Source organism: Pseudopodoces humilis, chromosome 2 (assembly GCF_049639895.1).
Source record: "Pseudopodoces humilis isolate 2021_Gansu_Grassland_sample_001 chromosome 2, ASM4963989v1, whole genome shotgun sequence".
Taxonomy (NCBI): Eukaryota; Metazoa; Chordata; class Aves; order Passeriformes; family Paridae; genus Pseudopodoces; species Pseudopodoces humilis.
In genome coordinates, this window is record NC_142201.1 from 65,009,301 (window position 1) to 65,153,479 (window position 144,179).

Consider the following 144,179-nt stretch of genomic DNA (forward strand, 5'->3'; position numbering starts at 1 on the left):
ACGCGGTAAGACCAGAAAATAAGCATTATGCTTTATGACTTAAGGAATAAATACTTTTCTGTCTGAAGATCATATAGTGATATACCTACAGGTATGCTTTAGTGGCAAATCTTTAAATGTTGATCTGCTTTCCTCCATAAGAAATAGCTTCTTCTCCCCTTATTTCTTTTTTGGTTTGTTTGGGGTTTTTTTATGGTAAGACTAGAAAATGTAAGACTAATGAACTATCTCAAAGTATTTCATCCTAGGCACTGAGTGGGTTAAAAATGTTTGTAAGTATAAAAACATTATTTAGGATTTGTACATTTCAGATGTCTAATATTCACTGAACAGATGCTAAGTAAAACAGATCTTTATGTATCTCAGCTTTTCTGATAACTTGATTAAATGTGAGGCCTGGTATTTGGTGCCAGGTGTTTCCCAGGGGAGTGAATTTATCACATGCTTAGTCTTGCAATCCTTATTTAATAACTTCTTGATCTATAACTTAATGAAAATTGTGGTGGTAGTTCCTATGAACTGCAGTCAACTTTAAATCAGGACATAAATTACCAAATGCATCTCCCTTTGAAAGGCACAGACCTCCAAGCAGATTGTTCCTACTTGTCCTATGGAGTGGCAATAACTTCATGATCTCCAAGACAACAATGTATTTGCAAGGAGTGGATTGGAGTGCAGTGGTCTCCTTCTTGAGACTTCTAAGCAAAACATTCAGTCAGTACCCAACTTGTTTTAAAGCAAACACATTGCAAAATGATGCACTGCTTAACCCCTATTGCTTGAAGCAACTATAAGTTTGTGAGGTTCTTTTTCCTTCTGCCAGATAATAAAAATACAGATAAATCTGATCCATATAAATCAAGTTTTTAATTAAAATACTTCAAGTTTTCTAATACAGATGTCATTTTCCCTTCTACTCACTGCATCCTGCTTTAATGTCAACACTGAACAAATAAGATATGTTTATCAGTACAATGTTCTTGTCTGTTAAATATCACTGAGGGGTTTTTCCTCTTTTTATATTTTGAGTTTTAGATAGTCTAGCTTATAAAGATGTCTTTTTTCCTCTCCTGGCAGGCACATGTACTTTCTTTAAACCATGGGAGTGTTTTAAAATAAATTAAAATATTATTTAGGAGATTTTTGCCATCAACATTAATTTTTAACACCTTTACCTGTTTTCATCTGGAGAGGGAAGGCTGAGGACACCATTTAGTGATACATTTTCAAATGACCTTCCAAGATGGGCTTTTTCCAAAAGTGAAGCACATCTTTGCAGCCTCTGTTTTGAGAAATTTGTTAATGACTTTAAAGTCCATAAAAAAGAAAGGTTGGGGAGGGGGGAATGACTGGGCTGTTGTTGTTGTGACCGTTCGTTTCCTTTCCTAGAGCAAGAAGGGAAGAGAAGAAACCATATAAGCATGTGAAAATGCAACTATGCCTTCTAAGTAAACAGAACACACAAGGGCAATTAAGGGATAACTGCTGGACTGGGACAGCTTAAGATAAAACAAAGTTTCCAATAAGATTGGAGAAGACCTCCAAGAGAGGGGAAAGCTTGGGGAGAGCAATGGAAGTGTTGAAGCTGAGTTTCAAACAGAAGGATGCATATCAGAACTGAAATTAACACATCATGATGACCCCACTCAATAGTTCCAAAATCTTCTTCATACCTCTTCTTTACTGACAAGGTGGCCAAGAGAAAAATAATCTCTCTACAGACTCACTTTAAATCTGATTTCAGAAAGGGTCAGGAATGATACTCTGTCAAGTCAATAGTTTCTTCCGAAAAGTTCTGTTCGCTAAGGATGGCTTCTGTGACCTCAAAAATTTAGCATCTAACATGGAAGGAATATGTTTTTGACTGTCTTGACTAGTAGAGAAGCCTATCACTAAAATACAGAGATTGCTTAATTGCAATGTATCATGACTTAATTGCATTTGTGATGTGTGATCAGGAGATAGTTCAGACATCTATACATGTTCTTGGAAATTAAAAAAAAAATTATAAAAAAACCCCCAACCCCCCCCAAAAAACAAACAAAAAACAAAAAAACCTCCAACAAACCACAGAAATTCAGTCTTACAAAGCTGAAAGCAGTTTGAAGCTAAATCAGCTGAAAAGAAAGAAAATAAATAGAAAGGGAATAATAATTAGTAACTGCTTAAAACATTCTAGGAGATGCTTTCAAAACCACAATCCAACTGAGAACGGAGGCTATTCTGGTTAACAGAGAACAGACAGACCCTGAATAAGTATGAATGCAAATATGTTCTATAAAACACACAGGACAAAAAAGAAATAGAGATTTTAGGGAAAAAAAAACAAAAAACAAAAACATAATGGGAAAAAAGAGGAGGAAAAATCCATGGATAGCAAAAGTAACAGTAAGAAAGGAGTTAAGTATTCCAGAAATTAAAGTAATTCAAATGATTGTTTGTTCAGTACTAGGTAGAAATTATAGAACTAGGATAATAAATTAAAGATTAAAAAAACTATCTAGAAAAAGAAGTTAATTACTTCTGTTTAGTTTAATTTACTTCTTAAATACTGCAAAGTAATAACATATTTTCTAGTTTAACAATAACTGAAGAGGATATTAAAAAGAAAATCCTGACTTAAGACATTCTGAAATGTCTTAATAAAAGACAAGAGCTTTTTGTGAGAAGTTCTGCTTACTGGATTCCCTGATCTTAAAATTTCAGCATCTAACACTTTCTTCTAAAGGATTTTAAATGTGAGTACTAATGAGCTCTATGACCAACACATGCTACTTCAACAGATTTTGAAAGGTTAGGAACATTAAAGCAGAAGACATATTATGTTAGCATTTTGAGATATATGGAATATGTGGGGTGGTTAGACGTCTTTCAAAGTTAAAAACAGTTCCAGGTAAAACAATGAAACAGTTAAAACAGGTCATGGTCACTAAAGGATTAAGAGAGGACAACAGGAGGACAACATATGTACTCAATAAATATATCTGGTGAAATTAAAACTGAACTAAAAGATTAGCTGGTAAAGGAAATGAGTTTGATATTACAGACTTTTCAGAGGTATTTGACTTCACGCTACCTGACATTTTAATTAGGAAATTAATGTAAGCTGTATTGAATTTGTATTACTTAAAATTGATTAAAAACTGACTAGTTCCTAGGTCTGAAAATGTCATCATAAATGGAGAAAATTTTATCCACTTGATGGACTTTTAATGAGAGCTCAAAGAGATAATTTCTTGACCTAACAGTATTTAACTATGTTTTTAATAATGACACAGAACAATCTATGAAATTGTTACTGAAAACTTTGCCAATGACACATATTATGGCATTGTAAAAAAAGGAAAAGAAAAAACATTGAAGAGAATATGTAATTAAACTGTCAGTGGGGCAGGTGAGGACCTCAAAGTCATTCCATCCCTCCCCATTTCCAAGAAAGAACCAGCTGCTCTGACAGATTTTTGCCTAATCTGTTCTTCAGAGGCAGAGTTTCTCCCTCAGCAACAGGGAAGTTATTCCAGTACTTGCTTGTAAACCTGGCTCAAGAAAACAGCACATTTCTGCACACTCTGTTCCTGTCTGTAAGGTGACATGCTGGAGTGAAGGATGTTTGTACATCAGGGTATGAGAGGATGGAGAGTCTAACCTAGAACCTAAATTAATCTTGGGCTTTTGGTTTTTTTAATCTTGGCTTTTTGGTCTCAGCAAGAGCCAAAAGTATTAAATTCTGGTGTGATCTCCATAGGTTGAAATAGAGACATAGAAGGTTAACTGTTCTCTGTGTATGCCTCCTGATGTCTAGTAGAGCTGGAGAAGCCTGGGTTCTCAATGCCCACCATTCAAAAAATGTTGAAAATTTAGAAAAGACTCAAAGGGGAGCCCAGCAACTCATAAGATTATTTAATCACCTGATATTTAAGGGCCATTGCCAAGTGTATAAAGGAAAAGGTAGCATAATCACAGGCTGCAAAGGAACAGACATGCAGAAATAATGAACTTTTAGTCCCATGTGTAAAGACACAAGATCAAACTGCTAGAAGCTGAAGCTAGAAAAATTCAGAACAGAGAAAGCCATTTTTCTTTACAGCCAAGGATAAGCCTGACCACGGAACAACTTAGCAAGACTCGTAACAGATTTTCCATCACTAATGATTTCAAAATCTCTTTTTCTGGAAGATTTGCTCTAGCTCAACCATAGCTGTTGGCTCTGATGCCACAGTTCAGGGAAGTCCTGGGACCTCTGTATATATGTGAAGTCGAAGGACAGTGGTTCATTCTTACTGCCAGTGAATCTTTGTGTATTGTTTCATCCATACTTTTTCTTTTCATCCAAGCAAGTCCTCAGCAACAAGAAAACTGCTCAGGTTAGTAAGATAAAGAATGGACTTAGATAAAATGGCTGAGAATTCATCTGATTGTTCTCAACATTAGGTGTGAAGTTCAGAAGGTGAAGTGAAGGCAGGGGATTACAGCGGTTCTTGAATCAATGCCAGCTGAGCCAGAGGCACATAAATATTTCATCCAGGTCAAGCAAACATCAGGGAGGTGATTTATCACAGGTTTCAGACAGTGATGGTTAAAAAGGGTGGAAACAGAATCCTTTCAGAGTTTGCCTTCTAAGGCAAACATTCATCAATATTGCTATGCTAAAGGAGCAAGAAATGCAAGTAGATTGTCTCTGTCCCCTTCCTCCTCATGGTCTCATGGTTTTGAGGAGAAAGTAAGACTGTCAACTGGAAGATCCTGTTCTCCCAACTAATCTCAGCTAGTCTGGGGTCGATCCACATCTCTTGGAATACAAAGACATCTCAACAATCATATTGTTCTGAGCATCTCAAGTCCTATTCTCTGCAGCAGAGAACAACTTCAGCACGAATAACAAGACAGGTAGATGGATCTCAGTGCACTAAAAGCTCAGGAGAATTAAAGCCATTGTATGTGGATCAAAGAAAAGGAAAAAAATCAAGGGACCCTCTGGAGCTTTGGTATAATAAGATGAAGACAAATTTCCCTGGAATTCCTTAGAATTTATGGAGGTTTAGCTCAGAGCAGAAATTGCCCGCAAAATCTTAAATCACAAATATGATTTCATTCTTGTGCAGTTACTTTAGGCAGTACTTACACACATACACTAACAAAAGTCTTGTTATGGTACTGGATAGGAAATTATCCTTTCCACTTATAAAAACTAAAGTAACCTGGCCAGTCCAAATATTTTGCAGAGTCTTTTTCATCTGGTAGTTGAAAGTACCAAGAATAAGTCCATTTGTCCATACCACAGTATGCTCATTCACTTCTTGACACCTCTTTCAACACTGGATTAAACGTGCCATGAAGCTACATGACAAATTTCAGATCTTGTCATCTGACCCAAAAGGGACAGAATCCCCATCCTGGTGGCAGTACATGAAGCCACTCAGCCTGCTCCCCTTCCGTGTCTCCCAGTATTTCTGAGCTGTTGTTTTTCAACTTTCTCAGGTGGTCCTTGTTACTCCATCCACTCTGCTGCTGATTCCCTTTTTTCCTTCTCTCCCTTTAGGCATGCACCTCCAAACCCGCTTGCCTACCTCCTTCTTCTGCCTCTCTGGATTTATAGCTTCACTTGCAGAGTCTGAAGCAAAGAGCAATGAGATGAGCAATTGTAATGCCTTTTCTGTGACAGAACAGACCAGCCATCTGCCCAGCACAGTCTCTGTAATGCTGTATTCACCAACACGTTGCACAAGATTGCAGCTGTTTTTTCCACCTGTTTTTCTTCTGAGAATTAGCATCTTAAACCATAAACATGCAGGAAATTGTTGTGAGTCACACAAAACATGTTTGTAAAAGCAAATGTTCCATCCTGCTTGTGCAGGAAAAGATGTGTGAAAGAGGACTCCCTGATGGTTCAAGTGTTTATTTTTAAACGTGATACAGATGTGTCCAAACCATCGGGACCTTAGGATACTGAGATACACAAATCGCCTGTGAATAAGAAGCAGGGTAAGCTCCAAGCTTCCAGACAGCACAAGAAATATCAAACAGTCAAACCTGAGGGTAAGGAGTTGGGGCTGGTCCAGCCCTATCCTGGGAAGGGGAGTAAAAGGTGTAGAGCTAGGCTGACTGGCAGGGTTTGGGCTTGGAGTTTGGGTACCCGAGTAGAGAGTGAGATGGGACTGCTGCTGCTTGAATAGTCAGCTGCTTCTTGGCAATGCTGCCCTGCATGTCTGACTCCACCCTGCAATACAGGAACAGCTCTCACTTTCCAAGGCTCTGGCACAGGCAAAGCGGGCAACAGAACCACAACTATGCTGCTGTTCCCAAAAATCTGCTGCCAGAGGCAAGTGCCTGCTGTGTCTTTGCCTGGAGAAAGCCCTTGAGGAAAATGTAACTCGCAGTAAATCCAAGATACTGTGGCTAGGAGTTTTCTAGTGCCCGCAGCAGCACACTTGGAGCTGTTTGAGGGATCTCCATCACACGGCACACGACAGTGCTGTTGTAACAGCTGCCCCTTGTTCGGTGGTGGACAGTGCCAGTACTTCACTGGAGCCCTGGAGCACTACATACAGAGTCTGTATATTTACAGTTCTCAGGAACCTGCAGTTCCCTCCAAGTGGAAAATTCATGTTATTCTATGTTTTACACAGTATCAGCGCTAAAAGACATTAATGCCCTTCCATCCCTTTTACAGCAACATCCAGTCTTTACTATTTTCTAAATAACCTTATATTGATGATTTTCTTTACAAAGTTAGCCGGTACAAAAAGACAAAATACAGACCAAAATAAGAATACTTCGATCAGGTTTTGCATTATGAGTAAAGAAGGTTGGTCCATGTTTTACAGGAGGGGATTTGAGAAGGAAAGTTGCATCATGTGCAGGCTAAGGGAGGGCTTTTTCAAAGGGCAGGATGGGAAAAGAGGCACTGGGAGAGAGATAATGGCAAATGAGAAATGGAATTAGCAGAGCCCAGGCAGTGCAGAGGAGTGACGAGTGATGAGTCGCCCTGGCAGGAGAAGCAAAGCCTTATGGCTTTGAAAGCCATGCAGAAGAAAATTTGGGCTCAAGGATCTGGGCTCTGATAGTGTGTGTGGAGAGAGTGGAAAGGACAGGCAGGATATATGAGCACTGCACCTGAGGAGATCCATTGTTACAAAGGTTTAGCAGATCACAGGCAACACCAGCATATATTCAGCTCTTGTAATAAAACATGTATGTGTTTGCATGTTTGCATGCCACATGATCTGAAATGCAACTGCGTGCAAAAAAAAAATTGTTGCCTGCTATATAATCTATAATGTATCAAACTCCAGTAATGTATATATATATATGTACCCATGTGACTTCTGTTAGCTATACCTCTTTTCAATATGTCACGGTTAAAACCACCACCACACAAACAGGAATGCAATTAAGTCATTTCACAAACAATTTATGCCTATTTGACTGGAAGCTTCAATCAAAGCAAAGTTTTAGGAAGTGATTGCTCAATGTAGGCAGCAGCTCTGCTGCTATCCCACTCCCACCCCACCCTGCTGGTTGGGATCACTCCAGTAGCAGTACTGCTATTTTAATGTACCCCACCAATGAAGATTGACTGGAGATAGCACAGCAGGCTACCAGAGTGGCAGGAGTAAAGACTCACCTTGTCCTGCCACCCCTTTTTTGGTATCAGAAACTGTGAGCAGGGGCATGAGAAACCAGAGGTTTCAACACCTGAAAGAGATGCTGTGAGACACATCAGAATTTGGTTGTGCCTCAGTAAGTAGCACACCACACCTCTGCCAACCCGTGCCCCCTGCCCCCCACAACTGTATACTGTGCATACATTTGCAGCGTGATGTCTCCAGATAAAAATAAACAGCATTGTGGACATAAAATCTGAAAGCACACCGAGTTAAAAAGTGTGATTGGTAATTTGTTAATATGTACAGTGATTTTTAATTAACAGCATCTCTTCTGCCACTTCATCGAGAAGTCTCCCGTAGGAGAAGCCCAACAAGCAGTGGGGAAGTCACCCGTAGTTGAAGATGTTTTAGTCCAAAGCAGGAAACAGAGATATTTTGGGGCATTACATTGTATCTCCTTATTGCACCGCAGCCCTCACGCACGCATGCTTTGATAAAACTGAGCTGCGGAGCTGTAATTGCATTGTGGCTTTTTGATGTCTACTCGAACAACATTAGCTTTGCTGTCATGTTTTACAATGTAAAAAATTTTGGTGAAAATGTCAGCAGGATGGTATCTTTAATCATATTTATTGATTGACCTCAAGAGGCACAGTGCAATTTAACTGGAGCCCCTCAATGCAGCCAGGGTCAGGTTCAGGCAAGTGCCTGTTCCTAGCACTGCCTGGAGCCCAAATTTCATGAGTAGCTTTTATGTCTCGTGTCCTTGAAGCCACTTGACTTCCCTTCTTTCAGCCCTTCCTTATTACGGCTAATGCAATACGCTACATAGCTAGGGATGCTTACTTCTAGGGAATACGAGGGTTTAATAGGTAATCTCTGGAGCAGGAAATGCAGCTGCTCATCAGTGCCAGCTGCAGTTTGCTGTCGTCCTCTGACCAGACCGAGAAATGATGGGATCCCCGCACAGCCCGGCGTCGGAAGGCGCAGTCTGATTCCCCAAACCCCCTGCAGCTGTACTGTCCAGCCGTCCCAGAGGGACGACTTCGATTCCAAGCTTTTGCCCGCAGACGGCGTTTGTCCCTGTGCCCAAAACCGGGCTCAGCAGCACTCGCAGCAGCGCAGGACGGGGTTGAAGTTGGCCCACGCCCCGCTTGGCCACTGTGTCCATCCTCGGGGGCTCGGAGGCTGGCGACCCCGGGGAAGGGCCGGCTGCGGAGGCACTGGGCGAAGGACCTGTCCCGCGACGGCCCGGCGGTCACACACAAACGCCTGGCCGGCCCCGAGCAGGGCAGGGATCGGGGCACATCCCCGGCGGGCATCCCGGGCGGGCGGAACGGCGGCCCCCGAGGCGGCTGCGCTCCCGCGGGGCTGAGGGCGAGAGGCAGCGGGGGCCGTGAAGGGCGGGTTCCGCGGGGGTGGGTGGTGTGTGCCTGTGCTCGGGGGTGAGCTCTGTCACGGGGAGCCCGTGTGCCGGAGGGGTAGAACTCGGCGATGTGCGAGGGGTGAGCCCGGCGCGGGGCGGCGTGCGGTGGCTGCGGGTGCGGGAGGCGCACGGTGTATGAGTGCGACTCCGTGTTGTGTGAGCGTGTACGAGTGTGAGTGTGTGTAACTCGCCGTGGGCGCGACACTGTCCGAGTGTGCTTGAGCGTGTGTGTGTGTCTGTATCTGCGTGGATGTGCGTGCGTGTGAGCGGTGCGAGCGTGCGGACATGCGATGGTGTGTGTGTGTGTCTGTGTGTGTGTGTGAGAGCGCGGCGGGGGCGGCGCGGCCGGGGGCGGGGGGGCGAGGGGCGGGCCCGCGGCCGCGGCGCTGCTGGCCGCGCTCCAGCCCGGCGCACTAATACAGCCTGCCGGCTCCCGCCTGACTGACGCCGGCCGGGGCTGCTGCTGCCGCTGCCGCTGCGCCCTGGCCCCGCCGCCGCCGCACAGCTGCAGCCCCGCTCCCGCCCGCGGCGCGCCGAGACCCCAGCCCGCGCCCGCGGCAGGTAAGAGCCGGGGCTCCCGGCCGCGTCCCGGGAAGGGCGGAGGGGGGAAGCGGAGGGGACGGTGCCGCCGCTGTCGTCGCCCAAACTTCGCGCCGGGGCTGTCCCGCATCCTTCCCCGAGCGGTGGCGGGTGCCGGGGCGGCGGTGGGAGCGGCATCCCCCCCGTCCGCCCGGCGGGGCAGCCCCGGCGGCGCCCCGGGCCGGTGTCCCCCCGGCTGGCGGCCCCGGCCCCGCTGCTGTGCTGGGGCGGTGTGCGGGCGGGGGCTGGGGCCGCAGAGCAGAGAGATGAGACAGACCGACGCCAGGACGGCGAGCGAAAGGAGGAGCGCGGGGAAAAACATTTTTATGCATGGCTAAACGCTGACAAGTCTTCCCGCTGTCAGGATTTCTTTCTTTCTCGTTTAAGTAGGAGAGGGGAGGGGAGGGAAAAAAAAAAAAAAAAAGAAAAGAAACAACAGAGCCCCACATGACACGTTTGGAAATACTTTTCCTTTCGGAGGTTATTTTCTGTTCAAGAAATCCCGCTTCTGGATACGCTCCGGGCAAACCGGAGCAGAATTGCTGGGATTCGAGGTTTTTATTCCAGCTACAAACGGTGACTCTGATTGGCTTCTTGTCATTTGGCTCCGAAGTTAGAACGTTACGTGTTAGCGAGTAACCAACATTTCCAAAAACAATAGCCCTCGATATGGCAAATTATAAATCACTGTAATTTTATCTCCGAGCCCAGGCAGCTCTAAGTGGGGGGAATTCGGAGTTCGGCTCATTGGTAACAATTCGGATATTGTTTGGTAACTCTATGTTTTCCTGCTTTGATTTTATGGCTAAATTTACTTGATGCTAGCCAGGTCTGCTTTAAAAGAGGCATTGGTGGGAATAAAAATAATTGACACACGTATGGATGCGTGCGCACGCACAGACGTGCATGCCCGCTGTTAATTACTTGCATCTTATAAATTAGTGAAAGAAATATTTCAGCCCAGAATGGTCAAGTCTTTAGTGAAGGAGCTCTCCCTTGGCAGAAGTGGGAAATGATGTGCACGGCTTGGGAATGTATTCAAGTTTGCAGAGGTTTGGGAAGGACACTGCAAGATAACGCATGTTTCAGTACTCTTCAGCATCTCCGATGTGTGGAAATGTGCCTCTCTATATATGTGCAAGTGTTTGTGCGGTAGGAATAATCTTCCCATCTTCAGGAGCATAAAATGAAGAAAGTGCCAGAAAATTCTTTCTCCTCAGCAACGGTAGGACAAATGTCATCACTCAAACAAACCTCATCCGTTTAAATCCAGCCAGACAACTCCCTTCTTTCAGATTTGATAAGTACCAGTGTCTGGCTGGTTCATCTTTGCTTCCTGTTAGATTGTAAAGCAGAGGCTGGGGATGTTTGTGGTTTGTTTCTTGGTTTTTTAAATATTGAGTTAATTTGAGTTAGTAGTTAAAATAAACATGCCCAAAAATACCTTTAAAGTCAATTGTATCAAGAAGGATATCTTGTATTTACTGGGTTTGGCAGTAGTTCCCATTCCCGTCTGTCCTTTGTGATGGAATTAGAAGCATTTTCTTCTTCACTTTATTAACTCGCACATAAGCTGATAAACAGTAATTCTGCAAAGATGCCTGGAATAAGGGTCAAGGTGTTTTCTCACAAATCCTTATCATATCCTTATGATGCATGCAAACTGGGACATTTCCCGATGGATGCGTAGAATCCGTGTCAGTATTTGTAAACTGATACGAGGTGGAGATAGCTTTTATTTACCTGCAGCAACTGAATCGAATATGCACGAAGCTGTCAACTACATAACTTTGTGAAGAAGTTGAGAATTAGTATTTCACTGAGAGTCATGCACACACATGCCAAGTATCTGCAGAAGGTGGGGATGTGGTGTGGAGGAACTCGGTAGCATCTCGGGTTTGAAAGCTACTCTCACAGAAACTGGCAGTAGTGCCCCATTTTTGCTTCAGTGGGTACAAGATGGGGCCCAGCTCACTAAAAGAGGAGTGTAGAAGTGTCAATATAATGTATCACATAACATCTGGGCAGTTAATCGCCCTTTCTCTCCTTTTATTCTTTTACAGGCTTTCTGCATCTCGCATTTGAATTCTTAGCTATCTGCTGTTATCAGACAGAGAGATAGTGTATCATGCAGTCCTCTCTCCTGAGTGCTAAAGTGCTGTAATTTTGATGGCCAGGCTAATCTATCGCTATAAAGTTTTATTTTTCCATTGTTAAATTCAAAGGACAATGACTACTAATTACAAGTGACCTCTAACCAAAACACTAGCTAGAGTTTATCACCCGTGCTGATACTAACAGTAATTCCAGCATCAGCAGTACTGGGCACCCTGTTTCAAAGAAACTTAAAAGAATAAGAGACAGAAATATATATGTTTATATATATATATATATGCTCTATAATTTGTCTGCTGCAAAAAATACAGTGATTGCATAGAGAGATCCCATTTTCTCTGCAATATATACCCTTTACAAATAATAATTACAGGGTGGGGGAAGGAAAAAAACCACAAACAATGCATCATAAATATTTTAACTGAAAACAACACAGCAAAAATATATGTAGTAAAGGTTGCTCTGTTCTGAAACTGCCTGGTTTCCTGATACAGGCAGGTATAAAGAATTATTAGTGTTACTGCACATGAACAGTAAGGGGTATTAATAACAAAACGATTAGAGATAATCATTGTGGTCCTATTACTGTCTTTGAGAACAGTAGTAAGGAAGCACTAGACTTTGAAAACAGTGCAACAAAATTAATTTTTCAAAAATATGCCAAATTATTTCCCATCTTATATTTTGTCTGCAATTTTGTTTGAATGGTTAATACTGTTGGAATTTTGCAGGTGGTAAGGTGACTTAAAGAGATTTGGGCCCTGTGTATTATTTATTATAGCAGCTAAAAATCTGGCTGTGCTTTTGAAGATGAGTGGATTTAATAGATTGCAGGATCAGAGCCCAGACAGAGATCCTGACTAATTCATGTTTGCATTTTAATTAAAGCAGGTGAAACATCAGGCACATTGTTCTATGGGCCCATGTGTAGGTTTCTGCACCTTAGACAGATGTAAGGTTGAGCAGTTCTCTTTGAGGTTCAGTTCCTCTGGACAAGGGCACAGCAAGGACATGGTGGAGGTGGACATGGAGTGAAGGAGACTTCCCAATTTATGCAGCTACCTTAACTTAAAAAAAACCAAGAAAAAACAGAAGAAGAAAATCTGATAATTGATCTCTGTCTTTCTGAAACAGCATTAAGATCGAGGTATGCTTCAGATTGGGAGAAGCAAAGCCTTATCTTTCCCACATCTTTCTATCCAGAACTTGTTTCCTTCCCACTCTTTTTGTCCTTGTCAGTAGTATCACCATCCTCCCTCTGCCAAACTTAGCATCATCTTTGACTCTTCTGTTTCCTCACTGGTCCTGATTCTTCCAGATATCTCTTGACAGTTTTTCTTTGTGTTACTTCTTACATTCCTCATTCCTTTTGTTTGCAGCTGCCAAAGCATTAGTCCACATTGTGGCAACCTTCCAGCTTGATACTGCAACCTCCCATTTCCCAACAAGCTTTCTTCTCCCACCTACATTTTGCTCCCAGTCACCATCACCCCTGCCAAAATCCTGCATCTTTTGCTTTTCTTTCTGAAACATCTCCCATACTGGAGTCTCTCTGTATGCCTTGCCTTTGTATAGGTTTTGAAAATATTCCCCACATCCCGAGTTCCCCACAACTGTTGGCCTCAAACTCGCTGTCCATTAAAAGAGAGAAATGAGGAGGAAAGAAAATTAACAGACCCATGGGTCATTAGAGTTTGTTCTGCTTCAGGCTTCCTTTCACCCTCATTACCTGGCTACAATGGGAGCCAGATTGGCCACTTCTTGATAACGGTGGTTCTGTGTTTGCTCGGCCTGGTGGTGTGCTGGGTCACGCAGCCGTGCTGTGCAGAACAGCAGGCAGGAGCTGGTGATGGAGGTGCCCGTGCCAGAAGGCCTTGTCTGCAAGCAGCAAAGCTCCACCTAATGAAGAATCCTTTATAATGTGAATAACCCTGCAGCTGAGGTCAATACATTTCAACAATACTTAATCTTTCTTTATGTGTGTTTTCTTGCTGTGCCTCCCCTTAACAAAAAGACCCAAAACAATAAACCCCCACAAACAAACAGAAAAAAAACAAAACCAAAAACAAAACCAAAAAAACCCAACTTTTTTTTTTTTTTTTTTTACTTCATTTTAAGCATTTCATTGTGGCATTCCTCATCAGAAGAGCTGATCATGCTTTACAAAGCCATCCCTGTCAGGGTACCTGTGGCACAGATGCATAAATAGAGGCACCTGAGGTAAATCTGTTTACCCTGACGCTGTGGCAGGAAGCAATCCCACACGCTGCCCAATAGGCACAAAACTGACCTGAGGCACAAGCAGTTCATGTGGCTTTTAAAAACTCTCTTATGGTTACTTGCTGGTCTTGCCTATCCAAACCTACTTGTCTCTGTCAAATTACTCTGGCCCAGCTGCCAACGTGCAGTTTCTCACCCTGCAGCTGATTCTCAACCTGAGCTGATTTATCTCCCTCTCATCAACAGATCCTGAATTACTTCACACAGGGCATGGGGCCTTCACAGAGACATCTAGAGTAGAGAAGATCCATTCCCATGGAAGGCTGCAGCCTGTGGCTCCCATGCCTGTCCTGCTGCATGGCCCTGCAGGACCTCAGGCTTCTTCGTGGTGGCCTCCTTGGAAGCCTTGGGCTGTAGGAGCTGCATGGGCCAGAGCTGAGTGTTAGAGGAGGGGAGAGGAAGGGCAGAAACAGCCATGAAGAGATGGGATATTCCTTGGAATCCTGGGATGGATTTGAAGAACACTGAAATATTTATTTTAAGGGCTCAGGGCCTGATTTGTGAGTTCTGCTCGGTGTTTTCTGAAGCTGGTAGTGAACATGACATGTCATCTTACATGCTCCAGAGAATCCAGCCTTCGTTTTCTACTCCCAGGCTCAAATGTAGGCATATGAAGCCTGTTTAATCTCATAAGTAGGTGTTCTGGTTTACAGAGAATCTGAGCACCCACATCTTCAGCTGAAGTCACTGGGAATGGCCAGCTATCTCCTTCTTTCCTTCATAGAAGGGAACTAGATAGGCATGTTCTTGCTCCTTTTGTTCTTAGCCCTGTTGTTGGGAAATAACTTCCACAGACAGTCCAAGAATATCTAGATATTCTTCATAGAAAATATCCTGGTCCCTTGACCAAGGCAATTCCTGACACTGAATCAGATCTTTACACAGATAAAGCACACTAATACTAGTGCTTACCTCTTCTCCACGCAGTTATTTCCTGCAGATGTGGGCCCTGTGGATGCTCCACCTTTCCTCCCCCCTTCAGGTTTTCACAAGCCACTGAGGGCTCAATTAGCACAGATTGCTGCGGATGTTGGTGCAGGAGAACCTATATGTCAATCTTATTGCATTAGCAATTTCCCACAGTGATGCACAATGGAAGCCTTTTAGGAAAAACAGATTTGAATGTGATATGGTTGGAACACAATGAAATGCTAGTGCAATTCCATGGACAGCTGCTAGTGTGATGTATACAGAAAGTATTTTGTGTATGAAATCTGTCCCACTTATGCAGGCTGTTTTACCTGGAGAGAAGGAGAAGTGGCCAGCAGCACTGTTGCTTCCTCCCCAGTCCTGCTGCCAGTCAGAGGGGGAGTACTTCCTTTTGAGTATTTCGTCCATGATCCATGTGATCAATTATCTGTATTTCATTTTCCAAGCTGTGAGATGCTAAATCATCTGCAAGAGATGTCTGCTGTGTTAACACCAGAATTGAGTAATTCTTCAGACAGACCTCCCTGAGGTGGGATATGCTATACCATACGATATGAGGAGAACATTTGCTTTATCCTTTTTCCCTGTGTGCACTGTAAAGGCACAACCAGGTCTTCAAAAGCATATTCTCTTCCAACAAGACACTAAACTTCCAGAATAGGTTCCCATCACACTAGAGGGCCACATCCTTGGTGAAGTAATTGTCCTTTAGATGTATCCTTATTCACAACATTCTTAACATCTAAATCTAAGCAAATCCTTTTCCTAAAATGAGTATTTGGGAATGACTCCAAGAATGCCAGTGATTGATAACAAGGATTACAGAACCCGATTAGTGTGGCTATAAACTTTAGACCAGCGTTGAAGCTGAAATTCTTTTCAAGTCCCCTTCTTCCTTTGTGAAGTGTTTGTTCTGGAGGCACTTGGCTGCATGCTTTGTATTAGAGACAAGTTAGCTTTTATTTTAAAAGCAGGAATTCTATTTTTTGCGTATTTTTAACCATTCCATTTTTAGAAACACCAATGGGCTTTGCTACAGTTTCCCTGGGAATGGTGGGTATGTGAGGAATGCAGGGACTGACTGGCTATAAAATGGGGATAGCCAGAGCCATGAGAAGACATTTTGGCTTCCTAGGGCAGGTTGACGCACCTCCTCATCACCCCAGTGCCTCCCACAGATACATCCCCAGAGCTCCTCCGTGGCTTGAATGCTCCTTAGCCTTCAGCTCTGCTGGAGGAAAGCAGCTGAGAGAGGGGCTCTTCCTCGGAGGTACCAGTCTGAGTCTGAGCAAGGCAGCCTCAGGAAGGGGTAAGGCAGGGACTGGGTGAATGGGTCTTCTTCCTGCCTGCAGGGAGCAGGGTGTGAGGCAGAGGAGAGGATGTGTCCCTGTGGGATTGCATCTTAGAAACTTCGGTGTGGCCCAGACGGGGAACACTGTGCAGTTCACTCCTTATAAACATCACAGTCACTCGTTTCCTTTAAAAATTAATACCAAGGAAGGAAGTGCAGTCAGGGAGAGATCCTAGTGATAAATTGGTCCAGTTTAATTTTTTTACACAGACTTTGGTGATGATAATTTTGTAGGATGCCTTCAGATATTGTGGGAGATTTTCAAAGGCAGGAATTGGTGGGAACATCCAGCCCTCTGGTTTTTGTTGCCATTCCCAGCAGCTGGATGCAAGTAGCCCAGGGGTCAGAGCCAGTGTAGCTAGGCTAGCCCAGTGCTGCTTCTGAAGAGAGGGGCCCTTTTGCTTGGTTGTGGTAGGGGATGTAGGATCATAAGACTCATCTCAAGGGATTTTCAGTCCCTTCTTCCTCCCCAAGGCCAGCACAGTTATTCTTAAAGCAAGCTGTGTAAAATGCAGTCACAGACTTCCAGCAGCAACTATCCCAACATGTATCTATTCTATTCCCTGATTTTTCATGGGAAACTTACATGAGAGCTGGATTGCCCCTATCCTGTCTGCAACAGCCTTTGTACATGGGGGTACTGTTACCATGCCCATGAACCTCTGTTCTCCCCTTCTTAGGTCACACTAACAAAGCTTTGTTGAAGCATCTGCCAATGTTCTCATCCAGAGCAGTCCCACAGCAGGAATTGGTACTTATCTTCCTAGTCAGGCATCGTGGGCATACCAAACATGACCTGGGTACATAATTTTCTTTTGCAACAGAATTTATGCTTCTGAAACACTTCTGCAAGTGTTTGGTCTGTGGAAGTGCACGTAGGTGTGTTAAGTTGTGCATCTTGTATACCTGAATCTTTCCTTTTTTATATCAATTAAGAATGTGTTATTCCTGTCAAGAGAAGTTAAAAGATGCTGAGTAGATGTAGTAATACTTGTAGTGGTTATATGAGCTCAGAAAAATTATGTGGATATCACAAATTTTTAGTCACTAGCATAAAATTTTGTTCTTACTGTATTTGGGAGGCAGTGAGTTCAGGTGAAGGCTCCACAGGGTGAACAACTGGCTGGAGAAGCGTGAGATGCTGTGAGATTTGCTTTGTGATATTGATGCCTGCACATAAAGTTCACTGTGAAAGGGTTTTCTCAACAAACTTGAAAAAGACTCAAGAAAGTGAATTTTAAAAGCTTGCCTGATTCATTTAAGCTTACAGGAATAAACAACAAGATGTTGCCGGGGCTGTGCGAAACATGGATAAATTTGAGCCTCAAACACTCTACCTCCTGTCATTGCATCTGTTTTTAGTTGGAGCAGTCCAGGGTCAAACTGGGAAAAAATTTAATTTCTTAATAAAGAAAAAAACCAAACAACACCTTTTTTACATCCTGTTAAATTAAAACCCTGGGTGTTCAGTTCTGTGGTTCTGGAAGAAGTTGGTAACATTTCAATGAATAATTCACTCACTGTATTTTCTCATGTGTGTGTGAAAGACATCGGTTTCAGATAGATTCATAACAGCACCCTTGTCTGATGGGTCCCAAGGAGAACAAAAAGCCTTGGGGGATCCCAATTGATGTTGAGGGTGCCATGAGTGGAACAAGTGATTTACATGCTTCAAAAATAACATGTGGCCACTGTTGCTGAGCAGTGATTACTGAACTGTGCTGCTCAGGCACATGCTTTCACACTGCTCTCCTGGAATGAATGTACATGTGAAACCTCTGCTGCCCAGCTCCAAGTTGCTGTGTGGGCAAAAAAAACAAAAAAGGGTTGGTGCATGAGGCCCAAGGCAAGGTTGGTGAGGTTCACCGTTCCTTTGAGACCCACATATTTGTACACACTTTTGTTGGTTTTTGTTTGTTTTAAAACCCTTTTCCCTGCTGATGTGTGGAAGATCCCCACAGCGAGTGGCAGTGATGATTTGACTCGGGAGGTTCTTTGCCAGGCCTGGGTGTGTGTGGGCTGCTGCCAGCTGGGCACATTTGAAAACATACCAAGAATCAGTTAATTCAAGAAAACTCGCATGCTTCTCTCTTACATAGTAGGCAGAAGTAACCAAGTCAGTGCTAGGTAAAAATAACTAACCAAGAGCATGTCCACTGCATTCCTCCTCACACTGATTGACTGAAACGACTTTCTCCCTTCCAGTTCTGTTGTGATTTAGTTGCTGAGTGTCAGACTTCCAGCTATAATTGTCTCACTGCCGCATGCATCTCCCAAGAACTGCACAGCTTATGTCTAGACGACCCTCTGAGAAATCTCTCTCTGTGGCCTTACTTAGCTGTTGCAGTGACACCGAGACTGATGATGTCAGGCATTCTTGAGACAGATAGCCATGCCTCTCACCATGCAGTTTGCCCAGGCAAGTGCTGGAGTGGAGGCAGCACCTGGAAGCTTTATGCCGAGACCAGAAGCCCACACACATCTGCCCCCATCTGTGCTTACATACCCATACACAGATATGCTTTTGAGGGAGGTTGGACACTTTGCTTTTACAGTGGTGTCTTAGGTCTGTTTTCATTAGCATCCATGGAAGTTTTCCTTTTGACTTCTGCAGAAAGCTTAGAGTGAAATTTAACAAGGACTGGTACAATTTCCCTGCTGTGCCTATGGGAGTGAAATTCCCCCAGCCTGAGGGAATGGTATGAAGCTGTGTCAGAGGAGGTTTAGGTTGGGTATTAGGAAAAGTTTCTTCACCCAGGGGGTGGCTGGGCACTGGAAGAGGCTCCCCAGGGAAGTGGTCACAGCACCAAGCATGACAAGAGTTCAAGATGTGTTTGGACAACGCTCTGAGGCACATGGTGTGACTCTTGGGGTGGCCTGTGCAGGGCCAAGAATTGGCTTTGATGACCCTAGTGGGTCTCTTCCAACCCAGTATATTCTATGATTCTGTGATTCTTTGACAGCTGAATTAGAGGAAACTTCATCAGCATGTTGGACTGCACAGGCATTCTGCTGAGGTGTGATGTGAGTCTTCCCTGACACAATGGATCTTTTTTACATTAGGTAAAATCGGAACTTCACAAAATCTTTCCATAGAAGAGATGTCAGAATGTTGGCATGACACATAGAGGAGGGAATGTTTAATTCCCATGGGCTCTCAAATCCCTCTTATTGACTTCATCAGGATCTGGCTCCAGTTAGGAAATCATAAGCCCACAGTTGTGGTGGTCTTTCCTCTGCTCCCAGCATGTCAGGCTCTTTACCACAGTAGAAGTGGAGCTCTTGGAGCAACACATTTCTCCTGTTGACCTGAGGACCTATGGGCTGTTTCTATACTTGAAGGTGAAAAATGGGCATAGGAGAAGGAGAAAATATCTTAGTCCCTTCCACTTGGTGTTATTTTTTCTGGCTCTTAAGCCCTGTAGTCATTCAGTCAGTCATTGAGGTGCCTCATCTCGCACAGCATTAGCTGTATGCAATGCCTGATTTTGCTATTTTATTTTTTTTCTGGGTATTTACCTTTAGGTGGAATGCTCCATGACATGTACACAAATATTTTTCTCAAATACTTATTTAGGGACTTGAGGATGAGTAGGTCAGGTGTCAAAAATTTGGACATGTTTATGTGGCCAAGTAAATTCTACTGAAAAACTGCTTCTATACTAATAAATTAAACATGCCTTGTACTGTTCTTGGCCTTAAGGCTTACTTCTGTGCAATGGTTGTCTCACCCTCCAAACCTCTGTGCTGACTTTTTCTTAGGAGTGACCCCTGTTCCCTCCTAACTCTTGAACTACGCACAAGAGTGGTTTGGGGGAGTGCTGCTGGCACAGACCAAAGCCATTCCAGATGCTGTGGTAACAACATGCTACAGGCAGTAAAGTTCCTGGGCCTGGAGATGTTTCCCACTGCTGTTGTGCCACAACAATAGTAGACAACCCTTTATTTAGGGAGAATGGAGCCAGTGAACTGGGCTGGCATGTTTCCAGTCCTACCTTCTCCTGCAGGCCACAGAAACAAAAGGGTGAGTCCATGCTCATGTCCCGTAAGTCCTCTTCCCTAAATCAAGCTTCAGATCTTAGGCTAAACTCAGTGATGGAATTAAGATTTACAGCATGGAAGACTGACTGTGTTTAGTGTTAACCAGTCCCTTAGCTGACAGATAGACAAAGCCTTCCTTGTAGTCCCAGAGGAGGAAATTGTGTTAGGAATGTATCTTGAGCGATGCCTGACTCATCCTTGTGATAGCACGTCATATTGTCACTGAGGGAGATAAACCTGACTAGACCAGAACTTCCATCATTGTATAATGGAGATGTGCTGGGAATGTGGATAAAAACTGTAACACTTCCCTCCCTGCTGCCACTCTAAACTGCATTGAGCATTGAGAAAAACAATGGATCATCAGCACAGAAGATACATCTGGTGTGGGTTTGAAACATTCCAATTGGGTAGGCAAGTTGCATGTTACCAAAGGCATACAGCTTAAGCTTAACTGCTGTCCTGAAAGACTGTTAAAACTAAATTGTGAATTGACATCTCTGTCATTGCAGCCCTGGAGCAGAGCGGCTGCCTCGCTATTTTACTATGGAGAATCTAAGCGTAGCAACATGGGGCTTAGTCTGAGGAATAGTGTGCAGTATTATGTAATTTAATAACATTAAACTAGGATGTTCTGATAATATTATTTGAAAGCTGTTTCGTTTATTTAATACCATTTATATTTTATATGTCAGTTGAATTTGGGGGAAAAAGATTATAGAAGAAACTGGGGGGAGCGCGGTAGGAAATTGTGCAATGTACTTATCTGAGACTACATCACATGGTCTGCAAAGCACGGCTTTTGCTTTTATACACATAGTCTTGGCAACTCTCCCACTAGCAACAATAGTGCTCAGACTCATACTGATGTCACTGTTGAGTTATTTAATTTGACTGAACAAGATTAATGTGTTTATTTAAAACCTTGGTCAAAATGGAAAAGAAAATCTCGGGACAATACTTTTATGTGAACTTGTGTGTTTTCACATCTGATGATTGTAATGTTGCATTAACTTATCAGGAGCAGTTGTTTACACATGCCAATGCCCGGGAGCCCCCCTCAGATAAGAAGTGTGAGCCATTTTCCCTCTCAGCATAGAGCAGAGACTCCTACACTGCTACTGGTCCAGTGGGCTTTCATCCCAGGCTTTCCTTGCTTCCTGTTGCTGCTTTCAGAGTTGATCCACAGTGATCCCAGCATTGTTTCATTTTCTCCTGTGAAGATGGGGTTTGGTGCCACCGGCAACGGCAGCAGTGTGATGGTGGATCCTCCACAGGTTCTCAGCAGGGCAGCGAGGAACAGACACCTCCACTGCACAGGATGTCTGCATGGGGCTGGTGCTGGGCTCTTTAGGCTGAGCCTGCTCCTGCAAAGGCTGGAGCCTGCCTGACTGAATTTTATCCACATTATGTTTTACAAACAGATTGAGGGCTTTTTTCCCTGTGATAAATCTGATTTTACTTCATTCTCACGTGTGCCCTCTAAGTGTTTGGAGTAGACCTTGGTTTTGTCTAGAGGCATTAGTAACAATCCAGTTACATACTCCAGGTCAGAGAAAAAAATCTGGAATCTGAAGTTTCTTTCTTTGGTAGGTAGGACAGGTTTCCACAGTTCCCTGGAATCGATCTTTGACTGATGAATGGCACAAGTGAGGGGGTTTCTGCCGGGTTTGTCTCTTGACAGTCGAGGACAAATGGACACACATGGGTTGATAATGTAGAAATTGCATAAACCAGAGCTGAGTGCTCTGGTGAGTGCCTGAAGCAAGGTGTGCTTGTTCTGCCTTCCGGTTCCTCTGTGCATATTTTCATGGTGCTTGGCATATGAAAGTCTTGGGGAAGACTAGCTGCTGCTGCCAGAGTTGCTTTCATGATTTCTCCTCTGTGGGGCAAAGTGCTTCCATCCTTCTAGTGCAGTGGAAGGCTTTGGAACTTTGAGCTTCTTCGCCCACCATTGCTGCTGTCGAGGAGGAAGAGAAAAACTTGTTATGCTTCCACATATCTGCATTTCTCAGGGTATTTCAAAGGGTAATGCAGTGGGGCATAGGGATGGGCATGAGAACAAAACAGAAGAGCTGGGAGAAAAACAGCTCTAGGCAGCCCTTGGTCCTCAGTAAACATCACAGCCTGTCCAAGAGGCTGTGCTGCCCTGGGCCATGTGCTTACACTGCAGCGTGCTCCAGAGCTGCATGGCGCCAAGGGTATCCGAATGTGCCAAGGAACCAGTCTTTGGGACTGGCCTCCTGTCTCACTGTGCTGTACCTGCGCCTGCACACAGCGTCCCCAGGTGCCCTTTGGACTCTTACAAGATCTGTACATTGAAGGAAATTGCACACAAATATGGTTTGTGAAGCTCTGCCACTCCCTGTGCTGGGCAACATTTGTCTCCTCAGTGGCTGTGTCTAAGTAGTGCTGAGAACTGTGAGCAGACCTTTATTGGTGGGGGCAAAAAGGTCCACAAGGGTGGAATTGGACAGTCATGGAGCTGCTTTTCTAGAAGCATCCATTTGGAAGCTGCCCCCATCTCCTGCTTTAAGTGCCCTCTGTGTAGTTCAGACCTTTGGACTTGCTGTGCACAGGGGGTCCATGAAATATATTTAAAGCAGTAAATAGCTTAACGTACAAGGACATTTTTCCTCAGAGTTCCAGTCAGTGGAAATACGTAATTTTCAGCTAAAATTAGACTGGCTCCAGCTATATGAAGAAAAAAAAAAAAAAAGGCAAAGCCCTCAAGAACTAAACTCTTTCTGTTGGACTTCGTCAGATGCAGCAACTCCTAGCAAAAATAACTCAAGATCCATGCAGCACAAACTGTGTCCAAAAGTCTGTGATTTGGATCCAGAAAGCTGTGAATTGTTGAACAGAGAGAAACAGACTGTGTAGGCATGAGAACTTTTTCTCTTCCATGTAGGAAAATATAAATAAGTTTAGAGAATACTAGTAAATCTTTCAAAAATCTTAAATGAAATGTAGGAGTAGTTTAAATTAGTTTTGCAGTTAATATTTTACAACTCTTGACAGTACAGTGAGATTGGAGTGGCAGAGAGGGAGTTGAAGTCATAACAGTATTCTACACATTGCTTCCATAAAATTTGATATTAGAGATATTTCTTCATAGAAGATGATTGAACTGAACCTACAGCTACCAGCATATAAAAAAGAGGGTAAATTTTCTTTTGTACTAAAAATAATCTTAGTCTTTCAACCATTTGTCTGGTGCATTAAACTCTAAACACAAGTTGAAGTGACTCGATAGTTAACAGTTTCCATGGTCCAACTCTAAAATGAGTGGGGTGGATAGCGGGGAGGAGAGGCTTGGGCCCAAAATAAACATCAAAAACCAAACAGAAAACCGCTGAAAATTAACTACACATTTTGAGTAATTTCTCTTTCAAAATATTTTATTGAAGGAACAATAGAAATAGTGTGTGAAGCCTAACCATGTATTGTGTTGCTGTTCCAGGCTTCATCAGCAGTTTCTTGATGTTTGGAAAGTTCTGAGACCCACCCTGTCGGGCTACTTGTAACCAGTACCTAAGACTACAAAAACGTACGTGTGAAAGAGCCTGTCCTTGAAGGAAGTGTCCATCACAGTACTGTGGAAACTCTGTGCAGGCCTTGCAAGGCAGGAGAGCAGTTTGTGCTTCCGTTGACATTCGTGCGTGATCTCTGCTTCTTATGCACTCCAGCACCCCTATCAGTTCCTTGTTCTCCTTCACCAGCCCCGCAGTGAAAAGGCTGCTGGGCTGGAAACAAGGAGATGAAGAAGAAAAGTGGGCAGAAAAAGCTGTTGATTCCTTGGTGAAGAAGTTAAAGAAGAAAAAAGGAGCCATGGAAGAACTGGAGAGGGCTCTGAGCTGCCCGGGTCAGCCCAGTAAATGCGTCACGATCCCACGTTCCTTGGACGGGCGGCTGCAGGTGTCTCACCGCAAGGGGCTTCCCCACGTCATATATTGCAGAGTGTGGCGCTGGCCTGATTTACAATCTCACCATGAGTTGAAACCACTGGAATGTTGTGAGTTCCCTTTTGGCTCGAAACAAAAAGAAGTGTGCATAAACCCCTACCATTACCGGCGGGTGGAAACCCCAGGTAATTATGTCATCTGCAAATGATTTGCAGCTCTGTGTTAGCTCTTGCTCCAGCAGGTTTAGTCTTGGTGCATCCTACAGCTGTGCTCTGAAATGTGAAAAGGCAGGCTGCATCTGATGGAAGGATCCTGGGTCTTACCCTGCCTGGTGCAATCACAGCTCTGGCAGCCAGGACTGGGGAGGGTGTAAGGAGCCCCTCTCCCGTTGGGGTCTGCCGCCCATCGGGCCCCTGAGGGCACACGGATCTTGTCCAAGGTGCTGAAAGCAGCTTCCTCTCCACGGACCTGGGTGCTGAATCCTCCCTGTCTGAACGGATGGTCATTTGCATGAAGTCTGGGCACCAGCCTGGCCTCACCACCGTGGTGATATTTATGTCTCATTGAAAACCAGCAGTTGACTCATTAACCCTCAGAAAACACTAGCTCCCTCTTTAAAGATAAGAGTTGCATGTGGTAAGATGGCATATTTTGCAGTGAATAGAAAACCAGGTCAGTTGATTTTTGCTAAGATACCTGTTGGCCTGCCTTAAGTGGGATTTACTTACGTAAATGGAGAGTTTATGTGACATAAATCCAACAGGTCCCCATAAAATTTTGGAGTTTTCCACTGATAATTCTCTTTGGACTGCACAAAAACTTATGACCTCACTGAAAGGTCATTTAATTGGGCTTTATGTCAGTAAAAGAGCTGTTAAAAAATTGTAGTGTTCAGTGTTGACTTCTGTAGATATCTTAGAAAGGGCTAGCAAAGGTCTTGAGCAGTCATCCTGTTTTCCTCTGCCCAGACTCCCAAATGAAACCAAATTACCAGGTACATTCCTGACAAATCTTTTCCTAATGAGCTCTAAAAATCCCACGTGATAAAGGCTCTACAACCTCCCCAGGCAAGTGAATCTATTGCTTTTCTATCCTTACAGTTCAAAATTATTTCTAATGTCTAACCTAGCTCTCCCTTGCTGCCAAAAATCACCGTAATTTAATTTACTAATGGATACAGTTGGTAAGTGTATACTTTTTATTCTGAAATTACTCCTTGTCTGGCATGAACTTTACTTTGAGGTGATATTAAGATCAGATAAGTGAACTGTGGGATGTTTCTTTTCACACAGATGAAATAAGGGAAAGACATTTGTTAACGTTTGTTAAACACCAGGGCCTGCTTCCTCTTCTGTTAGTCCTTCCAGTGCAGCAGAGCTGTCACTGTGAAGTCATATCTGATCTGCTGCAAACACTGTCAAAACTTTTCTGTTTTACAGCTACACTGAGTGGTGCTTGTTGTCAACAGTTTTCAGTGAAAAGAGCTGATCTCACGCCCTGCTAAAGTAAACTCTTCAATAATTTAAGAAAAGATGGTCATAAAATATCCCATTTTTTGTTTATTGCACTTCTTTATTTGCAGGCTGCAGTCTTTAGTGTCTTCTCATTTCTTCTGGTGTAACTTCAGTGCAGTTAATGGTGTCTCCTCAGTGCAATAGCTGACAGCACTGAACGGTGCTGATTTCAACACTGGATTTCTCATCTGTTCAGTGCCAGCTAACAAACAGTGCTAATGGAATAGTCCAGCAGCTGCTAATTGGCTGCCAAAGCTTGTTGTTCTGATCCTGAAACTCAGAAGCTTTCAGCTGTGAACATGTCTCTATTGTTTGTCTGTGCAGCAGACTGGCAGTATCTCTGCTAGTAAAGTAGAAGGGGACAAGGTGCAGGTCTGGGTACTGCTGAATTGGTAACATGATCCCAGGAACAGCTTTGACCCATGTGGACTCGTGTGGACTAGCAGCTCTCAGTGCAGGGGTTAGCCCACAGGAGGGACTTTGGGCACTTTGAACTTGGCCACCTTGTTTTGGAGGTGAAAGTGAGTGCAGCTGTGAGGATACAAGCTGTGCTGTGCCACTTCTCCACAGGACCCGGGAATTGTTCTCAGGCTGTTGTATTCACCCCTACAATTCTGCTTACAGGGACAACTCAGAGGCTGAAGCTCACAGATATATTATATATTTGTGCAGTATCACAAAGAGTACAACACACTTAGGTGTTCTGGGGCAGCAGTAGGAAAAAGAACTTGCACCTCTGCAAGTGGTGCAGTGCAGCCCCAGTTAGAAGGTGGTGCTGCAAGGAGGTGTTGGCAAGGCAAGAGAACAAATCAACTTCATGAGAAAGTGGTAGCAATGAGATCACCACAGAAAAGGCTGGGAGTTGTTGATTTAGGTGCTGGTCTTTTTAAAACAACAGTCCTCTTTTAATGGCAGATCTGCATCTTGGCTGTTGGTGATCTTAGGCTTATATGAGATTCTGTGGGTCTCATTCTCTCGAGCTAGAGAATCCACCCATTGAATAAGACAACACTGTATTTTTTTATAATCCACATACCAGTATTATTTTCATACAAATGTCCATCCTTTTGGGGATAATTTTCCATCACTGCAGTCTTTCTTGCCTAGTCAACCGCTCTATGACCAGATCCATTAACTTTAATCCAGAATGAATGACTTGTGTCAATGATGGAAGGGCCTCACCCTTTTTTTTGACAGCCTTGCAAATTCCTAGACCTCTGTTACTAGAGTACAACTTTGAAATCTGGTTAGAGATTCGGGGATTTCATTACCTCTGCAGTGTCTGCAGGCTTCCCAGTCCCATTTTAGGCTCTGCTACTGATACTGTACAGATTACACATGGCTTTTATTGCTGCTACGGGTATTCCTGGCAGATTTCTTCTCAGGTCTGCTGAATAGTAGATGCCACTTAGAAAAAAAGCAGAAAATATTTCCTCTATGTGTGCAACATCCCACTGGAGAGAGGAGTTAGGCCACCTAATCTGAAGGAGGTAGGTATGTTGGTTATGCTCTGCTTTGCCCTTCATCGTTGCCTTCAAAGAGCTTCTCAGAAATCTGGTTTGTTGCCAGCAGAAGCTGCCTAAACACATACCCTATTGTTTTTATATGAAGTCATTCATATGTAAGTATTACAAATTTGAGGGTGCACCATTGCTGTAGACAGGAGAATTTTTGACTTTGACTGTTTTCATAAAGCCAAAGTGGGTCTAAGATGTGATAGCCTCCCCAGGTGGAAAACAATCTGATGGCCTCACTGTTGGCCATCTGGGAGTAGTCATGGGCACAGGGAGTAGACAGATTTCACCTGAGAGTGGTTTCCAAAAGTAGTAAACTATGCAGAGATGGATTAATGTGTGAAAAATTCCAGTGTGGATGTTGTACCTGAAATTAAAATCAGGTAGATAAGTTTGCTTGCTAGCATCTGAAACCACAGGCTCTGGGCAGAGCCAGGTTCCCAGCAAGAGCTGTTGAAGCTAAAGGGAATGGGAGAAAGGCATTAAAGGCAGTGGCAGGACTTAGGACATGACCATATTTGTCTTCAGTTGAACAGACCATCAACACTTCAGCATGCGTAGGAGGAAGGATCCACCTCTGGCTCTTGGTGGAAAATAGCAGGTAGGAGAAAAGGACCCCAGTGAGTGGAGAAAATGCAGATAATTTATGAGGACTGACAGGTCCCAACACACTCAGTTACTCAGTTTTATGCCTCTGGTCACACTTCCTTCAGAGTGGCTGAGCCCTGGAGAATGATATGTTACCAAAACAGCAAGGAGATCAAGGCCCTTGGGGGTACTCTTAGCCACAAACAGAAAATCTCTGAATGCCTCCCTACCACAGAGGCTTTAGCCCTCTAGGCAGTCACAGAACAGTCACTGGAAAGAGTGAGTGAATGAGTGAGGTGGCAAAAACTGTTCAGCAGAGCAGAAATTAAGACTGCCATGGTCAGAGCTGGGAAGGAGTTCAAGGCTTGAAAATTCCTCCTGCTGACTCACTCAAGGCAAATCAAAGGCTTTCTCTGGCAAGTTCTGGTCACGCATCCAGATTCTCAGCTTTCATTTAGAGAAGGAGTCAAGTTCTCACAGGGCTGAAGGAAGCAGCTTCCTTAGCTCTGGTACCCACAGTGAAGTGTCAGCCTCTCAACACTGCACAGCGTTGCTGGGTGCAAAGGGATCACCAGCTCCTCATTTTCAAAAGGTGCCGGTCAGAGCTGGCTGATCAGCAGCAGACCTGACAAGCATCATACCAGTTTCATGGAGCTTTTGAGGAAAACTCCAGAAGCAGCAAAGGAGAACTCCAGAAGAAGCAACAGCTCACAGCCTGGAGCTGTTCACAGGAGTATGGGATGGAAGGAATACAGCTCACCAAAACCACATCCACAGTGATGGTACTGGTCTTGTCCCAGTATATTGCAGTAAGAGTATTCCTCTCCACTGGCTGTGAAGAGATCCACAGGGGACTGGGCAGTGCATGTCAGATGTGAATACTTGTATTGCCTGTATGAGTCCTACCTGGATGTTTAAAGCTAAAAGAAGAACAGTGAAGAAGCAGAAGTACCTTTCTCTACTTAAGAAAGTGGCAGTAGACTCTTCGTGCCACAAATAGGGGCATATGAGAGGCAGAAGGAAAGAAAGCAGTCTCCAGAGCACCGATCCTCATCCTGGCTAATTAGCAACGCATAGGGCCAGAGAAGCATGTAAGTGTAGTGTCTTAAGAGGTTTCCCAGTGCCTGTGTTTCTAGGCAGGTGAGAAGCTAACTTCTGCAGTGAACTCCCAATCAGGCCAATATTTTGCGTAGTTTTAGGGCTCAGTTCTTCAGGTCATGCGTGACTACCAGATTCCCAGTGGTACATTCCAGTGGGTGGGCAGGCACATTGTTTAACCCTGCCTCTACTGCAGCATGGTGCACATTGAGCTAGAAGCTGTAAACCCATTGTTGGTACTGGGCACTGTAAATGCCCTTGCTCTCTGAGCAACTGATGTGCATTCCAAGAAGAGTTCCTGCAGACTCTTCTCATGCACATGTTTTGCACTATCTATACGTTATTTGTTTTATTCAATAGCAATTATTCCGCTCTTTCATTAAGAGTAACATTAAGATAAATGAGAGTTTGCTGTAATTAAAACTTGTTAGCTAACCTACGTAAAAAGAATTTGCCTTACCTAGACAGAGCTTTTTGGCCCAAGCAATATGTTAAAACATGTTGACTGTATATTCCCATCAACATTTAAAACCAAGAGTGCACATTGCTATTTGGTTCCATAAACTAGTAAGGACACACTGGAAGATGATGTGCTGCTGGGTTTTAGGCTGGAGGAACACTGGATACTAGGTCAGTCAATACAAGCCTGCTGAATTGTCCTCGATGCTGGGGACAGTAACTCAATTGCCTCCATAATTATCTTCTTTGGTAGCTTTTAGATCTGCATGATACCAACTGGGAATTCATTCCCCCTACCTGTGTTGAAAGCCTTAACTAAGATAATTAGGTATAATGTGAGCTAGTAACTAATAGAGAAATCTTGGGGTACAGGAATCACCCATTGTAGTTGCTGCTCTCTGTACCAAGGACTTTGGAAGACACAGTTAAAGCCTCAGGTTGAACTCTCATATTCAAAATTATTCTGCAAGCCTCCTTGTGTTCCAGCCTAGGGACTGCATCTTCATAGGTATCTCACTAGTCAGGATTTTTAAAGTGTTTTGAGTCTTAATTCTACTCTTGCTTCTCATATGTCCCAATCCAAAATAATTTGGATCAGCTTTGGGTTTCTCAAAGAGGCAATGCTGTTAACAGCGCTGACAGTGTGAGATGAAAGGGAAGAGTTTGTGGATAGGCAGTATCTTCTACTAGACTAAGTTTTAAATGGGTCAATTTGGATTTCAGTTTTCTGACCTGCATTTTTCATGTCTTAAATACCAACCACTGACATATGCCTTCTTATGCTAAATCTTTTCTAACTATATTGCAAGAGATAAATTGATATTGCTGCAATGTTTGAATTGCCATTTACATTTCCTTTTAAAGACCTCACTGCCTGTCTGGCAGCATTTTCAAGTACCTGACAACATTTTAGATCTGGTGTCTGGCTTCAGGTCTGTACTTCCTTTTGCCCATCTGCATAACATGCTGGTAGCAAAATATGCAGTGTACTGCAGAGCACTATTAATTGTTATTAAACTTGGCTGTGCATTTGTCACATCCTAGTGATAGTATTTAGAAAACACCTGACACGTTCAGTTTTTGAAGAAGGAAGGAATAGGTAATTTTGAAAGGGAGAGATATACCGCCTGAATTTCTGCATGCCATACCTGTGAATTTTATGGTACCTTGCTCAAGTCAAGATTCCTTATTTTATATGTGGAACTGCTGTAAGTGGCTGCAGATCTGGAGAAAAATGTCCAAGAATTCAGCTTTTGATTCTTGGGTTTGGACAGGTTTGTTACTCTTTAATGACTTGTATGCAGACAGCTATATTTGACCAGCATGGAATATGCCTCTTTTTAGCTTACAACAAATTATTCTTTCAGGAATACAGCTTCAACCACTTTTTCTGTTGTTTTTGTTTTCAGTCCTACCTCCTGTACTCGTTCCAAGACACAGCGAGTTTAACCCTCACCTCAGCCTCCTTGCCAAGTTTCGAAACACTTCTCTGCACAGCGAGCCACTGATGCCGCACAATGCCACTTATCCTGATTCTTTCCAGCATCCTCCATGCACCCCTTTTCCATCATCCCCCAGCCACATGTTCTCCCAGTCGCCTAACAGCATCAGCTACCCCAACTCACCAGAAAGCTCTTCAGGACCAGGAAGTCCCTATCAGCTCACGGGTAAGAATGAGTTTTGACCCACCCTGACTGAGGCATTTGAGGGTCTTGCCAGGGCCTGGGGTCAGGTGACAATTCTGTGCTCCCCCCAGACTCTAGCTGCAGGTTGAACTGTTGGACAGAATGGACTTAGATTGTGATTTCTTGTGACTGTCTCTTGTATATTGTCTCTCAGTCCTTCTGACAGATGCTCAAGAGATTGAGAACTGTAGTCATCCTGCTCCTAGAAGTGCTTGGGTGAGATATCATGATTACTGTGGGAGAAAAACTGAGGAGAGAAGCAGGTGTACCAGACTGCCTTCTGTCCAAAGCTGCCCATCCAAGCTTCTGGTACAATTCATGGAAAAGAGAACTTGCAAGACCTAAGTTAGGGACCTAGGATGATCAGGGTAGGAACCTTTAGAAATTCCATCAAGAGACAGGATAAAATGGGGAAATTGCTGTGCAGAAACTTTTTTAAGTTTATGGCAATCCCACTGACGGTATAAATTTCAGAAAGTTAAGGTGTTTAACAATCTGGCCCAGCACTTGGAGAAGTCAGCAGGCAAGTTCCTGTGACTTTGGAACACGTTCCACAGTTCTGAGATTAGCAGGCTTATGTCACTCATATTGTTTGTGTTGTGAACTCCTGACTTAGTACAGCTCTAATTACCTGAAAAATTAATTGTGCTTTTTCTGTTAACGTAACACAGCTAAGAGCTAGTTTTAATATCAAAACATGGTTCAGACTCACTTCAGCACTTTAACTTTAAAATAGTTTCAGTTATGTCAGTTTTTTCACAAAGATGAATTCAGGTCAGAATCTTGTAATTTAAGATTTTAGTGTCTCAACTATGAAGCATTTAAATTTGGGTCCTTAATGATACGCCTATTTCATTTTAAGTGCAAGAAAGATGTTTATTTTACAAGGTGTTTGTAGCATTTGAACTTCCTTCTAAGCTGAATAATTTCAACACAGTGTGATGTTTTTCCTTCCCTCTTCATTCATTGAATGTGCCTTCATTCATTTCTTCTCTAGATCTGTGTTTCTGATTAAATCATATTTAGCAACACTGAAACATTTCATCAAGTAGTAAGACTTGTTTGTCTTCTCCAGTATTTTTCTTTCACCTCTGTGTAACTAAGCTGGATTCTGTGGAGCTCGTCCTGACAGGTAAATCAGGCCCATTCCAGCTGTGTAATGACTCTGACATGTGCATTTAACTGAACCTGGGACCTTGCAAAGCTACTTAATAATGGAAGTGGCTCAACCTGAGCTTCAGTATATCACAGCACACAGCATACTGATAAACATAATTTGCCTGTGTAACAATCAGGGATGGAAGGCTATCTAAAGCAAACTGGATTTACATCAAGAACCTTGAGAGGGATTGCTGTGACCAAATATAAGTGGCAACAATGCAGGTTTTAGCATCTCATAGAATTATCTATACTCTCCCTGTAATCAGTGGAGGAAAACAGACACTCCTAGAATAAGATTCATTGCATCTTCTTGTATTTGTCCAATACTCTGCGTCTGCAGGTTACTGTTTTTGTTCAGTGGGTAAAAGGAGACCTAAATGTGACTAGTTTAGGAGTAGACATTAAAAATGTCCATGTAACCACATGATTCTGTCATTATATTCATTTCTGTAACTTATTTTCTCTTCCACTATTTCTTGATTTTGTTTTACTATTTCTTGTTGGAGGGTTATGTCATCTAAGTATTAGAAATATCATATAGTGTATGAAATTCCTAGGTCCTGAACAGTCCTTAAATAGGCTAGAATAACATGGCTTACTTGGAAGATTCAGTGGTTGTCTCATGAGACACTTCACAGTTATTCATGCTGGGTCAAGTTGCTCTGTTTTGAGGGCCAGCCAAAGACCCCAAACACAAGAGGGAGTTTCAGTCTGGAACCAAGTTAAACCCTTCTTAAAGAGTCCCTTGGTCCTGCAAGCTTGTATATGGCTATAATCTGCATATAAGGCCATTGAGTTTCTGTTCAAATGAGACGCACTTTTAGTGCTCATTCACTGAATGTTGACATTTTATAATATGAAAATGAAGTCCTTTTTAGTTTGGCTTTCTAAAGCCTCCAGCCTTTCTGGATAATCCCCACTATAGAGTCACCTTCTGTTTTCTAGCTCATGTTGCTTTAAATGAAACACATCAGGAGCTGAGCAGTTGTGACTTGATACTTTTGCTCCCAATGTTTTCCTGACATCTATTGCTCTTTGATAGGAGACTGAACAAACCAGGAGAGGGACAGACCTCCGACCTTTGTAGGACAGAGGAGAAAAGAACAAATCCAGAGGAAGTTTTGCCAAGTCTTATTTCTATAGTTTTCCATAGGCTTTTTTTAGATTATGGACAAAGAGAGCTGTCTCCCAGAGGATCAGATAAAGTCAGCTTCTGCTCTTAAATCATCCTCCTCAAGTTTTACATTAAAGAGGGGATTCTGGAAATAACAGATAACTGCGTTACCTTCTTAGGGGACCAACTGGTATTGACAGAGAACTTGATTTTACACAGGTCTAGGCCTGAGGCACTGTTGTGACAATCCCTCTCTCTTTCAAGCACTACATGTCCAACATGTCAGTTTTTCCTTCTCATCTTTGCTGAACATGCAATGTTCTTAATCTAGAGGCTGAAGGCAGGTCAGATTCAGATCTGTGCTTTTTCCAGTCTTCTCAGGCCAAACAATGCTGAAGCAGTAAAATATTCACCATGAGAAAAACCAAGAGGAATTTACCAACATACTGACTTAGGTATCTTTCTTCCTTTCTTTTTCCTTCCTTTTTTCTTTCTTTCTGTAGTGGAAACTCCACCTCCGCCCTACCATGCAAGAGAACCTCCAGGAATCCACAGCGGACGGTCGATGGACGCAATAGCTGAAAGTCAGCTTGTGCTGTCTTTGCCCAATGGAGGTAAATCTGCCGATGGAGAAGATGAAAGTAAATAACCATTTGTACTATTCTTTAAATAAAAACTGTTAAAAAAAATTGTTACTTGCAGAAGAAGATTTAGTGATTTGTAATAAAAAGTTTCAGACAGTTTTGCAGTAAGGCTGTGTGCTAGACCCATCCATTAGCTAGCAGGAGAGGTTGATGCAATATTTCTATGGATTATGTGCAAAGTTGCAGAGTTTAGACCTTATTTGCATCCATGGACTATTACAGTTAAAAAGCTGTTAATGAAAGCTAACACTGTTATCTACGTTGTAAAGATAAACATATCAAATCAAGGATGGTGGAGCAATTTAACACACAAAAGCAATATCAATATCAGAACTCATTTCTTTATCACCTTCAGCTCTAGGTTTCAAGTACTTTAAAGCCTTATGGTAGGGAGCTTTTTTCTGCCATCTTTGTATTAACGTTAGATTACTGGCTGGCTAGAAAAGAAAAGGACATGTTCTAGTGGACTACAAAGATATTTTGACAGAAGACTGAAGTCTGTCATCTTATAAGAATTCTGTAGTGAGAGAGGCATTAATGGTCAAAGAAAGGTCTGGGGTCCTGCTTGCACCCCTCAAAGCAACTTGCTGACCTCTCCAGCACAGCCTCTCCTACCTTTGAGCTAGTATTTTCTAGTACTGATGACCCCATCATTCAGAGGCCATTGCTTCAGAGTTTGAAGGGGAAATGGATTTTGTCTGCTGGCTTTTGCTTTGCTTTTCTGCTACTGCAAAGGAAAAATCACCATTGTTCTTTTAGTCCATCATATTGTGTTCCAAAGAAATGTCATTTCTAGAATGAGGACTGAACACTGCTTACATACACACATTAAAAAAATATTGCCAGCCTTCTGAAACAGTGACAAGTGTTTGTGTAGCATGGAACTGGAGCAGAAGGAATGTGAGGGAATAGTGCTAATTACTGATGGGGACACAGAATGGCTGGATAATAACAAGTTATCAGACACCAATACTTGAAAATAAATTGTCAAGCTAGTTTAATCTCGTTATCACAGCCTACCATCCCTGATCACTATCGTAGTGAATATTAGTTGGAAGTTTATTAGAGGTTATGCACAGAGGTGCTCTGGGGGCAGGCAGGCTCACATGCCTGTGGTGAGCAGGCAGGATAAAGTTTCCTACTAATTCAAATGACAAATGAGGCTCAGAGATTTTGTTACATTTTTGAGCCTTTCTCTGTCTCTGACTTGGAAAACTGGGCAGGGATGGATGCAAAAGAAGTGACCTTGCTAACATTTCTGCTTACAGTCTCACATGGAAGCAGAAAGCCTGAAAGCATGCAAAAATTGGAGTGATTTATTGCTTCTGGACTACAGAGTTTGGTATTAGGCTGAAGGCTTAATACCAAAAACTTGGCTCAGTTTTGACTTGCTTTGAGCCCATCTGTCATCCCTATCTCCTGCTGGTGTGCAGAGCAGATGTATCCCTTACTATTTTCGGTGTATACTTTGGGCCACAGTTCAGTGAGGAATGTCAGTGTGGTTGATTTAATACAGTGGAGTTTCCACTTCTAAGAAGTGGGGCTCCTCAGAGGCTTAGAGTTAAGCTGGTGCACCAACCCTTTGCATGTTTGGGACTTCAGTCATAAAATCAAGAAGCAATGGAAGCTGCTGTTGGGATAAAGTATGACATAAGTGACTGTTTAGATGAAGAGATTGGGGGCATAGAGTGGGAGGGAATGAAAGAAAACAGAGAAAGATTGCTTAAAAAATATTGCTGAAACCTGAGCATCTGCTTAACATTATTTCCTACAGACTTTCGGCCTGTTTGTTATGAGGAACCCCAACACTGGTGCTCAGTTGCCTACTATGAACTCAACAACCGGGTAGGGGAGACATTCCAGGCCTCCTCTCGAAGTATCCTTATAGATGGATTTACAGATCCTTCAAATAACAAAAACAGGTTCTGCCTGGGTCTGCTCTCAAATGTAAACCGCAATTCTACTATAGAAAACACCAGGAGACACATAGGAAAAGGTAAGAGGAAATCCCCTCTCCTCAGGAATAATATTCAGAGCTCAGAAGATCCATGCATTGCATTACCAAGCCTTGCTGATTAGTCAGATGCGCTTGCTTTAAAATCAAACCTCTGACATTACTTCTGAAATAGAAGAAAAGCAGAGCATTCTTTTCTGACTGGATAACAATCAGCAGAGTAACTCCTTACAAAGGCTATTTACTTGGCCAGCAAAGAGAAAAAATGTTGTTTATAGTTGTGTGTTCTAATTTAGCAGTATGTATTTTCATTTTATTTATTAGAGCTTCTGGCAACTGGGAATATTGCCATTGAAATGCCACTAAAAGGATAATTGGTGGTGCCTCAGGGCTGCTTCTCCTCCCACCAAATAACAAAGGGAGATGGATTAAACACTTAGTAGTTGAGTTACTTAGCTGAAGAACTCTGGTAGAATTGTGTTTGTAGCTTTTCCCCCCTGCCCCCCTGCCAGTCCCTGTTTTGTCAGCTTTTCACTAGTAAAAGGAAGGTTTGTATTCTTCCACCAGTGGTTGCTGGTGCATGCTCCACCTCTGGTGGCCATACACCCTCAGCATGCAATGTGACATGTTGCTGCTGCTGCCAAGGACGAGGAGACCACACCTGGACACTCCGTTCCAGCTCCCCAGGGCTCTGCAGGGTCTGATATTCTCCCAGAACTTACTGTTGTTTGTGGTGGTGAGTCAGAAGCCCTGTGCCAGCCACTTCTCCATGCAGATGAAGCTTTGCCTGTTCTGGTAGATCCAGTCTAGACTCATTATCTTGCCAACCCAAGCCTCTCACCAGTAGCTGCCTGGGAATGCATTTCCCACTGGGCTAATTAACTCTAATTGTTCCACTCCTATTATCTTGTCAACCTCACTTCATTTCCCAGGCCTAGGGCAATATTTTAATTGGCTCTTGATAGTCTAGTGTTGAATGACTGAATAAGAAGAAGCTCTGAGAGGAATGTGATACAGTTTTTGCAAACAGCAGTGAACCTGAGGGCTGGAGCAGGCAGTGTTGTGCTCAGCTCTTGCACTTCATCCCCCTCCCCCCAAATGGAAAACCCCTATGTTGCAGATGCTACAAGTGTGTGCCATAGCAGTTCATTGTGCGGCTTGCAAATGTGTTGTACATCTAGTTCTAACTTACTTAGAAAATAAAGCTTTACATCCTACCAGTGTAAGCTGTCAGAGGGGGATGTAGATCAAAGGTGAGCTTGTCCCTAAAGGAGGAATGACAAAAGATCCCAGCTGTCATTTGGCGATGTTACGGCCTCTGACTTTCTGCCCCAAAAGACGAAGAGACAGAACAGAAATAAAGTTAGGTAAATGCTAATGGTTTTCATCCGTTTAAGTGTGAAGATCTGTCTTAATTCATTAAAAGTCCTTTAAAGTCCTACACTAGGAATGTGCCCAAGGAAAGGGACCAGGTTGCTCAGAGAGGAGCTTAATTTATCAGAGATACTTAATTTTACTGCTCTTCCCTGTTTATGCAAATCCTGAAAAAACATACAAGTGGAGTACAAGTGGCACTAGTGCAGGCCTGCAGAAGAGCACAGAGCAGCTCCAGAAGCATATAGTTCAAAGGCATGGTGGACAGATGAAAGCTGCTGAAATGGATACAATTGTCACATGTTAACACGGGAGAAAAAAGAGTGAGTAAACAAGATTAGCTCAGTAGGATAAGGATATGTGATTGAATTGTCATCTAGTGTATCAGCGTTAAACTGTTTCCTGGAAATGCCACATCAAAGCTAAAAACAATCCAGAACACAATGCAACATCTACGAGCAATTGGACCTGGTTCAGCAGTCAGACTTCAAGGACAAAAAAAGGAACTTTTGATCAATGTCAAAAAGATGTGGATGCTTGGAGACTGCTCAATTTTCAGTTTCTGCGGGGAGCAATGAAATACCACTAAAACATATGGACCTTTGATTTGGTTTTCTACAAACATGTATTTAGCTGCTTTTCTTTAGATTTCCTTTAGGATGCATTCCTCTGGTGAATGAATACTAGAATAATAGGAATACACACTGATTAGTGTTGTATTTATTGCTTTTAAAAAGTTCACTAGTAAAAAACAATTTGTAACCTCTGCTTTCAGAAGTGACATTGATGTTTTTGTTATTGTAGCACAATGTTTGTCTTTCAATACCTTTGAAAACATTAATTTTTTTTTCAGAAAATGAGTTCCTTAATATTCTCTGAAATAACCCAGCCTTTAAAATTTTTCACCTTAGCACCCCCTGTGGTGACCCTAAATCAGTAGCTATACCTGAAGATTTGAAATGTGGTGAACATGTATGTCCTTATTCTTCTCTCCCTACTCTCTGTTCTCACTTCATCAGATTATTTCAGAAAGCTATGTGGACTCCATCAAGGTACTTTCTGTCCTTCCCTTTTATCCATATCCATGGGAAGGAAGGTCAGGAGGCAACAGTTGCAGTGTGCAGCACCCCACAGTGCCTGGTGCAGTTGGGGCTGGTGCTTTCCTGTCGCTGCTGTTCCCAGTGCAGTACCAGAGTGTGCTCCGAGCCACACCCCTGCCACTCTCAGCTCATTTCAGATCTTGTGGGTGCTCAGAAGTCAAGTGATGACTTGAAGACAGACTTTAAGGTTCCCATTTGAGTCACCCTGGAAGACTATGGGAGAGTATATTTTTCCCAGATTATTTTCCCATTCAACCTGCTTTTGCCCTTGCAATTCCCACTTCTGTTTAGATGCTGGTTTTGTCCTAAGGATGTGCTGCTGCCCTTTGTTGTTATGACTGCAGAATGATGACCACACTGGGACTATGTAACCAGTCTTTGTTTGTATGAAAGACACCAGGAATAAAACTTATTACAGCTGCATTATTAAAGCACAGTTACCAGTAGCTTTGCAGACAATCTACTGAGGCTCTGGGAACATTTCTGTGCGTTTGAAGGGCATACCTAGCATTAGAAAAGAGAATTTTATTTTTATTTAGTGGCAGTTTCTACAAAAACAAACAACTGAGTTCTTCCACCTCTCTTGGCCATGGGAAGGGTTCGTATTCCCCTGATCTAGCCATGGGAAGGGTGACTGTCTGGGAATTTTCACAGAGTGACTTGGCCCCCTTCAGGTTGTGGTTTTGTGCTCACGTTCAAGCAGTCAGGGTCCCCATTGCCACACTTGCACTGATGAAGATCTCACAAGATCTCGCTGAAAATAAATTTTGGGTTGTTTGTTTTTAAATATATTAGCTGGTTCAGTTCCTCAGCCTGGACAGCAGCCCAATCCTCAGCTGTTGCTGCCAGCATGAAAGCAGGTGTGCCAGCAGGGGCAGGGAATGGGAGAGCCTTTTCAGCACCTGCACAGACTTCCGTGGCTTTAAGCTGGCTCTGAGCCTGCACTCTCTAGCAGATGGAGTGAATCATCTTGTCATAGTGCCTCTCTCCATCTATCAGCTACAGAAGGCATCTACACGCTTACTGTGTTACAGTGGTGATCCCCACCTTCAAGGCTGCTGAATTAGGCTAAGATAAATTCTCCCACCAATTCAGGTATGTTTTCATGCAAGCAGATATCCTTGGTGGATAAGTCTTTGCAGGGATAGAAGTGTTTCCACCTTAATTTCCCCAAGTCACTGTCAAAATCTGAGTTAGTAAGTCATTAGGACACTGAAAAGTTCAGAGGAAAATCAGTCATTTTCCTGCTAAAGGTTACTTGGAACAGGATCTGATGAGTAAGTCACATCATGTAAATGCAAATACATGGTTCTGGTGTGGCAGATAAAGCAAAATACAGAAAAGCTATTTTAAGTACACACCATGCTGTGTTTTAAATGTATAACAGGAGGATCCTGTAGTAAAACAACAGCATGCAGTGAAGTGGGCCAGTGTGCATTTGCTTAACAGTGAAAATACATTTAGCTGTGTAATGCAATAGTGATTTTTGAGTTCCTGGATAGTTTTGATGTTTAGGATATGGTTGACATGTGCTTGATGTTTATGTATGTGTATTTTGTCATAAATAAAAGTAAAGCAATCTGCACTGAGAAACAAAGATCCTGGAAGGATCCTGGGTTTGTATGCCCAAACCAGTAAAATAATTTATTACTGGCATAAAGTGTGTTGTGAACAATGGAGAAATAATTCATGTTATATTTTGTTTTTCAAGGTGTTCATCTTTACTATGTTGGTGGGGAGGTTTATGCTGAATGCGTCAGCGACAGCAGTATTTTTGTGCAAAGCCGCAACTGTAACTACCAGCATGGTTTCCACCCAGCCACGGTCTGCAAGATCCCCAGTGGCTGCAGCCTCAAGATCTTCAACAACCAGCTCTTCGCCCAGCTGCTTGCCCAGTCAGTCAATCATGGTTTCGAAGTGGTGTATGAGCTGACCAAGATGTGTACTATTCGAATGAGCTTTGTTAAAGTAAGGATCCTTTGCTTTCTCTTGCATCCTTGCTAGCTTTGGTGTAAAACTAGATCCCATCAAATCCATTCCAAGGGAGGCTGTAGATACCCAACTTTTGAACAGCAATTCATACTGCCTGTTTTCCAGTATTGCCTTAAACTTACAGGTGCTCAAAATCAATGGCTTTTGTGGTCAACATGAAAATCTCTTAAGTTACAAATTTTAGATATTCCATAGGCTCTCTGTGGAAAATAGAGAATGCATAATAGTGTTCCCCTACTGGTTGTTCAGAAAGCTTAACTCAGAAGAGCTTGGCAACATGTAAATGTAGTAGCACATATCTTAGGCAGTTGTGATCTCTCCTGTTACTGGTTTGCAATTGAGCTTGATAGAGCCATTGATCTGAAAAGAATGTCCTTATGTATTTAGGCTAATTTACAGTCTCACTAGTACCATAGACTGGTATATATTTTCTCAGTCAAGAAACACTGGGTCCTTTTTCATCCCTGACTGCAGAGAATTGTTGTTTGCCATCTGCCTGATCCCTGACAAATATTGTCTTACTTTGTGATGACATTCACTCTGGCCAGCCATACAACCAGAAGGGCTTCTTGCAAGCAGAACAGAAAACCCAAAAGAAAATTTGACCTTCCCCCTGTTATTTGGAAGAGACAGGAGGCCACCAAAGCCATTACTGTTCTAATGTCCTTCCTATCTGAATTTCACAGTCTGACTGCTCTGTGGGAAATCTATCAGTCTTTGTGGGACTTTCTCAAATTTCTGAATGGTCTTCCCACCAGAATGAGACCTCTCAACTCCTTCTAGTATTTAGGATTTATTTACATGCCTGTTGTGGCATTTAACCCCTAAAGAATAGCAAGTGTTTCAAGATAGTTTCCAGATGATGCTAGACCAGCTTGCTATAGTGCTGCTGGGGAGAGCTGGCAGCAATGTTCAGCCTGCAGACTAGAGCAGTTGCACCATTAGAAGCCCGTGGTCCTGCTAGGTACCATAAAAATGGCTTGAGTGTGTCTTTGCCTTTATCTTGCAGATTTGTTTCTATACAAATGACTGAACTGAGATGATTGAATTCACATCTAAGATACCAAAAAGTGCTTGAGGCTCAAGTCCCGTTTCCTTAAGTTCTACAGAGCAAATGAATTGAGTCCTACATATCTTTCTGGTCTAACTTTTTCTAGCCATCCTTGGGGATCCATCTTCTGAAGTCTTCAAGAGCATTAAGAGTGCCCTGTAATCTCTCCCAAGAGTCCAAGCCAAAATCTCCATGCTCATGACCATGCTGTTGCTTTGTTCTTGGGAGGGAACTGATATCTTGTTCACATACAAGCATTAGGGCAAAAAAAGGAAGGCAAGAAACCCAACAAACAGCATTTTCTTTAATGGAAGGCATGAATGGGCATGCTGTTTGTAAAGGCAGTGTAGCCAGTTACGCAATGTTTTCATTATCTCAGTGATTCAGGGGCAGGCTCTTTGATGTGTTATCTACCTCCATGCCCAACGCGGCAGCAGAAATGGTGGTGTTGATGCACTTTATAATGCTGCTGCCATATTATCACCTTGCTTTGTTGAAATAATAGCAGCTATTATTGTGCCTCAGGCACCAGAAGACCAGTGCAAGGAGATATTTTGAACTCATTCCCATGCCGTCTGGAAAATTGCTATGCAAATCTCATCTAGGCTCTTTCTTCCTGGCCTGCAAATATGCTTTCCTGCTTTCAGTCTTCCCAAAATATTTCCCTCCCAAGAAGTGAGCCCTCCTCTGTTCAGTCTGGGGTCAGGAGTGACTCTGGGTGTTGGGGATGCAGTGCCCAGAGGGGCCTGTTGTCTGTCAGAGCCACAGCCCAAGAGTGTGCAGGGCAGTGCAGTGGCTTCTCCACTGACTTGTGTCCAGTTACTGCTGGTCACCTACAGCCCAAAGGGCTGGATCCCACCAGTGCCTGAGCTACCAGCTGGGAGGCAGGGATGGGTAGGGACCAAGACATGAGAAACTTGCCAGGACTGTGCCATCTTCTGGATGCAGGGCATGGGACAAAGAGAGGTGAAGGTCTTGTCCCCTCTGATGCCCTTTGTGTGCCCATAGAGCAGCTAAGACGAGCTCAAAATGTGGGTGTACTATCAGCACTAAGCCCTGCTGATAACCAAAGCGGGATGGCTCTTGCCACCTCTCCACAGCTGAGGTAGCTGGAGCACAAAGGGAAGAGACCTCCAAGCTGAGGTCTGAAGCTGGAACAATCCCTCCCTCATTTCCTTGGGTCTTGGGGCTAAGTGGAACACACAGCAGATGTGAGAGCTCAGCACTCTGGGGCACGAAGCCTAGGCTGTTGCTCACAGGAGGTGGGAAGTGTTGGCAGGAGCAGCAGGACCCATGGGGGTACTGGTATCCTTTTCACACCATCTGTGGAAAATACGATTGCAGCTTTGAAAGTTGTACTCAATTTATTCCCTCGTTAAGAGAACTCCAGCTCTGGGCTCCTCTCAGTCCTGGGGTGAAGAAGGCTACCTGCAACCCAAGAGTGATATACAGGGAACATCAGGGTCCTTAACCTCCTGGCATTTCCCCTGGGGTGCTCCAGCCAGAGACAGCATCACTGGGTGTGTTTGGGAGTTGCCAGCAGAGGGAGATGGCCAGCCGCCTGCCAGGCTCCCCCAAATCTGGCACATTGGATTTGAATCCTGTAATTGCTGTTCCTCTGGATTTTCTGTCCTGCCTGTCTGCAAGGTGTGCCAGCTTCTCTGGCACTTGCTGTCTTGGCTGTGTATCTTCACTGCAGTTGAGTACTTGTGACTTCATCACCTCAGAAGTCTGACTGTGCTGGCAAACACATGTTTTCTGCAAACATTTAGAGAACATCTGTCTGAAGTTCTGTGAACACAGGCTTTTTCTAGTCTGATAAATGCTCTGCAGTTCAGAAAAATGCTACCTGTTTGGAAGTACTCTTTGGGCTTTGGTGGGTCCATATCTTACTCTTCTGCTTTCTTTCCTCTTCTCTTCATTAGTTACCATGGGCTTTATCCAGACTGCTTATGGTGACATCTTGTTTTAGTATTGATCTCAGTTTTCCAGCTATCATCTAAAGAAGTGGCTGTTCTGGCAACCTCAGTTGTCTGAGCTGCTCAGCACTCTAAAATTTTGGTGATTTTGGCAGCCATCAGTCTTGATATACCTCCATGTCCTTTTTTCATGACATACCGACCTGCCTGCCTGTCATAATGACAGGTATGACTCAGTGTCTGATCAGCATCCCACAAATGAAGATTTTCATCCTGTAGTGGGACCATGTTTTGCACATTGCCCTATGGAAATCTGAGTTCAGTTCTGCCAGTGAGACAGCTGGTGAGCTGCAAGACTTTGGCCTGTGACTTGCATGCCTTGTGCTGCTGTGACGTCAGGCTGCCTGCTTAGCAATGCTTAGACACTGCCTGCTTGAATCATAGAATGTGTGGAGTTGGAAGGGATTCATCAGGATCATCAAGTCCTGCTCCTGGCCCTGCACAGCACCATCCCTAAGAGTCACACACACGAGCATTGTCTGAATGCTTCTTGAACTGTCAGGCTTGGTGCTGTGACCACTTTCCTGGGATGCCTGTTCCAGTACCCAACCACTCTCTAGGAGAATAGCCTTTTCCAAACTTAAACCTTCTCCTTGAAGCATGTGTACTTCAGGTTTTCTTTTCTCCCTGCCAGCACCCCATCCCCATTTTCTCTCAAATGTTTCATATCCCTTATCTTCCCCAAGAGAGCTGAAGAAATTACTGCAAGACTTCCCACAGCAGACAGCCAGGAACTCTTGTTGGGAAAGGGCACATGTTCAAGGGTAGAAAACCTGTGAAAATATTTATACATAGGCTAAGTATGGTACATAGGAACTGCTGCAAGTTTCCAGAGATTTAGATAAATGCTTAGAAATTCTAAGGTCTTACAGGATGAAACTCTACCAATTCATGAAGCAGTGCCCAGGAACATTCCTAGTTCCTGTTAATGAAAGAGGCTGGCCTGCTTTTTATTGGTGCCAGACAGCAGTCTGCCAGACTTTCCTGGGCATGTCCCTGGGGTGCAAACAACAGGGACCATTCCCCATGGGCTGTTTGCAGGCAGCCACGCTTGGAAACAGGCCCTTCCATGCCAGTTGTTCTCAGCACCTGGAAGTGTGACTGAGATTTTTAATTTAATAGCATTGAGTCCCTGGTAATTATGATGATAATAGTGACCTTAAAAAGGAGCAAAGTTTCTAGAGAAAATTATCCCTAGGATAAAGCATTAAATCTCGGGTACTTGGGTGGTGGACTATCTGTAGCTGTATTAGACTATGAGCACTGGAGTTGTGATTTAATGTTTTGGGTGTTTTTTTTTTAAAAAAACCACCTCACCTTTTGGTTGGTTCTTTATAGGGCTGGGGAGCAGAGTATCATCGCCAAGATGTTACAAGCACACCCTGCTGGATTGAGATCCACCTGCATGGACCATTGCAATGGCTGGATAAGGTGCTGACACAGATGGGCTCACCTCACAACCCCATCTCCTCAGTCTCTTAAAAATCATCTCTAGAATTCCCTTGCTATTGCAGGCAGTGGCTTATAGAACTCCCATGAACAGAAGCTTCTATATGTAGATGTATGTAGATGTAAATATATCTATACATAGTCTACTCTCTCACTTTTTTTTTTTTTCTTATTTTGTGGTTTCTAGTTACTCTGATGCCAGTACAGTAAGTTTAGGAATTCAGGTATAGCATATCTGTTCTCTACTACAAAATAAGCCAAATTCCTGCAGAAGTGTCAAACATTTCCTGTGAGCATCTTCATTCCCCAGCCAAGCCAGTCAACGGTGCAAATTCCCAGCACTTTCACATGGGTTCAGAAACCTGGCTGTAGCTGTTCCTTGTAGGTGAAATTCACCCCTCTGCAGGCAACCAAAGTCAGATCTCTGTGCCATTTATATTCATCTTACATCCTGATTTTGAGTCCAGAAGAGAACCTAAGGTGGTGCATAGGACTTATGCGTAGAGATGACTTTCATCTAGTGAACTGAAGGACTAAACTGCAATTCCAGTCTGTCTCCCTTCTGCAAAGCACGATAGGATAACAAATCCTCTGAAGAGCTGAGGCACACCAGTCTCTCCTGTGATTTGGTAGGAGGGAGCCCTTGGGCCATGTTCAGCACAGGAACTTCATCTCAGAGCAATTTGGGCAATCCAAGTAGTCTGATGTAACACAGTAGGGTATGGGCCTGCTGCACTGAAAAGCAACAGGGTCCTAAAAAAAAATAATAATTTAAATATATGCCCGTGAGTTAAAAAAAACTAATTAACTTCCAGTGCTTTTTTGCAAAGTACATACATACTTGCATATGTGTCCAGCATGTAAACTGAATCCTATCCATTCTATGGTATTGATATAGTTTGTTTTAAAGTTAGGACTGACAGTATTTAGACTGCTGTGCTGATATCAAGGGTATACCTGAAAGGGACTTGAACTGTGATTCAGAAAAGGGAAATCAAGTGTGCATTGAAGAAGCAAATAATTACTTTATCATTCAGCTTGGGAACAGAAAGCCCCACACTCAAAGGATGCAAAGAGAAGGAGATGAGAGTCAGCCATGCCAATCCCCTGTACTGGGCCAGCCCTCAGGATCTGACTGCATTGTCTGGGTCTGACTGAGGGCTTCCCTGGCAGTCACTCCATACATCCCCATGGATGGTTTCTCATCTTACATACAGGCTTCTTCATTTGCTGAGCTTTCGCCTTGCCTGCAGAGGATGGTGAGGCAGTGTAAGCCACAAACAAATGAAGAGTTAATCTATGTGCAAAACCTCGTCTGTGTTCCTTCTGTAAGCAGGGAAACCTATTGCCCATACCCTAATCCCATCCTTGAAAAATGCTGTTCGCTTGGAAACCTTTCCTGGGAAGACAGGTGAAACTCTTACTACATTTTGATGGGCTTTCCTTTTGCTGGAAGAGTCGAGTATTATTTCTTTTGAGGCGTAACAGTCCACTGAAAATCGTTTTTATTTAAGAGTCGAAAAGAGTGGTAACCTCTCCAATATCATTCCTCCATAGAACACAGTGGAAGTATTACTGGAAAAAAAAATGTTTTTCAGAATATGTATTTCTCACACAATATCTGGTGCTACACATTTTGCTGCATAATTAGAAGGGGCCACCTGAAATCTTCAGCTGTATCACACAGAAGGAAATAACATTCACTGGAAAGACAGTGAGTAAACTAATAGTGTTACTTCATTTGAATGCATCTTCAGCTGCCTGCAGCATTAGCAGGGAACAGAAGGATAAATTGTTAAGTTTGAGCAGTAATAGCAAGTTGTATAGGACATTTTTAAGTGTGAAGAACCCTATTCTGTCACCATTTGACGTCAGCAATGTCACTATGAGATAGGAAAAACTTTACACTCCCTTGCACCAATGAAATATAATAATAATAATAATAATAATAATAATAATAATAATAATAATATTCCATGTGTGCCATTTACTATTTATCAGCCTTTAAAGACATCAGTTTGGAAAAATGCATTTTCCTCAGCTCCCTCTGTCATAAGTGATCAGATACTGGAAACATTTTTTAGCATGTTCATTGCTTCTCTAGTTGCACCTTTGCTCCAGGATAAGCACTTTTTGATTTTGCTCTTATTTTTTATTTTTTTTTAGGCAGCTAAGGACAGAGGAAATCATCTCTATTGTCCAGGATCTAGCTCTGTCCCTTATCCTAGATTCTTCCTTGCCTTTTAGGCTGAAATCTCCTTCCCTTTTAATACAGAGAGAAAGCTAAGAATTCCTTTTAGACATTCCCAGCATTGTCATTTTCCTCACAGAGAGCAAAAAGAAATGTTCTGAGGTGCATCTGCTCTTGGGCAGCTCCAAAACTTGGTTTTCTATTGATGCTATTTTCTATTTGATGCTGCAAATTGGATGGCCAGTGAAGAGAAGCAGCTTCTTCTGGGGCATTATTTGTTTCATCACAAAGTATTTCAAGCAGGTGAAATATACTGCACTCTGAATATGCTTGTGTCTTCCCACTGAGTATAAGGAGAACTCGGGTCACTAGTTTAAATACAGACTGCTACACTGGATGTATCCAAAGAGATGAGGGGGACCCTCATGAAGGTGTGCTGACTTTCCCAGCCTAGTAATGATGTTTGTTCAGTAAGTGTTTGTTTGGTTTAAATGGAAATTGGTAAATTCAGAGCAGCTTTTCCTTTCCTTTATACCTACCTTTATAAGTAATCATTTTATAAATAGGATTTGGCTTCACATGCAGTCCATACATGCATCTCATTTAAGGTAGTCACCTTAATATTGCCTTACTAGTAAAAAAGAGGCATTTCTGGAGCATGATTCTTCTGACCCATTTAAAACACCTGTATTAGGATGAGATGAATTTCAGCAAATTTAACTATTTGCTGAAAACTGGATCAAATCTGGCCAATTCTGGCAACAGCCATCTCAGTTTTTAGCCTTTGGGAAGGCTGATACCACTGTGTCAGTTGTTTCCTATTTTGGTGGTTATTGGGGGCTTAGCCCACTGTGCTGTGCAAACACGCAGAAGCTGACAGCTCTTCCCCAAAGCCCACAGTACATGGGAGGAGTGGCAACAGTGGATGAGACAAAGTAAATAAGATGACCCCTGTCCAGATGCAGAGATAAAAAGTAAGGTTAATAAACCATTTATTTCCCTTTCTTTTTGAACTAAGTTTCTTTTACAGGCTTCTCTAGCATATGTGAATTGAAACTGGTAAAAAATTCAGGCTTCTTAGAATTTACAGCAATATAACTTTGTATCTCTAATATCTTCTCCCCTTTGGAAGGAGATAATTTCTGCTGAAAGGTCTTCATGAACCTTTACACCTGTAGTCAGTTTAGGCTTTTATAAATGTACTACTCATTAATACTCAAGCTTTGGAGATAGTCTTCCTGAGAGATTTAAAACCACTTACAGCAAGACAACTTAGTTGAAGGCAGATTTTTAAAATGTTTTTTTGAGTCATCAACAGTTCATAGCCTCTTAAGTTTCTGTGGAGGAGTACCATGCATCAGCAGGCAGCGGTGGGTGTCTATTGAGGCAGAGGCATAAAGCACACTCAGCATGGTACATAGACCACTTGTTTTCCTATTAAATAGTTGAGAGAAGATAACTTTAGTTGCTGCTAGTTCTTCACCAGACCAGTATTAATTTGCTGCTTGCATCCAGAGGTGACAGAAGCAAATCTTGCACCCTGACTGCCTGGAGCCATTCCATGGCACTGCTGCTTGGGTGGCTCACTCCCATCCCCTTACCTTGGAAAAGCTGCCCAGGTACAGCAGTGGCTGTAGCACTGCAAGGTGCAGCGCGTGCTTTCCCTTCCCATCAGCAGCTATTCCACCAATGTCTTTACTCCTCATCAGAATGCTTCACTGAGCTTGGTCTGAAGGATAATGTATCAGAAACATAAAGGGGAACTGTGGCCCAAAGCAGCATCAGCTGGAGTTGAGGAAATCCCTTCCATGTCTCCAGCAGGTACTGTGTCAAGACTCACCGCCCTGAGCAGCCTTCTCCAAGCAGTCCCTGTCTGGAGCAGGGTGTCAGACTTGATGCCATGGTGAGATCCCTTCCAATATACATTATCCTCTGGGTCTCTGTGGAGATTCAGTGATAACCAGTTGCCACAGGAAGGAGCTCTCTATTAGCAGCAGTTTCAGGATGAAACACGTTTCTCCTTAGCTATTTTGTATTCGTGTTCACTCAGCATAAAATCAGCACTCCAAACATCTCTTGCTGTAAACATCATCTTCACCACACCCCTCTTAAAATGCAGAAAACAAGGCATTTGTGACTCTAACCTTATCTAATCTTCCTGGCTTACAACACCTGCCTTTGTCTATCAGCTCTACAAATAAATCTCACCAGTGACTAAGGAGTTGCACAAACAACTGGATTTACAGAGGCAGCTCAGGCAGAGACTTTGCTTCTTGACTGCATGGAAACAATTAATAAAAAAGCCTGATCAAATTAGGAAGGGTTTAGATACCTTTAGAAGGGTATCAAGTATAAGACTAATTTTCTTGGATCAAGACTGCTCTGGTGCAGCTACAGCTTTTAGGAATACTTTAGCACTACATGGTGCTCAGCAAAGGAAAGAAACATTATATCCTCTGTACTACTCACCTCTTCCCCTGGCCCCCCATAACCTAACAGTACAACCAAAATCAAACACAACAAATAAAGATCAATGAGTCAAAAGGTAGAGTAATTAAATACCATTTTTCAAAGTTGAGAAGTGCTGCCCAAAATGTAGATTTATATAATGAGAAGGCCGTGTAGCTATAGGACAAGTGGGTAATGGCTTTAACTGAAAGAGGGTAGTTTTAGCTAAGGTATTAGGCAAAAAATCTTTATTGTGAGTGTGGGGAGACACTGGCACAGCAAAAGCTGTCCCAGAGAAGTTGTGGATGCCCCATCCCCAGAAGTGTTCAAGGCCACGTTGGATGGGGCTTTGAGTAACCTGCTCTACAGGAGGGTGTCCCTACCCATGGCAAGAGGTTGGGACTTGATGATCTTTAAAGGTCACTTTCAGCCCAAACTATTTGATGATGGTGATGTCCCAGATGCCTGACAAGCCAGAAGCAAGACTTCCTTGCTCTGGAGAAACCTGGAGAACAGGCTGTTGAACATCTGAACTCAAGCCCTTCTAAGTGAATGGAGACCCCACTGAAGGAGATGAGAAAATTTTTGTAGAGGATTTACAGTTCATGGGTGTTCCAGTAGCCAGATGATGAAGAGGCTGAGGAGGAGGAGGAGGGAGCATACAATCAGATAAGCCCAGTGGTCATCACTGGAGGTATCAAGGCAGTGCATGCTTGGGCAGCCACTTGGTTCACTAGAGCTTTTTACATTCACATCTGGACTAATCGTCAAGGGCTGTTTTAGGAGCAGCTCAAAGTACCACAATCCTTGCTTGGGTTTTTCCTGTACACCTGGCCTAGGAGAGTGCACCAGCTTCCTGATTAAGCCATTTGTTATAGTGGGGCAAATGGTGTCCCATGTGCTCCAGAGAGTAAGCTCTGGTTGCATTTGGGAACCATGCTTGAAAGATTACCCTCTGCCTCGCTGCAAGACTGATGAGGAGCTCAACTTTGGGACACTGTTCAAGGACACTATAAACACATCCCCCATATGTGCTCCTCAAAGAAGGATGCAGTCTGAACAGAAACTGCACAGCTGAAAGATGTGGACTATATATAAAGAGAACATCTAACCTGGGAATTGCAACAAACCAACTAATTTCAAGATAAGGTGGGAAATTGCAGTGCCCAAAGGGAAACAGCAGGAATCTTCATGAGGACTCCTGACTATGAAATCACATTTTTAACAGGACATAAGGATGAACAAGTGTGCTTCCCTAAAAGCAACTAAGAGGTCAAGTTACCATGAAAAAAGAGCTTGACAGAGTTGGTCCAATCTTGCAGCTGGGAGAGAGATTCTGAGACTTCAGATCTGTGAATAAAACACTTCTCAGCCTGGAGGCCTCATTGCAGCTACTGAAACAGGGCTTGTTCTCATGGCAGCTCCAGGATTACCTTTCTGCAAGATATAGGAAGCCCGAGTGGGCATTTAGTCTTTGTTCAGCTGAGAGAAATCACTTTGTGTCTCTAGTGCCAACAGACACTTCTGCATGTTGGAGACCAGCACAGAACACAGCCTTTGGTTTGTACCTGTCATCTACCCATAGGAAGCTCCAGAACAGCCAGGAACGGCCAGAATCCTGATACATGTTCACCCCAGGGCTTTCCAGTCACCTTGCCCAGGTGTGCCTTACGTTACATTGCCATACTGATGCTGCACTTCTCTGCCAGGGAGGTGGGGCACATAACAATCCTAGCAAGAGGACACCACCACTTGTACCTGGGCTGTGCTTGCAAACTTGGTGCCTGTACAGATAACAAATCTAATTTTCAGGCCGTGTCTCTTATGCAAGGTAGACATAACCACTATGTCCTCCAGAGTCAGCTACTCTTCCATTACAGTCAATGTGAACATTTGCAGCTAATTGTGAACACATTTTAGATCTTCAGTCATAGTGTTTTTATTATCCATGGATGCTGCTATTTTATATTCTGTGTTAGTATTCAAATAATATTGCATATGAATAGCATAGGGTGAAATAGCCAACCAGTTAATAATTTTAAATACAGACCTCATCAGCAAAGAAAAGCTAGAAAAAACTTGGTAAAATCTGACCCCTTGCACTTTCACAGTAGTGAGCGAGCACATCATATTTCAAAGTGGTTTATTTGATGCTAAAGTGTGTGTTGTCTTATTAATTCACAGTTATGTCCATGAGAAGCTTTGCAAACAAGAGCAAGGGAGCAAACATAATGGTGAGCAGAGATAATGTGCATTCAGATAAATTTTCTTCACTTCCTCAAGCAATTGGAGTTTTTAATTATTTATAATAAAGTACAAGTTAAATGTACCACAGCCTGCTTTCTGCAGGTAAATCAGTGTTAGCAATTTAAAACTTAATTTCATATCACCTCAGTGATATAAATGGGGTTGAGAAGTGAGACATGAAAATGAATAAACAGGCCTTTTTGTGTGGATCAATGAAGCCACAAAGTTGCAAAGCTCTATGCAAGGGGATAAAATGATGGATTTGAGCAAGGTGTGTTAACTATGGGGTTGTGTTAACTATGACTTATCAGTCTGCTAAGAAAAGCACTGTGAGTCATCCACAGATTAACAAGAGTTCCTTATGTCTTACGAATAGTTTTGCCCTCTGTTTTCCATCAGAAGCAAAGCAAAACATCTGCACTATCCACAAGTATTACTCACGGTTTGTGACATTCTGTAAACTAGCGTAGGTTGCTGTATAAAGAACAATACTTGGGCTCTTGCCTCTGGAGAATGAAAAATCATAGACATAGCTTCCGGAGCACAAGAGATCCAGGCAGCTCAGAGTCCTCCAACCAACCCCAGAGTAATCTATTCCAAGCCGTGTTATACCAAGAAGGATGGAACGACTGCTAACCAAGGGGACACTTTCACAAGCATTCATTCTGCTGCATTTTATTTGAGGCATTCTGAAGACAACACATTTAGTCTGAACAATACACTTTTTTATGCACTCCACTTTCTTTGGCTGGAATTATTCTGTTGTAAAAGGGATTATTCACGTCTTGTGTTTTACTGTTAATAAAGATATTTCTGTTTTAAGAGCTCCTTCCCTTGTTGTCTCCCATTCTTCTCTTTTAAAGAGATTGGCTGTAGGTCCCAGTATGACCACAAGTGACTTTGGGAACTGGAACATTTAGAAAGCCTTTATTCATACAACTCGGTCTTAGGCAAGAGGAATCAGTAATTGCACTAAGTGAGTAATGGGATGCTCGACACAAGAAAAAGTGTTGAAAATTAATTCAGCATAAAATCTCCATGTACAGTATATTAAACCCGCACTGTCCTAGGATAGATTTGATGATTCAAGAGGATGGTCAGTTTTCTTTTGATGGGGACAGCTCTGATCTGACAGACATTCAATGAACAGTGATGATGCCCTGTGACAGAAGCCTTCCCTCTGGACCAGACTGACATTAGCGGAAAAACAGTCTTGCAGCTGTGCAGTTCCTGAACTGCTCAAGGACAAGGAGAGATCTAGTAAGAATGTACTCTTACAGAAGTGTCACATTTTCATCTCCCTAAAATTCAGATTTTGTTCTGCAATAACAAAAGGGAGTAGACAACACATAATGGGCCTCAGAGCTATGCAGGCAGTGTTGGCTTGGGAATCCCATCCAATCTTCTGCCCAAACAGGAGAGTGCTGCTCCCAGCACATTTCCCAGTGTCTGCACCAGCCTGATGGTGCTGCTATCACAGACTACCAAAAATACAGGACAGGCGAGCTGTACTCTACTGAACATCTCTATGCACAGCTTCAGCAACTTCCATTTGTTTTGTCATAAACAACTTGGTCAGCACTGTCTTAACCAACATTCCCTGTGCCAATTTTCTGCCCTGAGGGTTTAGATTTTTTAAAAGTTTAATCAGATCTGTCCACCCAAATGAGCTGTTCACCTTTTATAAGCTGATCATTTAAAACAAAATCAAATACATTATTCTACAATTTTTGCCAATTATGTTTTCACATATATTCTTACACACTGAAAAGTAATCTGATTTTGCTTAATTCTAAAATAACAAGATCTTGAAACACAAAATGCTGTCTTGTCAGAACTGGCTGTTTTAGCACAGGAAGAAAAATCCATACAAATTTAACAAAACAAAAAAAACCAGACTTTTTTTTTAAAGAAAAACCAAAGATTTTACTCACTTATCAGTCCAGAACTATTTACACAAAGTTTTTCAAGTTCTTTTTTAAAAAACAACTTGCACAATGCTAAATACAATAAATCCCTACAGAACAAGTTTTGTATATACAAAAAGCACAGCTTGTAAAAATTCATAAGATTAACAACTAACGCTGAAGAGGTATTATTTAGTGGATCAAATTGCTGCAATATAAAAGTAGCACTTGGTAATAAGCACCTAACCCATTTGGATAATCTCTATTCAGAAATGTGCCTTAATACAAAACTTTTTATAAATAAAACATGTGATTTAACACTTATATAATATAGTGTTTGGATTCTTAACCCAATCAATTACAAGTTAATCTTAATTGGATGAAAACCTGGGAAGTCTAGCACTACAGCTGATTAGAGATCTGTTGTCTTAACAAAAAGATCTGTTGTCTTTTTGAGAAAAGACTAGATTTTGAATTATTACTACGAGTTATAAGCTTTAAAATTTAATCACTAAAAATTAGTGACTATTAAAATTAAAAATTAGTGGTATTCTGATCTGTAATTAAGTTATAATTCACATATCCATGTAACAAGGTCCAACTCCCAGTTTCATACTTTTCACCAAATACTTTTTAAAGCTTTTTGCCATTTATCACTTTAGGAACTTTTCCATGTAAATTCTTTTACATGCTATGCACAATGAAACATTTCAAACCTACTCAACTTGCAGGTAATGAACAGATCACCTACTTGTACTTTTCTGAACTGCTGGATTGACTTCTTGATGGCATGTTGTCTTTGCCTTTAGTGCAGGATTCTCCAGGACATAAATTTCTCATATCCCTGAGCAATTGCTGGACTGGCTCAACTCCAGAACTTTGTTTCATAGTGTCCAAAGAAAGTAACTGACTTCCATCAATGATTGTCATCAAAGACTGACTTGTTTAACTGTAAATGTTTATATAGAAAAATGTTAATTATACCTTTGGTAGAAAAAGAGTGTACAGCTAAACACTGCTATCATAAACAATTTTTTATTAACAAATATTAAAATGAAGGTTTAAAAATAATTGGAAAATACTTCTCCAGATTTCAAAGGAAACATCCCTTTAACATATCACACAGCCAGTGCTACATGAAGTAAAGGGTAGCATTGAAGTAAAGGGTAGCATTGATTACATGAGCTCAATTGGGAATTCTGGAAAAAATCATGGACTTTGCCAGAAGGCAAAGATTTTGGAGCACTGCCAGAGAAGACTTATGCACAAGAAGCACCCCCACATAATGAGTTACCAGAAAGAGGTTATGCCCTATTTAGTGATGGATCCTGCTGCATGGCAGCATCAGACAAGTCATTGAGGCTGCTGAAGGAGAAGCAAGTCAAGCCAGTTTGCAGAGGTGAAAGCCATCCAAACTAGCCTCAGAGACTGCTGAATGAGAGAAGTGACCTGTCTCTATCCTGACTCCTGGATGGTAGCTCATGCTCTATGGAGGTGGCTGCAAAATGGAAGGAGATCAATTGGCAACGCAGGGATAAACCCATCTGGGCTGGACTGCACCTGCACTGGGGTAGGACATCAGTGCACAGGTCGAAAACATGACTGGAAAGGTACATCATGCCCAAAATCCACACCACTGAAGAATGTCAAAAAAATGAACAGGATTCCCAATGAACAGGCTGCCAAAACTGAATTAATTTAGGTACACTTGGACTGGAAGGGCGAGCTACTTATAACCTGATGAGACCATGAAACTTCAGTTGTAACAGACAGATAGGTGCACCATTGATGGCTGGACCCGACTATGGAGGCCATTGCACAGATCATTCTTGAATGAGAAGCAGTGCTGCAATCAACCAAGCCAATGAAGTAAACTTTCCTTGGAATAGAGGGCAGCAGCTGAGTTTCCAGTATGGTGAGGCCTGGCAAATCAGACCACTGCCATGAACACACCAAGGCTAGCGTTACATACTGACCATGGCAGAGGCAACAACTGGCTGGCAACATACCCTGTAAACCACTGCCTCTGCTCAAGACACCACCTCAGGTCTTGAGAGACACATTTTGTGGCAACATGGTACCCCGGAGAGAATCAAATCAGACAACAGCACTCTTTTTCAAAACAGCCCAATAAACTCTTGGTAAAAGAAACATAGTATTGAGTAGACATACATCCCATATCACCCATAAGCCTCTGGAAAGATTGTGAGGTATAATGGCCTGCTGAAGACTATGTTACGAGTGTTAGGTAATGGGGCATGGAAGGATTGGGATGTATATTTAACAGAAGCCACTTGGCTCATTAATACCAGGGGATCTGCAAACCTCCCTGGTCCTGCCCAGACAATACCCTTACACAATGCGAAGAGGAGATAAGGTCCCCATACTATACATGGGAAGTTGCTGGGAAAATCAGGGTGTATTTCTCTCCCTACAGGAAAAAGCAAACTTATTTATATGATTGTCTTTGTTCAAATACCTGGGTGTACTTTGTGGGTAATGCAGAAGGATGGGGAGACCTGGTGTGTGCTCCAAGGAGATTTACCCTTGGGGGGAAAATAATTTGTGATGCAAGTTGTATGTTGCAAGTGAAACAGCAAAAATGACATGAACTGATAAAGCATGAATTTTCTGAGGAATAAGGAGAGTGGGAGGCACAGGGCCAACACTAGTGCCAAATAATTAAATGTGCTGTTTTTCCTGTCTTGAGCACCCATCTTGATGGAATCTAGCCTAAGTCATGGCCTGATTTTAAGACATCTGGAGAGGTGGAGGATGCTCTTGAGATGGGAAAATAATACTGATCTGTGAAAGGACAGGGGAGAGCAGGTAATGAAAATTTATAAATCTGTGTGTCCAGCCAAAGTCAACCCATCATAGCCCCTCCTTTGCTCTGGTGAAACCCTGTCTAGTGGACTGCATCCAGCTCTGGAACCCACAACATAGGAAGGACATAGGAAGGACATTTGTTACAGCAAATCCAGGAGTTGGGTCACAAGTTGATTAGAGGGATGGAAGACCACACCTATGAGGAAAGGTTGAGAGAATTTGGATTGTTCAGTCTGGAAAAGAGGTGCCTTCATGGTGACCCGATTGTTCTCATGGTGACCTGTTCAAAGCAGGGGAGATGGAACTTCATCTTTTAAGGTCCTTTCCAACTACAGAGGAATACATCTGGTGCAGGTAGCTGATCTGTAAGCTGCAGTTAAGAGATACAGGTTGAGGTGCAAATTGAGCTGTGGGCGAGATCAACACAGGAGGCAGTGAACTGCCAGCTCTTTGCATAACAAAAGGCTTGAACATGAGTGGCTAGCCAGGTGAATGGACACAGACATGGCAGGAGGTGGTGTGAGATGATTCAGCAAGGAAGACTCAGGAGGAAGAACGTGGCTTGCCTTACACTGGGATGGTATAAAAGCCCAGGAGTCTCTTTGTCTGAGATCCCTCCTAGGAGACACCAGCCCAGGCTACTTCTGTATTTTACACTGTTAATAAACTGCTCTATGGAACAAAGTGTCTGAGACTTGGGGTCAAACCATAAAGGAAATCTGGTCTGACTGTGAGCTGGCTTTGCAGGGAGTCAAGTGGGGCACCTGTCAGATCACTGGAGCTACCCGCAGTGACGGAGCTTTGGTCCCAGAAGTTAAAGTCTCTGGCACTGGGAGAGTGACTGTCAGAGAGCCTTGTGAATGGTCAGATTGGCAAGTTTCCATAACACAACCCAGGTCATTCTATGATGTACTCACGAGTTTGCAGACACCCAAGCAGCTCAAAACCTCAAAAGTGCAAACAAGAAGCAAATACATAACAACAGCAACTTCCATTCGTGTTTAAACATTGAGATTCTTTGTATTTATACAAAATACAGATCCTGTCCCTCCTTCAGCACCAGACTCATCTGCAGATCACTGATCTTTCCTCATTACCCAGGTGCTCCTTGAAACTGTTGCTGCCTTTGTTCCAAAGCTTGTTGACTTAACAGTCGCTGTTGTTTCTGTAGAAACTGCACTACTTCTGGGCTTCTGAGTAGGGACTGAAAGAGAGAGAAAGTGAATTTTACTTTATAAAACTCACATGTGTTAAATAGCTACCATATTTTTCCGTTACATTAATTTGCACATTACCCGCTGTTGCTTAGTATCACAAAAATCTTCTAAGTATAACAAACAGGAGTAATCTGCTGACATACTAGAACCAAAATATCTTTCAATTGTGCTTCAGTTCTACAGCTGTGCTTCAACTGAGCTGATATCTACATTTCTCACTGCAGATAGCTCAAAAACAGTTTAGTAAATGAATAAAATATTATAGTCCTGCAGCAAAGCTCATGTGCCTGTCAGGGTTCGATCATCAGGACTATGCCCATAGGACATATTTTAGTTTTAGGCAGTCCTGTGAGAAGCAAGAAGTTGGACTCAATGATCCTTGTTGGTCCCCTCCAACCCAAGATATTCTAAAATTTTCACTGACTGTCCAGAATTTCTCAACATTTCCACCCACAGGGAATGAGCTGCAGTCTGTAATCCAACTCTGGTTGTTCACTCTCATTCCTACACTGTGGCAGCACAAATGATTGTAAGGTCAAATGGCAAATCAGGTTGAGAATTGATCCTTCCAAAAATTCATACATGAAAAGGGTTATTTTTCAGCTGAATGAATTCCCTAGATGCTTGCTTATTATCCATAGCCACTTCAGTGATACAACCAAAGAGGTACTGCAACTGCAAGTCAGAGGAGAACGAGAGAAGTGAGAACCAGATCAAGGAGAATCTGATTTTCAGGAATACTGAAAGGAATCTGGAGTTCTTAAAGAACTTTGACATAATTAGTGCATAAGCTCTGAACATCTATTAAAAGCTTCTGGTTGCTGTACTTCTATAAAAAATAATGTTTCATTCATAAGATACCTTTCAAATTTAATTAAAAGCCACATCGATAGAAACAGCCAGGAAAGGGAACAGGAAGCCATTAAGTGGGGCATGACAAACAAGAGATAATATGAAAACTACTCCATAGTTTATTACTTGTTTTCCTCATAAAAACTGAAAAGCTATGAATAGTCCTCTGAGTTGCAGACACAATCACTATAAAGTGCTGTCACTAAGAAAGAATTATCAAGAAATGCATCTAGGTAGTTGTACACTTAAGACTGACATGATGTTTCTTTTAAGGCTTTCTGAATTTCTGAACAAGCACGACAGCACTGTAATGAGGATTGTTAAATTGTGTTGCACAGGTAACACAGAGAAGACAAAGAGTCCCAATAGCTTTTGAAGAATAGAGACTGCAAAAACATGCAACAAAGAAAGTTTTAATGAAAAAGCTGAACTAACTGTAGGTACTGAATGGTTTCCCTGCACTGGGCTTAATTTGTTAAAGGAGAAACCAGTGTTTAAAAAAGTTATGAGACATGCCATTCATACAGTCTACAAATATTATACATCACTGTTTGCTTTATCAACAAATATATACACAACTTTAAGTTTGATATGATACATCTACAACTTCTAAAACACACCATAGTAAAGCTTACATCAGACTCTAAGTCCATTCTTTCTTCTACCTAAGGCTTCAGTTTAACAAGCTAAATCCATCTCAGTTATACTGTAGGCACTATTTACCCTAAAGAAACCACCACATCTGTTACTATCAAAACTTCAGATCGCTACATTCAGTCATCTTGGTATTCTTCACGGAGAGGCCGAAGTACACATCTCTGAAGCATGTTTCTAATTTGAAAATATGCACATGCAGTGCATGCTTATTAAACTGATCTTTTTTTCACAGTGGTGACAGGTAAACATTGTTACACTACCTTTATTTGAGTTCAAAACCTCTCCAAAACAAGACTTACCAGCCTCTTTTTATTCAATACTTGTTCTAAAAGAGTAGGTCTTGCTGGGCGATCTCCAATGGATCCTGATCTCTGCTTTGTTACAGACACTGAACCTTCAACACTATCCTGCACATGACAGAAAACAAACAAAAAAAAGGGAGGTCAGACTATAAACTCTGATACAATGATACTCAGAAAATCCCAAAAGTAAAGAACATTTGCCTCCTTAATCTGCAGAGGAAAGTAACAGCACACAAATGGAAATCTATCTATTCAAGACCCGGCATCTCCTTTCTATCTCCTTTCACTATTTCACCAGCAAGAGTGAAACAAATGCAGCTGAATTAGTCTTCTACACTGCAAAATTAAACAGGTTACTAGGGCTAGTTAATGGCTTCAATTTATTTGATTATGTTTCTTAAAAGTGAAGTAAGTCACAACAGGTCAGCCTCCAGCTTATGAAAATGAGTAATAGTTACCATTTGCAATTGGGCAGGAATGACAATAATCCTTGTGATACCAAAGTTTATTCTGTTCCCTGTACAATCACCAGTCTTCTGAATTAGACACACTAAAAAAACATGGTTCTACAATCTGCTGTAAGGAAAATATGAAAGCTTTGGAGAATTTCAACCAATGTTGAATCCTATGTGTATTACATTCAAAGCTTACTGACACTTCCATTTACCTGAAAGGGGTCAAAAGCAGGAACAACAAACTATGCCAATATCTTCCACTTCTATCCTGCCCACAGAAGTGAAAAATTAAACTTCTATTAGGAGCTTCTACTGAAAATGGCCTTAATAAACACCACTGGAAAAAAAAAAAAAAGTAAGTTTAGCACTAAATACCCTCCTTTCTTCTGCAACTTCAGGCCCTAATTTCCTCACATTCAAAGCAACCTGCACTCACACAAACTGGGAAAAGAAAACCCACCCTCTTCTAACATGCACTAATCACTATTTCATGCTACAGAACCAAAAGTTTTAACCCATCACTACATCAAATGAAGCATTTTTACCCTTCTGACATACTGTCCCCTTTTCTGAACTAGAACAAGTATTTGTGTAGACACATCATGAATCTAGCAAGATGAACTACCAGGGAAGGAAGACAGAAGAGGGGAAATCATGCTGATACATAAATCTAGAATTCATTCTCCTCTTGAATAACGTGTGCAGCTTGTCTTAACTCACTGAAAAGAGAAGTAGCTACTAAAATTAGAAAAGGCTCACAAAACAGCAAAGATACTAAAAGTGTAACTTTTTCCTTGGAAACAAGCATGCTATGCCTTTTCAATGCGAGAAGGAAAAAACTTAGAGGCAGGCCTTCAAAGTGAATATCACAAACACAAGAGGAATTGTTCTAATGTAAACACTACCTGGCAAATTAGGTTAACACCAACAAGATTCAAAAACAAGGTGAGTATTCACACCAGGCAGCAGACCTGAAGAAACAACCAGAATGTAACAGAGGCTCAGAGCTTACAAGGGTTCATCAAAAATACAAAATACTTTATGGAACACATATCACTTATGGTTACAGAATATATCAGGAAAACCTCAGCAAGTCCTTTGAACTGAAAGGGAAGATGAGAGGATATGCCCTAGCAGCATCACGTACACTTCCTTTTTTCAATGCACCTGCCTCATGGCTTTTACAGACAGACAAAAGAAGATTCCTTCGTGTGACACCCACTATGATTACTACTATATTTATATTAAGAAAAACAGATACAGGAAAAGATTTTTGCAGTTAGATCAGTTCCAAATCACACAAACCCAGATACAGCAGTGATGACATAAAAGGTTTGCTTCTAGCAGGAGTGCTAGGTAAGATTTTTTTCTTCTGGCAATCACTATTTTACACCTGCCCCTTTGAGCACAAATCACCCGGCACCTTCAAGAGTAAAACTATTTCCCTTTTTCTGTCTCATCTAAATACAATATCTGAAACACTAGCTCTGTACAAGCGATTATCAGACAAGTGTGTGGTCCTAGCTGAGTCACAAATGTAGGAAAAAGTATTTAAAAAGTTGAGCGTTACCATCAGTTTTCCCACTTGATAGTATTTCCCCATCTAAACAATACATATAAGCTTATTCAAGTTAAGTATAAGCCAGCGGTGGTCGAAATATTTAGGTGGCATTTAATATAACAAAAAAGCATCCTGAAGAACCTACACCACTGATTTTTATGCACCTGATACCCAACGGCCTTTGTGACTTTAAAACCCCACACTTCAGCACCAGCTGAGAAACAAGTCTGACATCTCTCTTAGATCGATACTTTCCTACCGCAGGAAAAAATTTATTTTCCTGGAATCTTCTGGTATAGCTGTAAGCTTCTACAATTTACGTCCGAGCTGAAAACAAACGGAGTTTGCTCTGGCAAACAGGAAGAAGCGCGAGCTATGGGACGGCCCTACGCTTCTTCGTTTTTCCCTGGCCGTCTGACAGAACCCGGCTTTCCAGGGAAGCCCCTACTCCCAGGGACCACGGGGCACCCGTGGGCGGCCCGGCCGAGGCCCCGCCGCCACCCGCCTCACCTCGGCCCGCGGGCCGCCCCCCGCGGCCGCCGCCCCGCCGGCCCCCAGGGCCTGGTCGCTCTTCTTGCGCTTGTATTTGTCCTTATAGATCTTGTTGCGGTGCCGCTTGCACATCCAGGGCTTGCGCTGCTTCACCACCTGCGTGGTGGTCTCGCTGCAGCCCTCGTACGTGCAGCTCTTGCACTCGCCGCCCGCCGCCGCTTCGCCGCTCGCAGCCCCCGCCGCCGCCACCTCCTCCTCCTCCAGCTCCTCCAGGCTGGCCGTGCTCTCGCCGCCCGCCGCCTCGGCCTCCTCCTCCGCCACCTCGACCTCGCCGGCGGGCCCCAGCTCGTAGAACACCATGAGGCCGCCACTAGCGGAGGGCGGCAGCTGCGTGTCGGCGCTCGGCTGCAGCACCACCCCCGCCGCCGCCCCCTCGCCGCCGCCGGGCTGCATCACAAGCAGCGTCAACTGCCGCTGCGGCGGCGGCGACGAGGAGGAGGAAGAAGAAGCGGCGGAGGCGGGAGGGGCGGCGGGGCTGCCCCGCAGAGCGGCGGTACCCGGCCCGGCCGGTCCCTGAGCGCGCCGCTCCCGCGCCTCCGCCCGCGCGCACTGCGCAGGCGCCCCGGCCGCGCTCGGGGGAGGGGCCCCGGTAATGGTGGCCCCGCCCCCGGGGCGCTGTGAGGGACGGTGGGGCCTGGCTGTACCGGCACCGCTGGCGGGAAGCCTCTGTGGCCCTGTTAGAGCCACCAGTGTGGTTTGGCCTCGGGCGATAGATGTTCGTGATTGAAAGGAGCGATGGGAGTCAGAGGGGAGCCTGCAAGCAGTCAGAAAGTTTTATTAGTGTTGCACGCTTGGCATGGGAATTGGTTCCGAAGTCCCTGACCTACTGTGTAAGCCCACGGTGGTGGGTTTTGGATAAAGGGGCAGGGTGAAAGGAAAGAGAGAAAAGATGAATTAAAGAGGGAGTGAGGGGTCAGAGAGAGGAAAAGAAAAGAAAAAAGAAAATTAAAAAAGGAGGGAAAAGAGAAGAGGAAAAAGAGGTGCTGCCCAGGCTTGGAGGGGGGTACCTTTTCGTAGACAAGTTTCTCTATTTCTGTGCAAATTAATTATCATGTGCAGGCTGTTCTTTCAGATCTTTTGGGAAATAGCTCAGAGGACTTTGAGGGACTTGGATGGTCTTGATCTCCTCCCACAGTCCATGCCCACATCTGGCCCTCATTCCTGTGCTTGTGTAATACTGCGTTGTGCTCATCTCCAGGAACTACAACAAGGCTGTTTGTCCTGGAAAAGTGCTACCCTCCCTCCACATGGCCCCCGTCTCCAACCACATTTTGTTCTTTCTCACAGAGTGTTAACAGCAGCAATCCTTGTCTGTTAGTGCAAACAATCCTTGGTTGGCTCTGTGGCTAGCCAGCTATCGTTTGAGACATACGCATTATCTTCTGGGGTTCTACACCCCATCAGCCTGCTCAGCCTACTGTGGTTATGTGATGACTGTCTAGACCCAAGCTTTCCTGCCACTGATCATCCCAAGTGCTGTCTCTAGGCTGTACTTGTATCCTTGCTCTTCATCCACTGTCACTTGAGAGTGCACATACAGGGATGCAGTTTGGTTTCACCCACTTAGCCTTTTTGTTGCCTCTAGTGACAGCCCATGTGCTATCAGAACGCTACTCCTTGCCCTTTCTTCCTTTGGGTATCAATTCTCTCCTTGGGTTACTTCTTCGTGGCTGCGGAGAAGTCCCACTGACTTCCATCTCCTTGATCACCTGCTACTGGCCCCCTTTATTAGTCTTACCTCCTTACTTTCCATGGGTTCTTGCCTTTCTCATTGCACACAGCAGTTCACCCCTTATTAAAGAACACTGCTGACTCCATTTATTCCCTGGCAATTACTGCAGCTCCCTTTTCCTGTCACTAAGATAAATGATTATGCTGTTTGCAGTTGTAGCTATTCTGTTTCACCCTCGATCTTGTCATAATACACTTCTCTCTCATTTGTCAAAATAGTTAATGATTGGTATAGTCCTAGAAAAATTGCAGTGAACTGAGTAAGTGTCCTCATTGCCCTTGACCAAACAGTCATGGGCGAGATGTTCTCCAGCTCCGGGGTTTAAACTGGAGTTGGAATTACAGACTATTTTTGTCTGTGAAGACTTACTTTCCCCACATCTGCTTCAGTGGCCTTCATCTCTGTTACAGCCATGCTGTGACAACTTGACAGAACTTTTCTTTAGGACTCAGCCTTGATCTGTGTCAGTAGTGAAACATACAAGAATTACACATAGCCTTGTTTTCCTCCTGCTTCTTAACTATTTTGATGTCATCACAAGATGTTTGGGGTTTTTTTCATCCTGTATGTCCATTGAAATAATTTTAGTTTATTTGTTTTGCTTTAAATGCATCTTGGAAGGATGTCTTCCTAAAATTATAAGTTCTCCTGACATTAAGATAAAAGTCCAAAGTAATAATGAATCAAAATAAATCACATTTTTCTCCAGCCAGATGCCCTGCATGCATACACACATAACCAGTTAAAAGAAGCAGGAATCTGATAACCTTTAAATTCCAGGAAGAAGAGTTGTTTGGGCCCTTCATCCACTTCTGTGAAGCCCCACTGAGACAGCAGGGTTTGGCATGGGCCAGTCTGACCAGCAGACCAAAGCAGTTAAAGGCTACATGAGAAAATTGTTCACGGAGTTAAGGTTGCTAACCAAATGCTCTGCTGGAAACTCCCTCTCTTGTAGAACAAGTCGAATTCTACCTTAGACACTCTTGTAACACATGGGGATTTCATTGGAGACTATGCCTGGAAGCATACCTCAACTGCATGGTTCTCATTTTCCTCCTCTGAAGAACAAAGAGCAATAAAACGACGCAGAAAAGTAACAGTACATTACAAAGATATTGGAAGGGTTAATTAATTAGCAAATCAATTTGCTATTTATTAAGTCTATTACTGTACTGGAATGTGAAGCATTATCCATTTTTATTTTTTTTTTACCCCAGAACCTTGTAATTGGCTTGCTTGAGGGCATAGAAACATACACAGGTAGTAAATTAGTGACAGCCTAAGTCCTTCTTAAAAAGCTGCCACTGCTGTTTTCTTCTTTTCTGCCTGGTTTGCTCAGAAAAGAGAAACACTCTGATGGAAAAGAAATCAAACATAGTTGTTTCCTTGGGCTTCTGTAAATCTGTTGGAAAAGGAAGGTTATGTTTGGAAAATTTTATCAGCAATCTGTCCATCATTGCTATCCAGCCAGGTGCAGTTGCATCATGTTTTGTATTCCCAGGTGCAATTAAAAGGAGAAAACAAATACAATTACTGAAATGTAATAAATTCATTTGCCCTTAGGCTGACATCTCTAAATAAATATTTAAATATATTATCTGATTTTCTGCTGTCTCTTCATTTGTGTTGGTGAAATAGTTAATTTTAATGTTCTAGATTTCTGTGCTAGTTCTTAACATCCAGTTCTTAATTGTCTCAGAATCAACATTTTAAAAAACAGATACAGGTTAAGATTCAGAAAGGTAATAATTGTTGAAGAAGCTGATTTGTCCTGCTTACAAACCAAGATAGTACTAATGATTATAGCTGAAGTAATATTTTCAAATTGTTACTTTAACATGCTTCCATAAGAGATGAATGAATTTTGTTAATATCTTTCTGTGTGTCTCTCTGTCTATATATCATCTACACAGAAGAGCATTTGCCTTTATCATGTGCTGTAAGAGCACAGGCCATACTAAGAACTTCTGTGAGACATGAGACTCTGAAATTCATACATCCAGTGTTGTGATATCCCTACAAACATAATCTAAATGCAAAGTATCTTGAAACCTTATTGCTATTGGTTATTTGTCATAAAATTAACAGCTTGTGTCAAGGAGAGCATTTAAAACAGAAATGAGTGGTACTTGAAAGATAAACAGGAACGAATGAAGATTGCTGGAGGAAGCTGAGAACTAATCATTTTTAAAATACATCTCTTTAGAAACACATCATTTGATGAGGGAATCCAAATGCAAGTGTATAGTCAAGAGAGATTTTTCTGTTTTGTTGTACTTTGTACTGCTTAGCCAACTCCCCATTTATTCTTCCTGCTTGCTCTTGATGTTCAAGCCAAATTGCACAATGATACAGTCATGGAAAGATTGAAAAGCTCAGCAGTCTGAAAACAAATATGCCCTTAAAGGAAGGTGAAGCTCAGTGATCAATGTGCTCAGTGATACAAATGCCCAGGTGCCAATGAGTGCTGAAGTCTTACCACAAATAGCAAGGCAAAGGAGTTTAAGCTACTGTAATCATTCTGTTAAAGCTTGCTTTTCAGATAAGTGTACAAAAATTTTATGCCTATTTCATCAAATCTTTTAAACATCTCTCTTTGCACTGTTCAAGTGTACAAAGTCAGTGTAATCAGAAACTCATTTAGCTTTATGAATTACAGACAAATTTATTTTTGCAATCATGGAAATAAAAAATAAAGAAATAAGAAATAAAAAAAAAATAACTAAATGGAAGTTTGGTTTCCATTATGATATGTATTCTGGTTTTAGTATATGTGTGACAAAAATGGCCATTAGAAATAGGTTTCTTTCCCCAGGTCCCTCTCATTTTACATGGTTACCTTTGACCCATGACAACAGATAAATTAAATAAGTATGCTGGAAGAAAATACTCCATATGTTTACACAAAATTAGACATATATAAATCACCTTTTTTTAATAAAATTAACAATCACAGTATAATAAAACCAGTCAGAAATAGACATGAATAAAAGTGTGCAGGAGAGGTGTTAGACTGTACCTCGGACCTCACACTGAACAATTTTTAACCCCTGTTCTCTCCACAGCTTTACTTACTGGAACACTACTAAACTTCAAAACAGTGTTTCTTTGATGTTCTTTAAAATTTCTGAACTGCAGAAACCTTAACAGCAGCCCATTTTGTTAGTGTAGGTGATTTCCATTCACAATGAATGGATCATGTTTATTGCTTTTAGCCTCTGGGTAGGATCAGTGTCATTCTGGATGTTTTCCCCCCTTGCAGAGCCAAGATCCTTGGACATGTCATGAGCTGTCTCCTAGTCAATGTGAGTTGTTATATATGCCTTTGTGGTATGGAACAGTGAGCACTTTGGCAGGGTCAGCATTGCTAATTCTAATTATTACCGTTTTACAGGTTGATTCCCTCTCAATCTAAATCAATAAATTCAGACCTACTTCAAAGTAATATTTCTCTCCTTATAGTCAAGAAACTTCAGGTATCAGAAAATTGCTTACCGTAGAAGAAGTAGGTATAATAATTATCCTTAATGAAGCAGTAAATATAAAAAATGAGATAAATTTGCAAAAATGTAAAAAGAAAAGCAGTGAGCTCAGTTTTAGACTATGGAACATTCTCTTTCAGTAGAAGTAGGGAGAGCCTTGCTTATTAATTAAGAAAGTTAAAACTAGATGGAAGCAAAGCTCTAGATAAGGGAAACAATCCTTTCCTGGCAGGGAAATATGTCAGATTAGCTGCTCTGTCCATTGCCAGCAGCTGTGGCTGCCAAATACAAGCAACTCATACCTGTGTCTGAACTTCAGCATCTTTTCCTTCCTATCTTACAACAACTGCTGACACTGATCATGTGTTCTGGCTTTCGTGCCATGTTAATAGAATCACAGAACAGTTTGTGTTGGAAGGGACCTTACAAATCATCTACTTCAAACTTCCTGCCATGGATAGAGATACCTTCTTCTAGATCAGGTTGCTCAAAACCCCATCCAGTCTTGGCCTTGAACACTTCCAGGGATGGGGCATCCACAAGTTCTTTGGTCAACCTGTGCCAGTATCTCACCACCTTTATGTTGGGAAACTCAGAGCTGGAGGCAGCACTTTAGGTGGGGTCCCACAAGAGTGGAGTAGAGGGGTAGAATTCCCTCCCTTGACCTGATGGCCAACCCCCTTTTGGTGCAACCCAGGATATGATTGACTTTCTGGGCTGTGTGCAAACACTGCCAGGTCCTGTTGAGCTTCTCACCAGCAACTCTTTTTCATGATCTAAGGGAATCACACCTTGGGGTCACTCACCAACTTATTCACAGGTTATGTTCTGAGTAATCTTTTATCACTTTAATCAAGCAGTGAAGTATCTTCTGTATAGCTCTCATAAGTATGCTTTGCATGTCATTTCAAGCAAAAGTTGGAAGATTTACTTCTGGCATAGTTATCTGGACAGCAAAATTTATATTTTCTATTTTTGGCTTAATGCCACACATTTCTCACATAAAAGTGTTATCAAAAGTATCTAGTTTTTCTGAAAGATGTATTTCACACTTGAGAATCCCCGTAGTGGAAAGGGTGCCTCTAACCTATTCACAGGATTTTCTTTCTTGATCTAGAGCTATTTTTGCATACTTTTCTAGCATTTTATTAAAGCTGTGAAATAGCAACTTTATCCCTTCTTTTACCTTTTTAGGCTTTTCTGTTTTGTTTTTCAATATCAAGTTTGTGTGTGTGTGTGGGGGGGGGTGTTTTTTGATTTTCTCTGTTTAAGCCACCATTCTTTAAAGAGCAAGAAAATCACAATCACTGTCTTCTTTGTAATGCAGTGATGTAGAGGGCACCCACAAAGCGAGGGGCAGAGGCATAGAGTGTTCCTGACACAGGGAAGTCAAGATGCCCTGGTTTATGAAATTGCATAGTAAGAACTCTCAGTAAATAAGATTTGTTGGGTCCTCATTTATATGCTTTCCTAGCCCACTCTTCCTTTATAGAAAGTCAGGGAGAAAAGGGTCCAATTCATGGCATGTCAAATCTTTTGTTATATTCTGCTCAATAACTTATTCCTGTTCTCTTTTAAATCCTTGGCAAGTACAGGCAGATACAAAGGAAGTTAGTTCATAAGTAGAGAGTTTATTATGATCAGATTCAGACTATCAGAGACTGGAAGGAATTAATTTTTGCAGGATAGTGGGGAAGGAGTTATCATGGTACAGGACAGAAGCATGGCTTGATCCTCAGTAAATCACATATCTGTGCCTAAGAAGCTATTTATTCTCTCTTTTCTCAGACTGACATGACAAGATTTTATTTAGGTACAGGAATAACATTTTCTAGACAAGTGTGCTGTCTTTGTACTGTGTGCATACAGCTATTCTGCCTTTCATCTTGGCAAACAAGAACATGTCTAATTTGGACCTGAATGCTGGCTCTGAAGCATCCATGAGCAACAGCCTTTTGGAACACCCTTGGGGACCCATCTGTTTCCAAAGCCATTCTATTAAAGCTGGATGTTTAAACAGTTTAATTTTGGAGGAGTCAGGACCCAGACTTCCAACTACATCAAACTGGTTCCAAGTACAGGAGCCTGAAACCAGCTTTCAGGGAGCTCAAAAGGGATTCATTAGTGGGCCATTAGCACACAGCTTAGTCATTATTTTATAGCTTCTAATTACAATTGCCTTTTTTCTCTTTCAGAGATCTAGAGAAAGTTCCTTGGTTAGTTATCAGATGCCCTGGGACAGCTACTTCACATGAAACATTTTTCTCAAACATTGAGTTTCTTGGTCCTGTCATGCAACACCACCTCAAGCATTCGTATTGATCTACAGTCATTTTAGCATTCTGGCACTTCAGCTACATATACCTGATGCATGTATTTCTGTAGACATGTCACACACTTGTACTTAAGTATCAAAATTTCTAGGCAAAAGAGCTCTTCCATGTATTTTTACTGAAGGTTTTTGTGAACCCATAAGTCCCTGGTGTCACCATTTGGCTGAGGCACACCTGTTTCTACATAATTTTTTATGTATTCCTGTCAGAAGGATAAATGTTGTAATCCACAGGCTGAACTTCTCCCAGCTGGGGTGAGTGGCTTGTATTATTCAGGAGACACAAACCTTGTCCAGATCCTCGTTATTGTTCTAGAACTACCTATTGGCATACAGGAAAATAGAAGTTAGTTTGGTGACTGCAGACTTAATAGTTATGTTGAGAAATGCTACTGGTTGCATATTCTGGTATGGGAATATTAGTGAAGATTATGTCCCTTTGTACATTGGAGATGGTCAACTTCAGGTACAGAATTTTTCAAAGAAGTGTCAGATGTTCATGGAGCTTTGTAAAGGAGTTACTGTGTTACAGATCTCAGAGGAGACAATTTCCTTAAAGAAGCAGGGAACAATTTTCTCCTTTGAGCTATGCCACCCCAACTGCTGCAGATTTTCTGTAATTCTGTTCAGTACAGGAAAATGGAAGTGCTGGGGCTGCAGTGATGGAATTCTGTGTAATGTTTTTTATAAGCTGAAAATAGACAATAAACATTATTAATGGTATGGAGTGACTTGCAGAAAAAGTAGGATTCCTCACCTCCCAAGGGCCACAAGTAATGTCCTAGAGGAGAAAATGTTGAGTCTGCAAGTCTACCTTAGGAAGCAGAGAGATTCATGGATAACTGTATGGGAAACATGGGAAAAGTGCTGAGGGTTCTGGCATATTAAATATTGAGAGAAGTAAGGCCAAGTCCTCCATGAGGACTTTATATGTGTAATTGTAAAGTTTGTTTTGTGTTCTAAATAGATGGCAGCTTGTAGGCTTATTGAATTGTTAGCATTCATCATCATTTTTTGCGCTTTGTGAAGAGTCTCATAGTGGTCTGTGTCACACAATCTGTTGTAGTGTGAATAGTGTTTGGAGGGGAAAAATGTGCAATCTAGACATTTCTGTCCACTGCTCTCAATTTCCTAGACCTGTGCATCCTATATAGAGCTGGGCATTTAAATTATTGAAAGCAGAGTAGGAAGCATATAATGCAATTTGAATATTCAAACCATCAAGACATTTTATTTAGTTCCCCATATATTGACATAAGGATAATTTTGATTTATCCTCTTTTCAACAGAATTATGTACATAAAAAATTCACGCCACTTCTAAATGTTCCTCTTTATATTGCAACTCTTGTACAATCCTTATATTGCAACTGTTGAATGATTCTTTGTAATAAAGAAAATGGTTGCCATGGTATTATTTTCTTATTATAAATTATTCTTCACACAACAGCTTTAGTGTAGAGTCTTACTCCAAGTAATTTTTAAAAGTTGACTAAGGACCAGGTAATTCTTGCTCAACTGCTTTTTCTCAATAAAGAATTATAATTCATGTTTAGAAACATGTCAGAATCTCAAAACTGTAAATTTATTCCTCTTTGCTTCTTCTTGGCACTGACACTTGATCAAGAGTCCTCTTTTTTTTAAATACTGAAATGATGAGGACCAGTAGTTTTGGACCAGTGCTCTGAGGATAAAACTAATTGATATTCTGCAGTGTAAGGAGTACACAGATCCAGATTTTGGACTTGATTAGTGGTGATGAAAAATGCCAATGCTGTGTTTTATATAACAAACACAAGTTGGAAGTTTAAATAATTTTGCTCCCCTGAAACTGCCTGTATTGCAAAAGATTTTTAGATGCAGAGAATCTAGATGTTACAGTCTGCCCTTTTTCTCTTTTAAATAGACACTAGTGTGAGGAATGGCTAATTGCAAAATGCAGCTCTGATTTAAAGCCTTAACAGCCACATTAAAATCAGTAAGAACAAAGTCAGCCTTGCCAATTTCCACACAGTTGCACAAAAACCACTCAAAGCTGAATTTGTATCTACAAGCTCTTTAATTGTTGACAGTTTTTTCCACAACTCAAGCCATACTCCCAAGAAAGTCTTTTGCTTTAACTTACTCAAGCAATGTCTGGAAGATCCATCTTTCTCATGGAAATAAAAGAAAAAGAAGCACTAAAACAAAAACAGGTCACCATTCCTGACTGCAGTGGGATTCCCAAAGGCTAATAACTTATTTCACTGTGTTTAGTCCTAGTTTCCCCATGACCTTGTATGTTTCCCCCTGACCAGATGTTTGCAATTATATGACCAATTGCAACTGAGTTTGGCCTATTTCCACCGTCAAGTCAAGCATAAGACTTGAGCTTGTATATAGTATCCTTAATTTTTTGGTAGCTTGCTGACAGGCAAGACAACCAGCATGACTTTGTGTATTAATGTAATCAGCAAGAATTGCTCTTTAACCCATGTCTAGCCTTGTTGGTCTTATCTGCTTCTTGACTCCCACATAATAAAGTGATTGTACTTAAAGTAATATCTTTCAGGCATGTCCCAGTCAGGCAAATCACACAACTTTTGATCTTTCATCAGTTTATAAAAAATACATCATCCTATTACATTAAAAGCATAGGATACCAAGGGAGGGTTTAGACTGCCAGTGCTAAGACATTTTAACACCTTCTAAAAATTAGAGATAGTAATTTACTTACATGAGGGATACTAAGTGCCAGATTATGATAAAGAAAAATTAATCACAGAGTAGAAAATAAGGGAGCCAGCAATCAAGACTAATTGCAGTCACTGCAGAAAAAAAATTACCCTAAACAGTAATTATGAAAATATATGCTACACATAAGGATAGACATCATGTGTATAGGAGTTAACTTTGAAACAGGAAAAAAATGTGAACAAAATAGTTTAGAAAAAAACCAGAAAATAATTGATTTAAAAGAAGATTTTATCAGATGGTTAAAAAAGACAGTTCCAGTCTATCAGAAGGGACAGCTTTGGCTAAGAGCCAATCTTGGCCCAGTAATGAAGCCAGGGCAGGCCTTGGGAACATTAAATTATATGTAATGAAAAATAGGTAAAGAGGCGTATGTGATCATGAAATGTAGAAAAATGTTAGCATCACATAGGAAATATGAGAAGCTGAATATTTTTGGAAAATGTATTCTTCCTAGGCCTGCTATTAAATGAAGATGATAAAGTTATTATGAAGGAAAAAAAACCCAGAGGCTTAATAAATATTTCTGTTAATTCATTGAAAATATACCATGATTTTTCTAGAATAAGAAGAAATTAAAAGTGTTTTCCAGTTCTCTAGCAACTCAGGGGGATATTGAACATCTGCAAAATAAAAATTTTGTCTACAAAAGTCTACAGTCCTGTATAATTTGTACCCAGAAATCTGAGGAACTGGTTGAAATTCCCTTCTACTAAATCTTGGATTACCATAGCTGTTCCAAGAGGCAGGAAGACTACCAATGCTGCAGCAGTATTCCAAAGACAGGGATGATGTCTCAAAGCAATATATACTGGGTATCCTGATGTAAGTCACACATATATAAATTTTCAGTAGTGAAGACTAGACATGAATTATAACAGTTAAAGAGTTGGATATCAAATACAGAATAAGTGCCCATGAAGTTTCTTTTTAATTGGAAATACCAACTTTAAGGTTGAGTCTGGTTTTGTTTTTGTTTTTTAATTGTATTTTTAAGATAGTGTGCATTAGTTTGAGAAAAGTAGAAAATGTAAGATGTTAAGGCTTTGTTAAGTAATCTGACATTATATCAGTGCACTCAGATTAATATCAGTATTGTATACAAACAGTAAAGGAACAGTAAGAAAATAGGGTGGAAAGTGATTTTTAAACAGATTCCAGTCATGAATTGTCCACACAATTATCACACAATTGTCCACACAAGTTATGACAAGGTTCATAACTGAATATGAGCATCTGTAGCAGGATTTTACATAGACTAGTAGTAATCCTAAAATTTTCAACATTTGAATTAATTATGTGAAAGTAAATACAAAGAAATTTTAAGACTGTATGAAGATATATGGTATGGTAAATTACAATGAGGCTGCTGCCAACCTCAAAACGTGTACTTTGCCACAGTAAAAATTAAGAACATGAAATTCAGACCAAGCTTACAGAATGGTGAACTTTTATTGCAAGAACACTGTTCTGAAAATCATTTGAAGGTCACAATATGCAGGAATTTCACTAAACACTTACTGTGATGTTCAGGTAAAAATGTGACTTTCAATACACTTAGGGAGACAAGTTCATTTTCATTTACAACACTGGTGAAACTTCATTATGAAATAAGACTAAACAAGTTACATGAGCTTTTCTGTTTTAAAACTAATTTATAGAAATTTAATATATACAAAAAAAAATCAAACAAAACCCAACTCCCCCCCCTTCACACCCTTTACAGCAGAGATTTAATGGCAGCAATGACTTCAGAGTGATATATAAGTTCACACACACCAAAAAATCACAAAAAAAACAACAAAAAAAACCAACCTGACACATGATACAACATCAGTATCAGTAGGTTATATAATATAAGTATAACCTCAGGAGAAAAAAACCCCCAAAAACAACAAAAACCAACCAACCAAAAATCCTCCACCATTTTCTGGAAACTAAAGTAATACAGATTCAAATGGGACATTAGGAACAAATTTTTAAGAGTGAAGCTGATAGAAGAGTGATAGATTCTCCAGCTTTCTGTTTTTTGGATTCAAGCCTAGCTAAATTGATGGAAAATGTGTATAGCCAAACACAAGATAGCACTAGCAAAAAAAAAGATAGCAATAAAAGGGGAGCTGTGTGATACATCTGTGAAATAGTCTGTGAAATACTGGAGATTCAAATCAGATGATCTAATACCCATTTCTCATGGTAAACTCTGTAAACCTCCTTCAGTCAACTATAGGTACCATAAATTTTACTTTTGATAGTACTCAGCTTATTTATATCAAAAGACCATATTAGCTCAATCATATTAGCTAGAACAGGTTGCTAAAACTGCTATTTAAGTGTACTGGCCAAACCAAATCTAGTGAGAAGATGTTCTGCAGAGATTTCTTTTCCTTTCACTCTATTCTTGGAAAGAAACACTCCTTTCTTATGTAAAGTCGTGTTTTCCTTACTGTAGTGAAGGAGAAACTTGTATTCTTTTCCACCTCTTCCCTTATATTTCCTCTGTAGTTGTTCCCTATACTCACTCACAGGAATTCCCTTTATCAGGACAATGGTCAGCACCGCTACCTGTGCTGTGTTTGTCTCTAGATCATTGAGAGAAGAGATGGGATATTGACTCCTGGGTATTTCCTTAGCTGTGGACACAGGCTCCATGGTTTTGTAGCAGTAATGCTCTTCTGTGCAACTACTGGGGCTTTCCACAAGGTTTTTAAATTTCTTTGCATTGGACAGCAATTTGGGAATTTGTATCTGCTCTTGTATGAACTAGATGGAGCAAAGCATAGCTCATGTCAGACAATGGTGCTACTTCACATTTCAAAAGAGGCCCAGCAAAGAAAGATCTGGTAACTTTGTGTATAACCAATTATATATCTGAAACAGTCCAACCTGAATGATCTTGTAAAGAGGAACATTTTCTTACAGAGAAGTTGCTCCTGTAGTGACTTTCCAGCAAGCTGAGACCACACCAATATGGTCAGGATGAGGGACAGGTTTTGTAGATTATGAGAGAAAAATAGAAGAAACAGGCAAAATTTCTGTCTCTATCTTTCCTAAGATCCAGGCAACCCCACAATGCTGCTAGTTCTGGCAGCCCTTGCCATGAAAGGACAAAGCAATCTCACAGCAGAGGTTACTTTCTAAAGCTTTTTATACTTTGAGTTCCATTTTCTCCTAAGATAGCATTTCATCTTGCTCGTTCCGTGTGTATGCCAGTAGACAGGCTTCCCAGCAGAAAGGCTTGGCTGAGGGGTTTAGAGCTGGCAGGAATCAGGAAGTGCAATGTACATTGACAAAATTCTCTGTACCATGCAGAGTGTCATTTCTACTTTTCAAAGCCATTCTGTGACCTCTGGCCCAGGGGAAAGAAATTGGACAAAATTCTAATTCTGAATATTCTTGGCCTGGGTTTTCCCATTAAAGGCTCTGTATGAAAGCTAATTATTTTCTAGTCCCACTATCTGATAACAGTCCATACTGATAGCCTTTTAAAGAAATTAATAAGTTCCAAAATTAAAGATTAAAAGCTTCTAGCTTGAGAAAAAACTGTTTTTGCAGCTCTAGCTGTGAATGTTTGAGGTTATTTGCAGAAAAGACACCTGTACTTCACAGAGAAGAGAGAAAGAGGAGAGGGATGAGGTATGATCTGTCAAGAAAAATTTATTGAAAAGAAAATGTGTTAGGTTCCTATTCTCATGTGAGTGAGGTATGTTTTACCTACTGGATAATGTTCTGTCTGGTACTTACCCAGAAATTCCTGTGACACAGAGACTGTCTCTGCCATTTGCCGTGCTGCACCTACCAAAAGTCCCAGAATGATCAACTGACTTTGCCAAGAATCATCACAAGAAAATGACATAAGCTAAAATTATCTAAATAAGCTAAAAGCCTGTTAAACAGGCTAAATAAGTTAAAGCCAAAGACGTACAGGTGAAAACCTCTTTGTTAAATGCCTGAATGAAAAAAAAATCCAAAGAAATCACCCTTTCTTTTTGCTCTCAAAACACAATAATCAAAGAATCAATTAGATAAATCAAAATGTGATAATAAGAAGGGACCATTTCTCTCCTGCTGAGTAGAGTTTGCTTGTCTCAGAGATTGTGGTGTCAGGAAGTAAACCACAGTGCAGTAAGGAAGGAGGGCCATTCACAGCCCCTGTATGACCAGAAACTCCACCAAGGATAATTTCATCCAGTAGGATTCGTTTCCTTTCTTTGCAAAGTCTAGAGAGCTATTACTGAAATAGCAAACTCTAGTCTTGATTTGAAATTAACTTATTTTCTTGATTCAAAGATAAGGGATTTAGATTTGTCTACAGACAACTTCATGGGATTCTCCAGGAAATGAAAATGTTTCAAATTTCCTGAGAGAGGGATGCCTGACAGTGCGAATGTCACATGATTCTGGTGGAGCTGTGATAGGTTAATTTGGTGAATCTAAATGGAGAATGATATGTGAACCAGTGAATGTACTTTTAAGACTTTTACTTTTTTTCCCCATTTTCTCCACAACAGATCTGTTCCATAGATAAGACCCAAGAACTGGAAATGTCCCTTCAGCATCAGCATCTCTGAATGGCTTCAGTAAATCAAGCTGAACGTGGTACTAAAAATGTTGTGGATCACCCATACCTAGTTTTTAATTAGTCCTCTCTCCTTAAGCATCTTTTTCCTTTTTTGGTCATTCTCAAAATACACATTTTTTCAAATGTGCCTTTTCCCAGTTTTCTTATGTGTGCTGAAAAAGTACCTCTAGATCTCTGATAGCACTTCTGGTTTTGTTATCATTCATGCTAACCTGTCTCTGTTCTTTACATATTCATTTTCTTGTTTTCCTGATTAAAATTCTGCCTGTCATGATTCAAATTTCAAACCCTCATTACTTGTCAAAGCCATGAATATTCTGAGAAGAAGCCTCCTCACAGTGCAGTTTTCCGAATAGTGCCTTGTGTTTGTGTTGACTCCAACCAAATCTTTATGGAAAACACTGAACTAAAATAATTACTTTAGTATTCAAAACCTTTTGCTGAATCAAAATTAAATCCATCTCGACCATTGTAATTATAAAATATGGAAGCATTTCCTCCTAAAAACAAACCTTGGAATTGCTGGAGGCACCTCCTGGGATGGTAGCTAACAGTGTCAGGGGGCAGCAGCCTCACAAGCCAGGTAATTAAAGCTCCTTAGGACACTGTCCTCTCTGAGAACTGTAGAGTCTTAATCTGAATCTCCTTCTGGTCCAGTGAGTCTTGAAATACTACTCAAATGCTGGTCCCTTGGAAATGTCATAGCCCTTCCAGAGAACCATAAATGCTGTCAAGGAAATCAATGAGGTTAATCAAAACTTTATTTCTAATAAAACCTCTCATTTAAGACAATTCCTCAGGGATCAGCAAGAAGCATGAGTTATGAGCATATGTATGACTTCTTTGCACTTCTGGCATCTTTGCTGCTCTTGCATTTGTTCATTGCTGCTAAGGAATAATCTGGGCTATTCTCTTATTATTTTTCTAATATTTTTCCATTTTTTTTTTGTTTGCAAGTGAAAAACAGCTAGTGTATTAAAAATTATTAACACAGCAATGTCAAACAAAACAGAAAATAACATGCACAGTGTGCCTCTTGGAGGTGCTCAGTACAGTTCTGGTTGTATTTCAAGGGTGATGACAAAACTGGAAGAGGTACAGAGATAAGGGATAAGGACCATCAAAGGTATGGAACTGCTATATAATAAATAGACAAGTTGAACAGACTGGCTGAGAGATAACTGAGAGTAGAAAGATCTGTGAAAACAAGTGGCTAGAAAAGACAATTATAATTTTTTATTATAAACTGTTTCATCCAATACAAAAGCAACCTTCAAATTAAGCAAGCAGATGACTATATAAAAGCAAACAAAAGAGGTAAATTTTCATACAATATTCAATCAAAATTGAAAACTGTGAAAAGTCTCCCTGCAGAAAGGTGTGATTGCTCTAAGTTTACATAATTCAAAGAGTGACTGGACAATTTCATGAAAGAGAACTTCAGCCAAAGTAAAACGCGAGCCTATTGTGTTATGTGCAGTGGTACTGTACATAACAGTGTACAACATACGTTTAAAATATCCATTGTGTACACCACAAATGTATTAAACAATTGCATAATGCAGTTCTAATATACATAGTGACAATATCTCTGGCTCAGGAAGTCCTCAACTGATTATTTGCTGGATGATTGCCACGAGAACATTTGGAGGAAGCACTACTGTGAGAGTACTGTTCTTACGGCCTTCATCAAGTATGCTAACTGTTGTTCTCCTGGGGATTGTTGTTTTCTTCCTTTCCTTCCTTTTTTTTCTTCTCAAGAGAAAACTAGCCTTACTGAATTCAGTGCCACAATCTGCTCCATAAAGTGTTTCACCAAACATCCCTTAACTAGGGAATATTACCATCTGTTCCTGGCACTTTTGAAGTTTGGCTGCTGTCATGTGCACAGGATTGACTAAAATGTTGCTGCACTCCTCTGGATGGTGCTTTTGTCAGTGAATGGGAGAAAAGGGATTAAAGAAGGGAGGTACTGGGATTTCCTCGGGCCTTGCCTATCACTGCCCTTGTACCCAGATTCTGTGATTTCCAAAAGCACCAGTCCTATTACCAGTTATTGGATATTGACAGTGACTTATGATCCATACTTCTGGGGAAAGGACAGTTATTGCCAAGAGGAACATGGCTACATTGAGGCCAAATGTGCCACATATCAAGTGTTACCTGTGACAAACAGTACAGTAACACCTTTGGAAGGCTGCATCCTGGGCTAGCTGGACCCTTCTGACTCTTCTGGCCAATTTCATATTCTTAAATAACATGAGGAAAATATTTGTTCTGATCATAATACAGTTTCTTCTTAAGCTGACTCTTTCATAGTAGCATTTTTAGATTTCATTGAGACTAATAGCTAAATATCCTAGTGAATATGAGGTTTATGAGACAAGTATCTTGAAAAGGCTGCTGTGTTGGTTTGGAGAGGGCATTGTAGTTATTGTAGACAGCAGCTTGCAGCCTGTCTGGCCATGATTCCCTATCCATTTACAGCTGGATCAGCAAGGAATACGCTCCAGACTTGTGTCTGTAAACTAGGCTTGAGTCCACAGCTCCAGATCCACAGCAGGAGACTTGATTGAGTCCCAGGGGTCCTGCATTAGCCACAATCAGAGTAATCAGTGGCGCTCACTGTAGCTTAAAAAAATTTAACATAATGTCAGTTCCTAGACTTTTTCCTTTTTTTTTTTTTTTTTTTTTTTCTTTTCAGAAATTGGAGAGGAGTAGGAACAACAAAACAGCTAATGCCCAGGCTGTTATGAAAGTGGTGCTGGGAAATTGTGCTAAAATGAGTGCTTCTGGCTTCCTAGTACCTCCATCAGATATATAAAATCATATGAGGGAAAAACTTCCTTGCAATATTTTGCAGTTTTTTGAAGCATACAACTAGAACGAAATTGTCACTATAATTTCTTCCATCTGCTCCCTTTGGCTACAGGTACAAGACTGTCAATTCATCATACACAAAAAGAAACCTGGGGCCAAATTCTCTTTTGGCATAACTCCACATAAGTCTTGGACTTGATCTTCCCATGGAGAACTGATTTGGAAAAATTCAGTGGAAAAACAAGAGAAAAATGGAAATAGCAGTACCTGACTGTCTTTTCTTATAATTCATAGAATCAGATAAAAGACCCTAGGATACTGTTTTAACAGATTTCTGATTCAAACGCCTTCAAGAACCAAACACCAACAAAGTACTGAAGCAGTAGGCCATGCCTATTTCTATATGCAATAAGCAATGCATGGCATTGTATCTGTAGCAGATGCTGGATGCATTGTTATGAAATTTTAATACTTGGCCATCCCTTTTTGCAGATTGCTGTTCTTGCCAAAAGAAACACATTTGATCTCTATCTATTAATCAGTATGTGAAATGTTTTGGAATATAAGAGCGATGATAGGACCTGATGGGGTTTGTAGTTTTTGATGCCATATTTAATATAAAAAGATTTTAGAAGAGGAAAATGGGACCTCTCTTGTCTTTTGGCCTTGAAGTCTATTGTGTTTGTTAACTGCATTATGAGAAGATTTTCTTCCACTAAAACAGTATGAAGAAGAGATTATCATTCTTACAGGAATTAAACAGAATTCAACAACAGAATGACTAGGCTGGAAGAGACCTCCAAGATCATCGACCCATGCCCTAACACCACAACTAGACCATGGCACCGAGTGCCACAAAAAAGTCTACAGAGAGCTTCAAAACAAAGACATAAGCAAAATTTGAGGTGGGACACTCCCCCCTCCCCAAATGTCTCATTCCACGTGGGGTACCTTAAGACCTGAGGGTCTTGAGTGAAGTCAGGTTCAACTGTGTTCACAGTAGGCAAAAGATTTTAATTTATATTAGGTGTCTTCTCACCTGAAAAACTTAAAACATTGTAGGCTGAGAGAGTTGTGCCTGTTTAGCCTGAAGAAGGCTCTGGGGAGACCCCATAGCAGCCTTCCAGTACCTAGTGGGAGCTTATAAAGAAGAGAAATAAGACTTTTTACACAGGCAGATTGATAGAACAAGGGGGAACATTTTTAAATTAAAAGAGGAGAAATTACACTAGATGTTAGGAAGAAATTCTTTACTGTGAAGAGAGTGAGGCACTGGAACAGGTTGCTCAGAGAGGTTGTGGATGGCCCAATCCTGGAAGTGTTCAAGATCAGTCTGGATCAGGCCTTGAGCAACCTGACCTAGTGAGTGGCATCCTGCCCATGGGGACAGGGGTGGTACTAGGTGATGTGTAAAGTCCTTTCCAACACAAGCCATTCTGTGTTTCTATAGAACTACATGGAAAATAAAACTGGTGTCCAAAAGAACATTTTTATATAAACACTGTCCTATATAATTGATCTGTTATTATCAGCTACAGTAAATATCAGCAGTGTCTAAAGCATAGGTGAGCCTCAAGTCTCTAAGAGCCATTTGTAAGAAAGAGCAAAACATACAAACCATTCTGTGTTCAACTGCTGGTATTGGAATTACAAGTGTGTACTGTAAACTGCAGATTGTTGTTTGGCTTGTAGCACCTGATTTTCCTGCATGAGAATGTAAATAGGTACATATTTTTGAATGGCCTGTGCTGGTAAGACTGCCATTACGGCAGGATGAAAGGATGAGAGAAAATGGCCTTAACTTGTACCAGAGGAGGTTCATGTTAGATATTAGAAATTTTTTTTCCACTGAAAGAGAGTCACTCTCTCTGGAAGTATTGCAAATATATCTGGATGAAGCACTTGAGGATCTGGTTTAAGGTCTATTATGGTGGTGTTAGGTTGACTGTTGGACTCAGATGATCTTGATTGTCTTTTCCAATCTTGACAATTCTGTGATTTTGTGATTATGTGATCTGACCGTGTAAATTCAGAAAACATGACATATATATCACAGGAATTGTAATTACTCATAAGACACTGCAACCCTAACAGGATCAGCATCTCTAAAACTGTAAGTTGGCAATTAATTGTGCACAGCATTTGGTTTGTCATGACTCATGATTGACTCACGATTCTCTCGCAGATGCAGCTGACACCAACCCCAGAAGTGACTGAGGGTGAGAAAGTAAGAATCTCACGGTGGGTTCATAGTATTGGTAATGCATTCAAAAGCTGGAGAACAGGGATTTTGAAGGACCCTGTGACACAGGTCCCAGTAGCAGTTATGTGCTAAGTAAATCTTATATTTAGATTACTGGAAATTAGGAATATAACTACAGGGAATTTGCATTGAAGTTGATTAATGCTGTGCCTGAAGCTGATGAGACTTCTGGGTTTAAGTTAATTTGAGAAAGATCCGCAGGACCTGCTGATATGCCTCTCAGATAGGTATTACAATAAGAAGTAGGCCTCTAGCCTTAGCAAAGGAGTCAGGGCATATAAATTAGGAGCCAAGGCATACAGTGTGAAGACTTAAGACATGGAGTACATGAAGCAATGCAGGAATTGCTAACACCATTGTTAGAGTGAAGTGGTGGAATGCAAATGTTGGAGAGCATCCAGCACTTCATTCTGTTTTCTGCATAAAGCACAGGCATCTTCTGGGTCATTTCCAAAGAGCAATCTACAAAATACAGGAGTTAGTGTATGGAGAAAGATTGGTTGAACTCCAGTCCTTCTCCACCATTAGACATAGGGGCCCACATTAAGTGTCTCTATCAACTTGAGCTTCAAGTACTTCACAGAGCAGAACTCACCTCTTCTATGAGTCTAAATCATCCAGAAAGTGTGAAAAGTAGATTGAACGCCCTCCTTGATCTCAGAGGAGGCAAGTCCAAATCTACCCTTCCTTCCAACTGTGTGTTGGCCTTCGTGCTGTACCTGTGAGAGGGTCAGGGTACCCACTGCACCTCCCTCCAGGTGAAGCCTCTAAGCAGCCAGGAAGGCAAGCACAGTGAGTTCAAGAGATGAATCCTCAAAGACACCCAAAGTCTCCCAGCAGAGAAGTTTATAAGGTAAAGACCTGGGTTCCTTCCTCTGAAGTGATCATCAGCTTACAGATGCCTTGGGTAAAACCAGAAGTTACCCTGTGAACAGGAACCCAAACCCTCAGTTCCCCAGACCCCACAGCCTGCCTTGTCTACCACATCAAGTGATCTTTGTAAGTCAGTGCCGAATCCTGGTATGGCAGCTTTCGCTATCTAGAGATTCACATAAAAAACAAGGCCTCTGTCCCCGGAGGAGGGCACACAGTGGGAAGCCAAACATGATCAAGTGCAGGGTACTGTGGAATTGGTGGGATAACAGATGTAGGGAACTGTAGATGAGGCTGCTGCTGGAGTTGGGGTTTTGGGACAACTCTTGTGATAGGACAAGACAGAATGACTTTAAAATAGAAGAAGAGAGATTTAGATTAGATATAAGAAAGAAAATCTGTCCTATGATGGGGGTGAGGCACTGTAACAAGTTGCTCCAGTGGAATGGATGCTGTGATGCCCCATTCGTGGAAGTGATCAAGGCCAGACTGGACTTGAAGCAACCTGATCTAGTGGAAGGTGTCCCTTCCAAAGGCAGGGTGGTTGGATAATCTTAAAGGCTTCTTCCAACCCAAACCATTCTATGACTCTATGATAAGTTGCAAAGTCATTCACCTGTAGATTCAAAAACAAGAAAGCACATGATCCAATATATTTTTAAAAGTGATGCCATGGAGAATTTCAAGGGATTTAGTGGTCTGTGTGGAGATGGAATTGCCTCAGCCCTAGACCTCTTGTCTTGCTGTGTGTACTAGCTATTTGAACAAAGAAAATAATGGATTTATTAGGAGTCTTTCATTCCCTCTTGCAAACATAGCTAGTTCTTCCAAATTAGGAAGGAAGCAGCTTAAAAAAAGAAGTCTGTGTAAATTTGCAATCATTTTGTTGTATCATTAATGCCTGATAACCTAGCTGCTTACATAAGACCACACTTTCTCATTAAAGGGACAAAATGATGGCCCAGAGAGATGGCCAAGATCATGGTAAGGATTAAATAGTAGCAAGGTAACAACAGCAGTTCATTTCAGAGGCAAATGAAGATAAGGAGAAAGCAGCAGTTATTGGATTTGCTGTTCTACAACAAATATATGTATGCAGACAGCGCTCAGCTTTCTGCTTGTCTGCCATTGCCACACCACCGTGTGCTGTCAAAGGGTCACCCAGTGCTATTCAATGAATGGAGCCATCAGGGCTGTTCCTGTAACAGAGCTGCTGGTGTGTTCCCTGGCAGGTCACACGCAGCACAAAGCTGGCCCGCATCCGGACCCGAATCGTGGCAATGATGTCAGGCAACAGTGAGGAGAGAAAAGAAATTTCATGAAGTTCCTCATTATCTGAACGCAACTGTCAAAGCTTTGATTCATGCCAAGGGTTCTGCATGTGCAGCAGTTTTCTGTGCTGCTTGATAATGCATGTCTGAGGCATTTTATTGGAACTCTTTTTTAGGACATGCCAGCTGTGTGATCAAGTACTCTGGAAAGTTCAGTGGTTACACTGCTGCAGGCTTTCAAGAAACCAAGCCATCAGGAACAATTTATGGCCCAGCTCTCTCTTTGCTGCCTTGTTTTGCTCCTGATGAGATGCAGAATCCCTGAGAGCCTGGTGTTATATCATGTAAATGAGTAAAGCTTTGAAAAACTGCTATTTTAAAAAATCCATTTAACTGATAACACTACCCAGTCACCTTCCAAGCTTCCTTGAGTGTCCTGCATCTCTCATTCTGATTTAAAATGGATTTTGTTCTTCAGAAGTACACAGTAATTCCCAGTGGTGATTTTTACTGATAGCTTACACTAGAGCTCAGCTGTGCTGCTCCTGAATTTCTAATCAGCTTAGCAATGACAGAACTCCTGTCAGAGAATTGCACTAAACCTATTTTATATTCAAAACTAGACAAGCAAAAAGACCCCTATAAAAATACTTTTCTATGCTTTATCACAAATATATGGGATAAAATAAAAAGAGGTGTATGCTTTTCACCCATGGGGCATGTTTTCTCCTAATCCCTGGAAGTTAGCAGAAGGAATGACTGGCTGCTTGAACAAGTTACCGCAGAGCAAGTTTATACCATGGCTGCTATTCTGCTGTGAGAGCCTGTCAGAATGTTTGCAAACCACAGCAAAGTGGGTAACTTAGCCTGTACTCACCAAGTTACAGAACCACTTGACACTTAACCACAATTTAAAGAACAGTCACTGCAGTTGCAAAGTCACAGCTTGTGCCGCCTGTTAGTTGTTTGTGTTGCTGCATTCAAAGTATCAGAGAGGTTAACATTGAAATGGTCTCCTCAGGATGCCTAAATGCTGTAAACAAAAATCAGAGATGGTGTTTGCTTGTATTTTTGGATGCATATTTGTCGTATTCCAAGTTTCTTTTCTGCACAGACTGGTCAAAGACTTCCTGATGACCTTTAGCAAACCACTTTGGCTCCAATCCTAGGAGATAATTAGTCCCACACTTCCACTGAATTAATGATTAATCAGCTTTGGTGGTCTAGGATTAATCCTTCATTTCCTCAGTTGAGGAATAATAGCAGGAGGCAATAACATCCTTGTTATCCTTTTTGTCTATACAAAAGGATACAGTCTATAGCGTTATTGGGAATAAACCACAATTACTGCAGTGACCACAATGTAGTGTACATCTGTCTAGATTTGAAGTAGATATTTTTGTCTCTTGGGTTTGGTTTTTTTTTTTTCCTCAGAGTGATAGTTCCATGGTGGGAGACCATGCTATGAGGTTTTAGCATTTGTATCCTCTGATGGCTGTCACTTTGAAACCAAACTACCTCATTTAACATTTGTAAAAATTGCCAGCAACTGATTGTCACATTCAAATGTTTATTCATCTGTTTGCCCAAGAAGGGATATATGCCACATTTGCTTAGAAGTCAGTGAGAAATGAAGCTCTCCTTGACACTTATTTTCAATTTTGATGACTAAACAACCTTCCATCTTGTGAACTGGATGCAAACCTACTCTGAAAGAATCTAACTTTGTTTTCATTCTAGGCACATTCACACCAAGGATATCTCAGATCATTTAACATTTTTAAATCAGTGAGAAAATTAATTTAAAACCTGAAATGGATATAATCTCTGTAATGAGCAAAAACTGCATTTCAACAGGACAAATTGGTTTAATTCTCAATAATTGTGTGTATAAGGACTGAGATATTCTTCAACTTGGTTTCATCTTTCTCTGAAAAGCATCAACCTATTGTGAAAGAGCAGTGAATACTATGCAGAAAACCCTGCACAAGAGGGGACAAGTTCCATTCTAGTCCTCTGCTCTGAATGAACCTTTGTCAAGTCACACATCAAATTGGCCTAATCACACAAAGTTGCAGAATTGTGCAGGGATGTAGAGAACAGCAACACTGCAAGAGAAATAAAGAATTTCTGGCTCACCAGCCTATGCTGAAGGTGTTAGGATGACATTTTCTATTAGTGTCAGATACCAAATTCAAAGTGGTTCTTCTAGTAGAGTACACTGATGGTTTGTCAACATTGTATGTGGGTTTTATCTCTTTTTGTGTGAACTAAAATAGGGTTAAAAAAAAAAGCTTAGGAAAGTAGACTGACAGAGTATGAACCTGCAGTCTGCCAAGCTGCTGAGCCATCCACTTAGTGTTTCAACTGTCCAGCACTCTGGATAGATGTCAGTTTTGGTTCTCAGTGAGGCTATACAGGATTTACCTTCCTGTATTTTCAGAAATAATTGTCCCTTAAGAAAACCCCCAGGGACTTAAAAGGCAAAATTTAGGTGCTCCTGCATTTAGAAAGAAATTTATTGATTCAGGAAGATGAAATGAACATTATGTCTTGAATTGAAGGCATCCAACAAAAAGGAATATGCAATTTGGTTTATCCTCACACTTAAAATTACTAATGTGAACATGTACTTTCTCAGCAGATAGCTCATTCTTGGGTTAAAAAACAGCTAGAATAAATGTTCTTAAGCTCTGTGAAGGAGCTAAAATGACTGTGCATCCTTTGTGACTACCATCACAAAGAATACAACTGGCATTTAAAGAAACTATTCACAGTAAACAAATTAGTTTAGCAGGTATACACATATTGATTCTTTAAATAGAATAATTTGTCTCCTTCTATAAAAGATCTGCCATCTTGAATTACAAAGGGACTCTAGTAGTTAGCTTTATACTATTTTTTAAGTTTATGATTCATTAGGTCCCAAATAATTTTTCCCAAAGCCTTTGAGAGTTTACCTGTACTAGCAGGAGAATGGAAAAAATCTTTAATTTTATAATTCTATAGTTCTTAATTCTTAATCTTAATTCTATAATTAACTAATCACTGAGGATTTAACAGCAAATGCTACTGCTCTACCTGCCACTGCTATGGCTTCATTAATTTTACGGAATATGTCAGAGTGCATTAGTCTGATGTATTGTCAAAAATAATTATTGTGTAGTCATACTCTGGAAAGCAGATAGGTAAAAATGCAATCTCACACACAGATAATTCTTTTGAGCATACTGTCAGATCTGCCTATTTTGTGACAGAAATACTCTTCTATGTGTTTCAGTTCTGCAAGCACCTTGTTTACATCATATCAATAAAACTGAATGTATTGAATCCCCCAAGGGCATTCTCATCACAATGATCACCAAACCTGGGGTCATGGAGTTGTGCACAAATTTTAGAAAAGCACAGCTGGAGGATCTTAAAGCTGATGAATCTTGAGTGAATTCACAGCTTGATTTTCTGTAGGCACCAAAGCAGACATAATGAGAAGATAATTTAATCTGAATTTTAGAAGGTAGGCAGAATTTCCAGGGCTATCAGAGCACATATCTTTCTGATAGAGGCAATGTGCTTGATCTGAAAGTAATTAAGCCATAATAAATATGAAACCCCATAATGCCATTTTAAATTACTTCCATTTTCAAATAACACTGTAAAATAAATCTCTAATTGTCCAGTGTAACATTCTATTGTGCAAGAGCCTTGTTTCAGTGATCATATTGCTTCATTTCTTTATTAATTCACCTAACATAACATTGTAGGATATCCATCTTTGTTCATTGTTGACTTCATCCTTACAACCCTAAGTAACTTAGTTTCATATCACACCATAGAAATATCCACCAGCCTATTTCCCACCTCCTCTTCCAGCTCTTTCCCCTTTTATGTCAAATACCAAAATGATCCCCCACAGCTCCCTCCAGTCTGAAAAGCAAACAATTGTTCCTCTTTCTTTTTCTATCTCTTTGCCATTTTCTTATCCATAAAAGTACTGTCCTCCTTGCTCCATGGTTGCTTAGTTCCCTAAATAATCTTTAGCAAAGGGCTTAGTCAAAAGTCTTTTGGAATCCAAGTAGTTAGAATGACCTTGATCATCTCCATCAATATTCTTGTTCAATCACTCAAAGACCTTGTTCATAAGGCAGTATTTCTCCTCATAAAAATCTTGATTATTCTGCTCAATTAGATCCTTTTTATTCAAATGTCCACTAATTCTAATCTTCATTATACTTTTGTTCAATCTGCCTAGTAGAAGCATCAGATTACTGACCTAGAGTTCCTCAAATCTCCTCCAGAGTAGTTTTCAAAAGTGGCATCACACCAATTTGTTGCCCTCCAGTTTTTGGTATGAAGATAATCCAACACAACTTCTTCCCAGGCTACTGTGGTTTATTTATTCATAGAAATGTAACAAGCAGAGAGAACAAGATTGAAACAAGTAGAGCCTTTATCTTTTTCCTTCCTTCCCAACTCAGTAATTTTATTTCAAAATTTAGGTTCCTCAAGACTTACCCAAGCAAGTCATCATATAATTTATTTTGTCTGTGTCTCTCTGGTCTTCCTGCAACCAGTTGCTGACAAGTCATTCTTTATATTTCTTCAGGAAACTGAGGAATAATAACCTTGGAGAGCAAGCTTTTGGCCACACCAATGGTTACACTATTGTTTGACTTGTTTTAGAGCTTGGACATTCCCATTTTGCAGACAATAGGTAATTGTTTTATCTCAGTTTCTTTTTTTTTTTTTTTTTCTCCCTCTTGGGCTGTTTTTCATTCAGACTTCTGCCCTTCCTACCTACAACAGCCTGGTTACTGTGCCACAGCTATCCTTTGTACGTCCCTAGGAAAATATTCATAATATTGCCTGTGCACTCTCCTTGGGTTCAGACCTGTCCCACGATGAAGTACTGCAAATGAACTTCAGGAGGCTTGAGCAGTCTGTGCTGGTTTCCCAGCATGGACCGTGTGGCCAACAGACAGGACCAGGAGACAAAATCTGCACAGCTGGCATGGTTCAGAAAGCCAGCCAGCAAAAAGGAAAACATCCTTCTCTTAGTTCATGTAGTGGTAAAAAGAGCTGAAAGCCAAGCTTAGGAGGTCAGAGGATCATGAGGTAGCAGAGTATAACAATCCCGTGACATGGGCTAGTTCTGGAGTCACAGGTTTTTGATAGGAAGCACTAAGATAGAAGTTTATAAAGGCCAGGTGCAGCTGACATTTCCCTGAAGTTGGAACATAACCTTCCACTGCTGTACATAAATGACTGTTCAAGTTGCTGAAGAGATTTCAGTAGATTTTTGACAGCCTACACTGGCTCTGTGCTTGATGTGCCATTCTACATTGAAAACAAGGGCAAGTGTGGAAGCAAAGGATTCCTCATCTTCCCACTCTTTGTGCAGTCCACTAGGATGCAGCCAAGCTGATGGATGGTAATAGGCATCTGTGCCTTATGTTTTACCAACAGTTCAGCAGCTCGATGTGGTGGGCTTGGCTACAGGTGTTTCTCTTTGTATAATTAGCAGAAATTACAAAACCAACCTTTAACTCAGTGGCTGCCATTAATTTTACTTAAATGAGAAACAAATGTGCAGGTGAGTGAAGAGTTTCAAGTATTCCCCATGATACCAAACTAAACTGTAAACTACATGAAACAATAAAAAATTAGCAGGGAAGATATTAATATTCACAGCACTTTTCAAACTAACTGTGTAGGTGCTTTCACAGCTCACGCTTGACAAATGGCCTGAATAACAACACCTGGTAGCACAACAGTGTGAAGTAAAGTGTGTGTATGTGCTGAATACACAAAATTGGCTGGAGGACATTTCTCCTTGTTAACTGATCATGTTAAAGATGAAGACACCCATAAGCCCCAACCCTATGGTGTTAAAGAGGAAGAGACACCATCAATGGATTAAACATTCCAGGGAACTTCGAAGAGAGCTTTGAAACAAAGGAGGAGTCAGCCTGAAAAGCAGTATAAAAGAAGCTAAAAATTGGTTTGGGGTTGGGAGAGACATCTTGAAGGGTAACCAGCAGTAGTCAAACCTGGTTTGACACTGCCAGAATCTGCCCTGCCAGCATTGCTACCACCACTTACATCAAACAGGTCATAATCCTTATGGAATTCTTCTTGGAGCCAGTGCTCAACAGGTGGCATGACTAGATGAGGCACAAGTGGGAACCCACACTCAAGATGCATGTAAGGGGTTTGTGGAGGGACCTTTCTTAGCCTATAGTAGATATGGTTTATCTCTGGTTTATTTATACCAATAATGGTATTATTGGTATTGATCCTGCATGTACTGCAGGTGAGTTATATGTCATTAATAAATCAATACATTGCTTTAATATTTATTTGGCTTAAATTATGAGAGCTGAACAATTTTCCTCTGCTTCACTATTTGGACGGTGGATGATAATACTAGAGAAATCTTTTCATTTCTTGTTTGCTGAAGAAGCTTTTCAACTATCTAGTGGCTAATTTTGTATAAAGTGAATATGAGAGATGGCTACTTAGAACTGAGTATATGTAGCTTTTGTTTGCTGTGAGGAGAGCAGTTAGAGGGCCTCTACACAGAGGCTGAGACACACAAAGAACATCTGTGCTCAGAGAACATTGAAAGAAGGAGAGCCTTCTCAGTGCAGTGCTGGATTCAAGATAATGAGATCCAATCCAAAGTTTGCTATATACCTCTAATATGACCTTGGAAAAGGCATTTAACATCCCACTTGAAAGATCCAATCAGTTATCTGCAAAGAAGAAAAACAGCTATGGGAGGGGTTTTTTTCCCACTCTCTTTTTGTTTATTTTGGACATACTTTGGGATTGCCCTATGCACTGTTGCAATTTCATTTGGGGCTGCAAGTATAATTAAGCAAGTCTGAAAGTCTGTCTCAGGAGTAGTGCTGGTGAACAAAAACTGAAGTGAGGATGTCTCCACTGAAGCACATTGCAAAGGTGTCCTGGTCTGGTACAGGTCACAGTGAGGTCTAAGAGTGACACCCAAAAGTCAGTGGTTTCCAGAGCCCAACACAAGGACTCAGCAGGCACTGTGTGGTGCCTACGCAGTCTGGTTGCAGCAGGAAGGATCCTCAACACTGTGAGAAACTGTTGCTTTCTGAAACGGATGAGCAGGGAAACAGTGCAAAAGTAAAGCTTTGGCAAAGGCTTTCAGTCTGTGCAGTAAGCCCAACACTTCTGTAAGTTCAATGACCTTCCCCCATTTCTTTTCCATTTTTCACAAATATATTCACGCCTCAGATCCACATTGAGACCCAGGCTGGATTGCAAAATATTCAAAAAATCCTTTCAAGAATATTTTCCTTTTATTACCCTCTCATAGAATTTTCTTCAATTAAAAAGTATCTATTACTTTAAGAGGTATCTTTACAAGTCATTGCAGAAGATACTGTAGCTGATAACTGAGACAAACAACACTTTGAGTGGTTTAAATAAAACTAAAGCATTTTTTCCTCCTTGAATAATGCAGTCAGGCTTGAAATGTGGTATCTGATGCTCTATTAAGTTTCTGTTTAGAAAGACAAACATTTTTTAGGTAGTCTTCTGTCAAAATCTTTGTGTTTAAAACAAAGGAAAGTAGAACACGATACTGCTATACTCTGGTCACCTCACAGGGCATGACACCTTGTGATAAGACAAATGCCTCTGATATGAAAAAATACCTTGAAGTATTTACTGCACTGATGACTTAGGTAAGACAGAATTTAGAGTAGCAAATAATTCTGACACCTTGGAAGATTAGTTGAATTCTCGATTCTGCAGAAAACAAAGCCTGTGATTTTCACATTTTTTCCAGCTGCTTAATAGCAATTTCAGCAAGTAGTCTCTCTGAATGAAAGCAGAGCTGTGTGCTTGAGGTTGCATGCCACTAGCTGGGAAGCCAAGTGGCCAGGAGTGATGTTTTCTCTTAGCATGGTTAAGCAACTCATACCAGAAGGTGCTCATGCTTTTATCAAGTGTTTAATTTTGTGATTAGGTTGAGATCTCAGGAATGTTTTCTGTTTTGCTTCTTCCCCATCCCTCACATCTTCAGGTTGAGACTAATGAGTTAAACAAAAGAACTGAGATTAAAGAAATCTACAACAATAGAATAAAATAAAAAGAAAGAATTGCCTAAGACTTTTAAGGAAAATGGTATAAGTGGACAAAAACAGTAGAAATGTAGTTGGAAGTGGTCGAAGTACAAATGAAAAATACAACTATTTTAATGAAGGCCACTTCCTGCCTGAAAAAAGGCTGCCACAAAGGAAAACATCCAGAAATTGGTGAAGGGACTAAATTTCGCACAAGAAGAGTTTTATCTGACTATAAAAAGGTTATGTCATAATGAGAAAGGAAAATAGGACTATTTAGGAAGTAAAGGAGATCTAATAAAAGACCATGTTAATTGCCAAACCAGACATGGACTCCCGGAAAATATAAACATGAAAAAGACAGCCGGTTCAGGTCATATGGGGACTGTGGTATTTATGCAGCAAATGTAAGGTTTAATTGGGAGCAGCCACATTGCTGGTTCCTGCAGAGCCTGAGCCAGCTGAGATGGTGTCTGGGAGAAGCCATCAATCGCACGCAGCTTCAATGACACTGCCAGACTTGGATGTGCTTCTCAGACAAAGACTGTCTGCTGAGACACAGCAGAAGAGGAACAGTTTGCAGGAGACTTCCTACAGTGGTTTAAGGGTTGGACCAGGAAGAAGTGGATGAAGAACAATGAAGAGACTGCCTGTTAGTTGGTGGTGACGACCTCGGGGTGCAGGAAACTTCTCAGCAAAGCTCTAAGTTGTGTGTGAACAAGAAGAGAAATTCAGATGTAGTTTGGTTTCTCAGGAAGAGAGGAACAATCCTGGCAGTTACATTTGGGTGAGGATAAGCTCCCATCTCACTTTATGCAATGGAGGGAATTCTGAAGGAAGAAAACCCCAGATATCTGTGAAAGGAAAGCAGGAGCCACTGAGGACAGTGATCTAGACATTTTCTGTCCGGTGCAGCAGTCTGTAACACACCCAGCTGTATCTGCTCCACAGTATCTCATGGCTCCATACACATGCTGCCCAAGGAACCTGCTTGCTCCCAGGCCCTGGCTCTGCCTCAAACAAGCAAAACTGGGGAGAAGAAAAGAAGGGGATGTAACAGCAGCATGTCTTCTTTGAATGTAACATGCCTAATTCTGTTGATAGCTCTGACACTTTACACAATATAATTACATTTCAGTAATGCACTAGAGTCATTTATGAAATATTACTCAGATAATTGTCTTGATAGTTACTTTAACTGAGATAAAAACTCCCTGAATTGTAAACAAAGGGCAATGATAAACATTAATGTGTCGGGTTGGAGCTTGGTGGCTTACTGCTGAGACTGGTATTACATGCAGGCTTGTTTAATGATCTGAATGAAGGTGTAAACAGAGTATTAAAAGAAATCCTGAGGGTGAACTGAACTGGAACAAGATGAACACAGTGGAGGCAAAGCACTGATGAAAGAATCTTCAAAAAAAAGATGGTTTGGGATTACTGGACTGGGCCAGGGTCTAGTTTTCTAACTATACCATGCACAACATTTCTCTGCCCAGGTTTTCAATGATGCTGATTGATTCCAGACTCACATAGGTGATTTGGAGCTAAGGAATTATTAAATGTGAAGTTACTATAAGATACAGACAATTGGCGTCTGTTTAGGCAGAAGCATCCCCTTGCAAAGCGGGAATCCTGCGAATACTGTCCATGCCTCTGGGGTGGCAGGAGCAACAACACTGAGTGGGATGCTGGGCATCTTCCTAGAAGAGATTGGAGAATTCAGAGAAGAATGACAGAAGTTACTGGGAGGATTGAGGAGTTTGGTGGCACACACACAAGCACACAAAAATAGATGTGTATGTGAGAGTGAAAGTAAAATAGACTCATTTCACAATGTCAACAAACGTTTGCAGGATGTCAGACAAATTTGTGCTTCATCCATATGTACTGAAAACCATCACTGGGAAACTTGTTTTGGTCTATAGCTTTGTGAAATCATAGCCTTGGCAAATCCAAAAACCTGCACTGAAAATGTTTCTTTAATGTTTTTAATCCAGACTTTACTGCTGGATTTTGCAGGGCAGCAAATTGATCCCTAAATTATAATGATAACTTGTTACTTGAAATTCTGTAATTCAACCTTGTAAACCCAAAAATCTTTGGGCATTTCCAGAAAACCAGGATGCAGTGGTGAAGAGGTATAATTATTCAGATGGGGGCGGGAGGGGCAGGGGAGGTATGAAAAGAAAATAAAATTTATCTGAAATAACTTAGAAAATAATGTATTCAGAATGCATATTTTAGGATAACACAAGCAAGAAAGAGAAAGAAAGAAAGAATTCTTTCAGAGGTGATCCCATCTCATAAAGCCTAGGTTTCTAGAAGTTCACTTACCAATTCCTTCAATGTGTATATTCAGCAATGAGTAGTTTTATTTGCAGCACCCTCCCTGGGATGTCTATCTATCTGTCTGTCTGTCTATCCTTCTATCTATTTATCTTTAATACAAATTAATATCGAACTGAAGAAATTAAATAGTCCAAATGAATGGTGATAGAGTATGTAGTACTGGTAAGGGCATTTTCATAAAAGGGCTCAGAATTGTGGCAGCACCACCTCTAAAGGTTGTAACTAATTGATCTTTATCTAACCTGTCAGACATACTGCCCAAAATGGTATTTACAGCATTTCCCAATTTAACTGTAGAGACTTTTCCCATTGCACGCTCATCAGGTAGGCTCACTGAATTTACCAGGACTCAGGAGGTGCTTGGAGAATCATTACTGGTAGAAATTCAAACCCCAAATGAGCTTCTGTATATTGATTTCCAGATGAGAGGTATGTAGATAAAAATACCCCTTGTCAACTATGGTTTTTGTTATGTGCCAGTTCCACTTGAAATTTTCTGCAGACGACCAAGATGAGCAGAGTCTGCTTGCAAGGAATATTTTTCCCTACCCCTTTGATCTAAAGCAGATGTTTCTGATTATCAGCAGAAGGCCTGTGTTGCATGCTGAGAAAGTCAGTACTGCTCAGTAAAGGGTATTGGTAAAGGTAGTGTTAGAGGGGATAAGGCATGTATTACCACTGTCAAATTGCCCAACTGTTCCACTGCAGTTTTTATTGCAGAAGTTTTCTAGGCTCAGTAAATCAGTGAGAAGCCAAGTCACACCTTATTACTACGCCAGAGAGTTTCAGATTGCTTGGCATAAAGTACCTAGGACAGACAGTAATTTCAGGAAAAACATAGAAACTAGGAAACCCCAAAGAAAATAGGAAAATGGGGGTTTCCTGCAGTACCTCCATACAAGGCAGCTGAATTCAGTGTCACGTTTTTTCTGAATACAGCCCAACATACTTTAAGTCATTGCTGATGTTTATGAGTCTCTTCTTTCCCCCCATGTAAGCTGAATTAATGGATAATGTGATTAGATCCATCCTGTGGGCAACTCACAAATCCCTGTCCATAATGGAAATGTCCTACTCTTCCTCTGTACTGCTCCAAAGGTCTCTATGGAAGTGCACATGGTTCAGCTGTTGACACTCAGTTTCTCAAAGCAGATGTTTTACACATTTTCAGGGACGTGGTTTTCTGAATACAAATTAGGAGAAGTGGCAATGGAAATGACAATCGGTGGTATTTGTAACTCAAATGAAAACATTCACATTTACCAATTCTTCTGTTTCTGGAGCTCTAATATAAAGTTAGCTATTTTTCTTATCTGATTACATTCTCATTCCAGCATATATTTCTTTTTCCCATTAAAACTGAGTAACTTGGTCTCTAAACAGCGGAAAAATTAAACACCAATTAGAGCAATTAGAAAATCACTAATTTTGTCTGCTGAGTCTGGTTCTGCATTCCCTTTTGATATGTAAGTTCCAAGGAGGTCAACAGGAGGTCTGTGTGTAAACATGCATTAGGATCTAGTCATAAAGGAAAATTAGATTAGGGTTTTATAAATAAATGACTTTTTTTTTCTTGATTGATTAAATAATTGAAAAAATTAATCACAGGCCTATTTGAAGTAAATTTTCTTCACAAAAAATATCCTGTTTTTTAAAAAAATGAAAATCTTCTCTTTAAACAGGATTGTTTAGAAAGGTTAAACAAAATAGTTTCATTTAATTTTACATGCTTTGAATACTTAAGGTCACTTTTAAATATAGTGCAAAACAGAGTGAGAACAGTGCTTTTTTCCAAAATGTAAGAAAACATTTCAACTAATAATGGTGTTTATTTAATTCAAATAATTTTGACAGAAATGCACCAAGCTCATAACAGTAAATTGTGACCTGTGTTTTCCAGTGAACAGAGAAGACAGGAAATATCTGCATAGGACTCTGCTGCAGATTTGGCTGCTTGGAGGCTAATTCCAGTAGGAGCACTGCCTCACATTATTTGCTTCAGAAACAGGACAGGTATCTAATCTTTTTTTTTTTCTGCTGAAAACCATGCCTCCTACCCTGTTTTCTAAGCAGCTGTATTGTTTTAAGCATAGAAATGTTAACTTATCTTTAGATTTAATGGAGTAGTAGAAGGACTGGGGGAACAGCTGGGTTGCTTCACTGTAAATCCTGTGATTCTTGAGGATGATGTACGACAAAGTCAGTCCCTCGTTTCTGTACTCTGCCTTACTCTCACTCTCCTTCTGTTTCTTTATTCTCTCTGCCACAGTCCTCATGGCAGCAGACATTTCCAGTCTAACACGAGTCAGCATCTTCAGATACAAGTGAGTGGTATAAACCTCTTTTTTCATCCTGCCAGACAAGAGAAAGGTTAGATAGCTACTTCAGGTGACCACAAAGCTGTCCTAAGGCATTTACAGCTGGTGACTGTGCAGATGTTCACAGGAGTCACACAGTCTCCCAGCAGCTCCTACAGCTCCTGGCTGCTGGGGAGAGGGAAGGCTGTGGATGGTACCCACAGGTTCTGGACAAGTGAGGATGCCAGGACAGTCCCTGAGGCTGGCTGGAGGGCCTGTATGTGGAAACAGATGAGGAGCAGATCCTGCTTGCCCAAATCCTCCTCAGAGCTCATGGATCCAGTTGTTACCAAAGGCAGAGTGTCCACCTGCCCATTATTCCTTGTCTGCAGAGATGGCTCTGTTTCTCCGTCCTCTCTGGCACATTTCCTGCAGCAGCTGAACACACATGGGCAGAGAGGATACCATGCTCCCCAAGCATTTAATCACATCCATTTTCCTAATTACCCTTCCATTTATCTATTTTGCATGGCGGGTTTCTAGTTGTAAATAGGAAGCAATTGGTGGGTGGTTTGCCTCAAAGCATAACTATTTTTTTTCCTCTTGTTTTCCTGCAAGCTTTTCTTTTAAGACAGACAGAAGAGGTGCAAATTCAGTTCTGTTCTATCTATGCAATTTTCAACTCCTTTTGCTTATTCTCTGGTTATTTATTTGTGTATCTATTTATTTATATATCCAGTTCTATTCTCATTAAAACTTTCTTGGTTTTTGTTCTTCACTTTTCCCTCTGCTGGGATCTGTCTTTGGGGAAGAAAAGCAAAGACCATCCCAGAAGATCATCCCGGCAGAATTACTTCAAGAGGACAGCTGTTCAGATGGACTAGGGCACAGGAGGGAGCAACAGCAGAGTTCTGCCTTTTTTGATAACCACTGAACAAACCCAGACAACAAAGGATAGGAGCACCCAAGCTGAGCAAAGGTCAGTCTGTCTGTCTTTGTGATTTTTCCACCTTCTTTTTCCCTCTGCAACAACCCTTTTATTACAGCATTATAATCCAGCATTAAAATGATAATTTTCTGTAATGCAAAATCATGTGAAGTGCTTTTTTTTTTTAATTTTTTTGCTTCCTTCTCTTCCTTCAGCTGAAAGCTGAAAGCACTCTGATTCTCGTACCCAACTAATTGCTTTTGATCTTGCCAAAGTTCAAGTTACGGTATCTGATATGTTTTTCATCGCAGCAAGCTCTGTTTCCACTGAATGAATACTGATGAGTTAGACACTAAAAAGTGCCTTTGGTCAAACAACATGCCTTGTTCTGAATTCTCAGTAGATCTAAGCAATTACAAATCTGTCAGTACAATCTTTACTTTCAGAATGAACGGCAATATTTTGTAATAAATTTCTAAAACTTTTATCAAGAGGTTTTTTTTTGGGGCTGCAGGGTCCCTTTTCAATGCACACATTTATCTAGGCGTGGTCCTTCCAGATCCTCCCTGGGCCACCAGCCCATGCAAGAGCAGATGATGAGGGACAATGGCAATATGGGAAGGAATCTGTACTTGATACCCTTTCTGAGGCAGGATGGGACCACAAGATCTAACTTTACCCAGTGTGAAGCACAGACTTGCCCCTCACTTGACATCAGCAGGACTGACAGTATCTTAAAACAAACACCATGAAATCCGGACCACCTGGGTCTAACAAAATTGTCTGGAAGATCTAACTCTGCCTTTAACTCACTGTTAGGAGCAGATATCAGGGTTACTCTTTTCCCCCACAAGCACTTGTTTTCATAGTGATGGCTGAAATGGCAAATTTAGACATTTCTTCAGGAATATAACACAACATAGGACCATTATCTGAAATAGTGTATTTGCGAGGTTCTCAAATATAGAAGTTAGTGAAGGAAAGTTATTCCTGCAGAGATACAGTGACATGCTCACTCAGGAGTTAACTTCTGAATAAAACCAGCCTCAAAGCATGAATGGAAACTGAAATCCATGAAGCAGCTTCCGTTTTAAAGAAACAACTAAAGAAATGTGTTACTCATTCTTCAGACTTCTAACTGTGGAAATTAGGCACACTCCTATGGGTTTTCCAGCAATGTTACAATTCCATGCAAAATTACTGTGAGGATAGAGGCACTTCTCATTGAAAAGCCCTCTCTAGACATGTAGAGAACAGTTTTTGAAGAGCAGTTTGTTCCACATGTGCTGAAGTGTGCCATGTAGCAGGAGAGCTGGGGCAGGTGGCAGGACAGGAGACACCATCTCAGCTGAGGAGGTACCTGTCCAGCTCCTGCCCAGCAACCCAGGCTGTGCAGAGAGGCACCATGACAGCCTGGGAGAGCCTTGTGTAGTATCCCAGATGAAGTGCAATTTATTTGGCAATCCTTTGGACCCTTCAGATGCAAAATAAGAGCAAAAAAAGCACTAGAATATGGGAAAAAGTAGGACTCTCATAGGCCCTGGGCAGGAAATGCTTTGCCAAAGGCAAGGGATTCAGGAGCAGAGCAGCAACAGCCAGAGCTGCAGCAGGAGGGGAGCGTGTGACTGGGGCTAGGGTGGAACTTCCCATGTGTGGGCCAGTGAAGTTCCTTGCCCAGATATGAACCTCATTTTCCCCCTGCCCAGTAACTGTCCCTGTGTGGTCCCTGAGAGTGGCACTGAGGACAGGAGAAAAAAGGACCAAGTGTTTTGTGAGGGATGGTAGCTTTATTTAACTTTCTGCTGCAATATTGCCAATTTGTGCCTAATTCATCACACCTCTCATGAGAAGATGCTCTTCTGCCACTGCTGCTCCTTGCCTCTCCAGCCAGCGTAGTCCTTTCTGCATTTACTCCTGCCCCAGACACATCCATTTATGTTGTTCAGGCTGCATCTCCTTTTGCTCCCTGCCATGCTTCTGTTCTTGCTAGGGTGCTTTTGTGTCATCATTCCTTTTTCCTGGCAGGTGTTTTAGCTTGTCCTAGTTTCACCTTCTGCATCCTGATGAAGCTGTTTAGAAAAAGGGAGGGTACCTGGGCAGAAATCCCCCACAATACGGTTCCCAGCTCTGTAGCAGCATCCAGGCAGCTGAAGCAGGATTTGCCCTGAATTAACTGCATGGGCAATCTCCATCATAAATGTGTCCTTTACACTAATTTTGCACCTGTCAGCAACTGCTGAGTCCAAGCTCAAGAAAAAGCCTTGCAAATGATTTGAATGAATGAATGATTGAATGAAATGGGTTGTGGCTAATATTCTAAAACAATTGACAAACTGATCCCTGTGCTGAAGGAAGGCACAATTCATTTACTAGAAGCTTAGTCTCCATCTTATACATAACCAATAATACTCTATAACAAACAAACAAAAAAGTGAGATGTAACTGTACTCTGGGACCAGGTCTACATGACCAGATCAGCATTCAGTGTTAGAAGTGCAGCTTCATAAGTAAATATATGTGGCAAAAGTACCCTGACAGACACCTACACTTGTTTATTGAGGAGAGAAATAATTGAATAATTTTTTGGTCCCCTTACATAGTAGAATGTCTTAGCTAGAAAAATCTGTGGGAAAAAATAATTATGTCATCACAGCTGGCATAAAATGCTCCATTTTAAACAATTCAATCATATAGCTTTTCTCTTTAGAAATAGGTATTTTGGCAAAAAATATAAATTTACAAAGGAAAAATTCTAAGTTTGTTTGTAAAAAACTATACATTAGATTATGCTTTTAAAAAGTTTGCTTTTCTGCTCCTGATTTTTCAACTGAAGCTGTTCAAGGACGTATATTGCATTAAAACTGCATCTTTTGGTGCTGGAACAAATGCAGCCAAATGCAGACAGATGGAACAAATGCTGCTGTCTATATAGGACAGAAGGTGAAGTGAAACTATGCAAAGGAGCCAGTCCAATTTTCAGAAGGCACCTGGAGATTCTATACTTCGGAACACATTGATAGCCTACGAGCCACACAGACTTAGAGTGGGTGATCAGCTCCCATTGATCAAAACCAAAGAAAACAGAAGTGAAGAGCAGCTCACCGCACCTCGCTGTCACCTGCACGGTGGTTATCGGGATTTCCCCAATGGGCTCACCTGCCCTTGCGAGCGGATACACAGGAGGTTGATGCTGCTTTTATCTCCGAAGCACAGTGCTGGGAGGAGCCGGGAAAACACCAGATGAATCTGGCATCAGGAAAGTGAGCTCGGACAGTTGGGGCTGCCCATTCGGGCGGTGTGAGCGAGCCAGGAGCGCTGCGGTGCGAGCAGAGGGCTGCGGCCGCAGGCGGGTCCCGCTGGCACATCAAACTGCGCGGCATCACCGAGTGCAAAGCACCTTGAGGGATGCTCCAGCCAGGAGCAAGCCCACTTTTCTTGGAGAGAAGAAAAAAAGAGGCTCCTGCAGGCTACTTTTGCGCCTTGCATTCGGGGCATGTAATCCTCCGCTGTAGCCACAGAGCGGGGCCCTTGTCTTTGGGAGCCTGCGGAGGAGGAAAGGTCACCAAGCCGGGCTGCGATTCACACGGTCTCCTTGGACAGCCGCAGCAGAAGCAGCGAAAACAGGCCTGGCAAGTAGAATGGGAGGTACATGGACCTCGTCAATAATCTTCCCACGCAGACGTCTTTGCTAGGCTCTCACCGAAAAAAAAATAAAAAACACTGAAGGAAGAAAGCTCAAGTACAGTGGAATAGGATTTTCCTTGGGGATTCAGCCTTGCCGGAGCACCGTGGGGCTAGACTGTGGGGGGGAAGGCAAACAAGCTGCACAGAAGAGGACTAAGGCTTGCTCCCACGTTAAAAGACTTTTGTTGGAATTCCAGACAAGACTTAAGCTTACAGAGACAAACCTTTCAGGTGAGCTGGCAGAGAAGTGCTGAACACAGAAAATAATTTCAGTGGAATAAACTCCACAGAGCTGAACAGTTGCTGAGTGAAAAGCATGAGATTGTTTCAGGATGGGAATAATGTGGTAATTTGCAGGGCAGGTAAACGTGACTAACCCATTAGTAGTGTTAAGGTGAAGAACAGTGCAAGAGAGTCTTAAATAGCGAGGCTGCTACAGATTTCAGCAGGTACTCTAATTAAATATGCTTGAATGGATCATATTTGTTGAACTAAAGCAAAATAATTTTTCTATGTGTTCTAGAAACTCCCTCAGTTCTTTCCTCATCCATGTTTTATTAATTTTTTTTTTCTATAGATTTCCAGGTATACTTTGCAGCTACCTGATGCCATGCAGTCTTGGAATCATATCTTAACAAAGTTAATGGTGGCGTTTGAATTAGAGGGCTCAGTAACAACCAAAAACGGCTCAGGAAAAAAGCTGACTGTGAAATGTGAACCCATTCCACAAAAAGGCAGTGGAAAAGCTGGAAAAGCATGTGGCTGCAGGGAGGAGGGGGAGCCGAGCAGCTCTTCAGCAACAAATTAGTGAACTAATTAATCCGGGTAAAGGTATTGCTTACTCAGCTCCAGGGATGAGAAAACACATCAGGAGGAGGCAGCGAGCCAAAGCCTCTTGAGTTTTTGCACTGACATGAAGGGGGCTGCCTGAGGATTGTCTGATGCTTTTGCCCAAACAGGGTCAGATACAGGCAGGTCAACACATGGAAGCACCACAGACTCTCTGGACAACCTATGCCAGTGTTTGACTACCCTCTCAATAATACATTTTCTTGTGGAATTTCATGTGTTTCAGCTTCTTGTCTTGTTGTGGGCAACACTGCAAAGGCCCTGGCTCCCTCTTCTTCTTCCTTCCTAGAAGATATTTATATTCATTGATGAGATGCTTCAGAGCCTTCTATAGGCTAAACTGTCTCATGTGAGAGATGCTCCAATCCCTTAATCATCTTAGCAGCCCTGAGCTGGGCTTGGTGTGGTATCTCCACATCTCCCTCTCTCTCTCTTCTACTGGGGAGCCCAGAACTGGACACTGCAAAAAATATCCCTGCAACTCTAGCTGGAACAGAATAGTAGAATATTTGCAGCTGGAAGGTACTTGCAGTGATCATCTAGTCCAACTGTCTGACCATTCAGGGGCTGACCAAAAGCTAAAGCATGTTGGTAAGGGCATTGTTCAAGAGCCTTTTAAACACCGACAGGCTTGGGGTATCCACTACCTCTCTAGGAAGCCTGTTCCAGTGTTCTCAGGTTAACTCAGGCTCACATTCTCAGGTGGACTTCTGTTCTTCCTCTTTTATTTTTTTTCCCTTGAAGAACTGGTACTTAGCAATCCTCAAAAATGCCATTGTGCTTTTCGCCTGTGGCTTCTCCTGATGCTATTTTGTTGGAACCTACTTGTTTCTATTCAAATCTGTCCTGAAGAGAACAGATGCAACTCAGCTGAAATCGTGATGACTATACCATCCCGTATGTCACCGCAGAGTAGAAAAAAATTAATAGCATCTAGTAAACTACAAAGCAAAATCAAATGTGTGCTTTCAGTTATCTTTGCTGTTTTCTGCAGTCAGAAAAATACTTTCTGTTCTGATGAAGTTTGAGAACAGGTGACCGAACACAGTTGATGGGGTTTCAACTGTTTGTATTTTAATATTAAATGTCTCTATATCTGCAAGTATAAACACATTGCTGAGAACAAACACTCATCTCAACCTGTGATCTCATCTCCTCTTTTGATTAAATTCCTCCATTTGCAGCAAAGGAAGCAACAAATTTACAACTTTGTCAGTGAGGGAAGATAGTCAAACAGTTGCTCTGTCTTGATTTACAGCTCATTTATTTCTACCAGTCAACATACATTGAATACATTCTGTTACAGGTTTAGGATTTCAAAGAGCTTTCAGAAGGGAAATGATGTTTCCTGATCCCTTTTAAACAGCTCCCTCTTTTTTCAAGGCCAATCATCAAATACAGTGAAAAGTGACATGCAAGAAACTTTTGTCTAGACGAATAAAATATTCCAAGCTGTAAATATGTTCATCAAATAAATTTGGCTCACGGAATCTGCAGGCTTACATTCATTATTAGTCAGCAAGTCCTTTGGCCTCTGTAAGGAACTAATGACCACCATAAGTCATTCCCACTTACCATACAACATGTCCGCTTTTAAAAATTGAGAATACCGACTCCAGCATCATCTGTATTATTTAGCAACAGCAGCTGCATTTCTAATGATGATATTTACACCAGACTTTCCAATTTTCCAAATTTGTATTTTAAAGCCTGTGTAGTTAATGGCAGAGTCTATCTTGTTTATGAGTGCATGGACAGCTTGGCAAGAGGTGTAAATGTGTTTGGGAAGTGTTCCTTAACCCCTTGGCCTGCTGGGCAGTGGTGCCATGTGGGGGAGGGCAGCTGCTGCTGCTGAGATCATCCCATCTCCGAGTTACGCCTGTGTTACGTCAATAACACAAATGGCAGTGACAATGCCATTTCTTAGGTCTCTCCAGTGACTTGGATCCAGCCATGAGAGCAAAATTTGCATGGGCTTGGGTGGCAGGACAGAGCTGTGCTCACACAGTGCAGTAAGGACAACAAGGCATTGCACCAGTCTGGGGTTGCAGTTCTATTAGGTCACACTTGGCATTTCACTAATTTGAATATTTGGCTTGGTTTAAAACCCAGCTGACCACAGGACCCAGTTCACAAAGCTGCTTATTATTTTACTGCAGAAATTGAGTGACATGTTACATTTTGAGCAGGGGAAAGGATAACCCAGAAAATGGCATGGCAAAGAGGAGTGAGATTGTGAATCCATTTCTCTTCCCCTCTCACTTGGCCTTTCCTTATGCTGGTGGGGAAGGGTGGCAGAGCTGCTGCCATTTTTCCTGCCCATTCCCTCCTACCCTCTGCAGGTACACCTTGCACTTCCTGCAGGTCAGAGCACAGGTCTCCTGGCCCTTGTACAGATCCCTGTGTATCCCACTCCATCCACTGTGCATTTCTGAAACCACAGGACAAAGCCTGGCCCAGGATGTCCTCACCAGTACAAGCAATTTCTGTCCCTGCTGGCCCTGCCCACCTGAGTACAAACTTCATGTGCCTAAAGGACGGTTTAGGAGCCCTTCATTTGCTACCTGTATTTGTTGAATGCAGGTCTTTTACAAGAAACCACTGGATTGTCCTGGTATCCAGTGAGAATAAGCTGCAGTATCAGTGAACAATGAGAAGGAGTTGTGTGGTATTTATGATTCAGCAGCAAAAGCTGCCCCCTGGAGGAACATGTCATTAGGCAAATGAGATAATGAGATGCAACTGCAAAAATACCTCCACACCTTCAACCATGAGCATTGTTATTGTAGTCGCTTTACTAAGTTAACCAAAGAGACTCAAAAACTGAAATACAGACTTCATACAGAACAAGACAGGAGTACAAATAAACAAAAACAATGTTCTTCAAGAATTAGTTGTGTTTTATAAACATCAATAAATACTGAAAAATATGTGAAAATTAAAAAGTAAGAAAGGAAATAATCAACAACTTTTAATTGTCCCAATATTTATAATTTAAGCAGAATTTTTTGTACTTTAGCAATAGGGATTTCATCCAGAAGTCCTTATATAATTAAAAAAGGAAAAGAAAAATAGTCAGCATATTGCTGACACAAGACCAGGGAAGGGGTCACAATTAGAGCAGAGAAATGACACATCCAGTTAGAACAGTATTACAATATGGCAGGAATACTCTTAATGAACACCGTCTATATGTGAGAAAGAGACAGCATCACTATTACAGGCAAGAAATGATGATCAGGTATCATTATCCATTGTCCAAAATGAAAATTAGTTAAAGGGGAAAAAAACAAGGAAACTTTTAAAAACACCTCTTGATAGTAGTCTTCTAAGGCAAATGTTGCATGCACTACTTCTCCAAGAAGCTAGACAAAGCTCTTCCATTCCCTGTGTGTTTCCTTTCATTTATTTTCATGAAGAAAGGTTTGAGAGAGCAGAGCGCTGGGAAGAAATACTACAAACCTCTAAATTAGTGAACGAGCTTCCAGCGTCACTATTGTATTCCGGGTAGGAGGAACTGGAAGAAATTATGTTTTTCAGCCTCTGAAGTGCAATGATGAGTAGCAAAAGGAGAAAAGCTAAGAGACTAAGGAATATAGAAACATAGACATAGACGTTGGATAAACGGCCAGGAGATGAATCCACTGAAGTTGAAAGGGATGTGGGATACAGCTCCAGGAAAGTCCCATTTTCCATGTTTCCCACAAATCCAGACGAAGGGTCGGGTTCTGACATTATTGGGTTTGTGTTTTAAAAATCGCAACAGATCTTGTATTCAAAGGCAGTTTTAGTGGCATAAAAAGGGTTTATTTTAAGGGAGCATTTTTCCATCACAATGGTGAGATGACAAGTCAGCCAGTGAATGAATTTATCCTTTACTGCTCGAGCCCAGGACAATTTAAGATTTTATTCTTCATAACTACAAGGGGGGGGAAAAAAAAAGTAAGGTTAATTTATTAGCAGATAATGTGCACCTGATATAATTTAGGTCTTAAGAGTTACATTTCTTAGCTCAAAGATGCAATTCTTAAAGGATTAGCTGGCAATTACCTTTATATCTCAATTTTCCAAAATGCAGGGATTAGGAGAAATCCTACTGAATCCTAATAGATTAAAATTGTCTCTTCCCAACCATGGCTTGTTTAATTGCAGAACAGCACAATCAAAAATGTACTTTATATGGGACAGAGGTATTGGAATCCACTGGAATTTTTATCTTGTGATGAAAAATCTAATCAAGTAATGAAACCCACTCTCAAAAATTCAGCTCCTCAACCTAGATGAGCAAAGCCACTCAACATCATGTTGATGATGAATCCATTAGCTACTTACTCCACAGTGTCTTGCCAGAGGTACCCAGAATTAGAAAATCTGCCAGACTTGCTTTCTTACTGTGTATTTATGAAGTGTTTTGAATGGTTTCAAATGTCAAAATGTACCTTCTTGTAATTCTGCCATGGAGATCTCAATGGCAGATGTGTTTCAGTGGAGTGATACAGCTTCTGACACCTACAAGCAAAATCCCAAGCAATGGGCAGCCCTGCCAGCCCAGCAAGCATGAGAGGACTATCTAAGGGCTTTGGACCAAAGGTTACATTCCAGATGTTGTTTTATTGTTTATTTAGTGTGTCTGTTGTTTTATAGTGGAGCTTTTAGTGGTGTTAAACATCCCAATAGCCTGCAAGATATGCAGGAGTACAAAACTGCATCCGCAAATACCAGATAAAAATATTCCTACCGTGGTGGTATATAACTCATAGTGACGCATAAGATATACTAAACTAAAACCATTTTTAGTTTAGTAACCCTAATAGTGTTTAGCCCCACAGGAAACCATATTTGTTGTACCTTGTGAAATAAGTCACAACAGACTGAACAAAGAGAGAACCTTATGAGATTATACTCCTTTTGAACTGTCCTTAATTTAGTGATATAAAATTAACGAATGGAACAATATGCGTTCATTTCATGTTCTGGAAATAGTTAAATGTGTTATAGCTAATTTATCCTTTCTAAAATATAGGCTTTGATACAGAAGATGTTTATTCTTAATTACTTGTCATAATGAAAATCAGATCCATTATTAATTGAATTGCTCTATGATAACTTAAGGAATTAATTCACATGAATTCTTTAACATGGCAGAAGTTGAAAGCCTTTAAATTTTTCACAAATTTGAAATCTGCTACATTCTGCTTTTACTACTAGCACTTGACCCTGGTATGAGGAATAACTTTGGCAATTTTGGGAATTTTTTTGAAGTTAGTGGAAAATTTATGGTATAAATAGAACTATTCAGGACCTCAGTTAAGCAGAGATGTGAGTGTTTTGCTAAATCAGATCTCTTACAGGTCTTACAACATCACCCAGGCTATTTTTAATGAGCATTTTGCAGTATAGATCAGAGACACTGTTGACTCTGATTCCAAATGAAGCCACGAGTAGCTTTATTCAGAGCACCACAGCAACCACTTCAGCTCAGGTTCCTGCTTCTGCTGGGAGAAGGTAAGTGCCATGAACTGCTTGTCTCTCTTACCCTGACCCTCCTGAAGAAATAACCCCCAGAGAATCAGATGGCAACTTCACCTTCTTGAGAGGTAATTTTATTTTATTTTTTTTTTAATTTCTGAAAACTAAATACAGTATCATAACATTTAGCCCAAACCTAGTCCCAAAAAATGATTGGGAATTTTGCCACTGACTTCCAAGTATAATGGCAAAGCTGATAAACTGCAATGAATCTGTTGTCTTTCTGAGAGCTGTAAACTGACCCAGGAAATGAACAACGGAGGTAAAGCTTTCACATTCTGTAGTGGTCCCTGCCTCTCCCTCATCTGTTTTTGGAAAGCTGAATTATTTTAAGGCAAAGAATGAATTGCAAGTATTGTTCCTGAATGACTGCAGATGGAGAACTCTGTCTAACAGGAGCTGGCTTTCCAATTAACCACTCTTGAAAACTCCTGGGACAGCAGAACTGGCACCTGTCTGCTGGGGGACTCAGATTTCGTGGTGTAGTGGGATCTGGATTACTTTGTCAGAGGCACCTCTGCAATGCCAGGACAGGGCTTGAGGAGGCTCCCTGAGTCCTCCAGTCCAGCCTCGCTGCTGAAAGCCCCAGATCATACTCTGCCTTTCTGACTATGGATGTCTTCCTGCAGCTATTCCTCCATTGTTACAAAGCCTTGCTGCTCTGCTGGGCAATCTGCCTAGAAGGTTCACACATTTCTGTAAAACAATTTGCTAGTCTAAGAAGGCACAGACTCTGCCTCCACATTCAGCTGGTTTTAGATGTAGAAAAGAGCAAAACTTTGTTCTGCTACTGTGATCCTCAAACATGAGGGTTGGCACAAAAGGAAATGCGCTCCTAGATACACAATGTCATTTGTACATCCTGGCTTTTCAACCAGAGCCACTACTTTGGTATATTCTCTCAGCTGTGCATTATTTCTTCATTCATGTCCTTGGTATAAACACCTTTCACAGGTGAAGACAACCACTCCTATTCCGCCAGCACTTTGTTTTCTTGGTTCTTCCTGTATTTTTTGTGACTACAAGCTGAGAAATACCTTGGCTGTTTCAGTGCCTTCAAACTGTTTAAGCAGAGAGACAAATTGACATCAAGGAAAATCAGTGTTTGTACATTACATAAATTAACACTTTTGTCACAATCTCCTATGAACTGTTTCTTTATAGGTAGAAGGTATCCTAGAAAGCCCTTATTGTAAACATCTCCTAACAGATGAGATCTTAATTTGCCTTTAACATAGTTACAACTGAGAGGTCCCTCGTCTGGCCAAACTTCAATATGCTGTAACAGGGCAGGAAGAGCAGGAGGGAGATTGTGCACCTTCCCAGGCAATATGGTGATGCCAGTTCTAAGATAAGACTTACTCATCTCATCCCTGAAGATGTGTTGCCCCCCTCCCAAGTTCTGCTGTCATACTGATTGGTTCCAAAAGCTGGCAGCAAGTTTTCACTAGATTGATATATGTATGAAGGCCAGGGAGTTCCTGGTTTAATTCTTTCATCTTCCCCCTCACCACCTTCGTTTTCTACACTTATTTCCTTCCTATATTACCAATATTGCCCTTCCAGCAAACATGTAACACAAAACACTTAATGCCAATAAAAATATGTTTACATGCTCATGCTAAAGGACTGAATGAGTTTTACGTACCAGGAATGCTTCAGCTTTGAAAGGCAAAATGCTCTAGACTGGAAAATTGTAGCAGTTTAATATCATGCAACTAAATAAGACAGTAGCCCTAGGCAGGAAAAAATATGTGAGCAACATTTTATTTCATTGAAAATGTAGGTAGGAAAGGCAAAAAAACGACTTCTAGCTTGGGGTTTACCAAGAATATGTTCCTTAATACTTCTTCTTAGATCCATGCCTTTGGCAATTAAAAGACCACAAGTAAGTAGCATGCTTCTTTTTCCCATTACAGATAGACCTTCCAGGAGCAGAGAATCCCTTTTCCACTCTGCCTGGGAAACAGGATCAATTGCCAACTGACTTGATAAAGGAGTCAGGAGAAGAAAAACTATTTCCTGCCACAAGCAAAGTTTTCCTTTTAATTTATGATCTAATTTCATTTTTTATTATGATTTAATATTATATAAATTTATGTCTTTGAAAATCCAAGATGACAAGTACCCAGATGGTGTGGTTGCAGATTAAAATCAAGTTATATTTTGTTTGGGGGTTTGTGTGGGGCTGGAAAAAGGAAACGCTCTGAGCCATTAGGATACTCAGATTAATTCAGATGGTCTCCAATGATTCTCTAATTTACATTTCCCATGGATCTGTGGATTATAGAGTCATTTATATCAATGTAAATCAAAGACATCGTGACCTGGGATCAGTCCCAGAACCCATGAGTTAAATCTGGTCTTTAAAAGTAAAAGAAAAATGAGCAAGGAGAAAGAATAAAACACTTACAAGCAGGAAGAAGGTTTGGAAAGAGAAGCTGAATGTCCAATGCGGAGGATGTGGCTGGTGATCACGCCCAAATCTAAAGCAACTGCATGCTGAGAAAAGCCCCTATAAAAAAGCAAATAAAAGTGGAAGAGTTTAGTAATAACTACAATAATAATAATAAAATAAAGGAAGGACAAGTGCTGAATTTTGACTGCTCTTACTGGCAGAAATTTCAGACAAAAAACCCCCAAAGCAACTGGAATCCTGGCTTGTGTTTTATTCCTGCTAACAACATCCTTCTGCTGCCCAGTTACAGCACAGCATGTACAGTATCAAAACCACGATCCTGAACTCTGCTTTACAGACAGGCTTTAATAATAGCTTTCTCTTCTTCTGCCTTGTGCTCCAGGACCAAGACAGACATCTGTTCCCTGGCACCTTTTTAAGCACTAGAGCACAATATCTGCTCTCCAATTCATTTCACATTATACCCTAAGGACTCCTGCCAGGAATCAGGTCTTTTGGATTACACACTATTATTTATTCATTCTCTTTATTTCCGACTATCTGCAGTTTAAATTTTCACATACCTGAAATATCCAAGCTGAATATGTTATATGCACAAGAATAGCTAGAAGAATTTTGTGTGCTACATGCATTCAATACCTAAAATGAAAACATGGCCCCTGAATTGTTTTTTAATAAAGTAAATTCAATTTCTTGTGTATGAAGAAACAGTCCCAAATGATACAGATTAAAGCAGGAGAGGGGCCACTCTTAGAGAGATTTTCCCCTCTGGGAGAGAAAAGACACTTTCACAATCATTGTACACCTTAGAGCTCTGCCCCTTCAGCACATTTGGTTTGACTGCATTAGAGAAGCAGATCTCTGGGGACGGATGCTGATGCATTGTTGTGCTGCTTTCATCCCTTCAGTCACTGAATCACTTCTGGTGGAAGCCTCTCCAAGTTCAATAAAGAAAATTATCTAGTGCATCTGTTAGAAGACAGTATTGTTGAAATCCAAATGTTTTGATAACATTGACTATACTAATGTTCCACCCAAAGGGAGTCAGACAGCTTCTTGAACAACTCTTTGTGAAGGAGAGGTAGGAGGCTGTAGGTGAACCCCAAAGTCAGCTGCCCCAGAGATGGACCCAGCATATTCTCTGGATGTGAGGGCATTCACCCTTGTCACCTTGTCCAGAACTGCTTCTGAGGCTGAGGGAGGTGTGGTACAGGATGGAGAGGGGGTACAGCAGCCACTGTATGTGTTTGCTCTGGCAAATACCTCACATAGCCAAGAGCTCTACCCTATGCCCCTCAGTTTTGTCTGCTTGTAGCAGAGACCCTTTTTCCTCCCCTTTATTTCTTTACTGGGGGAAAGTGGCATAGATCTCTGCAACAGGTCTGTATCTTCAACCAGAGCAAATACAAATTATTTTGCTCTATTTTTCTTGCTTTGTTAGTCCATCTCCCCCCAGATATACAGAGCACTTTGCCAGTCTAGGCCTTCATTCAATATGACAGTGCCACAATCTCCAGCAAGGCAAGGGGACCAGAGCCTACCAAGTCTTGGGCTGATTAAACACGAAGTGAAAAACACAAGACATCCTCCAGGCTTCCTACATGCAGGCATTCATATTCAAATGGCAAACGCCTCACAGTGAGGCAGGGAGGGCAGAGCTTTTAATTATCTTTGAAGAACAGAGAAATACTTGGACCAGAACATCAACAAGCTTATCTTCAGAAGACCCCTTGCCATAGACAATTGTATCCCATAGCCCTTCATCCTCCTGCACCACTCTAATGTCCCTCACTGCTATTTTTACTGTTTCAGCTGCAGCAGTAGCCTACAGAAGGATTGGGCCCAAACAGTGTATTCATTCACTGTGCCAGTAAGATATGCAAGGAGTAGGAATCTATCTGTTCCCTGTGTGTCTCAGGACCTGGAGAGGGGTAAGGAGTCTCACTGCTGTGCCTCTGAGACCTTAGATAGAGAAATGGAACCCTCCTGGTCTAGCCTCCAATGAGACCATCAATCTGAACCTCACCCAAAGGACACAGTCACCAAGGAGATCAGTCTCCTTCCTGTGCTGGTTTGTTAAAATCTTTTTTTCCCTTTTTATTTTTTTTGTTTGGAAAGTTTCCTGTGAAAAAATATAGGTTGCTGAAAAAACCCACCCCAAACTCAACAGCCCACTCTTTGCTGACCACAGTGATGGGCTGTATTTGATTTCTTGGTGTCCATCCCAAATTTATCCCCCTTATTGCCACTCTGAAAAACTTTTGTTGCCACTCTCAGCCAAATTCAACCCAGGCAGAAACCTCAAAGAGATCTGAGCTCCTAGAGTTTGATGACAGTGGGTGATCAGGCAGAGAAGACATGAAGCCATTTGGTTGCCCATAACAGCTTTAAATCTTGGTAATTGACATCTACAGTCAAAAACAGCCACTAAGGTGTTACTGTCAAAGTGAGAGAATCCAGGTGCTCAGCTGGAAAGGAGGTCCAGGGCAAGGTTAGCCAGGGAAGAGGAGAAACCAGCAAGTGTCAGGAATCCTTAACTTCTGTGTTTTGTGTAATGGCTTCTTGATTGACTTATTGCAACATCTGATTTGGGAGTTTTGATTGAACAGAAAATTTAGTGTAGTGTGGAATGGCTGCTTAATGAGAAATGAAAATTCCATTAAAACCCATTTTCCTCAGTGGAACAAGTATATGAAAGTATTTCAACTGCTTCTGCCTTGTTGCTTTCTTTCATGGTCGAATCATCCCATTCCTGCTACCCCTTCTTTCCAAAGGCTGTGTGGAGCATCCCACCAACTGATAAGCCTCTCAGGAGATTCCATCCAGCACACGTGTGTGTGGCAGAGCGGTGATGTAATTAATCTCTGAACAAACAAAAGTTAATTAAGCTGTGCTACTTCACACCTGACTCTTCACATGGGCTCCCAATAACCAGCTTTTTTATTTGACACAGGCAGAGCAGCACTGGACTCCACAACTGAGGCCAAGTGGCCAGGGCAGTGGAGCGATTTTGCACTGTGTTCACCCTTCCTGGAGCCACCACACTTCTCATGGGGCAGAGCTTCAGCTCCTGCACCTTGTTCACTCAGACCAAAACCTACTAGATAAAACACCAAATTCCAGGGCAAGCAGTTCTTGCTATCAGAGCTTGCTTTCATTTTCCATCACACTCATGTGTGAAACTAAAAACTTGCAGTGCTTAGACCCTCAGATTCAGATTCAGGTAGAGGGGGGAAAAAAACCCTCAAAAATATCATACATATCCCCTTCATCTTTGTCCCTTTAGGACAAAGCGTGGCTAAATCTGGAACAGAATGGATTTAAAGTCTCTATTGTGTCTCCCAGAGCTGCAGCGCATCCTCCTGCCCGATGCCGATGACGTGGCTGCACGCACCAGCGTACCTGAGAGCCCTCATCTCCCACACTCCATGCGGGCACGTCCACTCCTGTCTCGGGAGAATCCTGGGCAGACTACAGCAAGGAGCTCTGCTGAGCAGTAAGTGCCCTTCAACTTTGCTAGTCAATGGCTATTGGTCCTTAGCTAATGAAGCTGTGACCCAGGAAGTAGAATCCTGAACAATAAGAAAACACTTTCCTATTGCAAAATTCAGCTGATATACTGATTTCAATATATTTTATAAAATCCCCAGGTATAAATCACACATTTTTATAAATCACAAATTTTATAAATTCGTATCGCACCCAAAAATGTCAAGCAGATTTCATTTTAACCTTCCTGAGAACCTTGTCAAAATATAAAGCTAGAACACAATTTTTTACACTTGGTTTAACAGAAATTCCAGTTCATGCATCATTTTCAGATTATTTTTTTTTCTCTCCCAAAAAATGCATTTTCAGTAGCAATTACATCCTGTACACTTAAATGTCAAGAGAGTTTTAGGCACATATGTGTTATCACAGTAACTCTGCTCACTGTAACTCTTCCTCTTGACTCGGGTACCATGGCATGCTTTACCAAGAAAAGTAGGAAGTCACCCTTCTCCTTTGATTCTCTGTTTCCCCCCACTGCTGTAACAGAAGATCCCTATCCCTCACACCATTCCTTATTTTACTGACACGGGCTGCATGCATGCCCTCCCCTGACAAAGGAACCATGGCATATCTGTGTGCCTAATACTCACATATTGTCCCTGTTTGCCAAACAGCCTGCAACAACTTAGGCAAAGAGACAACACGATTGCAAAGGGAGCTGCAGCGAGCCACGCTGTGCTGTGCAAGCATAAGGGGGCAGGGTTGCACCTGAAATGCCAAAAAGAGCAAGTGAGGATAATGTAGGCTATGGAAAGAGAGTTTCTGCTGGTGCTAGATGGAGTGATCTGTTCAATACCTGCCTCTCAGATGCCCTAGCTTTAGGGGACACTGTTGTGCTCCAGTGCAGAGTAATTCCAGTGGCAGGGATGGTGACAGCACAGGTAAGGGATTGTCTTAGCATCTCACCAAACAGCTGCTGAAGGCATCAAACCAAAGCAAATGTGCTGGGACATTTCAAGGAAATAAAATAAGTGATGGACAAAGTACCTATATGAAGCTACAAGTAAGCACAAGGTGAAGCTTGGAGGAATGCAAAGATGATGGCGTGAGGGAGAAAGATGCTGAGAGCACAGTCTGATCAAAACCCAGGGGTAAATCTTGGGAAAACAGGAGACTTGGTACATCATGTACAGGGTGACTGTCAAGGACACTTGAAAGCAAAACCTCAGACTGACGTGTCCAATGCAGGAGGAAAGGGGGAGCAGCAGAAAGACTGACAAAGAGGGGAGATGCAGATGAAGTGGCAGGCTAAGAGATGGGTTTTGCAGCAGCGCCATGGATCGACTGTGTTGTAACAGGATTTCCTCTGTGCAAGCCAGGAAAAGGAGGCAACCGCAGTCATGAAGACACAGGGGGAGGACTGCTTGCAAAAGAGTGCAGGAGGTAGAGGTGAAAACATACTGACTTTTTAGTATTTAGATTCCAAGTCTCAGACCTATCAGAAACACTAGATTTTTCAGCATCTTCTGAATGTACTCTGTCATTGAGATAATTCCTCTTCTGCTTCTGTGTAGATGGGGTGCAAGGAGGAATCTTGCATCCGTTGCTTCCTGCCTCTGATGGGGAATTTACAGAATACAACTTAAAATTTGCACTGCCCCAGTAAGACCCAATCATGAACAAAGACACTTGGCTGAGGTGAGTTATCCCAGTTCAGCCTTTTACAGCTGAAAAGGTTGAAAAAATGCCCATGGCAGTAACTTCCTAAGCCAAATATATTCACATACATACATGGTGATAGTACTAGATTAGACCTGGATGCTGAGTAGCCCAACACCCCTTCCCCAGCAGTTCCAGGTCCTGCAGGATGTATCCTGTTGACAGCAAAGCACACATACTGGATATAGCAAGTAGCAGCCTGCAGGCAGGTCGGCCTGTGTGCCAGAGCACAGGAAAGCTGGGGAAACATGACAACCAGAAACCATCCCTAAGGGGAGTGAGCCCTTCTAGCCGTAATAGCAGAGAGAAGGCAGCTGGTGGTTTCAGGTTGCCTTTTGTTTCGGTCTGCTCAGGCACAGGAAAGTTAAAGAGTGGGTTCAAAATTACTGTAAAAAGTAAAATTACAAGGAAACGGACATGACACTCCAGCTGGATCCCTTATCATAATAAAACTGCCAGCACTCTATGCATGTTATATGGTCCAGATTTTACACATTTCTCCTATTCACCTTTCTCCCATTCTGCTAAGAATTAATTCTGTTAAGAATTAATTTAATAATAGCTAGTATGCATTCCTAATTGTCTTTGCTTATATAAATGTTAATCGATCGGCATGGCAAATTCTCAGCCCTTTACCACAATTTTCACAATTTCCCTCTATCTGCAAGGGTAGGAAGAATTTGCTTCACTTGATTTCTGTTTCAAACTTTATTACATCTACCAAGGTGATGTTGAAACAGCCTGCAGCTTTTAAGCGCTTGCAAATGGCACATTTCTGTGCACTCATCCTCTGTTTTTTTTCCATGCTGTGCTGTCTGAGCTCAGCTCTTCTCACACTACATTGGACAGGCACGTTACAATTTATTTGCAGAGGGAGCAATCCTCTCCCCGTCATCTTTCTGCAAACAATGTGAAAGAGCACACGGGTGGCAGTCTGTGCTCATGCCCGCTGAGCCAAGAATTTGCTTGCACAGTGATGACCCAATGGTCTGCGGTATCACAGCCCTGGGCTGCAGCATCTTTCAGCAAAAGACACCAGCCCGTGCCTCCCTTCTCTCCACATCCCTCCTTCCAGAAGCTGTGCAGCCCCGCGCTGTCCCCACGCTCTCCCAGAGCGTTCCCCTTTTTGCTTCCGCCGAAAGCAATTTCTCAGACCCAAGAAGCGTTCGTTCAATTCAAGCACTCTGCCAACCCGCGAAGTGAGTTAGGCTCAATACAGGTTCTTTCCAAAAGACGTTTGTGAAAGATCAAGCACAGGCCACAAAACACATACCTCGCTTAAACGCTTGTGAAAATCAAATGCCCTTGGTTACAGCACAAGACGGGCAAACCGCTGAGGATGCTCCCTCGGAGCAGCACCACGGACGAGGCACGGCGGGAGCTGTTCCAGGCCGCTCAGCAGCTTCCCAAACCCTCCGGGGACGCGGCGGGACCCGCCTCAGCCGGCGCGGCACGGCGCCGGACAGCGGGAGCGAGCGGCCCCGGCGCCGGGAACGGGCGAGCAGCAGCGCTCGGCCACCGGGCGGCTCGGCCGCCTCGCACCGAGAGCACCAACAACGCGCACCGGCCGAGGGGCAGGGGAGGAAGAAAACACCCCACACCCGCAGCGTCGACCTCCCTCGAAAGCAGACGGCCGACGCCGCCGGGATGCTCCGGCTCGGGATGCTCCGGCTCGGGACAATCCGGCTCGGGACGCTCCGGCTCGGGATGCTCCGGTTCAGGCACAACCGGCAGCCCGGCACCTCCCTCCCCGCAGCCGCCCCGCTGGGGCAGCTCCGCTCTTGGTCCCCGCTCCCCGGCGCGGCTCCAGCCCCGGCCCCGCCGCCGTCCCGCACGGCCGCGGAGGCAGCGCCGCCCCCGGGCCGCCCCTCGCCCGTCCCCGCCGCTCCCGGGCAGGGCTGCGGGGCCGCGGCGGGCGGGGCGGCCCCAGCGCCCCGGACGGGCCGGTCTGTGCTGGGCCAGGGCCTGGGGCGGGCCGAACGCACCCTCGGTGAGAGCCCGGGAGGGGCGCTGCCCTCACCTGCAAGTGGGGCCAGCCCCCCCCTCACCGGCAGTAGGGGATGGAAGTCACGGGCATCGTACAAACCCCCACAGACACCTGGCTCTTACCGTCCCACGGCTGTCGCGCAGCATACACCCCTGAAACGAGCCGGGGCTGGTCCCTTAAAAAAAACAATCCCATATTAAGTTCGTATCCCACCGGGCAGAGCTGCCGGTGGGAAATGCGGGCTCCTTCAGAGAGTCTGCAAAGGGGTCAGATCGGGCACCGTAACGGGGACCTAGCGAAGGAGTGGGTTAGAAAAGAGGTTTCCTAGAGAGTGGAAACTTGCAGATGACTTTCGAAAACTCTGCCAAGTTTTCGTCCGTCTGCTGAGACCCTCAGGGATACTCTGACATCATGTGCACTGAAGTGAATTAATAATTGTGCTAAGATCAACTGAGATAATAAGGTAGTGTAAATGAGAAGAAAACCTGTTTTCCCTAGTACATTTGGAGAATGACTTACCTACAGATATCACATGCTCTGGAATGAAATACTGAGAATACGTTGGCTGAGTTAGACACATTTCCTCTCATGGACACTGAGGAAGGAAAGGTTCATCTGGCTTCTGGTACACTTGTCTCATCCACTATGGCTTTTTTTGGCCAAATGACTTTACTGTGGGTTAGACACCAGCGATGAGCACTGTGAAGAGCAGATGGGGAGTTTAATGCACCCTCTGCAGCTCCGTCTTGTGTCTGGCTAATGTCCATGTGCAGTTCTGAAAGGATGCTGGAAAAGGTTGTTCTTCATTTTGAATTGCTCTTAGGGAGCTGTGCAGTCCATAAAGTGCTGCAGAGGCACTTCTGTGAGACGTGCTCTGATACAGTCTACACAGTTTCAGTAGAAGAGTAACTTGGAATGTCATGAAACAGTCAGTCCTGGAGGAATAAGACATATGAATAAGAAGGAAAAAGACAAAGCTTAAAGGAATAATCATTCCCAAGGATGAGCCATATTTCTCCTTGATAATAACCAGTGAGTGCAGAGGCATACAATAGGTGGGTTTGGCTTTCAAGTGGCAAAAATGCTCCTTATTTCACCTGTGAAAAAGGAAATCAATGTTTTTGTGGGTTTTGGGTGGTTTTTTGTTTTTCTTTTTGGGTTTTTTATGTTTGGCTTTTCAGAGTGGAAAGTAAGTCACATGCATGGCATATGAACAAAAAAAGAATAGAGTATCAGCTAGTGCAATGATATTCCTAACCTGGAAGCAGACCACTCTCTCACTTCAACTTGTAGTTACTGCAGAAAAGGGCATATTTGACAGTGAACTTGCTTATTACATTAACTTCTGTGGAAACAGCACACGAAGCCTGTTGGAACTGTGGGGAAAGAAATGTTGTAGACACTTACTACAGTACTGGCAATGGTTAGATTAGAGGTGAAAAATCCTGCTGGAACCATTTTGAAAAATATACAGAGAACTTGCTATAACCTTTCTTATTTGTATACTCAGACTAGTGGCAGAGACTTTCTGGTACAAGCCCTGTGTCTGGGATGTCACTGGATATAAACAGAGACAGATGGTGCATTGAAGTTCTCAACATTGGTTTTGCATATAGATAAGTTCCCAGGTACAAAATTCTAAGGAAATAAGAGAGCCAAAAGCGGTAAAGAAAAATGTTTGAATCTTGAAAAAAATAAAGAAGTCAGTGGAAAGGTTTCTGTTATAGCTCAATTATTCCAGCAGTGGAATTGCAACCTGGGACAGACAGCAAGAATTTTCCTAAGGTCAAGCAGGGAGAAGAACAGAAGGAAAGGCAAATGCAACAGAGCTGAAGTGGCTGCTAAGCCAAGCATGTTGTTGCTAGGACTGGCCAGAAAAAACCCAGTGCTTTCTAAAGGAAACAAGCTATGATTGCTTGGACTTGTATTACTTTTGTAGATTTTTGCTCAAAGCTTAATCTACTGAAGAATGAGAAAATTCCTAAGTGCTTCCTACTGATGAATGTACTTACCCCACAGCATCAGGCATAGTCACTGGTAATCCTTGGCTCTGGAAGAAAGTAAGAAGTCAGATCCAGATCTATCCACTGTGTCTCACAATCTCAACATGTGCAGTGTAGGCTAGGTCATATCATCCTAGCTTGTTCAGGTACAAGAGATACATGTACTTAGGCAAGAAGTGAGAATTATTTTTTGCAGCCGTGCTCTGGTTTTTCATTCTTTTCCTGGGTAAAGCACCTCTCAAGGGGAGGTGCACAGCGCTGCTAGAAGAGGTTATGGTTTGTTCAGCAGAAGAGACAGAGCAGGGCAGAAAGAGGAACAGGGCAGAAAGGCTTTTGTGCTTTTTGGAGGTCACTGCTGCTTCTGTAAGTTTTTTAGCCTGCACTACATCAGGGTTAATCACTGATGTCCTGCCACTCTTTGTGACTTGTTAATTTGCTGTGATCTGCTCAGTGACCTTGGGTAAAGCTGCACCAGAGCTGTCAGCAAGATCAGGCCCCTCTCACCAGCACTGGTGGCTGCGTCAGGACCTCATGCAGAGGCTGTGGCAGCAGGAAGCACCGCAGCTCCAAAGTAATTAAGTTGCTCTTTTATTGCTCTTCCTCCTTCATGCTCTCTATGCAAACAGCACAGTGTGAGTTGGCCCTTCCTCAGGTCAGTGTCTTTCATGCAAAATGCGTTTCAAAATGTTTTGCAATGGTAAAGCATACCAGGAGTATTAAACAGAGAAGTGGGAAGACAGATATTTTCAGACAAGTTTTGAAAGAAAAATGACAGTAAAGCAGAAAAAAAATGCATGGAATCTTGAGATGGTGAGAATAATAATTTTTAAAAAAAGTAACAAATGGAGCCACTTTTTTTTATTATTATTTTTTTTATATGCAGTTGCAGTCAGATAAATGCTGACTTTTCCTTGGAGTCAGAGCAACACGTTGAGGGACTTGGATTGGTCTAAGGTTCTGGAAAGAGCACATCATGAAGATGTAGCTTGACTGATACTTAGTGTGATTGGGCCTCCAGGGTTCAGTGTGCTTCCTGCTGCTTACTAGGCTGTCTATGAGACAGCATGGCTGTAGTGGATAGCTTTTAATAGCTTTTTTTACAACACAGAAAAATATGGAATATTACATGTTATTGTTGTTATTATTACTGATTTGATGGTTCTTGATATGATTTCCTGTACCTGCTCAGAGTCATTCATGGTGGAGTAAGCAACCAGCGACTGTAAAAACTTCCAGAGAGAGTTCTTACAAGTTTGAGTTCAGGAGTTAGGTGTACATGACCATCTCAGGTGTCCTTAAAGACATTTCTCTTTCTTATTTTGACTATCTAAGGAACTTAGGAACTTCCTCAGAAAGGTCTGCTTCATTACACTCCCAAGATATAGGAATATAGCAGTTAAATGAACTAAATCCCATCCAAGAAAATCAGATCCTCATCTGTTCAGCTGACCTCTCCACTTTAAACATTTACACGTAGAGAATGCAGTTCTACTGAGACCCAGGTTAAAAATAAAACCTTCTGCTATTTGGACAACCAGTGAATACTGTGCCTCCCCTCATTCTTCACCAAGCTCCCAGGAGAAGGCAGCGAATGGCAATGCCATCCTGAACGTGATTATGTCCTCTTAGTGCCTGGATTGGCACTCAGCTTGTAACACTGCCTTCAGCACCCATTTTGTCTTGTACTTTATTGTGGACATGGTGGCTGAAAGCTAATGAGTTTTCAGGGTAACATTTTCCCATACTGAAAAGGCTTTGGCACTATAATTTGCATAAACTTTACTATTTAATAATGGCCAACACAGAAAATAGGAAACATCTTTGAAGTCTTATTGAGACAATATTTAACTTCTAATTCCTCCATCACATAAAAGCTACTTGTTAATGCAAGGACCAGCTAAATGAATTCTAAAGCTCAATTAACTCCATCGTTAGATGTTTTTAAAATACTGTTAGACCACTATTAGGTGCAGAATTCTCCAGATAGCTCTGGTCTTTTTAATTACCTGAAAAAGGAGCAGTCACTGAAGTTCATTCATTCTCTCCATGCTTCCTACTAATCCACTTACAAACTTTGCCATTGAGCAACCTCAGGAGAGGCTATCTTTAGTGATACCCCTATGGAATAATGGGCTTTTCATTTCCCTAAATGTCACTTGCATCATATTAATAGATTCACATTCTAATAGGAGGACAAGTGCCTCATACACTGCTTATCTGTGATATAAAACCTTGGCATGGATCAGCTCTGTCAGTAGTCAGCATAGAAGCTTTTTAATTTTTATAACTTGACTCTTTGTTTAGGGCATATCTGCAGTGAGGTACATTAAGTACATGGGTAATGCACAGGGTCAAATGGTGGTGTCTTCTCATGTCCTGGGACTGCTGCTTCTTCTGGGAATCAGGGTTCATTAACAGCCAACAGCAAATCCTGTACTGAGCCAGATGAGAAAGTTGCACTAGATTCTTAAAGGCAATGAAATTCATTGCCTTTATGATGAAACTTATGATGAATAAATAGTTCTGTGAGTATTGCAACTGCAAAAGTTTTTCTTCTTGGAGATTTGTGTCTTGTGGCTAATTACTTCTTATTATATATGTGTCACAAAGACACAAGCTCCACTTAAAGTTTTGCTAGGCAGAGCAGTTATAAGGTGGTGTTTGTGCATGTGTGGTTTTTCTGATGGTCTGTCTCTCTGTGAGAAGGACCAAGATGTTTCTTGCCCTAAGTTCATAAGGTCTAATTACCCTGTTTCAATGAAATTGATTCTGGTTTACTTAAGCATTGTTAACATCAGATTAAACCTGTTAAACCAGGGCATCTTGCCCACAGATACCATCCATGACATTTCAGATGTCATAGGGTATCTGAGACATTGTGGAGTGCTGGTAGATATCAACAGGGCCTGTAGGAAGCATTCAGATTTCTTACTTGGTAACTAGGATGCAGGCAGGATGCCTAAGGGCATCTCAAATGGCATTGAGCCATTGAGCCTCAGTTCTCCACTATCTGTATTGGAATCTTGGGCACTCATCTCCAAATATACACATACAGTTAAGTATTTTAACAAAAATCCAACCAGCCAACTCCCACCCTTTTTTATTTTTTAAATAAAAATTTAAATATACACTTTATTTTATTACTTAAGTTGGTGGGGGGAGCAGTGACTGCCATCTGGAAAGGGTTTTCTGTTCACATAGATCTCACTGTGGAGCCAGAAATGCTTTAAGTGCCAAGCCAGGATTTCCAAATTCTACTGTTGCTCTGTACCTTTGCCTTCAGTGCAACCCACAATCTCTTCCAAAAGCACATCACTGCATCAGTCAGTACAACCACTGTTTTCACTGATATGCTATTTGAGGCATAACTTTGTATTTAGTCTGCTCACAGGCACACTCTTGGCTGCTATTGCAGCTGTATCAGATGATCCACTTACGAATACTGGGTATATCCAAGGCACAACTACCCTGGTATCCTTACCTGTGACATCTTGATGTTAAAGTAATTTTCAAAATACAGTTACATAGCTGTCAGTTAATCAAACCATTACAGATCTGATGCCCATGTACTCAACAATAATCTGATACCGTTCTGTCAGAGCAGAAGTGCTTTAAAGGGGGTACAAATGTGATCTGAGATGATTCTAAGACCCATTACACTGCCGGAGTGCTCCAAAGTGGCCCAAGTATAATTGAAAATCAGGACCTCCGTCACAAAGATAAATGATTCCACTGAAAGAACAATCTCATCTCCACAAAATAGCAGAAGCAGCAACAGTAGAAACAAATTTCTTCAAGGGCCTCCTGTTTGAAGCCTACAGAACCAGCTGAAGAGCCCACAGCAAGAAGGGAAAACAAACCCAAAGCACAAGATGGATCTCATGTGGGGCTGCTTTTTACCCAGGGGATGAAGCACAGCTACTGCAGCCCATATATTTATGTCAGATGAAATATTCCCAAAGGAATCCTCTCTCTCTTTAGAAGGCATCTTTTTTTATTTTTTGATACAGTAAGAAATTCTGAGCTGAGATAAAAAAAAAGAAAAAGCAGTGTAAGAAAAAGAAGTTGATTATAATTCTGAGAAATGGGAGTTTTTTGGATAATTTTGACATCTCGAAGGTCAATGTCTGCTGCTTCTTTTTGTCCCTGAGGTAACATTGCCTTTTTCTGTAGTCTCTCTTTTTCATCAAAGTCAGAGAAAATCTATGGACTGTGTGATATCCTTAGGCAATTATTCAGATTGGTAGCATAAAATGCTGTACCATCAGCACTGAGATAGAATAATTTTGATAACGTATCGGCTCCTGAGTCCATCTGCACATACCAATCCAGGAGCATATACTTTGAGATCAGCTTTTCATCCCAACCCTATAATAAAATGCAAGTTCTGTCACCAACCAAGAGTGAAGAAATAGCAGCTGTTCCTTCCTCTTTCTGTGATCTATTCACATTTGAAGCTCTAGTGAAAAAAGAAGTGGATTCCCTGCTGGTTTAGAGTCTTATAATATCAAAGGCAAATAATCACAGGTTATCTGTGGACAGAAATGCCAAAGATACACAAAAGGGACTTCAGCTCTTTTTAGTCTCAAAACTCAGCCATGTTAATGGCAAATGCAATTTCCATAGGCCTTTGAATTGAGAGTGTTTCAATAAGCTGGATCTGATTCTGGAGAGTACTAAACATGTTCTTGAGCTTAGCAATATATAAGGAGAGTCCTCTTTTGGCACTGACATCAGATCCTTTGCCTTTGGAATCTCTTGACTACAGGCAAGGATGCTAAAACATAACACTGATAGACAGAGAGGCAAGTAAATCTTCTCTGGATGTGCTTATCTCCTTGTTGAAAGTGGAGCTTTGCAGTTTTCCACTCTTACCCTAAAGCAAGCATATAATATATCCTATGTTATGCCATTGTGCTTCAGGCCACTTACACAATTCTTTTATTCCTGCCTCCTTAGGTTTTCTCTTTTATAGTCTCTCAAGTTTTAAACAGAAAACTCAAGACTGGAGTTGTTACAATTTCTTAGCCTATTTCATGTGTACCTATCAAAATGCAATTCTTTATTGCTTTTCCTTTTTGACTGTGTTTTAGATCACAGGAAGCTTAACAGACAAGGTCTTCCTGTGCTGCACCTTAGAGGCTTGGAAGCTCAAAGCTCTGCTAAAGTGTAAACCAGAGCAGTAAGGGAAGATGCCTGACCCAGCCATTTGGAGGGATGGGTTAGTTTGTGAAAGGCAGACCAACAAGGTCATGTTAGATTTTTGCATTGTGGTCTCCAGCCAAGGCTCGTGCTGACTGCAAACAAGACTAGCCAGCACAGAGAGGGTAGTGCAACTCTTAGACATATGCAGGTTGTGTCTGACATGAATACAATGTCCTATATTTTGTAAGTCTGATTAAATATAATATTATTTTTTTTCCTTTTCCTGATTTTCAGTTTTTGCTAGCTTGAAAAACCTTACTTTTCTTTTCAAAAACCACTCAAAGTGTATGGAGAGCCAGCTCTGCGGTGGGAGAGACAGGCAGCATGTGAAGAACAGGACCTGACTTGGTGTGTCTGATGAGCGCCTTCTTCATGGCATTTCCCAATGTCCTTTCTTCTGTGGTAGGCTATGTGAGAGCTCTTGCAATGAAAGATGCCATAGAAAGATTTTATTTCCTATTGATTTGTTATTATCCAATCAAGTGGGGCAAGGCTAAATGCATGACTGTTGCGAAGGCTCAAGGGATGACTGAGAAAGATGGTTTAGCAGTTTCAGGATGGTGGGCTAATAGCTGCATGCTGGGGATGATTCACTTCTCGTACAATTTTACACACATGCACTTCCATGGGCAGCAGTGATTCACATGAGTGGCAGAAAAAGGCCCTATAAGGAGAAGTGTGCCACAAACTGATTGATTTATTCCCATTGCTCAGTATGGAAGACAGCTATCTTGAGCCAGGTTTCTAATATTGAAATCCATGAAAGTATTCTGTTTGGCAGCTATTTCTGATTGTTAGCAGAAGAGCTATGGAAAATTAATTTTTGACTTGGTTTATTTGTAATTTCTGTTCCAAGTTGTCTTTCAAAATTAATTAAAAGAGATCAGCTGGTGCCAGTTTTTCACCCTCTGCCATTACAACAAATCCATCACTGCTTAAAATCTGATTTTTCATGTAGTGAAATATTCCACTAGCTTTTTCAGATATGACCTGTTGTTGCTTTCTCATAATTTACACATAGATAGATGCATGCATTTTAGAAAATTGCTGGGTTTCTTGGTCTGTAGTCCTGATTGTCAGAAAAAGGTAAACTCATCTTTGATTATGGTCACATGAACTATGAAGTACTTGACATTTGGAAGCACGAAAACACCAAAGAGTGCTATTTAGTCAACCTTTTAAGTTTTGGACAAAGTGTAGTGTAATGGGTGCAAAGTCCTCAGCAAATAATATCACAAATGAAAGAAGGATTTGATTTACTATTTCTGTTGCCCTTAAGCTGAAGTAATTGTTTTTAATATGTACAAAATAGTTAACAGCGATAAATGAGTTATTACTATGCAGCAGTAATAAATTCCCAGAAAATAAGTTACATATAGGAGTTTGATTATTACCTTTTTTCCACCTAGTAAATAGAAAAGTATCAGAATTCGTTTTAAAAATTCACCAGTATTCAATGTGAGGCATATATTCAAGCCTTTCTCCCAGGGTAATTTATTTCCATTAAGGCCCAGGTCAGTAATGACCAAAGTCTTCAGTTTTACCCCTTTCTAGTTATTTCCTAGTCTCTGAAAGATGACTGATTGTTTCAAAATGTCACCCATGCCAAACTGAATGGATTAGCAGACCTCTTTTTATGTCAAATCACCTCACAAAGGGAACAGTACTGAAAGTGTATTATAGCTTTAAACTGTACCAGTGTACTTTCAGTAGGCTTTAGCAATAACTCCATGGAGACTTGGAGCCTGTGATCTTGTTTTAGTGCTTTGACATATTCTTTATTCAAGTACCAGAGACACAAAAAGTCAAAGTTATCACTTGAATTAAAACAAAGGCATCACTCTTTTCACCAAAATAAATTCTCATCAAAGTATTGTTCGTGTATTCTATCATGCAAGTTGTGACATTATGCCTCCTGGCTTCCTGTTCATTGAAGTGTACTAAACTGATAGAGGATGATATTTTTTCATTACTTTAATAATGTGCTCACTAATTCTGTATGTTGATGTATCTCTGAAATAGCATCTTTGTGCTTGGTGAAGGGACAGAGGTCTGAAATCAGGACAAGCAAGATAAGGTCCAGGTACAAAAAATTAGCTGTGCTAGTGAAAGACACATTTCAAATTAATTCTGTCACTTCCTTATGGAAGAGTCTTATTTTCCTCTATTTCTAACCTTTCTGTGGGCTGCAGAGATACAGGTGGACATATAGCAGAGAGAGACACATTGCCAGAAGTCTCAAGAGGCATTAAAACTTCTTCCATTCTCTGATTTTTTTTATTTTTTTTTGTGCACTATGGCAATCCATGGTAGGATTATAAGGCCAGAATTTATCCCTTAAACCTTACCAGGGTGTATGAGTTTCTGTAGTGGATCACTGTTCTGAATTTGGGAAATAATTATAGTACTTAAAACTCCCATCTTCATCTTAGACAGTCACCAACCTAGAGTTCACATGTGTTTGCTTCTATAGGATGTCAACTGTCTTCTGTGAATATGTCTCAGGTCTTTGTTTTTCCCTCATAGCTGTCCTATTTTATATATTAAGAATATCCTTTCATTCATTTAATCTTATCCTGAAAGACACTGAAGCATTTCTAAGAGGTCACTTAATTTCATTCACTTTTCTGAAAACAAAAGCACAGCACAAACACCTAAGTAGAAAAATTAAATTACTGGATGCAAGTCAGAGGAGGGAAATGCCCTGATACCAGCTTTGAGGACCACGGACTATTTCAAAATTCATCAATGTAGTAACTAAAATTATAGCTACAGTCTTAGTGATCAAAACTTGCAAGGAGGAACAAGATGGGGTGACTTAATGCTGTAGTACTCTGTACGTGTCAGGACAACGAGGCTAGGTCTGAAATTGAAAGAGCTTTCAAAGCAGTCTCATATGATCCTCTTCTATTAATAGATACTTTTACTATAATATTGAATACTGTTCCTTTCCGAGCTACATTTTGTCTCCTTTAGTTAGAGTAGTCTCTGAAAACTATACAGAGAATAGTAATTAATAGCATTTTGAATCTACAGGTATCATTCTGTAGGCAGAAAGGGACATAGGATGCAAAAAATTAATAAAGCTTATGTTAGCTGTAGGCTTTTGTGAGTATTTCCAGGTTTGGAGACAAAAAGCCTGATTGTAGGGTCACTTAGGGTTATTTTACTTAAAAGTTAAGCAGAATGGTAGCTGATGGTAAAATTGCTGGTTATATGGCAGTCACTCAACCATGAATTTAAAGGGAGTTAAATGGATAAATCCCCACCCATTCAAAGCAAATCAAAGGGAAGAGACTCAATTTTACTCAAGTGGTCCAGCTCCCACATTTCAGTGAAAAAATTCATTCAAAAGCTAACTGGATTTTTTGCCTTCTTCAGGGTTTTTGGGCCAGAGTTATTGTCACTTTTAATCCTCAAAAATGTCAATAACAGAAGAGTCAGCAGCAATGACAATGGGAACAGCAGAGTGGTTAAACATGAACTGGTGACAGAATTTAATCTCTTATAATATGAAGTCTAATTAGTATTAATATATTCTTCAAGCTAAATTGCTCCCAGTGTTTTGCATACATAAGTACAGGCAAATGTAATTTAATAGCTTGGTAGATCAAAGCGCTCCGTGTAAGACTCAGGTATGTGCTACATGCAGGAGTGGCAGCACCAGCTGGGATTTGCAGCCCCTCTTCCCAGTGAACACCATGATGGCATGCAGGAGGAGGGACTGGGAGGATGGCAGTGGAATCTAAGGGTGTGGGAGTGAACCCCAAGTTTCTTATGGATCTGCACTTTCTAAGGAGCAGAAATGTCTGAGTCCAGATGACTCACACACATTAATTCTACCTTTGAGAGAAACAGGTGAGCAAAAAAGGCTGAGGTTGGCTTTTGGGAGATTTTATTCAGAGTATGCAATAAAAATAAAAAAGATGATATGAAAGTCTTAGAACCATAGTCACAGAATGGTTTGGATTGGAAGAGACCTTAAAAATCACCCTGTTCCAAAGCCCCTGCCATGGGTAGAGGACACCTTCCACTAGACCAGGTTGCTCAAAGCCCCAACCAACCTGGCCTGGAACTCTTCCAGGAATGGGGCATCTACAACTTCTCTGGGCAACCTGTTCCAGTGTCTCACAACTGTCAGAGTAAAGAATTTCTTCCTAATTATCTAATCTAAACCCAACCTCTTCCCATTTAAAGACATTCCCTCTTGTCTTATCACTACACGTCCTTGTAAAAAGTCCCTCTGCAACTTTCTTGAAAGCCCCCTTCAGGTTTGGTGAAGGAGTTATAAGGCCTTCCTGGAGCATTCTCTTCTCCAGGCTGGACATCCCCAACTCTCTCAGCTTGTCTTCACAGAAGAGGTGCTCCAGCTCTCTGAGCATCTCTGTCACCTTCCTTGAAGTAACTGCTTTGTGGATGCTTGTCTTCATACTATCCCTATTCTATATGCCATATTCTAGCTGAAAGAAAACAACAGTTTTATCTGTTTGTTGCAAGGAGTTCAATGTACACCATATAATTGATATAATACAATGCCTACAAAGTATTTTGAAAACAGGATATGAAAGTACTAACAGCTGTTAGTGTAATGGATGTGTTAATTTTTTCATAAAAGTCATGTAGCAAACAGTTTCAAAGCAATTTCATGAAACACTAGGCACACTTATTTGTTGATGGAATGAAAGAAATAATGGATATCCATTCCTGGGAACTTTTGCTTCTTTGGGTAGAACTATTTGTTCCTTAATTTATTACTTCTTTATCCCAAGAATTTGTAAGCCTGAGATAGATTAGAGCAAGGGGAAGGAAGAAGGGGAAGAGTTGGAAAAAGAGGCTGAAGAGCAACACCACCACTATGAATATTTGAGTAGTTAAAGATGAAGGTAGCTCTTTACATTCATTTTTAGGGTGTTCCCTGTGCAATTTGGTCCATGTACTGGGAAAGGAAACACGAAGCATTGATACAGCAGGATACCCCATTGGTGGAGTTGTTTCAGGAGAAGAGAAAAAGTGGACAAGGTGGCAAGTGTTTATGGAGTTTTCCATAAATCCTTTCAGGATGTACTGGTAGGGAGAGGTGGGGTGGACACGATTTAGGAGTCTGAGGTTCCTAGGTAGAATGCAGTTAAACCTGAGTGGTAATCATACATTTATTTCTGCGGAGTTTTTCAGGCATTGATTTTCATGAAAGAACCAAGCTTTCCCCATTAGATCAGCTGTACAGGTATATTTGGTATCCAGGAAAAAATGTATGCTGGCCATGAGGATGAGGAGTAGCTTTCACCCCTGGAGCAGAGGGAGGACTGCCAGAGGGTTGCCATTCTGGGTAAATTGTTCTTGGAGTGGTGTTGAGACATGAGGAAATGCCCAGAGAAACCAGAGGGCATCTCTCAGGCATTTGACATTGTGCTTCACATTTGGGGGTCAGTCAGAATTGCTGGCAACCTCAGGTTGCAGGCAATTAAAAGCCAAACTCAAATCTATTGAGGACAAATATGAAAATGTTTCTTCCAGTTGTTTGGGCCCTGATGTAGGTGAACTGAATTTTAAATCTTTTTAGAGGGTGATCATTCTATTCCAAAGTGAACCTTTCCCTTTCTTCCCAGAGCTATTCTTTTTTCTTCTGTGAAAACCAAAGTATTTTCATTTGAGGGTATGTATGGAGCTTTAGAATAACCCAGTTAAATCTAATGCTTAAAATTTTGAATTTTTCTTGCTTTTAAAAGTGTTTAATTATTACTTATCTGATAGAAGAAATCTGTTGTTAAATAATCCTCAGGCACAAGCTTACAATGTTTTTAAATTCAAAGAGAAACTGTTTCTTCTGTCACTTCCCAGGGTTCGCAATCTATGTTCTGCTAATTAACACACTGAGATACACATTAGCTCCTATACTTGCTGCTATATAGCGCACTGACTGATCCACACTTCAGCTTTTTCACTTTCAGCATTCAGCCCTGGGAATCAGGCTGAGGTTTTTATGTGGTACCACAGGGTACCACTGAGGTGAAAGACCCTTTGTTTTCTCTGTTTCCAGCTCCATTTGAACAACTGTGGCAAAAGCCATAGGTTTGTGCAGGGGCCAATTTTTCCCCCTGTTTTGTGGGTTTTCTTGTTTTCTCTCAGGCTGAAAACCAATCTGTTAGTGGTAACGTTCTTAGGATAGGATGGTTTGTGCTGTTCTCTGGATGTAGTTAAGAAAAACTTCAAGTCACAGTCAAAAGAGTCCGAAAAATCTGATAAACACAGATCTGAGAAAGGAATTAGCAAAGGGGAAGAGGTGTGTATATGCCCATCCTGCGAGGATGCTGATGCCAGCTAATCCCATATCAACTTCTTCCAGAGTCTTAATGGTCTCATCACCTTTTTGTGGGCACCACACATTCCCCACCTCTTGCAGGTAGCCCCCATCAGCACCCTCCAGAAATAAAACAGAGACAGCAGCAGATTGTGCGTCAAAGGTGTGTGGTAACTCAGCCCTGCAAAGGTGTCAAAAAATGTGTCAGATATTAACCAGACCTTCAGAAGAATTGGAAACTGTTTCATCTTTTTTCTGCTGGTTTACACATTGTATTTGGACCACTAGTATGTTTCCTCTTCACAAAAAAACCCCCCAAACCCGCCCCCCCCAAAAAAAACCCAACAAAAAACCCACCAAAAAAACAACAACAAAAAATCCAGTCTGATTTATGAATGCTTGCATATCTGGGTTCCAGTGTACATACATCACAGGTACATTCATGTTTGTACATGTGTAGTGCTTAAAGAGCATTATATAGAGAATTATGAATATATATGCATATGTGAATATATCATTCCAGCCTGTACTAATATATTGTGGTGTTTTTGTTTTGTTGTTTGTTTTTGGATTTTTTTTTTCCAATCCAGAAATTAACTATCTGAAACCAGAAAAAGAGTTTGCATACTGAGAATTTTTTGCATGGCTCCATTTGTATGTACATGCATACATAAAGCAAGTGAAGATTTGTGAAGTGCTAAAGTAATTTTAATATTTAATTATGTGAAACAGATTCATGTTTACCTTTATTAATGTGTAAAAAGTTGTATTCTTTCATATTTTCTGCTGACTATCAGAGTTTTTTGTTGCTTTTTAATCTCAAAATGGACCCTGTGCTCATGTTTTCATTCAACTGAATATGGAAAAGTGGCATTACATTTGCTGAAATCCAGAACAATTTTTATCTTCAGACACTTTTTGTTCCCTCTTGTAATCCCTATCAACAGCATGTCTTGGATTCTTTAATTTTTCAGGTCATTATAACTGATGATAAAAAGACTAGACTCAACATGGGTAAATGCAAAATGACGGCATGCATTTGTTACAAAGGTGTAGTTTACGTGAAACATGAGAGAACACCATATTAGCCATTTGCCAGTCTGGGGTCTAAAGTGTCAGCATTTTTGTGCCTCAACAGATACTGGCCCAGTGGCTGCCTCTTTCTTGAAGCTTTAGTTCAGATTTGAATGAGAAAACATTAACAGTCGCCTTCACCTCTGTGGTTTCTTGTCCTGTGGGTTCTCCAGTGTTTGATAATGTGAGTGGGGTCAGTGAGCAGGCTTTCCCTCCATCCATTAAATAATTCAAATCTGTTCCCTGTTCCCTTCCTCACATCACATTCTTTGCATTACATTAGTGGGATTTAGTAACTTTAGTAAATTTGAAATTTTTTTCACTGAAATTGGCCAACATTGAAAAGATATAAAGAGGCAGGAAATTATACACAGATGAGACAGAGGAGATTGTGTCAGCTCTACTTCCATATGAAATCAGGCATGTAATCTGTAAAATTTGCCTTCTTGTAATGTAAGAAACATTGCTGCTTTATCTCCCAATGTAAGTATTAAAGGACCATATTTTGGCTGGAACAGGACTATATCCCTGTCAAATAATGGGGCAGACTTCTAGTAGGATTATAACTATATATATATAGGTAGGAATTGTCTCAAAGAATTTCCAGTTCAGCAACAAAAAGGGTTTGATAATTCAGAAAATTGATGCCATTATCATTTAATTTAAAGGAGAGATAATTTACACACTGTTATGAATTAATTTTCTTCTTAAACTGTCAGTTTTGTTTATTTGTTTTCATCAGATATTTATTTCTTCACAGTCTTACAAATCTCACCCACCTTTTTGTCCTCTTTTATTTTGTTCCTAACACCTCAGATTTTAGCAAACTTTCAAAGGCCCTTGTGCCAACTCTGCCTCCCACGGCTTCACAGAAAGCTGCCTCTTGTGTCTGCTGGACCTCTGCATGCAAAGAACTGAGATCACAAAGTTAAACTATTAATTAGTTTCAGTAGTGTAATGCTTTGCTTAAAAGACAGGAATCAATGAAGTATAGCTGTGGTTTTGCACCATGGCTTCTGTAGAATCTTACCTGGGATTAAATTGCAGGAATACAAGTAAATAGAAGTGGAATGTCATTATTTAAGGACTAAATGCAATGTCTCATAGTTTTCATTCACTAAAAACAAAAACTTCTGCCATTCTCCTGCTCCTTCTGTTGGCATAACCACAGTAAACTGTGGTTCAAATCATTATTTGAATTTACCATTCTTTTTAAATTTACTCTAGCACCTAAGGACTTAAAACTGTGAAGCTCAGTTGTATATCTGGAGAACACATTCTTGCCCTAATTCCATAGTGCAGAAATACATACTTTCACTAGTCCAAGTGGTGGTGCAGCTTCAGTGTTTTGGTGTGCAGAGTACTGTGGTGTGTGAAGAAGTCTATAGTTAATTTTTGCGCAAATATTAGAGACGCGTTTCTAAATCAACATCACATGCAATATAATTTTGAGTTTTTTTATTTCTCCTTTGTGCATTGCCTATTTAACTCATTGTAATCAAATAATACTATAAGTTTTAAGGCTAGTAGGTTCATATGTCATACATTATGTCAAAAGCTTACTTATTTATATACTATGTCAACTTCAATCTCACAGTGGGGTTCTCTTTGGATAACAGCTGCACTTCAGAAACTGAAAAAGGCGTAATTATAGTTCACCCCACACTAACTCATAATAGTGAAAATGGATTCTGGAGTAAGGATGTTATAACAAAGAAGACCTATATCTTCTAAAATAATAGCTACTAAGCTACTTTCCCTTTAGAAAAACACTGCAGGGCTGAAGAGCAAATTCTAGATAATTAGAGTCCCCTCTCGATTGTGTTATTTATTTGTTAATACCATAGTTTTCTTTTTCTCTCTAACACGAAGCACATTTTTGTGTTGCAATTCTCTATATCATCTAGAGCTAATTTAGCCAGTTTTATAGATGCATATCCCAATATCTAGTGCTGCTAGTGAAACTTGCATCCACATTTCCAATATCAAAAATCCTGTTCTCAAATAACTAATTGCAGGTAGTGCTGTATGAAGAGGATATCCTGATCAGGTGTTTGCTGGTGGTTCCATTTGGCATTAAACAGCCCATGGCTTCAGTCACAGAATCACAGAATGGATTGGACTGGATTGGATTGGATTGGATTGGATTGGATTGGATTGGATTGGAAGGGAAGGGAATGTAAAGACCACCTAATTCCAGCTCCCCTGACACAGGCAGGGACACCTTCCACTAGACCAGGTTACTTAAAGTCCCATCCAGCCTGGCCTGGAAGATTTCCAGAGATGTTGCATCCACAACTTCTTTGAGAAATCTGTTCCAGTCTCACATTACAAAAATACTGCTCCATTTCTTTAAATGTTACTATTACTTTTGACTCCCTCATTTCTAAAAAAAAAAATTAAAAAATATTGCCATTTGCCTAAAATAGAAAATGGGGACTCAGCCTTTCTATTACAGAAATTATGTCTGCAATGCAAAGCACTAGTGAAGAGCTGATCCCCTATTTCAAATAATTCTGCACAGAATACAAACACACACCTTTCTTATATAAAAACCTCCACTTATGTCTCTTTAGCAGGTGGTTTCCTCCCCCCAGGTGATGGAGAATTTTTGTTTCTTCACCCTCTTATCACTTTGATGGAAGTGCTATTTGTCACAGTCACTGGCTCTGAGTCTCAGAAGGCTTCAGGGACTTGCACATTTTCAGTCCTTCACATTTGTTATAAGAAGTCTTTTCAACAAGAACCTGGTGGTGCAGATCAGCCTTTCTACTTGCTGTGATGGTTGAGGACAGAAAAAGATATAAAACATGTTCTATTTCATGGATTAACTGTTTTCAGTTTTCCTCTAAATGTGTTCTCTGGTTCAATTTCACTTCAACAGATCAACTCCCCTGGACCTATTTTACCACATGAAAAATGTGAGGGCAACAAATTTTGTATAGAAAAATGAGTCTACTTCAGGCAACACTTACAATACTGGCTTAGATTTCTGGGACAAAGCAAGCCTGCCTGCAGAAGGCAAGATTTTCTCTGTGCAGACTTTTCTTACACTTCAGCAAGTAAGGTATCACAGGTGGCATATTATCTTATATAATATGAGATAATTATATATCTCATATATATATATGAGCTTATATCACCCAAGCTTATTATCACCCGAGTTAGCTCTGTCTATTCCAGTGGTTAACCATGAGGTGCAGATGATCCTAAAATTCATTCTAAAACTTTGGTTTGGATTATAAGTGTTTTGAAAGTCTGTGCATTTGCCTAAATTAAATACTGCTTAAATTTATCCAAATAATTATGAGTGTGCTTTCTCGTATGAGGGATTTTCTTTAACCATAACTAAGCTTGGTTGCAGGTGATTTGAAGTCCTCTTAAGCCAACTGGCAGAGCAGACTGTGCTCTGTTGTTTGATGAAATGCAAAAAAGAGCACTACTTTCCTGCCTGTAGGATTAATTAGTGCATACATTCCATTATTTTCATTTTTTTCCCATCCAAATTTAAATAAAAGCCTTCTATTTGCAAGAAGCTCTCTTGCTCTGTCCTGTTTCGATTAGCCTGACAGAGTATTCACACTGCATGCTCAGTTTTACCTACATGTGGACGTAAGCAAGGTTCTCCTTACTTGCCTTATCCTGGTTTTGTGACTTTTGCATTCATCCTAGTTTATGTAACTCAAGAAAATTCTCTTCCTTTCTTTCATTTTCCCAATGTCTGTGCAGAGATTTGTAGAGACCTGAGCTACATTTACTGCTCATTACTATTATTCACTGTTTGCCTATTCTCTTCTTTTGAGCTTCCATGCCATTTCCATGTCCCTGTTCTTTATTTGTGCTCTTTGGACACCAAGAGAGTCACAAAAGACATCCCTGAGCCAGCTCTTTTGTTTCTGATTTCACTGTACTTAGTTAAGTGGTTTTGGAAGACCAAATATGTTTCTAGGGCTTATTTTTCCTAACTGTGCCCTGTCCTGAGTGCTGGTGTCCTTTGTCCACATTAGAAAATGAAGAGCCAGCACACATCCTTCCTCTGTCTTCCTGTAGCTTGGCTCTTGGTGTGTTGGGTGGCATTTTACATTAACACAGAACTAAATTAAGCCAATTAGTTATCAAAGCACTTTGTTCTAGCTAATATTTTTTGCCCAGGTGTTCAGTGTCCGTGGCAGCAAGATTATGTTAGGTATGTGATGTAGGCTGGCTTGCAGTAGGAGTCCTCTCGCTACGTTTTAGGATTAGGCTGCAATCCCTGTTATGCAGTTTGGTAGACAGGAGCTCTCCAAGGTGATAATCACATTAGCTGGTTTACCAACTCCCGTAGCTGAAAAATGAGTGGGTTTATCTCTTGAATAACTAAGTCAAATCAATTATTATTCATTAATATTCAACATCAACATTAAATCTCCATACATTACCTAAAGGGAATTATGCTTGCAGTGCTCACGTCCTCACTTTTTCCAATAGAATTGTTCCTATTTATATAGCATTTGTTTATGGCACTTGAAACATTTAATTTCACTGCTGCAGATCTCTCCCACGCCTGCCTTGACTTGATGTCTTTAAGTCAGTTGCTGACAAGCTTTCAAAGACCATTGTACTGACTGTACCTTGCATAGGTGCAGTTCTGCTGTGCTTCATCAGCCACAGCTTCATGTTCAGCCACAGCAGAACATGCAAACCCAGAAATTACATAGTCAGCTGCTAGCTGCTTTCCCCACCAGGGCCTAGGATGAATACAAATGGTGCTGAGAGGAGGTTCATGGTTAGGTAACTTACCCTGTGCACTGTCCAGTCTGTACATGTTCTGTACATCATGAGATGATTGAAAAATGAAATTTGGCCCATGCTGAGAATCATTTAGGTTGGAAAAGCAGAGTCAGCTCTGGCCTCCTGTCCCTAGGTTGGTAGCTGTAAAAGTGTGTGAAGAAAGGACCCATACCCCTGACACTGGGTGGATTAGGAATACACTGCATAACAGAAATAGGAGAAAGGCTTTTTTAACAGAGAAGAATTCTGTTCCCTTTGCTTAAGTTGTCTCTGCTAATCAGGTGAGAGGGTGATAAAATCATAACTGTTAGGACAGGATGTGCTTAGCCTGAACAATGTGGTCATTTGGAAGCTAGGGTGGTGCATTATACACTTGTGAGTTCACCAGGACCCAAATATTTTTTTATTGTAGAAATGCCAAAATATAAATAAGTCTATGTTTAATCAGAGAAATGAGGTTCCCCAAATGCACTGTGGAATACATGACAGCAGAGAAATACATACTGAAGTTACATCATCTATGTTGTAAAAGAATAAGTGCCTGGAGAGATTCTTTGGAATTTTCCCAGATACAATACCTTTAAAATATGACAGATATATTGCCCTGCAAGATCAAGAAAGTTGCAGATTGGGAAGGGATGACAAGCTGCTGCCTAAGGTTTGCTTTATGAAAGTATTGTTTCAAATGTCAGTGATCAAGAGTGCTGCTTTTACCTCCTGGGGTTTTGTGGTAAATTCAAAGTTAGTGGCCAAACTAGAAACCTTGCAAAACAAAAGTGATGACCAGTTTCCATAATCTCAGTCCTGTCTGAGGCAGACAGGTGGTCTGGGACTTATTTAAAATCCTAACATGTTTTTTTACTACCTGTTTCACAGGTTTTTTTCTTAGATAAAATACCCGTAAAAGTCCCTGACTATGAATAGAGACCATATTTATTTTTGTAGGAATCCCACAGGTCTTAATGACAAAGGATGCTGTGTGGGAAGAGAGTGGTACAATAAATGCACTTAATCAGCTGCCAATTATCTAATTAGCAAATGTAAAATTGGATGGAGACAATTACAGAATGTAGGAGCAGTTGCCATTCACCTACCAGCATTTATTTGCAGTAGAAAGTCAAGATGCTCCTGTTTCTTTCCACAATAAATGTCCTTTTGCACCCTCAGATTAAATTATCCATTTCAGAGAAGAACAGGGCAGATATGGACAGAAAGGAGCTGGTGCAGTACTGTGAGTGAGGATCTCTCTTACCTTTAGTCATCCTAAAACCATGGGGCTGCCTCAGTGGTACTGCTGGAGAACGGCTCTTCAGGTCTTCCCACCCTTGGCTAAACAGACAAATCAGGTTTTGGAAGCACTTGAGTGTCTCCTCTAACTTGAGAAAGCCCAGACCATTTTTTCTCTGACTAGAAGCAACCTCTTAGAAACGAAGTTAAATGAGAAAGAAGCCTGCTGATACCCTTTGACAACTCGAGGTGGCTGAGAGAAATCCCATTTTATACATATGTCTTATAGCTTTCTTTCTTTTCTTTAGGGTTGTGTAACTATTTGCTACTCTTCTTATCCTTATCTTATCTTATCTATGTTCTTATAGCTGACATGTGCTGAAAACCAGAATTTTGCTCCAGCACGTACATAGCTAGAAAGCCATTAAGAGTTAGTCAATGTGGAGCTGCTGACAGCTGAATTTGTACATCCAAAAAGCCTTAGAGCTTCCTTCCTAGTGTGGATGAACTCCAATGTCCTTACCATAACTGGGAAGAACAACAGGAAAAAAAAAATGAAAACCTTAAATATTCACCTATCTAGAATGTTTCTTACGTGGAAAGAAACCTGTGTGTTTATATACTGTGTTCTCAGTGGAACACAAGAGGTTCAGAATTTTATCATATTTTAGAGGGACTATGGCAACTACCCTGAAAGCCTGATGAAGTCAGTAGGTATTGATTTAGGTTATTACAACATTAGATTATGATAATGTTAAATCAATATTTCATATATATGCATCAATATTTTTTAAGTAACATGCACAGAGGATTTATCTTCTTTTCTGAGTATTCATTTCATGCTCTAGCAGAACTTATAGGCTTGAACAGGACTCATAGAAGTATTTTTAAGTTACTTTAAAAGGTGTAGAAGGACTATAGTTTTCCAATACATTCTCTCAGAATTTTTTCTGTGTGTGTTTTACCCTGAAAGCATTTTGCCTCTTACTAGCAGAAAGTCCCTGGAAACACATTTGTAACAAAGTTTCTCCAGTTCAGTTGTCAAGTCCCTTGAAATAGCTTCCTTTGTTTTACTGTCCTGCTCTCTTGGTTTCCAGAAACAGAGGAGTAGTCTTCTATGGCATAAAGAAAGTCATGATTTGTCGACATTTTCAGAAAAAATGTTGGTTTCCCCAAATAATTTGAGTCAATAGTTCATATACTTAGGCTGTTGCCTTTTTTGTTTGTTTGTTTGTTTGTTTGTTTTGTTTTAGTTAGTTAGTTTGTTTTCCATGAATCAAAGTTCCCACATCAAAGTTTTTAGTCTCCCTCTTTTACACCATGTTTTCATATTTGGAGGGAGACATGGTAACCTGTGTTTACATTTCTGCATTTCACATTTCAATATTTGCTTCTAGGATTATTTGAAGGTAAGAGGTTTTTCCCATGATTTTGCAATAGAGCAAGTATTTACGGCTCCTTACATGTCTAAAAATTGCAGTGTAGTTAAAAAAAACAGATAGGAAATTTCTTAAAAGGAAAATAAGGAAAGCATGAACCACTCCTTGAGAAAAGGAATAGTAGGAGCTGAAGAAGCCAAGGCAGAAAAATAACTGGGATGCTCAGTACTGCTGGTGTTTTCCTGGGGGAAGGCACTGATTCTTTATGAAGAGGCTCAGGAATGAGTCTTTGTGCGGTGCACTGTGGTGAGGCTGCTGCCCTCCTTGCACCTGAGAAATGAGTAATTGGTGTGCCCGCTGTCCTTGAGAATGTTTGTCTTCTTGAAAGTGTCCCTTCTTCTGGGCTCAGGCAGAAGTCAGGAGATGTTTGTGCTTGAAAATCCTGCAGTGCTTTCTTTCACTAAGTTCTCTCTCAACAAGTGATTTTTAACACTTTTCCCTTTTGGTTCCTCCTCAGTTGAACACCAGACTGGTCTGCCATTTGCCAGCGGTGTTGACCTGCAGGTGCTGTTTTCCAGCACTAAGAGAAACAAAACTGCTTGGTTCCTGCAGCACTCGGCATTGGAGGCTGTGCAATTATTTTTGTTTCCTGGCATGATTTACCCCAGGAGTCTTTTAGTGGCTGCTGGGGTTCTCATTCTCTTTCCTGGTCCAAGCATGCACCTACCCTCATGCAGCTCTTCATCCACATGCACTGCCCACAGAGGAGCTGTGAAAACAAAGAAGCAAAAGGGTATTTCATAGGCACTAATTACACTTGCAGACGATTCTTTCCTGAATTTTATCCTCTGCCTGCTGTTAAAATCAACAATCTTTTTATTATTTCAAAGCAGTGACTACCCCAGGAAGGAGTGTGCTAAAATTTTCACACTCCTAATTCTGAGTATAAGCAAGAGCCCATTTCTTTGCAAGCAAAACAGGTGAGTAATGTAGAAAAAGAAATTAAAATACTCTATATTATATATATATACTCTATACTATAGTATTATACTATAATCTCTTGCTCTGTTTCCCCAAGTCAGGCTTTTGTTACCATCTGAGTTCTTGGTCTCTGACTTTTCCTGGTTTTCAGAAGCAAAATTGCAAAGTTTTAATCACTCCTTATATCCCTGAAAGGAAGAGCTGTCAGGTTCCATGGCAGTGCCTGGAGCTGCCAAGAGGGGTCTGGCTGCCCCAGCCAGGAAGAACCACCTTGCAGCTGCTGGGAGGTGACAGGTTTTTTTTTTTTCCTGCTGAAATTCACCCTCACCAGAAGGCTGTCACATCCCCAGCTTTTAAGCTTTATACAGACCATATTTCTTTGGACAGGGTTTCCTGATATAACTTTGATGGCTGGCTGACCATCTCCTGTGCTTTCAGAAAATCTTATGCAACACAGATACTGCACCTGGAAGGAGAAAACTCTTTTTCTTTGGTCATTAAATATAAAAACACTGCTCGGATGTGATGGTGATAAAAGCCTTTAGAAAAAAACACAATCCACCAGTGACATTTTGGGATGATTTTTCTGTTATCTATACTGTCCTAATCCCTATCCAAATCTTTCTATCTGGCTTCTTCCAAGCTATTTCATCAGAAATAATCATTAAAAAAATTATGACAAATGCTGCAGTCAGTTGTTATGGGGAATAGCAATTTAGTGAATTTTAAGAAAAACTGAATGTTTTACACACTAAAGAAGAGTGACATTCAACTCTTTGTCCTTTGAGTAAATACAAGGACACCACAGAGAAGATATTAATACCACCATAAGTAAAAATACATACATTAATTCTACATAAAGAAGAAAAGTTCTTAAATGTAAGCCAAATGGATGAAAACACGTCATGCTGAGGTCAAATGAGATAGTAGATACGAGGAAGAAAGCAGTAGTTGGGAAAACACATAATTTGCCTTTTGTGTTACATGTGGGAGGTGAAATTGTACTGCCTTTCTATGGCAATTGCATCTGCTACTGAACATCTGCTTCCATCCATAAGATTAGTCTCTGAATCTTACTAGCACCTTTCCTTCTCTTTTGTATTTTTATTATATATATTATTATATTATTTATTAATTATATTTTTTTTCCTTTTATAGGAAAGACATATGCAGGTATGTTTGCATTTCTCTTTGGAGAATCTCCACGCTCTGGGGTGTTGGGGTTTTCCTCCCACCACACTGAGATTCTTGGACACCCTGGCATTGGCAATCACCCCATAATGCTTTCTCTCAAATTGATGCTAGCAGTTTTGGGTAATTTTTTCTATTTGAAAGTGTGGTTTCTGTGTCTGTGCAGAGCAGTAGGATCAGCACAGACAATCTGGGCTGGATGAGGGTTGGGGTGGAACCAGACACTGATGCTTTTGCCCTGGGGGACTACACTTGACTCTGAACCTTGCAGGGACCAGAGCCACTGCTATCAAGGCTGGCAAAAGGGAAGATGAGTGTGTGTATCTCTAGGAGCACACCTGGGAAAAAGTGTGTCCTGGAGATATCCAGCTGGAAGCAATTAGAGAAAGACAATGACAGCAACAGGAAAAAAACATCAGTGCATTTTAAACAATGTGGGAAACAGTGTAGATGTGCAGCAATATGTCAATACCACTTTGGTCCCACAGTTGATCTTTTTTTATTTTCCAGTAGTTCCTTACTCCTAGCCCAAGTTTTGCTTATTTTGGGGCTAAATTCACATCCTTCCCCATTGCTCTGCATTTCTCATAAGCCTGCATGAGTTAAAGCCTGCATATCATGTTGGAGACAGGCGGAAAGAAATCACTCCTTCTTTCAGACAGGTCTTTTCCACAAGCTATTCTCCCATTCTTTCACCAGATATCTTCTTGGGAGACATCCCTTTGCCACGTGCAGACCCAAACATCCCCATTTGGTGCCCTGCTGCAATGGCTCCCTGGGAGTGTGCCTTGAAGCTGCCCTGAGTACTTGGAATCCTGCAAGATTACTCATTCTCAATTCACATTTCTTTTGGGAAGTTCAGCCTCTCATTTTTCCTTCCACTAATTAACGTCAGAAATATTTTATTGTCATGCTCTCTCTAACCCAGTGTTGCTCTAATTAGCTCTCTGAGTTATTCAGTGTGCATTTGAGGCTGTTCAGTGTTAATGAGCCTGTCAGTCACAGTCTTCAAAGACTCACAGCTTCAGAAAAGCCAGAGATGGAAAGGACCTATTAAAGATGTTAGTCCCTGTCTATGAAAGCAAGAGTCCTCTAGGCTTAGTTTAACCACTTGTAAAATTGGCAATGTTTCTTCTCAGCTTTGAGGGTGGCATATGTGTTTTATTCAGCTCAGCAGTTTGTCCAAAGCAAACCTTGCATACTGAAATGGAAAGGTACTGCTGTGTGTCAAAGGCACATGGAAAGATGATGCCTGATTTGCAATTACCCTGCTCTGCATTCTGGTCTTATCTTCACAGCATACCTGTGCTGAAACTGCATTTTATGTAAGTAAAATCCTGTCAGAGCTTGCTAAAGTAGGGACAGTATAGCAAACAATGACTCCTCTAAAATGCACATGGGATTTATGGAAATCAGCCACACTGGACATGGTACACTTGGCCTTTTATGAGGACCTGAGCTATCTTTTCAATTTAGATTTATTTCATACCTATCTTCTGAGCTGGATCCATCCCGTATGGCTGCTGCTGCAGACTTTCATTGAGCCACAACTCCTCAGAGCTACCTTTGGCTGGCCCAAAAAACCTTTCCCATTTTATTTATCTCAACATTTCAGAGGCTCTAGGCACTTGAATGACAGCTGGATGTCAGTTTCTGTGCACTCATGTCTCTGCTGCAGAAGAGGCCTCATTCTGTGGCTGCTCCATCCATCCGCAGTGCGGAGATCCAGCCTTTCATGCAGGGAACTGATCTTGCTGTCTGCTAAATACTGCTTCACTGGCTGAGATAATTTGACAAGGCTGAAATTCAATAATCAGAGCTAAAATTTGGCACTAGCACATCACAACAAGGGCCTATTTCCATGGGGACCCTTGTGTAGCAGTTGATTCAGCTGCATAGATATTTCTGACAAATTGCAAATGTCCATTTGCTTTTCCCATCTCCTGTCTCAGCATCAGCACCATATTCATGACAAATGAGAAAAGCAGTGGCAAGGTCTTTAGAGAGATTTATGCAAGTGTGATTTTTTATTTGGAAGCTGCTCAGAGTTGCTGCTGCAACTGGAAAAAAAGTTGCAAAGCTCTGGGGAGTTCAGTAGCATCTCAGCTCCAAGCCCCTCTGCCAGGCAGAGGAGCTGTGGGGCACAGGGACCTCGGCTGGAGATGCAGGGCTGGTTGCTTGTGTTGCATTTCCTCAATGACATTGGTGTTTCCAAACGCTTCCAAGCAGCTGTACCAAAAAACCCTGCAAGACTTTTCAGCTTGTCACTGAAGTTATCAAACACAGCTCATCCTCAGGTGGTTGCAATGCCATCAGGGAGCCCTGGAGGTGAAATGCTGTTTTATCTCATCCAGCCCACCCAAACCCACCCATGTTGCTGTTTGGCTGCCGGGTCTCTTGGGCTGCAGCTCTCGCAGAGAATTGGAGGACACAGAGCTGAAAGATGGACAGGGCAGTGGACAAGAACTTCCCAGCTTGTAATGG

General features: G+C 41.4%; 3 protein-coding genes across 6 annotated transcripts; 1 reads left to right on the plus strand and 2 right to left on the minus strand.

Annotated features, from left to right (window-relative positions):
- Positions 1-9,511: 9,511 nt before the first annotated feature.
- On the plus strand, positions 9,512-45,064 carry SMAD9 (SMAD family member 9). 3 transcript variants are annotated; one of them, XM_014253295.2, is made up of 7 exons: positions 9,512-9,594; positions 23,793-24,419; positions 30,817-31,074; positions 33,871-34,008; positions 35,786-36,007; positions 40,151-40,407; positions 44,800-45,064. In XM_014253295.2, the coding sequence occupies exons 2-7, from the start codon at positions 24,008-24,010 to the stop codon at positions 44,941-44,943; spliced, it is 1,431 nt and encodes a 476-aa protein (XP_014108770.1). In that variant the 5' UTR covers positions 9,512-9,594; positions 23,793-24,007; the 3' UTR covers positions 44,944-45,064. The 3 variants fall into 3 exon arrangements, with proteins under 3 accessions (XP_014108770.1, XP_014108813.1, XP_087908081.1); XM_014253338.2 differs by having other exon boundaries at positions 33,871-33,981; XM_088051955.1 differs by lacking the exons at positions 40,151-40,407; positions 44,800-45,064 and adding an exon at positions 36,533-38,784.
- Positions 45,065-45,211: 147 nt separating this feature from the next.
- On the minus strand, positions 45,212-101,268 carry RFXAP (regulatory factor X associated protein). Its single transcript, XM_088051296.1, has 5 exons — positions 101,045-101,268; positions 62,087-62,882; positions 59,558-59,665; positions 57,630-57,736; positions 45,212-54,652 (listed from the first exon to the last, which is right to left on the minus strand). Exons 1-5 carry the CDS (start codon positions 101,266-101,268, stop codon positions 54,649-54,651), a joined length of 1,239 nt encoding a protein of 412 aa, XP_087907422.1. The 3' UTR covers positions 45,212-54,648.
- A 2,400-nt stretch (positions 101,269-103,668) lies between these two features.
- On the minus strand, positions 103,669-117,057 carry SERTM1 (serine rich and transmembrane domain containing 1). 2 transcript variants are annotated; one of them, XM_088051479.1, is made up of 4 exons: positions 116,854-117,057; positions 110,364-110,465; positions 109,599-109,686; positions 103,669-106,340 (listed from the first exon to the last, which is right to left on the minus strand). In XM_088051479.1, the coding sequence occupies exon 4, from the start codon at positions 106,154-106,156 to the stop codon at positions 105,833-105,835; it is 324 nt and encodes a 107-aa protein (XP_087907605.1). In that variant the 5' UTR covers positions 106,157-106,340; positions 109,599-109,686; positions 110,364-110,465; positions 116,854-117,057; the 3' UTR covers positions 103,669-105,832. The 2 variants fall into 2 exon arrangements, with proteins under 2 accessions (XP_087907605.1, XP_014116213.1); XM_014260738.2 differs by lacking the exon at positions 109,599-109,686.
- Positions 117,058-144,179: the final 27,122 nt, after the last annotated feature.

What these genes read in the sequence shown, in the direction of transcription:
- RFXAP (XM_088051296.1), bottom strand. Translation starts at nt 101,268, where the DNA reads ATGCCGCGCAGTTTGATGTGCCAGCGGGACCCGCCTGCGGCCGCAGCC. An exon ending in GTATCCGCTCGCAAGGGCAG is followed by an intron (nt 62,883 to 101,044) that starts GTGAGCCCATTG and finishes GACTGCTTGCAG; the next exon opens with GCTCCCCTCTGACTCCCATC. An exon ending in TATTGAATAAAAAGAGGCTG is followed by an intron (nt 57,737 to 59,557) that starts GTAAGTCTTGTT and finishes TCTCTCTTTCAG; the next exon opens with TCCCTACTCAGAAGCCCAGA.
- SERTM1 (XM_014260738.2), bottom strand. Translation starts at nt 106,156, where the DNA reads ATGTCAGAACCCGACCCTTCGTCTGGATTTGTGGGAAACATGGAAAAT.
- SMAD9 (XM_014253295.2), top strand. Translation starts at nt 24,008, where the DNA reads ATGCACTCCAGCACCCCTATCAGTTCCTTGTTCTCCTTCACCAGCCCC. An exon ending in CCGGCGGGTGGAAACCCCAG is followed by an intron (nt 24,420 to 30,816) that starts GTAATTATGTCA and finishes TTTTGTTTTCAG; the next exon opens with TCCTACCTCCTGTACTCGTT. An exon ending in CAGGAGACACATAGGAAAAG is followed by an intron (nt 36,008 to 40,150) that starts GTAAGAGGAAAT and finishes TTGTTTTTCAAG; the next exon opens with GTGTTCATCTTTACTATGTT.